The 144179-nt window shown below is 47.4% G+C and overlaps 1 protein-coding gene across 1 annotated transcript; it reads left to right on the top strand.

Annotated features, from left to right (window-relative positions):
- The first annotated feature begins 36819 nt into the window (after positions 1-36819).
- LOC101936924 (neuronal acetylcholine receptor subunit alpha-7-like) lies at positions 36820-143735 on the top strand. The gene is made up of 10 exons (XM_005278889.5): positions 36820-38038; positions 62528-62667; positions 96609-96653; positions 98307-98416; positions 99832-99911; positions 101481-101648; positions 107104-107298; positions 108848-108934; positions 132513-132622; positions 142146-143735. Exons 1-10 carry the CDS (start codon positions 37960-37962, stop codon positions 142665-142667), a joined length of 1536 nt encoding a protein of 511 aa, XP_005278946.1. The 5' UTR covers positions 36820-37959; the 3' UTR covers positions 142668-143735.
- The last annotated feature ends 444 nt before the right edge of the window (positions 143736-144179 follow it).

Genomic DNA, 144179 nt, shown 5'->3' with positions numbered 1-144179 from the left:
TATGCTTTCCTTTCAGTGTTCCAGATCAAAACTGTCTCTGTTAGCAAGTAAAAGATGCTTTATCTAGCTGCCAATACTTCAAATTCAACCTGGGCTCCAAGAGTCAGGTTGGATACTTTTCTTCTCATGCATCATCAGCTCCAACCATGAGCTTCTGTAGACAAAATTAGACCCACAGTTACACGTGTAACCCCCATGGTCTTCCATGGGTTCATACAGATGTGACTGATTGGGACTTCGTAAACACATCTGTTGAGGTGTCCCGTTCAGCAAACCTTACTCACATTGATTCTGATGGTGCTACTTGCTTGAGAAAGTACCGTCAATGAGAAGATCTGTGGAGTATGATGAAAAAGGGTTGCAAATTCTGGCCCCATGGAATTTAGTAACACATGATATCCATGAAGGAACAGAATACAGCCCATACTCTGCCTTCATTGTGCTGGCCCTGCAAGAGAGCAAACCTATGGCACTGCATGCACACGGAGTGCAGAGGAGAGAACTGATACTGTGTTACATAGCCACATTTGAGAGGAGCACAATTCTTTAAGGACATTTCTTCCCAGAATGATTTCACAGTGCAGCCTTGGAAACATGGTATTTCAGGAATGCCAGCTGATAGCAAGTACCTCGATTCTGGGAAAAGCCCGGTTTAAATTGATGGTGCAAGCTAGCAAGTGATTCCGAGAGCTGTAGGCCTAGCGAGTTCATGCTCTTGTCCTTTGACTGGTAGCCTGGCTTTCGGCTGAATCACAGTGCAAGTCCTGTAGGAAACACTCTGGGTTAATACCCCGTGCTTTATTTTATCCTATTCGTATGAAGATGAATGTCAAAAGGAATGGTAATGAAATGGCGAGGTTACTTTAAACGACTGCTGTTAAATTACTGCCTCGTTTGGCAACGGTGGCTGTACATCAGTAATATGACAGTAACTAAAACAGTTAAAATAACACAGGGCACAGTGAAGGCTGTTAGGAGCCACAACCAGGCTGTGCAGGGAAGGACACTGCCTGAATGCCGGGGCCTGAAGGTATTATGCAGGTGACAATCCTTCTCTAGGACTTTAGGGAGGAGTGCCCCTTGCTACACGTCTTTAACAGGTAGGCAGTGACCCTTCTAGCACATGTAGGAGTGGAGGCACGTCCCCATTTCTACCTTGCATGGAAATGCCCTCTCTGGGTGGCTAGCGCTCTGCTAGCTGCCTTTTCCATATCTAGACTATGCCCGGCCTCTGAGTGGGACTGCTGAGGGTGCAAGAGGGTTGCCCGTACCTCTGCTGCATTGGAACGTAACACACTGTGGGCCTGTCTTCCGCTAGTGGCTACCCCACATAAGGAAGATAAATATCTACTATCGCTAGCAGAACGACTCCTTGTGCTTAAGGAAGAGTGGCTTATGCTTGTAGTTCTGCAGGGCCAAAGTTCAACCCCCACGTCTGGTTAGTTATAAACCTGCACACACAGAGGCATAATTTACCCCAAAGTGTACTAATGTCAGGCCCCACAAGAAACCAAACTCACCCTAACAAACTATTATAGCAAACACAGCATGCTTCAGAGGAACTTCATCCTTTTAAGCTGAAAGTATCACTTAAGGGACTGTTCCCCTGCTCTGTTCCCCAGCGCGGGATTAAAATAGAAAAGCTACAAAAGTTGCTAGGAGGAGAGTGATGGACAGCTGTGGAAATTGTTCCAAGTGAACCATAAAACTGTCAAATAAATGAGACATGTTAGTTTTGACGGCCCCAAGCCTTCCAGAAATAAAACAGAGCCATAATGGAAGATTGCAGTAAGGTATTAAGAATTAATTAGGGCATACAGAATAGGAATATAAAAACATGAGCAACACATTGTAGGTTTGCTGTGGGGGAGATCACTGCTATCAGTTTCTGACTTTGGCTTCTTATCTGATTATATGCAATACAAAAGTGCATGTTGGACGATAAATGGAGAAGAAAACATCGCTGTCCCTTCTTAAGTGAAGAACGCCAATGCCCCCTCCATTCCCTTCACAAACAATAATGCAGGGAAAGCACTTCATCTCAATTATTAACAAGGCCTCTGGCTAGAAGAGCTTCTGCTGCGCGGCATTGAGAGGTCATGTGACGGTCACAGAGGCTTTAATAAGGAATTAATGTTGTACTTGGCACTGAAGGGATGTAAACTGCTTTGTAACAATGATACATTTCTAATTAATTGATTAGGGGTGGGCAGACTGGTTCAGATGCAACGAGAACAAACCTAAGCTTTTGCTGAGAACTCAAAAGCCAAACCAAAATGTTTGGAGAATTTTCATTGTGATGCATTGTTTACATGATTTACGCATGTTCCTGGGTATCCTAAACAAAACATCGATTACAGTACATGTAAATTGGGGTGGACAGGCGGGGATTTGGACCCTCAATTCCCATTAATTTTGAGTGGAAATTGGACATTCAAATCCATTACTCATCTTTGAAAATGTGCTTTTCCTGGATTATTTAGTGTTATCCAGCCCAGATTAGAATTCTGGACCAGTTCAGCCATCCCTACATCTAATCTAACCATTGTTACTAGTTTGAGATTAAAACTATTAATTGAGATTGACAGTATTTTCCCCTCGATCACTCCAAATGACAAGATCTGTGTATTTCTGTTTAATAGGCACCATGATCAGGGAGCGGTGAAATGGATCACAGCCACTCTCTCCACATGCCTTTCTGGAATCTTTACCCATCTTCCAAAACTGAACCCAAACCAGGCCTTGTTAGGTATGTAGAGAAGAGAAGTGTTCCAGGGGAAATCCGACATCTTCCCAAAAGATAAGCTCTTGTCCAACCACAAATTATTGGACTCAAGAGTGTTCACTTACATAGCAGTGAAGGATAATTCTCTCTACCATGGGGATCACGTGTACAGCATTTTGAAAACGTGAGCATCCATATCAGTGTTATAGAACTGAGCAGTTTGCAAGGGAGCTTCTGTTATAAGCCAAATTTCTACCCCCTCCCCCTTAAAAATCATAGAGATGCCAGACTAGCTTCAGAAAAGCTAAGTCAGAAGGTAGAAAAGTTCTACCAAGTTCGAAGGAAGCAGAGATGGAGAGGTGATTAGCAGACTCCCAAAGCCATATATATTTGTGGGTATTTTGGCCACTTTGTAGCCAAGCCAAAGTCAAGAAATGCACAAAGCAGGGCAGAGATAAAACTTCATTTACTAGATGCCCTTTGCCGAGATCCAGAGGAGCCCTATAGAAGAGTCAATATAAAGCCTATGAACTTTTGAAATAGGGTCACACTAGCCTGGCAGCTCCAGGTGGTTATATTTAGTTCATACGGAGCTCCAATGACTACAAGCCAGCAGGTGGCTGGGTGTAGGGGCTCTTTACTCTGAGTCTCGTGCGTGGAACCTACAGGTGCTTCCCATAATCTCTCTGTTCTTACCCAGTCCCCACTGCCTGCGCACCTCTCGAGACTGACAGGCAGGGGCATTCACATTAATTCTGAAGTGAACCTAGCCAGCCCCTGGTGAGGCAAGTCTGGTTCGAAGCGCAGATCTAAATGGTGGGAATAAAAATTAAAGCCACCAGTCTTAGTTAAGGAGTCTTGACAAAATATAGGCACGGCTAAGAGACTTTGAGGAAAACCACAGACAAGGAAAATTGGAAGTGGAACTGCAAAAGTAGAGCCACACTCCATAAAAAGGCAACTGCAAAAACTTACAGCCACCCTTCACGAAAGGGGGGATAAATCAGTCGATTACAGGCAAGAACTGTGTGTTATAGATGGTTCGGAGCACAGCAGCAAGCAATATAGATGGTTATAAGCAACTTATTGGACTCTCTAACAAACAATCCCTTTGTTAATCATGGGAAACAGCTGCCATTTTAGGACTATAGGTATTGCCAGACTGGATCAGACCTGAGGTCTATCTAGTCTACACCAGTGACCTGGACCAGATGCTTCAGAGGAAGGGGTAAGAACCCCACAGTAGGCAGAGGTGGGGTAATCTTGACCCCTCCCTCCCCACACGACATTAGGTCTCATTCTGATCTAACCGTTAGAGACTGGGTTACACCTTGCAGCACGAGGTGTAATACCCCTTAACCATTTATGAAGACATCTAGCCATCATTTATGAACTCTCTCTGCACCACAGTACTTATAAATCCACCCACAATACGAAGTGCAAAACAACTTTGTTTTAAGTCACACTTTCTCAGAGATCTGGGAACAGAATTTTTGAGTAGTGACTCTGAGGCCTGATCTACATGGGGGTGGGATGGTCGGGGGGAGAAATGATCTAAGTTATGCAATTTCGGCTATGTGAATAATGTAGCTGAAGTTGACGTACTTAGACCTACTCACCATGGTGTTTCACTGCGGTGAGTCAACTGCTGCCGCTCCCCCATCGACTCTGCCTGCGCCTCTTGCGGCGCGGGAGTACAGGAGTCGACAGGAGGGTGCTCGGGGGTCGATTTATCGTGTCTAGACTAGACGCGATAAATCAACCCCGGCTGGATCGATTGCTGCCCACCGATCCTACAGGTAGTGTAGACATACCCTGAGTCCTGGTCTTCCCAAAGCACCTCCTTTGCCATTGGAATAGAGAAGACTGCTATTTATAGTTAAGTGGAAAAGACTGAAAAAGCAACCAAAGTATTTCCAGTTTACAAATGGTTTGCTTTTTTAAAATAAAGTTCTAATTAAACTAAAGATTTAAGGAAGACGTTTTAGACTGAATCCTCAAAACCAACATTAATATGCAACTTGAATCAGCCCTGGTGTCTAGATGCCATCTACTGGAGACATAAAACACACCAATCACATTTTATTACCTCAATCTACCTATACTCATAATAGAGAGACAAGGTGGGTGAGGTAATCTCTTCTGTTGGTGAGAGAGAGACAAGCTTTCAAGCCACACAGAGCTCTTCTTCATGGCTGGGAAAGGTACTCCCAGCATCACTGCTAAATGCAAGGTGGAACAGATTGTTTAGCGTGAGTAGATAGTTAGCATATTGTAAAGGACCATTCATGGTAGTGTGGCCCATTAACAGCTCTGCAGTCATAGGACAAAAAGAGGAGGTTAGGAGGTTACAGACAGCTGCATTAACCACAAATCAGAGAGTGCTGAGATTAGGGGACACTGATTTGCCTCTTTTTATATAAAGGAGGCATTTTGTGGTTGAATGATCAAGACATGGGGCTCTCTTTCTAGTGTGTTGACACCTGGGATAGGGCTGGAGGGATTTTGGCACTGGGCTGGCAGCAGGACTCCCATGACGCTCTGCTATATAGCAGAAGATGGCTTTGAATTTTGCTGGGTAGCGGCCTTTGGCATGTTTTCAGGGCTGCTGCTGTGAGGAGTTTGGCAGTGTTGGCCACAGGGTGTGAGAACTGCTGTTGCACACATTTTGGCAGTGCTGACTCCAGGGTGTGTGGCAGGAAGACCGGAGAAGGGATAAGGTGGGGAAAAGGCTGCTGAGGGTTATAGTGATGGACAGGGGGGCAACAAAGGGGGTAGTTTCCCTGGGACATCTTGGGGAGGTGAGGCCATCTACAGACTGGATGCAGGCTGTCAGATAGATACAGGGGAGATCTTCCACAGCTGTTGGAAACGTGAGGTTCTTACCCACGAAAGCTTATGCTCCCTATACTTCTGTTAGTCTCAAAGGTGCCACAGGACCCTCTGTTGCTTTTTACAGATTCAGACTAACACGGCTACCCCTCTGATACTTGATGCCTCTCTTGTATATGGGCTGTCTTTACTGTTAATCACTAAATCCAATCAAAGCTGATTTATCTAAGATTTGTTTATTTATCTAAGATCTGGAAATAATCCGGACTTGAGAGCCCCTGGAACTAAACATAAGATCACAGTTAAAGTGATCAACTACTGGTCATCACCGAGTTATTACTTATTGATGATTAATCAACAATAAGCGGGAGAGAGATCATTTGAGTTTGAGCCCCAATTCTGGTAGCTGTTCCATTCTAGGTACCTTTCCCTAATGCCTCCTGCAAGACCATGCAACCTTAATCATGGGAAAGTTTAAAGACAGAGGGCCATGCCTGTTTGCACCAGCTGAGAATAATCTGGCCCAGAACCTCTGCTCAGATGTGTTCTTCTGAAGGGAAATGATTAAGACTGTAATAGGTCCTGCTAATAGTCAAATGCAAGTCATAACTCCTAGCTTGCAAGGTCAGTCTTATTACCCCCTGAACTCCAGAGCCCTCCAGCAAATGAGAAAGCCAAACGTCTGTAGATTAAGCACACCAACCTTGTTCTATAATAGCTTCATCTGGCGTCAGTCCACTGTTCGGCATAGGCTGCAGGTCCCAAGCTGTGTGCAACTTGCTCAGCAGTAGATCAGTGTAAGTGTCCTCTCATTTCTGGCCCCGGTGGAACAGTCAGCACTAAGCTGCCAGGCCCCTCCTCCCCCGCAAATGTTCTTTGAAACTCCTGACCTCTGTTTACCCACCCGACTGGCCCTTGAGAAGGAGGTGCCCTGGTCATTCTCTTGTTTAACCGTTGGAGCAGTTTCCCAAGGGATGTGGTAAATGGTCTATCATCACTCCCTGGATTCTTTCAGTCAAGCTTGGATGTCTTCCTGAAAGAGACTCTCTGGCTCAGCACCAAGAGTTTGCTTATGTGAGAGGACTAAAAAAAGGCTCTGGCCCATGCCGCACAGGAGGTCAGGCCATGATCATAATGGTCCCATCTGGCCTTGGAAGGCTGTGGGCTCAGCTGTCCTGCACTGTGAAGGAGTTTGCCCGTGGCTAGAGCACCTGCTCTCGCTGTCCCCATCTGGCCCCCACATTCCCGCTGACCATCTCCCTGGCAATTTCTCATCCTGTAACTCAGCCCTTCAGGTCACAATTTAATCCCCCCATCTGTGGGTAACACAAAGTCCAACATAAATCAGTCTAACGTGCTACCAGAGGGTCTTTGCCCCTCACATGCTTGCCTCAGGGCTTTCCAGTGTCCTTATCCCTCACACAGGTGTGTGTGTGTGGGGGGCTTCCTGCTACCTTCTCCAGTGGCTTATAGGGGAAGCCAGCCCCAGGGCTGGTGCAAGGATATTTTGCGCCCTAGGCCTAACTTCCACCTTGTGCCCCCCTCTCTTCTCTCCCCCAGACCATTGCTTATTATAAACTTTAAAAAATGAATACTGCATAATGTGGCATTGTTCATTAGAATTAATACAGAGAGGGAGAATTTGGCCCATGAAACAACTGTATTAAGATGTGGCCCGTGAAAAAGTTTGAGAAACCTCGACTTAAATTTCTTTGGTGACATGATGTAATATTCAGTATTGCCAACTTCAAACATTCAGAACTCATGAGTTGGGCCCCCACAAAATCACTCGATATCTCACCTATCGGTCCTCATCCACAGAGGAAACCTGCAAAATACTTTTCAAAAGATGAGCCTGGGAGCTTGAATTCAAAACGTTGCTAGACATTAAAAATCATGATCTTCATAAAGATACTGGATTTATGGTTAATTACAACAACTTGCAACCCACTAATCTCCCCTTTTGTCCTGGGATTACAAGGGAGTTAATGGGCTACTTCACCTTGAATGGTCCCCTTGAATATGTGCTAACTACTTCTGCTTAACTATCTGTTAGATCTAGTGTTTATCTGTGACACTGTTAGTACCTTTTCAGACCTGAAGAAGAACTCTGTGTAGCTGGAAAACTTGTCCCTCTCACTAACAGAAGTTGGTCCAATAAAAGATCTCACCTCATCCACTTTGTCTCTTTTAAATAATGTGACAGCATAAGGGATTGTATAAAATCATGTGTTGCTGTAGCTAAACCCCATCACCCTGGTCCTTTTCAACTGTTCATAGTAATAAGTTCAATAACAGATTTGCAGATCTTTGATATCTCTGTTTAACTGACAACTTTCCAACAACTGCTGAAAAGTGCTTTTTTGAAATGTTCTTTATAAAATAGGCCCCTCCCATATGATTTCATATTGTAAAGATTGTCTTTAAGTTTAAACTAATATTTACTGAAACTTCTGTTTCTATTTAACGTTGACTCCGCTTATGCATAATATGTGTTTCTTACTTTACTGATCACTTCCTTATCTGGGCAGTGTGAAACCAACTATCTTGGCATGCTTTTCCTAGTTTTGTGGCTGTGTTTTATAATCAGTTGAATTACTTTTTAAAATGTTAGTTACATTCATTTCTTTGTATGCTGTGGCTTTCTGAATAGTTTAAAGAGCAGGATACATCATTGCAACTGGAATTGTTTTCTTGATTTAAACACTGCAAATAAAAAAAGTTGGGGCCTATTTAGGTTAGGTTAATGCAAATATCAAGTATTTAATCATGTAACTTTTTAAATAGGTTGTTTTCTCATAGAAATCCCAGATTAATCCATACAGGGAAATACAACTAGAAAGTCCAGGGTTTTTTTTTTAACTGTGGAGGCTTGGCCTGTGCAACATGTGGGGAAGGGGACCGGGAGTGGCTGAAACTTACAACCCCCAGGTTCAGGTCGGCGCCGCGAAGGTTTCCTGCTGCCAAGCCAGCCAGATGGCGATGGTCAGGAACATTTCCTGGGAACCCCACTCTGCCTGGTGGCCACGGTCCACAGCAACATCCCTCCTAGTCCTGCGCCGCCTCCCGCTGCCGCTCCCAGGGCAGGAGTCAACGCCGGGCTCTGGCGATCTGCGGGGGACAGAGGCGGCATCTGAGTGCGCAGCCGCCTCCTCCCCGGGCTCCAACTTTCCCGGCTCCCTGAACCCCAGGGCCCGAAGCAACTTCCCCCCTCCCCCAGCTCTGGCTGCTGCTGCGCAGGGGAAGCGCCCGGCTGGGCGCGCACAGGCTGGAGAGCGGCGGGAGCCAGGAAAGTTGGAGCCCTGGGAGGAGGCGGCTGCGCGCTCGGATGCCACCCACCGCCTCTGTCCCCCGCAGATCGCCAGAGCCCTCCAGCAGGGGCAGTGGCAGTGGTGGCAGCTCACACGCCGGGGAGCCGCAGAACCCGAGCAAGGTAAGGGGGGGCACCGGGGGCTGCGCCTGCCCGGGCTGCAGCCCGGCGCCCCCCCCCCCGTGGGGTTCGTGCAGCGGATGCATGCGGGCGGCAGCCCCCGTGCGCCCCCCCAGCTCCCCCCTCGCTGCGCTTGGGCTCTGCGGCTCCCGGGAGCAGGCTCAGGGCCCCGCGCCCAGGCGGCGGCAGTGGCTCCCATGCCTGGGAGCCGCAGAGCCGGAGCGCGGCGAGGGGGAAACCGGGGGGTGCATGGGGGCTGCCGCCCACATGCATCGCCTGCAGCCTGCGGGGGGGGGGCGCGCCGGGCCCCAGACTGGGCAGGAGGTGCGGGGGGCGCGGCTGATCCCTGCTAGAGGTGCTGCCGCCTTTGCAGGGCTGCTGCCCCCCTGTGCCGCACCGCGCCAGCTCCTCCATGGCTGGGGCTCGCCACTTTTTGGCGCCCCCAAGCACTTGGCGCCCTAGGCGACCGCCTAGTTTGCCTAGTGGTAGCACCGGCCCTGGCCAGCCCTACCCACTATACTACAACTAGTAGCCAAGGTCTGCTCTGTGCAGCTCCATGCTCCTATCTAGCCTGTCTCAGGGTTCATCCTTCTTTCAGGGGCAGGACTCCCAGGGCCCTTCCCTGGAACCCCCCAAGCAAGATTCCAGCATAAAAATATAAACTGAGACCAGCTTCTGCCCTCCTCAGGCTTGTCCTTTTCCGCCTCCTAAGGTCCCCTTACTCTGTTCCTCCATGAGCCCCTCCCAGAGCTCCCTACCTGGCAGTCCACAGCCCACCCGTCTATCAGGGTGCACCACCAGAGCCTGCTCCTCAGAGGCGGCTCCACGCACCAGCGCAGCAAGCGCGTGCCTGGGGCGGCAAGCCGTGTGGGGTGGCCTGCCGGTTGCCACGAGGGCGGCAGTCAGGCTGCCTTCGGTGGCATGCCTGCGGGAGGTCCGCCAGTCCCGTGGCTTTGGCAGCAATTCGGCAGCGGGTATGCCAAAGGCACGGGACCGGTGGACCTCCCGCAGGCATGCCACCGAATCCGCGTGATCAGCGGACCTCCCGCAGGCGCGCCGCCGAAGGCCGCCTGACTGCCGTGCTTGGGGCGGCAAAATACATAGAGCCGCCCCTTCTGCTGCTCTACCCAGCTGCTGCTTTATGCCTTGCCAGCCTTCTGTACTCAGGCTTAATCTTCCTCTCTTGGGCTTCATCCTCACCACCTCTACTCCCAGAGCAACTGCAGACTCACCTCTCCCTGCACCCCCCCCTTCTGCTCCAGACTTCCTGCCTTTATAGTCACTACACAGTTCCTCCCGCTTCCGTTGCAGCCAGATATCATAAGTGGTCTTTCAAGCCCTTATTAACCTATTCAGGGCCCGTGTGCACTACACTCCATCACATGCCAGTTTTTTCCAATTTTGTGTGTGTGTCATCGCTCAAGCGTGTCTGGCCTCAGAAACTCTGGGTTAGGTTTAATCTATTGCCTTCATCCAGGCGTTTTTGGGAAGGCTGGGTGGTTAATTAGGTCATTTGCAGCAGTCCATTTTTATCCTGCCTGCCTTGCTATCCTGACTTCTCTTTTATGTTAAAGAAAGTTGTGACCTTTGGTATTTTGCAGCCAGGCCTGAAGTTGCAAACCGACCACAAGGGCTGGAAGTTTGTCCTGGTGACATTTTCCCTTGCAGTTGCTGACACTGACAGCCAGAGTTCGGACCTTTGGCTCCTGCCGGCATGCCAGGAGAGAGCGCATCCCCTCAGCTTGCCTGCTCCCCCAGCAACCCCATGAAGAGAAGTTGCCAAGTCCCCACTCCTTTGAGCCCCCGCTGCTTTCGCCATAGCTCCTGAGGGAGATGGAGGGGATGTTGCTGTGATTTCACCAGTGGATTCTTCACATGCAGTCTTCCTTTTCAGAGGGGAGGGGGTCAGGGAGGAGCACAATCTGCCCTTCCCTTCAGGGCTGAGCCGTGAGGCTCCAATTAAAAACACAAGAATCTGTGAGTTGCACAAGCCCTGTGACAAACGTATTTCCCAGCCAGCTGTAACGCACTGGCTGAGTGAGTCTGTTTCTGTCCGCGGACTGGACCAAGAGGTTTTGAGGCGGCGGCTGCTGCTGCCTCCTAGTTCTCAGCCCATGTCCTACAGCTCAAACAATACAGACTTTTCCCCCTTTAAATCTAGGGGCCCGTTTTCAATCTCTGCAGGCAACCCAATGAGGGCGTTGTTATCCAAACATACAAAGCAAGGAGGGCACGTACTAGTCTGAGTGCCAACTCCTATGAACTTCACCGCAGCCACAAACCCTGCTCCAGGTCACCCATCCCTGCACAGCATAAGACATGGGCACGTTGCCTCTAACCCACACACAACACAGAAAGGATACCCTCCTCCATCTGCCATCCCTGTGAACCAGAGATCCCAATCGAGGACAGACTCTCTGTCTCTAGGCTAGAAACTAGTCCTCTCTCATTCGTTCTCCGTATACGGTTGTAGGAACTCGCATCAGGTCGGATATAATAATACTAGGTAATACTATCCAATAATAACCAATACTATGTTGGATATGATAATATTTTGAGGCTGATCAGAACGGTTATCGCCACTTTACGGGCAGAGAGGATGAGCCACAGAGATGTGAAATGACCAATCTAAGATCACGCAGGAAATGTGTGGCAAAACCAGGAATAACGCCAGACTCTTTCATCCTGTGGATTGGTGGTAATCTCCACACAATCCTTCTAGCCAGGCTGCAATTTTGTAAGGGGAAAAACCCAACCCTTTGGGGCAGGGACTGTCTGTGTTCTCTGTGTTTGTGTAGCACCCAGGACAATGGGGTCCAGGACCATGATTAGGCTCCTAGATACCATGACAATAATAATTAATTAGTACTGACTTCTTGAGCAAGAACAATGAGCAGAAATGAGGAAGCGCTCAACCCAAACCAGCATTCCTTCCAATGAGGGTATTTTTCTTTAGCTGTCCCACTTGTAGTGAGTTGGGTCAAAGGCGGAAAGCTTAGTGCTGGAGGATCTGAGACTTTTGTAAAGTTAGTTGTTGTTATTAGTGGAGTCAGTGGGAGTTTTTCCATTGACTTTAGTGGAAATAGTCTTGGGCTGGCTCTGTTATTTGACACGTGTGTCTCTCTTTCTATAATACAAAACTCCCACTACAGACACTGACTAGACACGAAAGGGAGCTGATCGAGCTAAGTAGAGCTGGTCCAAAATTTTCCAATGGAAACATTTTTCTGCTGGAAATTGCAGTTTTGTCAAAATCAAAGTGTTTCATGAGAACATGTCAGTTTTGAGGAAATTTGACAGAAGATTTTTGAACCAATTCAAAATCAAAATGGAGTATTTTTGATTCAACTTTCTGATTTAGTTTCATTCTGACATTTAGTTTAATTTCAACTGAAGTTTATAAAGATTTATAACTTGTGATGCTGGTAGTCCAGATGCCAGCTCATGCCAGAGCCCCAGGCCAATTCACTTGTATATTAGTATAGATCAAAATGATTGTTAAATGTATGTGTGTATTTGGTGTTTACACTTCAGGAAAACTAGTGGGATATTACTTGCACTGTTTTCACCTGTCTGTATCCCGTTATAATGCAGTTGCAAACATTTACATTGTGTATACCCTGGTAATGAAATAACCTGTCAAAGGAGAAAGAAGCCTCGTAGAATGCAAATGAAGAACTAACAGAACAGTGCTAATTTCAAAGCAAACCATCGTTGTGTGCAATGATTGGAGGTCAAAGACTCAAAATGCATGCCTCACGCTCTGTCATCAAAGGAAAAGCCCACGTGGGTAGTGACCTGTCAGCTTGTTTTCTGTGAGAAGCTATAAGTATGGATTCAAGGGAAGAGCCTTCATCTCTGGACTCCTACAGGGAAGTGTGCCAGATGCAAAGCAGAGATCCCTAGAGACAATTTGGATACCCTGAAAAAATTTCTGGGAAACTGGTAGTTTATTACATCACTGCCAGTATTTGGAATTACAAACTGTGATTCACCAGTGCATATATTTTACCTGCTTTAACCTCTCAATAACTCTCATGTCCTTTTCTTAGCTAATAAACCTTAAGTTAGTTTACTATAGAATTGGCTGCCAGCGTTGTCTTTGGTGTAAGATCTAGGGTACCAATTGATCTGGGGTAAATGACTGGTCTCTTAGGATTGGAAGCAACCTAAATGTAGTGTGATTTTTGGAATATGTGACCTTTTATCACTAAGTCTAGTCTGTCTGGATGGCAAGATAGACTGGAGAATATAAGGGGACTGTCCGTGACTCCATGGCCAGACTGTTATAGTGATCCAGGAGTTCACATTTGTTACTGGCTTGGGGAAATCTAATTACAGACCACGCCGCCAGCTGGGGGTGTCTGCCTGTTTTCTGACAGTCTGCCCTGAGGTGGGCACTCATGGTCCTGAGTCACGCTAGACAACGTGACTACTTATATAATGTTTATATATTTGATAGCTAATGTGATACTATAATATTTTGACATTATGAAACATTGTTTCTATAAGATCATTTCAATGTTTCTGAATTAAAATATTTTCTAATTTTTATTCTGCAAGATTTTGACTTTTTGCCCCAAGTTTATTAACAGTGCCACCTACTTCTCACCTGCTCTTAAAATGAGCAAGTAGTTATACCCATTTTACAGATAGGAAACTGAGGCAGCGAGAGAGAATAAGTGACATGCCTAGGGGTTCCAGAACAAGGCAGAGGCATAGATGGGAACAGAACCGGGAAAATCTGATCGCCACTCCCTGGCTCTAACCACTAGATGAATCTTAAGATTCATCATCATTTGGAATTTCTCATCTAGACTTGAGAATCATGGACTGTTTTGGAAGAATGAGGTTATGAATAGGCTTCTCTGTGTCCCATTCTGCAGCATCTCCTTTGTTACTGTCCAGAACTATACAACAGTAATTTTGATTTCTTGTATATAATATGTGTGTGTGAGTAAGGAAGAGATTTACAGACATGATCTTTCTGCACACGACTGTTTGACCAGAAGATGGCAGCAGAATTCTGCTATATTTGACTTTCTAAACATTGTCATGAAAACCGTGATGATGGATCATTTGTTTGCAGCAGTTGTAGATCACCTCTCTGATTACCATAGACAATTTACAAATATGATGCCACGAACAGGAAGTAACGTTAGAATCCCAAAGATAAAGCTGCCTAAAATCCTAACCTGGTTGGTTATGAAACACTGCAGTAACTCTGTAGGCAAGTTTCTATTCATCACCAAGCCTTGATCACCTGCTCCCCAACTTCCTTACAAAGCAAAGCAGGATTTGAACTGTAGGTGAGATGATTGGAGAAGAATTTGTCCAAAAAACCCCCCAGAAGTGAATCCAGCAACCCGTTTTAGACCTATGTGTCTGTTTACTCAGAGTAAGCGTGTGTGATTGCAACCCATGTAGACACACCTGAGCTAGTTTTAATTTAACTGTTTAGCTGTTTAAGTTAGGCTGTGGCAGTACGGGCTATACAAGCCTGCCCCCGGGTACGTACTCAGGTGGTTAGCCCGTGCTCCAGTCTGTCCAGTTTCTTCACTGCTATTGGTACATGAGCTACTTAGATTAAGGCTTGCTCAGCTATGTCTACACCTGCTGCAATCACTCGCCATAGCTGCAGTTCAGCACTGCTTTTGTGTGACAAACAACCCCCCCCGCCCTTCTGAGGGTCTTCTTGACTGAACCAAAACTCAACAAAACACACACAAAAGACCTTCACTCCGGCTTCTTAGCAGGAAGGCAGCCGCCATCTATGTTCACCCATCCCACATCTAGGCCCTTTACAGGCAGGGTGCAACCTTGATCCCTTACCTAGAATCAGGGCCTTCCTGCCAACTGTAGCTCAGTTCCAGGCAGGGCACAGCTCCTTGCAGCCAAGCAGTCCCTCCCTGCGCTCCTTGCCTGGGGAGACCCCCTGCTCTGTTTCTTTAGGAGCTCTTCTCTCTAGGGGCAGCCTCCTCAAAGGGAGCTCTGGTAGCCTTTTATCGGGTCCAGCTGTTCTATTGCCGATTAGCTGCCAACCAGCCAGCTAGGTAGTTAATTACTTAAGGAAAATGAGCCCATCTGCAGAAACAACGAGGAGTCCTTGTGGCACTTTCCAGACTAACGAATGTATTTGGGCGTAAGCTTTCGTGGGCTAAAACCCCCTTCATCAGCTGCATGGAGTGGAAAATACAGTAGCAGGTGTATATGCACAGTACATGAAAAGATGGGAGTTGCCTCACCAAGTGGGGGATCAGTGCTAACGAGACATTTCAAATCCCACTGGGCCCTGTCTCCCCTTAAAGGGGTCAGCCACCCTGTGATGTGCCACCTAATCTAAAATTTCATTAATAAAAATGAAAGGACTGTTTGGCTCAGCTCCAATGGCTCTGGCATCAGAAGGACCTGGTGGGGCCCATTCCCGCCATGCATAAGCTAGCGTGGCTTCCCCAGTCCTTCCCTGGGGATGGCGAAGAATTAGTGCAGGGAGGGTGCAGCTTGGAACATGCTCGTGAGAATGCAGGCACATGCCATCTGGAGAGCAGAGGTGGGGACAAGGGTCATTCTGATTGTGAGACACCTATTTTGGTGCGTAAATAAGGATTTGGGAGTCTAACTTTATAAGCCCGTTACTGAACATCTTCTCTGTAACCTCTGCAGTCTGTAAGAATAATATGACGGCATAATCTTCAGTCCCTTGCATGGGGAGAGGAAGACACAAAAGACTTCAACCACAACACACATAGTATGAGGGGGAGAGGCATCCAAATCTCCATCCACTGCACATCTTTTGGTAACACGGGTGCAGAATTGCTTTGGGCAAAGTGCCCCCCTCAGGTGCCTTTGGCCCACCAGTCTGTCTCTCACCAAAGGTCAGAAATTTGTTTTCCTTATGTCTGAGAATGGACTGTATTGGATTCTCCCAGACCCAGTCTAAGGACGGGAGATCCTCAGCTGATGTAACTTAGCATAGCTCCACTGAAGTCAATGGAGCTCCACAGATTTCTACCAGCTATGGATCTAGCCCTGAGATCTAAAAATCTCTTAGTTAAAACTAAGCTGATTAGAAAATCCAGATATGTTCCCAGTGAAATCAGCAAGCCTGGATAACTTGCATCCAAGAGTCCTAAAAGAGTTGGCTGAGGAGATTTCTGGCCCATTAATGTTAATTTTTAATAAACCTGGGAATATCAGGGAAATGCCAGAAGACTGGAAGAATGCTCATGTTGTGCCATTGTTCAAAAAGGACAAGCAGGCTGACCCACGTAATCATAGGTTAGTTAGCCCGACATCAGTCCTGGGCAAAAAAATGGAAGTGCTGGCACAGGATTCAATTAATAAAGAACGAAAGAAATATATTTAATACCAGTCCACATGGTTTTAAGGAAAATAGTTCTTGTCAAACAAACCTGATTTCATTCTTTGATGAGATTACAAGTTTGGTGGATAAAGGTAACTGTGTAAATGTAACAGAATTCTGTAAGCCTAAGGCATTTGACAACGTACTGCACAACATTCTGGTTAAAAAATGAGCACTATACAATATCAATAAAGCACACATTAAAGGGATTAAGAACTAGCTCACTGACAGATCTCAAAGAGAAGTTGTCAATGGGGAATCATCACTGAACGGAGGTGTTTCAAGTGGGGTTCTGCTGAGATTGGTACTAGGCCTGACACTATCAACATTTTCATCAAAGATCTAGGAGTAAATACAAAATCACAGCTAATAAAATTTATAGATGACACATAAATTGGCAGAGTGGTAACTAATTATGAGGACAGGGCAGTGATATAGAGCAATCCAGATCACATCGGAAACTGGGGCCCATTCAAACAAAATATGTTTTGATGCAGCTAACTGCAAGGTCATGCATCTAGGAACAAGGAATGCAGGCCATATCTACAGAATGGGGGACTGTATCCTGGACAGCAGTGACCCTGAAAAGAATTTAGAGGGCAGAGTGGACAAACAACTGAACATGAGCTCCCAGTGAGATGCTGGGGTGAAAAGGGCTAATGCAACCCTTGGATGTATAATCTCAGTAGTAGTGATACAAAACTACTCAAGATAGTTAAGTCCCAGGCAGACTGCGAAGAGCTACAAAAGGATCTCACAAAACTGGGTGAGTGGGCAACAAAATGGCAGATAAAATTCAATGTTGATAAATGCACAGTAATGCACATTAGAAAACATCATCCCAACTCTACATATAAAATGATGGAGTTTAAATTAGCTGTTGCCACTCAAGAAAGAGATCTTGGAGTCATTGTGGATAGTTCTCTGAAAACATCCACTCAATGTGCAGCGGCAGTCAAAAAAGCAAACAGAATGTTGGGAATTATTAAGAAAGGGATAGATAATAAGACAGAAAATATCATATTGCCTCTATATAAATCCATGGTACGCCCACATCGTGAATTCTGTGTGCAGATGTGGTCGCTCCATCTCAAGAAAGATATATTGATATTGGAAAAGGTTCAGAAAAGGGCAACAAAAATTATTAGGGGTATGGAACAGCTGCCATACGAGGAGCGATTAATAATACTGGGCCTTTTCAGCTTGGAAAAGAGATGACTAAGGGGGGACATAAGAGAAGTCTCTAAAAGCATGACTGGTGTGGAGAAAGTAAATAAGGAAGTGTTATTTACTCCTTCTCATAACACAAGAACTAGGGGTCACCAAATGAAATTAATAGGCGGCAGGTTTAAAACAAACAAAAGGAAATATTTCTTCACACAACGCACAGTCAACCTGTGGAACTCTTTGCCAGAGGATGTTGTGAAGGCAAAGACTATAACAGGGTTCAAAAAAGAACTAGATAAATTCATGGAGGATAGGTCCATCAATGGCTATTAGCCAGGAAGGGCAGGGACGGTGTCCCTAGGCTCTGTTTGCCAGAAGCTGGGAATGAGTGACAGGGAATGGATCACTTGATGATCACTTGTTCTGTTCATTCCCTCTGGGGCACCTGGCACTGGCCACTGTCGGACGATAGGATACTGGTCTAGATGGGCCTTTGGTCTGACCCAACATGGCCATTCTTATGAGTGAAGAGGAGTAGAGAGGTGATGTTTAGCTGAGAACCGCACCTCTGAAAATCAGCCCCCTTTAAGGTGCTTCAAGTTGGGCACCCAAAAATGACTGGTCCGTTTTGAAAATTGTGGCCATGCTGACCACATTTACCCTCAACTTCCATGTGCTCTGAGCTGTGTTTTCTGGACAGATGGCATCCAATCTGCCGCTCTTGTCCTCCTCTGAACAATCAGATTGGAAAATTCATGCCCTCTGGCATCTTTGGGAAATATCTTTACATCCCTGAGTGACCTGCTGTTCGGCAGTTATTTCCTTCCACATTGGATGGTCACGCTCACTCTGTTCCTGCCACTTCCTCTCCCAGCCTAGCATCCTAGGTCTTACCTGTGTGGATGAGCCCCCGGTTATGGGCACTTCAGGGCATGTCTCCCTCCATGTGAAATCAATGGGAGTTAGGTGTCTACATGCCTGGTAGGATCTGTAAGGCTTGCTATAGCTTGGCACTCCCCCGGTGAGCTGGCTATCTGCAGGCTGTCAAGGGATTCCAAGACCCATACTTTGTCACCGTTCATCCTATTCGCATCTGAGTTGTTTCAGTAGGTGACCTTCCTCCTCCACCCACTGTTTGTGTTATTCCAGCTACCTCCTCCTTGCAGTGAAGGATGTGAATTCCTCCCAGCTTCCTGTGAGAGCACGGATTGGGGTGTTTTCCTTTGTATTAACCAGCTGGCCTTATTTTAAGCACTGGGGCATCCTTCGTCCTTTACCCAGTAGCTAGAGAAGTGGCCCCAGTAGACCCTCCCTTCTCATTTCTGCCCTATGGATTTCTTATGAGTTATGTCCTTTCTCTTGGTGAGGTGTAGTGAGCCCTCATCTCTGCTGCGGCTGACAACCCGATTGTGTGAAATTTCTCCCCACCTCTCGCTTTGCTGGCTGCTCCCAGATGAAAGGCTTGAAGGAGATTGGGCTATTTTACTCCTCCCTCCTCCCCCAAGCTGCATTTATATTGTTATTTCCCACAGAAGAGCGTGCTAGTGGGAAATTCAGGTTAGACCCTTTTTGACTCATCTGTGTCCTTGCCCAGTAAAATATGAAGAGATAAATCAAGCAAGGCCCCCATCTCCAAATTCCCTGTGTTGACTTCCGCTCCTAAGAAGAGTCTCACTATGGGAACAGTGAAAGGTTTTAACCTGAGAACACACACATATCGGGACCACTCAGAATCTGGTCACGATATATTTGGACCGAGCTTCGGCAGACCCTGAGGCACACCAGGATGCAAAACCTCTTCCAATGAGCAAGGTTCTGCAGTGCTTCCTAAAGGTGGTCAGACTCTGGCTAGATTTAATCTCATCTGGAATTTCATTCCACGGCTTAGTCCCCAAGACTGAAATCCTTTCCCTGGCTTTACTGTGCTTTGCCCTGGGCTTTGTGATCCACCAAGAGGAGCAAAACTCTCTTGGTGGCTTGCAGATGGACATGCATTCTTGAATGTACCTGGGACCTGCTCTAGGATTGGGAGTGAGTGAAGGGGCTGTGTGTGCTCAATGAGGAGTTCGTATTCTAGTGCCACTAGTGCTGTCTGCTTGCCAGGCCTTAGTGTGAAACCTGATTGCTAGAGCAGAGGTTTTGGTTGTGTTGTTACTTCAGTTAGATGAGTGACAATTACCTCAATTGCCAATGCTAGTGTAAGCAGAGTCTGAATGAGCTCTCTCCTGACATCTAGTGGTAACCTGTGGAAAAAGACTTCAGGAGCTGATCTCATTTGCATGGAGACACCCACCCTGTCTAGGTGCACAGAATGATGGGATTGCTTGCCCAAATGATCACGTGTGGCTGGTGTTGGATCCCCAGTCTCCTTGTTATTGGGGCAGGAGTAATAAAGGGTTGTTATCCTTGTTGTGTGAACCGAGGGCAGCAGAACTGTACCTGGTATATCCCAATGGAGGCACTCACTAGGCAGAGGACATGGGTTCCAAAGCCCAATGAGTGGAGAGAGGGTAGGGGAAATGTTTGACTTCTCCATGGTATAATAAGAGAGCTAACTTAAACTTACTTAAGCAGGGCCGGCTCCAGGCACCAGCTTACCAAGCAGGTGCTTGGGGTGGCCACTTTGGAGAGGGGCGGCACGTCCAGCTGTTTAGCGGCAATTTGGCAGACAGTCCCTCACTCCCGCTCGGAGCGAAGGACCTCCTGCCGAAGTGCTGCTGCAGATCACGATTGCGGCTTTTTTGTTTGTTTGTTTGTTTTTGTTTGGCTGCTTGGGGCGGCCAAAACCCTGGAGCCGGCCCTGTACTTAAGAGTCTTTTACATGCTGTGGAGGTGAAATCACTGATGTCTAAGACCTAATTTGGGACAGTGTCTCTATTGTGAGAGACTGTCTGCTGTGTACCAGCAGTGAAGCTCCCCCACTAACAGCTGAAATCACTGAGAACTGTGTTAAATGGGGGGCCCTGAAGACATCTTGGTGTGGCCAGCAGGAAGGCTGGCAGAGAGGTGTGGCCAGCAGGGCAGCTGGTGGAGAGGGCTTGAAAAGAGCCCTGCAGAGAGGGGTCGGAGCTGGGAAGGAGCTGGGAAGGGGGGGGCGTGGAGTGAAAGTTCGTCGGAGCCAGGAAGGGGGGGGCGTGGGGTGAAGGCTCGGCGGGATCGGAGCTGGGAAGGGGGGAAGCGTGGGGTGAAGGCTCTGCAGCGTTGGAGCTGGGAAGTGGGATGCAGGGTAAAGGCTCTGCGGCGTCGGAGCCGGGAAGGGGGATGCGGGGTAAAGGCTGTGGTGTCGCAGCCGGGAAGGGAACACTGGGGAACAGACTCTATCGGCGCATAGAGATAAGCACGACTGGTGTGAAGGGCTTTGGAATATGCTTGCTTGAAAACTAACCCCAATAAACATTGCACTGTTTGCACTTTGGACTTCTGGTCTTCTGCTTTCTGTCTGTGACAAGAACCAGGGGAGAGGGTGAAGGGAAAGCTCTCCAACACTGGCTCCACCTGGCAGAAGGGTTACACTAGCATAGCTACTCCACAAATGTTTGCTCCAAATTTGAAAACTGGGCCCTCTCTCTACCATGAAGTATTCCCAGTTGGAGAAGAACATGTCAACTACGTGATGTCTCCTGTGTAATTTCTCTTCTGTTGATCTTTTTCTGTGTCCTTGTTTTGTCTGTGATTCCTCTGTTATAAACAAGCACCATATGTGGGCTTCTTGTCACGGTTTTATTATCTGTTTCACTGGGCGCGCTGCTATCTGAATGCCTTCCCTTGCTTTTGTATCCATCCAGTCTACCTATTTGTCTAGGTTCTTACATGCCTGCCTCACTGTGTTTTCTGATTGCCTTTGTAGCAATCACTGTACTTCCATGAAGACTTTTGGCGACAGTTTTTGTTTCCCTTTTCACATTTCATATTTTTTTGGGTGCATTTTCCAAATGTTGACATTTGTATTTTCTCTTTCCAGCATGCTTTTCACATCACATTGTCATCTACTGTAGAAGTAGCACTAGATATATTACAAGAACTGACACTTCACACTGCCTCTTCCATAACAGTAATTTTTATCTCTCTTTTGATTTTGAGTATTTCTCCTTTCAGTAACAGCTACTTTTGCATGTGTGCCCTTAACTATCCCAGTGACTGAAATAATGAATTTGGGGAGAACACCTCCTTCTATATACTGATGTGCAACCATCGTTCCCCTTGGTTTTACATGGGAAATGGTTTCCCACTGGAACGTGTTTGTGTAATTATTTAAGTACTAATTAGAACAGCCTCCATGCCTTCCCCTTGTTTTTACAAAAGTCAATGTCTGAGCTGTTATTTTTGATCAGATCCCGAGTTATTTGAGCTCTTCCCCCCACATATTGTTATTCTGTGATAAATACGCCCTGACCCTTGTTCAGAGCAACTTCTTAGCAAATCCCTGGTGAGGGAATCAGATTACTTATTTTTATCTGTTCCTCTCTATTTGTATTTGATCTACTTATCAGAGGATGATGCACGAACTATGACTATTTGTCTGTCATTAGAAATGGCTTTTCTCTATGTTAATCTGACCAGCTTCTTCGTCTCTTCATTTCAAACCGACAGATTATTTTCAGTCTTAACAGGCTGCTTAGCAGATTTCGGCTGGTTTTTCAGGGTAGGACCCTGTGATGGAGTCAACAAACCTCACACAAAACACAGGCAGAAGAGTTAAGAACCCTTCCTGCCAGCAGACAGCAAGTCCAGCTCTCATCCCAACTCAGCTGTGAAAAATGTCACTTCTGGAGAGACCCCCCGCCCCCAGCTGCTGAAGGCAAGCCATGCCCAAAGAGGGAGAAAGAGGAAGGGAGGCAACAGAAGAGTTTGGGACTTCAAATGGGGTGATAGCTCTCTGCCAGGCCGCTAGCTAGCACCTTAGAACTTCCTGCCTTACAAAGGAGGGAGATGTAGATGAAAGCCCTGAGGGCCAATGTTTTTTTGATTGATTTATGTTTATAGTCTCTGGGGGTGTTTTTTTTTTTTAAGATGTGATTTAAGCAACTGTTGCCCCAGTCAAGGACAAACCCAGGTGGCTTGAACTAGGACTTTGCACAAGGCAGTGTCCGGCACTGCTGACATGGCCTGTCATAGAAATATAAGCTGGAAGTGACCTCGAGAGGTCACCTAGTCTAGCTCCCTGTGCTGAGACTCGGCCAAGTAAACCTAGACCATCCCTGCCAGATGTTTGTTCAACCTGTTCTTAAAATCCTCCAACTGCCCCAAAGTTTTCTCTAATAGCTCACCTAAATCTCTCTTGCTGCAGACTAAGCTGATTACTTCTTGTCCTACCCTCTGTGGACATGGAGAACAACTGATCACCACCCTTTTTATCACAACCTCTTACATATTTGAAGACTGTTGTGTCCCTCCTCAGTCTTCTCTAGAGGAAACAGGCCCAGTTCTTTCATCCTTTCCTCACAGGCCATGTTTTCCAAACCTCACTAATGTTAGAGATGTCTGAAAACCAGTGGTTGTTGTCTTTATCTGAGTCCATCTGAACCTTCATTGGTGAACTGGATCCAATTCTAAGATATTGCTCACCTGAATTTTCAGCTTTATTCGAAGACAGGACTGAAGGTCCCATTCAGAAGTCTCATTGAAGTCAATGGGATTTAAGCATCTGCATAAGTACTTGCTGAATCAAGGCCTGAAACACAAATTTGGCAGCCAGTGACTCTGGGATTTCAGCACTAGCTGAGGCTGCAATATTGTGACTTCCAGAAGAAGAAAGAGGAGCGTCCATGTACCAGCAATGGAGATACAGCTGAGCAACTGTTTTCATGTTCTCTCCACAGGTACTAATGCGGAGAGTGGACTAGATGATACATCTAAGGGAAGGGAGCAGAGGGTGACTCCACCGATTGGAAGGCATGAAATGCACTGTCCTAGGGATGGCGGTTCCACGACCACCGCTCCCAAGAGAAGAAGGAGGGTGGTAGTGGTCGGGGACTCCCTCCTCAGGGGGACTGAGTCATTTATTTGTCGCCCCGACCGAGAAAACCGAGAGGTCTGCTGCTTGCCAGGAGCTAGGATTCACGATGTGACGGAGAGACTGCCGAGACTCATCAAGTCCTCGGATTGCTACCTCTTCCTGCTTCTCCACGTGGACACCAATGATATTGCCAAGAATGACCTTGAGCGGATCACTGCAGACTACGTGGCTCTGGGAAGAAGGATAAAGGAGTTTGACGCGCAAGTGGTGTTCTCGTCCATCCTCCCTGTGCAGGGAAAAGGCCTGGGTAGAGACCGTCAAATTGTGGAAGTCAATGAATGGCTACGTAGGTGGTGTCAGAGAGAAGGCTTTGGATTCTTCGACCATGGGATGGTGTTCCAAGAAGGAGGAGTGCTAGGCAGAGACGGGCTCCACCTAACGAAGAGAGGGAAGAGCATCTTCGCAAGCAGGCTGGCTAACTTAGTGAGGAGGGCTTTAAACTAGGTTCACCGGGGGAAGGAGACCAAAGCCCTGAGGTAAGTGGGGAAATGGAATACCGGGAGGAAGCACAAGCAGGAGAGCGCAAGAGGGGAGGACTCCTGTCTCAGACTGAGAAAGTGGGACAATCAGCGAGTTATCTTAAGTGCCTATACACAAATGCAAGAAGCCTGGGAAACAAGCAGGGAGAACTGGAAGTCCTGGCACAGTCAAGGAACTATGATGTTATTGGAATAACAGAGACTTGGTGGGATAACTCACATGACTGGAGTACTGTCATGGATGGATATAAACTGTTCAGGAAGGACAGGCAGGGCAGAAAAGGTGGGGGAGTTGCATTGTATGTAAGAGAGGAGTATGACTGCTCAGAGCTCCGGTATGAAACTGCAGGAAAACCTCAGAGTCTCTGGATTAAGTTTAGAAGTGTGAGCAACAAGGGTGATGTCGTGGTGGGAGTCTGCTATAGACCACCAGACCAGGGGGATGAGGTGGATGAGGCTTTCTTCTGGCAACTAGCAGAAGTTACTAGATCGCAGGCCCTGGTTCTCATGGGAGACTTTAATCACCCTGATATCTGCTGGGAGAGCAATACAGCGGTGCACAGACAATCCAGGAAGTTTTTGGAAAGTGTAGGGGACAATTTCCTGGTGCAAGTGCTGGAGGAACCAACTAGGGGCAGAGCTCTTCTAGACCTGCTGCTCACAAACCGGGAAGAATTAGTAGGGGAAGCAAAAGTGGATGGGAACCTGGGAGGCAGTGACCATGAGATGGTCGAGTTCAGGATCCTGACACAAGGAAGAAAGGAGAGCAGCAGAATACGGACCCTGGACTTCAGAAAAGCAGACTATGACTCCTTCAGGGAACTGATGGGCAGGATCCTCTGGGAGAATAACATGACGGGGAAAGGAGTTTAGGAGAGCCAGCTGTATTTGAAAGAATCCTTATTGAGGTTGCAGGAAAAAACCATCCCAATGTGTAGAAAGAACAGTAAATATGGCAGGCGACCAGCTTGGCTTAACAGTGAAATCCTTGCTGATCTTAAACACAAAAAGGAAGCTTACAAGAAGTGGAAGATTGGACAAATGACCAGGGAGGAGTATAAAAATATTGCTCAGGCATGCAGGAGTGAAATCAGGAAGGCCAAATCACACTTGGAATTGCAGCTAGCAAGAGATGTTAAGAGTAACAAGAAGGGTTTCTTCAGGTATATTAGCAACAAGAAGGAAGTCAAGGAAAGTGTGGGCCTCTTACTGAATGAGGGAGGCAACCTAGTAACAGAGGATGTGGAAAAAGCTAATGTACTCAATTATTTTTTTGCCTCTGTCTTCACGAACAAGGTCAGCTCCCAGACTGCTGCACTGGGCAGCATGGTATGGGGAGAAGGTGACCAGCCCTCTGTGGAGAAAGAAGTGGTTCGGGACTATTTAGAAAAACTTGACGAGCACAAGTCCATGGGGCCGGATGCGCTGCATCTGAGGGTGCTAAAGGAGTTGGCGGGTGTGATTGCAAAGCCATTGGCCATTATCTTTGAAAACTCATGACGATCCGGGGAGGTCCCGGATGACTGGAAAAAGGCAAATGTAGTGCCCATCTTTAAGAAAGGGAAGAAGGAGGATCCGGGGAACTACAGGCCAGTCAGCCTCACCTCAGTCCCTGGAAAAATCATGGAGCAGGTCCTCAAGGAATCAATTCTGAAGCACTTAGAGGAGAGGAAAGTGATCAGGAACAGTCAGCATGGATTCACCAAGGTCAAGTCATGCCTGACTAACCTAATTGCCTTCTATGAGGAGATAACTGACTCTGTGGATGAGGGGAAAGCAATGGATGTGTTATTCCTTGACTTTAGCAAAGCTTTTGATACGGTCTCCCACAGTATTCTTGCCAGCAAGTTAAAGAAGTATGGGCTGGATGAATGGACTATAAGGTGGATAGAAAGCTGGCTAGATCGTCGGGCTCAACAGGTAGTGATCAACGGCTCCATGTCTAGTTGGCAGCCGGTTTCAAGTGGAGTGCCCTGAGGTCGGTCCTGGGGCCGGTTTTGTTTAATATCTTCATTAATGATCTGGAGGATGGCGTTGATTGCATCCTCAGCAAGTTTGCAGATGACACTAAACTGGGAGGAGTGGTATATATGGTGGAGGGTACAGGATAGGATACAGAGGGACCTAGACAAATTAGAGGATTGGGCCAAAAGAAACCTGATGAGGTTCAACAAGGACAAGTGCAGAGTCCTGCACTTAGGACAGAAGAATCCCATGCACTGTTACAGACTAGGGACCGAATGGCTAGGAAGCAGTTCTGCAGAAAAGGACCTAGGGGTTACAGTGGACGAGAAGCTGGATATGAGACAACAGTGTGCCCTTGTTGCCAAGAAGGCTAACTGCATTTTGGGCTGTATAAGTAGGGGCATTGCCAGCAGATCGCGGGACGTGATCATTCCCCTCTATTCAACATTGGTGAGGCCTCATCTGGAGTACTGTGTCCAGTTTTGGGCCCCACACTACAAGAAGGATGTGGAAAAATTGGAAAGAGTACAGCGGAGGACAACAAAAATGATTAGGGGGCGGGAGCACATGAGTTATGAGGAGAGGCTGAGGGAAATGGGATTGTTTAGTCTGCAGAAGAGAAGAATGAGGGGGGATTTGATAGCTGCTTTCAACTACCTGAAAGGGGGTTCCAAAGAGGATGGATCTAGACTGTTCTCAGTGGTACCTGATGACAGAACAAGGAGTAATGGTCTCAAGTTGCAGTTGGGGAGGTTTAGGTTGGATATTAGGAAATACTATTTCACTAGGAGGGTGGTGAAGCACTGGAATGGGTTACCTAGGGAGGAATCTCCTTCCTTAGAGGTTTTTAAGGTCAGGCTTGACAAAGCCCTGGCTGGGATGATTTAGTTGGGAATTGGTCCTGCTTTGAGCAGGGGGTTGGACTAGGTGACTTCCTGAGGCCCCTTCCAACCCTGATATTCTATGATTCTATGATTACCTGGATCCTAGCAACCAGATTGCTCATCAGAAGTTTTCATAAATGAAGAATCTAACTGGCTACATTCTTCCTATAAAGAGGAAAACCCAGCATATTTGGCATGATGACCACATGCCTTAACGTGATAGGGAGATTGTGAAATTCTCTTGGCTCTAGAATTTGTTCTCTAGTTCAGAAAACTATGCAAAAATATGCAATCAGACAAAGGCCTGGCTCTGCAGATCATACTGAGACATTATGAATTATGTTCTTCTGCCTATTATTAACCATGGTCGCATCATTACTCCTTCTATCTCTTATGTCAAGCGTGGACCATGGGTGTAATCTATGAATACAGTCAAGCTCTTCAGGGAAATCCCTGCTGTTGTGCCTACCCTTTGGAAGATGCTCTAAATGGAGACAAGGCTCTTCTGGAGTTAGGTTGACATTTTCAAAACCATCCGGGGGGTTAGGTATCAAATCCCCATTCATCTTAACGGGAACTCGGCATCCAGATCCACGAGGTGGCTTTCAAAACCTCAGGTCTTAAACATTTGCCCTTCAACTTGTCCCAGACCCGACATGACTGCCTGCCTCCTCCAAGGGCTCCTTGAGTAGCCTGCTCCCAGCTAAGCTCAGCCAACCGGAGGGTTCCCAGTGCCACCTTTGGCAATAGGAATAGCTGGGTCCACTGGAAAAGCAAATCTCTCCCTTTCCCTGGCGAGGGATTTGCTGCAGAACCTTATCTTTTTTAGTGCTGCTGGAGGCACCGTACTGAGGTGAGTACAGCGTCTCCTGCAGATCACATTCAGCAGTGGCAATGGCTACGCAGAGGGACTCTGGTGGCCGGTGGTCACTCCATTGCTTTCACTCCACCCCTCTCCTTATGGAGCTGCTAGCCACGCAGCATGTGCCAGAGACTTTGTGTGCTAAGAGAGCAAACAACTGAGATAAGGCCTGTGTGACCCGACTTTCTGCGATTTCTGCAGTGGCCAGTGTGGCTGACCCCAGGGCCACCCAAGCAGCTGGCTCTGGGGCCAGCTGCTCACGTGGCCCTGAGGACAGCCACACCGGCTGTTGCTGGAGCTGCTATGCAGCCAGTTGTTGGGGTGATCTGGCAGCCAGTTGCCAGATTCCCTGGGGCCAGCCGCACTAGCCGCTGCTCAGGTGGTCCCTGGGGCCAGCCGCATCGGCTGCTGCTCAGGCGGTCCCAGGGCAGCTGGCCCTGGGTGGCTGGAGCAGCCGCTGCTTGTGGCCCCCATCAGCTCTTGCCATGGGCCCCTGGCAGTGGCTCCCCTGGGCCTCTCCCAGGAGTGGAGCCTGCTCCCCCCATCAGCAGCCCCCCAAGATTTAGTCAGGGATATTTATAATATAAGTCATGGACAGGTCACGGGCCGTGAATTTTTATTTATTGCCCATGACCTGTCCATGACTTTTACTAAAAATACCCAGGACTAAATCTTAGCCTTAATTCTCATCAGCAGAAGTGCAGAATAAAACAATGGTGAGTTCGCACACCACCAGAGCATTAGTGACTGAAATGCCAGAAGGATTCACACAACCCAAGAGGTAAAAGGGGCCTACTTTTAAAGTGAGTTCGTAGCAGCAGAATTAAATCAGTACAGGGCTGTTCACTCAGGTAAATTCAGCTCCACAAATAGTCTAGCTCCTTGTTTACCAAAACACGCCCTTTGTCTGAATGTTAGGCTCTGGGCTGTTCGGGAACCTAAATCAAGAAAAAAAAATCCGTGCACAAGCCATATTTAAGTAATAAATCCCCGTGGCTGTAGTGAGCGAAGTAGTGCACACATCCTGGTTCCTGCAGCAGCACAGACGGGTACGTCGGGTTTATTGACACACACAAGACTGATTTCCTTTCCCTTCCCTTCCTCGTTACTCCATCCTTCCATTGATTTCTCAGGGCACGTCGACACTGCGAGCCTCCCAGCCTGGGTCCCCAGGCTTGTTGCAATGAGGCTGGGCCCGGGTGCTCTAACAAGAGCTGTGTGGACCGTGCGGCTCTGGCTGGAGCGCGGGCTCCCCAGCCCAACCCCGCCCAGGTTTCAGAGCCCTGCCTCCAGCCTGAGACACAACGTCTACACAACTCTTTTTAAAGCGCCAGCACGAGCCAGTCTCCCACAAGTCTGTCGACCCGGGCTGGGAGGTTAGCGCCCTAGGCAGTGTAGACATGCCATCAGGTACTGCCTCCCCCTGATGCTGAGGGCCTGCAAGTACCTAGCTAGCTGTTCTAAGTAACTTGTGCTTCACAACCTCCCCTCCTCTCATTGCTCCGCTTTTCCCAGGCTCTAGTCTTCTTTTGGGCCTCTCTGCTCTGTAGTGATCGTCCCTGTGTTGTGCAGCTGGGTACGGAAGTACGCTTCACTGTATGACAAAGAGCAAGTTCTCAGGGCCAGAAGCGGTTACAGGTTCACCAGTCGGAGTAAGATCAAGTCTCCGCTTTACACTTTCCAGCTTCGTTCTGATTGTCCCCTGAAGGGGCTCTGTTAAGTTTAGAAAGGGTGAATGAACAGAAAGCCTAGAGCGACCTTCAAGGAAGTCAAGTATCAGAGGGGTAGCCGTGTTAGTCTGAATCTGTAAAAAGCAACAGAGGGTCCTGTGGCACCTTTGAGACTAACAAACTGTTAGTCTCAAAGGTGCCACAGGACCCTCTGTTGCTTCAAGGAAGTGGCTGCTTCAAACGGTGCTGGCATGACGCTCGGCTGGAGGGAACAAATTTAGGGGGGAGTTAAAAATCAATCTAAAAGGAACCAACACTGGGTAACGTATACCCCTTTTATGCCCCTCAAAGCACATATGTTACACCAAGTTAGACTCCCTCGAGACTCAGACAGACTTAAAATACAGGTGTAGGCCCCTCCATGCTCTAGGCTGACCAGATAGCAAGTGTGAAAAATCGGGACAGGGTGGAGCCTCAAGACTCTCGCTATAAAATCGGGACATCTGGTCGCCCTACCCCAGCTCTGAGTTTGGCTCAGAAAGTCTGAGAGTCAGATCCACACGGGGACTTAAGTTCCTACAGCCCAGATTTAGGTGCCTAAATCCCATTGGTGGGCACCACCGCAATCCATATAAACCTGGCTTGGCTGCTGCCTAACCAACCCCCCCACCACCACTCTACCCACCCGCCGCTAGCAGAGACAGGTGAGGGGCCAGGGCAGAGGACACATCCTTCTCATCAACATCTCCCATCGGCTACCTAAGCAGGCTACCTCCCTAGTGTGCCGGTTTTGGTGGTTCTTATTTATAAGCGCCAACTCCGTGGGTGTTCCAGGACTGGAGCACCCATGGGTAAAAATGGCAGCCCCCCCTTTCAGATTCTCCCCCCACCCCGCTCAGCACCTCCCACCTGCCAGTGGGCCCCGCAGATCAGTGCCTCCCCTACCCTCCCAGCACCTACCGCCCACCGCGATCAGCTGTTTTGCAGCATGCAGGAGACTGGGGGGGAGGAGTGAGGACATGACATGCTCCAGGGAGGGGGTGGAACTGGGCGGGAAGAGGCAGGGCGGGGGTGCGGCCGTGGGGGTGGGGCCTGAGGCCAGGGCCGGCTCTAGGTTTTTTGCCGCCCCAAGCAAAACAATGTTTGGCTGCCCCCCACCCCAGCCCTGGGCTCCCCCCCGCACCTCCCTGCTGCCCCCGCCCTGGGCTCTTCCCCGCCCACCCGCACCCCCTGCTGCACAGCCCTGAACTACCCCCCCACACACACACACCCTTGCCGCCCCAGCTCTGAGCTCACCCCCTGTCACCCCAGCCCTGAGCTCCCCCCACACCCGCATCCCCTGCTGCCCCAGCTCTGGGCTCCCCCCTGGACCTCCAGCCGTGGGTCACTGGTAACTCGCTCCCAGGGCGGGTCATTCAGCAGGAATTTTAGATGTGCACAGAACACAGACAGGATTGGTTCCCATATGGTTACAGAACTGCAGTAAAGTGGAACAGTTTTCAGCTTGTGTGATTGGAGGATATCTGGATGCATATTATAAGACTGTCCTACGTAAATGAGGAAAAGTTGAGGTGCCTTTATTATTCTTTTGTTCCACTCTTTGTTTCTATGGGAAAATTTGCCAATGCAATATCATTGTCTTCCTTTTAAACAAATAAAACTTAAAAAAAAAAAAGGCAATGGCTGTTGAAAATAGCAATTCCAGTCCTAATAACCACTGGGAAGCATTTCTTGCTCAATTTTACCCTACTTTTTCTACAGCAAGTTACACTGGATCAGTATATTTGATTTGGGGGTGTTCAAATCTGGAAGGCAGGTGCTAGATTCCCTTTCTGAATATTAATTAAATCTGGAAAGGAAAAGTCAATTTCTGCTTCCATGGTTCAGAAGTGGAAATCCTCCTACGTGCCTGGTACTGTATCTAAAACTGCCCAGGTCCAGAACCTCCCCTCCTTACTTTTCATTTTAAATTCTAGTGGGATCCACGTACCTCCCTTGCTAGGCTTCAGATAGAGAGAGGCACTGTCCATTTAGTCCACCCAATTCTTTCTTTGGAGGCTGTAAGGTGAGGTCACACCAGTATCCCTAATCCAGGCTGGGGATGTCTTCTGAAGGGGATCTCTGGGCCAAAGCCTTCTACTCCTTGGGCACACTTGTTCCCCATTCACAGTGCCACCACTTCTAGCAGTGAGCTCTCCATTCACAGCAAGCTGCAGCATGAGGTTTCAGCTACATACTCCTCCCCTCCCTTTCCTGTGGATAGCAGCCAAGGGAATGCTGGGAAATGTAGTTCTTTCCCTGCTCCAGGGCTGGCTCTATGGGCAGGGAGGAAGGAACTACAGCTCCCAGGGCTCTCTGTTGGTTCTCAGCTCCCATGCTGGATCCCTGCCGGCTGCTGCCCCTGCAAATGGGCTGCCCCAAGCACCTGCTTGCTTTGCTGGTGCCTAGAGCCGCCCCTGCCTGAGGCAGAGCCGGAGGTTGAGCACCCCCCGGCACTTTGGAAAGTTGGCGCCTGTGATTCCTATTTGTAGGCAACTCTCTCCCCCTGTGCCGGAATTCAGGCTTTCAAGATGCCTAAAAGTTGGGCATTGTAATGCTGAGTGTGGCAGTGCCTAAACCCCCTGCAGCTCTTGAGTAGTTTTGTATCATCTGCAAATTTTACCACCTCACTGTTTACCCCTTTTTCCAGATTGTTTATGAATATGTTCAATAGGACTGGTCCCAGTATAGACTCCTGGGGACTATCTCCTCTCTCCATTCTGAAAACCGATCATTTATTCCTACCCTTTGTTTCCTATCTTTTAACCAGTTACCAATCCATAAGAGGACTTTCCCTCTTATCCCATGACAGCTTACTTTGCTTAAGAGTCTTTGTAAGGGACCTTGTCAAAGGCTTTCTGAAAATCTAAGTACACTATATCCACTGGATCCCCCTTGTCCACATGCTTGTTGACCCCCTCAAAGAATTCTAGTAGATTGGTGAGGCACGATTTCCCTTTACAAAAGCCATGTTTACTCTTCCCCAACAAATTATGTTCATCTATGTGTCTGACAATTTTGTTTCAACCAGTTTGCCCAGTACAGAAGTCAGGCGTATCAGCCTGTAATTGCCGGGATCACCTCTGGAGCCCTTTTTAAAAATTGGCATCACATTAGCTATCCTCCTTCTTGTTCTTCTGCTGGTCTTTTTCTTGGACCCCAGTTTATATAGTGAAACTTGGGTCCTGCTTAGCTGTACCGTAACCAAACATTTTACTAAAATTTTACTAACCAATCCTAACATATTGTAACAAAATTCTCTAACCAATCATACCCCACCACCTTAATTGATTTATACCTAGCAAAATAAAATTATGAAACAGACAGAAACAATAGTATCAGACAGAGATCATACAGACAAAGAATAGAGAAGTGAGGACCATAAAGACAAAACAATAAAGAAATGAGGATTTCACAACCACAACTATTGGTAAGTGATTGCTTGCCAGACAGAATGCTATCAAACTAAGTTTTCTTTAACCACCTTAAGATCGGTTTCTTTATCTGGTGATGGTGGGTACTATTAGGACAGGATCAACTTCTCAATAGTCCCATATTACATTGTTTTAATGTAATTTAGAGGAAATGTGAGGATGTGGCTTTTTGCTTCTTGGCTAATGGCTGCTGTCCTCCTAATATGGCTGCAGATAAAGGCCAGAGGTCTTACAATATGGCTACAGGAAAAGACCATAACCTTACAGCCTCACCAAAGCATGTTAATCTCAGATCTTCTCAGGGGGACTGGAACAATTTCTGTAGTGGGGGTGCTGAGAGCCACTGAGCCAAACTGTAAACTCTGTATACAAAGGAAACCACTTCAAACCAGGCGGAGTGGCAGCACCCCCTGCATCCCTAGCTCCAGCACCAATGGACCTCCCCTCCATGGTGACCCTTCTCCTTAACCCCTTCACTGTCATTCCCTGGGCTCCAGAATCTTGGAAGCTCAGAGACGTGCCCATATTTATGGGGGAGACTGGTTTTCCATATTTACTGGCTATCGTTTTGATACTATCAACGAACTTTGATCAAAAGCGGCAGACAGCTGGAGATTGGTTACTACAAACCTGTGGGTCAATGGTATGAGCAAAGGAGCACTTCACCTAGAGGCGTTAGCTGGCTGAAGTGCTTTAGTCCACTTCGTATTTTAGAAACAACAAGAAAAAAACAACCTATGTTATAAAAGAAAAAAAAGAGGAATTATTCTCCGAGTCGATTTAATTGCCAGAACGTCTCTACAGGAAAAGACAATAACAATCTTTAATTATGATGACTGTAGGGGTGGACTGAAGTCCCAGCACAGCATCAAAAGCAGCTGTTGTCTCTGCAACGCTTCTTTCCTAATGTGCTCCGGTGACGATAGTAAGCTATTAAAAAATAAATAAATGGGGAAGGCAATGTCTGATGTGTCTGATTTTACAAGGTTATGGGGGTGAGTAATTCCATTAGCAACATCTCCCTGCAATAAACAATCACGTCTAATACGTGCCACTGTATCCCTTGGTGGGCGACCCACAGTGCGGATGGGCTTTGGAAAGAGAGTAGTCCCCATTATGCGGTGTTTCGCTGAATAAACAGTAAGAGGAGGTGTTGAGCTCCCCCTGGGGGCTCCATGTTCTGCTGTGCCCAGCAGGGCCAGGGAGCCACAGAGGTGCCAGTTGTGGCTGGTCACAGAATCAGAGAACTTGCCCCCCACGGTAGCTTAGAGATGCTTTGGGGTTGCTCTAAATTATGCCCTGGTTGCAATGGCCCCCAAGGGGCAATTGATCAGGAAGGGATGGCTGGAGCACAGGGCACTCTGGACTGGCCACCTATTCTCATGCTTGCCCAGGCCTCTCCTAGGTATGGCCCCTATGTGTGGGCACTAGAACTGGACACAACACTTCAGGGTCTCACCAATGCCACATCCAGAGGTAATGCCACCTCCTGCTCTTGCTCCATCTCCCCTTGGATGACATTAGCCATTTTAGTCACAGCGTCGCACTGGGAGCTCACGGTCAGTTGGTTAGCACCAGGACCTCTAAGTCCTTTTCAGAGTACACCCAGAGCTACCGTCCATCTTGCTGGACTTAGCATGAGCTGGGCAGTGCCAGTGAAGAGTCTTGGCGCCCAGCTGGGCCTCTTGACTCTCGATCCTCTGAGCAGGAGAAACCTTTGAGGCTTTCCCCACTGCCCTGGAGCTGGGTTGATGGGAATCGCTGGAGGAAGCCCTGGAACGCTTTGAGGTGCTCCAGCTTGGTCGTGACTGAGCCAATGCCACGCTGGAGCTAGCCAGGATCCTCTCGGAGGCACAGGACAAAGCAGCGGAGGAGGGACAACATGCGATTGCAGCCAGAGTTTTTTGTGAAGTCAGAAGAAGGGGTGAAGGAAAGAGGAAAAACACTAACTATGAAAATGCCCGAATTCTTCCCACACTAGCAATGAGCTCTGCAGGAAATGGAACCCCTCCTTCCACACCCCCCAAATGTGAGACAAGCCATGGGGCACAGATCCCTGATGTGCCGAACACTGACTGTGGTTTGAGACACTTCACTAAGCACACTACAGTTTCACTGAGGATATCCCATGGCGCAGGATAAGCCCAAGAGGCACTGAAAGAGAGCTGGGTAATATGCAACTAAACTGATTCCACCAACCCGGGGAGAGGCCTCAGTCACCCTGGCCAGCCAGGGAATAGAAGCTGGAGCATGACTAGGCAGTATGTAGGGCTGTCATGAGATTATTATTTATACCAGTAGCTGAAAGCCCATGCTGTCATACATGTGTAAAAAAGATGAAAATGGCGGACAGCTTAAAAACTGGACAGTAAGAGACTAAAAATCCCAGTGATGCTTGAACCTGGAGCTTGTCAAAGCAAAAACAAGCTCTCAACCATGCTGCACGAGAAGCTGGATATGAGTCAACAGTGTGCCCTTGTTTCCAAGAAGGCTAACGGCATTTTGGGCTGTATAAGTAGGGGCATTGCCAGCAGATCGAGGGACGTGATCATTCCCCTCTATTCGGCATTGGTGAGGCCTCATCTGGAGTACTGTGTCCAGTTTTGGGTCCCACACTGCAAGAAGGATGTGGAAAAATTGGAAAGAGTCCAGCAGAGGGCAACAAAAATGATTAGGGGACTGGAGCACATGACTTATGAGGAGAAGCTGAAGGAACTGGGATTGTTTAGTCTGCAGAAGAGAAGAATGAGGGGGGATTTGATAGCTGCTTTCATCTACCTGAAGGGGGGTTCCAAAGAGGATGGCTCTATACTGTTCTCAGTGGTAGCAGATGACAGAACAAGGAGTAATGGTCTCAAGTTGCAGTGGGGGAGGTTTAGGTTGGATATTAGGAAAAACTTTTTCACTAGGAGGGTGGTGAAGCCCTGGAATGGGTTACCTAGGGAGGTGGTGGAATCTCCTTCCTTAGAGGTTTTTAAGGTCAGGCTTGACAAAGCCCTGGCAGGGATGATTTAGTTGGGGATGGTCCTGCTTTGAGCAGGGGGTTGGACTAGATACCTCCTGGGGTCCCTTCCAACCCTGATATTCTATGATTCTACGGTAGCTGTCTCTACGACTTCACAGTGGCTCAACAGATATTTGAGACTTCAGAGCGATGCTTGGAGTTATTGTGTGCTGGTTGTGTTGTGCTTAGACAGTTGTGGGTGGCAGATAAGGGGTGGATGCTGCAGGGAGGGGGCTATGTGCATTGGGGTTATTGTGTTTGCTGGTTGTGTTGTAGTGTGGGTGGTTTTGAAGATGTGTGGCAGCAGGGCCAAGTCTCCCCTCATACAACCAATGCATTGTTATATTCAAATTAGTTGTAGAGTTAGGATGGTAATTGGTTGAGTCACCTCTGATATCACAGTGGTCTAGGACTCTTGGCATGGCATAGATACATGCTGTACTGTCACAGTGGTGTAATTCGTAAAGAAAATGGCTGAGAGCTTAAAAAGAGGACGGTAACAGACTGCAAATCCCAGCGCTGATTTAACCTGGAGATATTCTGAACAAAAAGAACCCTCAGCCCTGCCTGTAGCTGTTTCCATAGCTTCACCCTGACTCAACAGACATTTTAGGCTCCGAGTGACACACAGAGTGACAATCCTGGAATTTTATTACATAGATGACGGTAGCCCCTACAGGTCCCCACTAAGCTCAGGGCCCTATTGTGCTAAGTGCTGCACTAACACAGCGAGAGACAGTTTCTGCCCTCCAAGAACTTACAGAGGAGATAGAAAAAATGTGGGAAGGGAAACAGAGGCACAGAGAGCGGAACGGCCTTGCCCAAGGTCACACAGCAGGTCAGTGGCAGAGCAGGTCTCTTGAATCCAAATCCAAAACCCTACTCACTAGACCAGGCTGCCTCCCAAGTCTTTTGTTTTAGTGACAGTCAGAGCACTAGGTCTGAGAGAGGGCATTCCCTGGAGATGGACAAGCCCAACAGGTGCTGAAAGAGAGCTGGGCAGCAAAGCACCTGAAAAGCGGATTGCTCCAACACAGGGGATGTCCCTCACCAACCCTGGTCAGAAAGAGAACAGCCGTGGGATGGTGCTTGGGGGTCTGGAGGATCCCTTGAGGGGCTGGCCTGAGATGGCCCGTGCTGGAATCACAGCGCAGAGTCTGACTGTGCGAAGTTGCCTTGTGGGTGGCAATGCAGGAGTGTGCCAATCCGTCCTGACTGCATCTTTGAGAAAGTGGAACTTGGAGGCTGGGGGAAGAATCGAGAAAATGCCAGGTTTGAAGTACACGTTATTCACGTCTAACATTTTATTGCTGGTGCTTGGCCATTAAAAAAGTGGAGCTGAGAAAAAGGGAACGGACCAGAGTGTGTGCAAAAATCTCCTGGCTGAGAGGAAGCCTGAGGGGGAGGGGACAGCTATTTGTTTCTGGCCGGAGCCGTGACTGAAGGGCTGTACTGCCATGCACACAGGCAAAGGGGCAGAGTGAAGATAGTCTGAGGCCCCCGGGGCTCCGCTTTCTCACTTCTGTGCTGCTAAAATCTGAACGTCCACCCAGTGGAGGCTTTCTCTGCATTTAATTCCACACAGGGGCAGGGCCAGTTCCCTGCTAGAAATCACACTGGCAGGTAAAGGGAACAGGGGGCTGCAGCTCGCCTTGCCTGAGACATAGCTCTAGAGGCACTCTAGTACTAGCATTGGAACGTGCTGCCTCGGAGTTACTTACAGACAGTGGGGACGTGGAAAATCTCTCCCAGGCAGCACTGGCCCTTTGCTCCCCCTCCCCTTTCTGCACACCCCTCTTGTGCTGTCTCGCTGGCATTTGTTTCTGCACTAGAAAAGGTGCAGAACGCCAGGAAATAAAACCTAGCAAGCCTTGGCATGCACTTGGATTTACTTAAGCAGCACTGAACTTGGCTTCCTTAGACTGGAGGGACAGCTGGGCACATGTACTTTCCTCTCATGGTAGGAAATTGGTTGAAGGGCTTATTAGCACTGTTAACCATTGACTCTATCAAGCATTTGGTGCTGTCACAAAGACGACATTCTGCTTTGCTGCCTGCTTAGAAGTGGCACTCCGATTCTGTTTGGACAATGCTCACTGAGAAGTGTTTGGGATTTGTTTACTCCGGATTGTATCTATGGGCATCTCTGTTTCTGTCCTTCTTTAAAGGTAAGCTCTGTTTCACCTGCTTTGTTTTCACAGGATTTCCCCCAAGAAATTCAGCTGTGTCTTTCTTTGGATTCAACTTTCTCAGGGCCAAATCTTAGTCCCATGGAGGTCAATGGGAGATTTGCAATTGATTTCATTAGGGAAAGCAGGTAAACAATTTTTAGGAAGAAAACAATATCATCATCCTAGGAAATGCTATAGTGCTCTGTCGTGTTTCAAAATATAGTATTCCTGCGGTCTTATAAACAACTATGCTACCCATACTTCACAAGACTGAGACAGTTTAACTAGTGGCTAGATAGCATGATGAAGGGAGTCTTATCTCTCTGTCTTCTGGACGTTTATAATTGCATTTTCATAGTACAAAATACGATTAGAAGAGTTTCCAGAACTATTTACTTCTTATGCATAATTTTATAAGGCTTAATACTTATATAGACAGTAGATTAAACGATTTCTGGTTCAATATTTTTCCTCTATTGTATCTTTCCCTTTTAAAGTATCAATGTTTTAAGTCAGTGAGGGATACAAAGTTGCAAGAATCTATAAATTTAATGCAAATTCCCACTAGTCTTGCTAGAATGGGAGAATTTTAATCTAAGATGAATTCAGTGCTTTAACAGACTTTGTAAAATAACTACCCTGTTCTATCAAATTACCTAGGAGTTGTATGCTTCTTCCAGCACTGTAATGAGATTGTAAGACTCGTGAGAAAAGCTAAAAGGAGGGAAGCTGAAATTGCATCTGCCCTAAAAAATATCCCGTATTCCACAGCTGAAGTTTTCTCATCAATTTCTAAATGAACATGTTTCATGTAAAAACCTCTATGTGTTTGTCCGAATTATTTTTTGCTCTTGCTCTGAACATGTTGCAAAATTTAGCATTTCCCCATGGAAGACTGCTTTGGCGATTCAGGGCCATTTCTAGGCAGAAAGCCTAGAGATTGTTGCTTTAAAACTACCAGTCTGATGTGGACCATTGATTTTAGAATGAGGCATATAGTGAACTAATTTCTCAACTACATAGCACTATTTAGCCATGCTCTTTACACCTGAATAATTTCTTATCAGTTTATCTATTTAGCCATACACAACATACATTGGTTTCATTGGAGAGCTGAGAAGTGGGGTTAGGGTAACGTGGCAGTAAAGTATCCCAGGTAAATGCTCTATCACCCAGCTAAAGAGAGAGTCCTGCCAGTTTTGTTTGCAAGATACCTACATGGTACTTAAAGCACTGAAGTGATAGCCAGATGCTGGAGCTGTTAGTACCTGTGAATTTTGTTTGCCAGACACCTGTATGGTACTTAATTGCATTTATTTTTGCATTGAAACATTGTATTTTAAATGCTGAGATAATTACTAATTCATGAAGGAGCTGTCCGGTTTTAATGAGGAATTTGCAAATAGAGTGCTTCTATTCCCAATAATGTATGATCTTCCTTTTATTAAATGTTGTTATAAAGTCACAACTGGCCACATTTATAGCCCACTCCTGAGCTCAGTGGCGTGAACACACGACCGACCTTCAAACTAGAGGATCCCGAGTTGTCCCAAACTGTATAGACAAAGAAATATTATTTAGTAGCCCTATGAATTCTCTTTAGATTTGAGAAAAATGAAGCATGCGTCTTCTAGCTCTTTACCAATGCCGGAGCCTTTTTGAAATTCCACTCCAACTGAGTTCCTCAAGGGCTACACTCTGCACCCACATGAAAGTCAAACAAGTTAATCATAATTAACATCACTATAGCAACATGTACCAACACACCAAAAAGGAATTCATGTAATTTCTCACTTATTGCAAATCATTTCACAGGCTATTTTATGGTAGGGCATGGAATGACCTCCAATCCCCTCAGGGCACCTACTCCTTCAAAAATTTTATGCCATCTACATAAACACCTTGTGTGACAGCACCTCTGTGAACTCCCTCAGGCAGACCCTTCTGATGTGTAATTGCTTTGACTGTTAAGGCATTTATTGAACATCTAGCCTCATTTTCCCTGTTTTTAGATATGAGGTGTAGCTCTTTGCTATCATTGCAAACAATCTCCGCCGTCTGCTTCCTAGAAGTAGTGGGGAGCCCTTTCATAAACTTGATAGCAGGGCCGGCTCCAGGCACCAGCTTAACAAGCAGGTGCTTGGGGCGGCTAAGGGAGAGGGGCGGCACCTGCGGCAATTCGGGGGCGGCAGGTCCCTCACTCCCTCTAGGAGCGAAGGACCTGCCGCGGCTTTTTTTTTTTGCTTGGGGCAGCAGAAATGCTGGAGCCGGCCCTGCTTGATAGGTAGGTGATGGGTAGCCTGGGGTAAATTACATACCATTCAAGCGGAAGGTGACATTGAAGTCACTTACATATGAAGGAGCATGCAGAAGAAGGTACTGTAGGAAAAGCAGCTAAGTTAAAACACGCCACCCTGTAATTCACTAATACATTATTGTGGTCTCTTGTCATGCAAGTTACTTTTCCTTACAGTTCCATGCACTCAGACTAACTTATACCACTTGTCAACATCCACCTTCCGCCACCTCCTGCCTCGCTCCACAATTAGAGGCAGTGTGGTCCAGTGGGTCGGGTACTGGAGTGGGAATCAGGAAACCTGGCTTCCCGTCCCAGCTCTGCCGCTGTGTATCCTTGGACGAGTCACTTCCTGCCTCTGTTTTCCTCCCACCCTTTGTCTGTCTCGCTTTAGTTCGATTGTAAACTCTTTGAGGCTTGTAAGCCTCTTACCTTGTTTTTGTACAGTGACTAGCACAGCAGGGTCCTGAACTGGGCTATGACTTCTAAGTGCTACTGTAATACTACTACCAATTCAGCTCTGGAAAACATTTCCTGCTTAGGAAGATGTCATTTACTTGCACCTTAGATCTGGAGTACAACTTACAGAAAACTCCATCATTGTGGGAAATGATCCGTGCCTACCGATATTCAGCAGTTAAATAGGCGGAGAAATCGTTTACAGTGGTTAACAAAAGCAGAACAAACACCAGACCTTGAAACGAAACAAACGGGACAATGGATTCAATTTTTGAAAGCATCCATTTTCCGAAGTGACTTAGGCTCCACTGAAATCAATAGAAGTTAGGAGCCTAAATACTTTAAGAATCTGGGCCTTAGACAATTAAACACTGGTGGCTGTCCTGTGCCAGTTGGCTCGGGCTAAGGGGCTGTTTGATTGTGGTGTAGACATTGGGACTTGGGCTGAAGCTTGAGCTCTGGGACCCGCCCACCTTGAAGGCTCCAGCCCCAGTCTGAACATCCACAACATAATTAAACAGCCCCTTAGCCCAAGCCCCACGAGTCTGAATCAGTGGGCACAAGCCGGCTCTGGGTTTTTAATTGCAGTGTAGATATAGCTTGAGGGAGAAATCTTGGCTCCACTGAAATCAATGGAAGTTTTGTCACTGATTACCACAGAGCAAGGATTTCACCCTTAGGAGCGTAAGTTCCACTGACTTTCAATGAGACTTTGGCTCCGAGGGAGTTCGGCACCTCAGTACCTTCGAGGATCTGGGCCTAGAAGCCTAAATCCCTTGTGAAAATGGAACTTCGGCACCTTTGACTATTTTATCCAGGGAAGTTAGATATTATACAACGAAGGCTGGACAGTGAAGCAGTTAGCCAGCAGACCGATCTGCCTTAGGGAGCTCACTCAGGCACTTTCACAAGAGGTGTTTCAGTGTAGGATGAATTAAACATCTGATGGACTAGTGGAGAGGAAAATCCTGCTCCACGCAGGGTTTGGAAGTAAGGACCCAGGAGGTCATTTCCAGCCCTATCATACATCCCATCCCATGAGTTATGCCAGAGTTTGTGACAAATCAATATTATTTGATCATTTGTCCCGTATCTTTAATTTTATCCTTCTGTTTATATTGAAAAAATCAATGAATTTTGGAGAAGACTCTTCTAAGGTGACCCTTGCATACAGACTGTCAAAGGTCTGAGAGAGAGAGATTTGGCTAGGAGCTGGGTTTGCAAACAGTGATGTAGTCTTGAGAATGGATTTTAAAACCTGTTCTTGGCCCGAATTTGGCAAAGCACTTAAGCACATGCTTAAGAATGGCCTTTAAGTCCCATTGGTTTTAAAGTCAAGCATACGCTTAGTGCTTTATTTTATCGGGGCCTTAATGAAGTTGTGCCTTGGCCTCACTTGACCAGAACAACTGTGTTAGCGGAAAAGCCTTTTTAAACCTGTGCCTTAAAATAGTTTCCTTTCACAAGAAAAACTGACTTGAGACAGAGCCTTATAGGACTAGGGAGGCAAGTTCAGTTTGACCCTGTAAAACCATTGTAAAGGGAGTATTAGGCATCTGTTCATCAATCTGTGGAGCTCCTTGCTAGAGGATGTTGTGAAGGCCAAGACTATAACAGGGTTCAAAAAAGAACTAGATACATTCATGGAGGTCCAGCAATGGCTGATGGGCCGGGATGGCATTCCTAGTCCCTGTTTGCCAGAAGCTGGGAATGGATCACTTGATGATGACCTGTTCTGTTCATTCCATCTGGGGCACCTGGCATTGGCCACTGTCAGAAGACAGGATACGGGGTTAGATAGACCTTTGGTCTGACCAGTATGGCCGTTCTCATGAAAGACAAGTCTAATGCCACCATGGAGAGAATCAGCAATTGCACCCTTGGTATCTCGCTCTGTGATGTAGTGCTGTAAATGATTGGATGGATCCATGTTTAGAAAGTACTGTAGCAATCACGACAGATGGGAGATTTTCACCTGGTCATTATGGCTGAGATTTTCAAATCAACTGAAGGGAGTCAAGTGCCCAAATCCCATTTCATTTCACTGGATATTCTGAATCTATACCCTGAATGAGCTGTTATAGTGAACAAAAAAATTAGATTGCAGGATTTGAGGTAATGTCTTACCATCTCCAGTAAGGGGTCACATTGCACCTAACATGGTTGTCACATGGTGTTCAGTACCCTGAAATCCTGCATGATCAAATTAAAATAAATGGGCAAAGCTGTGGACAAGAGGGGGCCCAGAATTGCTGGATTGTCACTAGCTTGTGTGCTGCAATAACGCAGCCCTACGTTAGGCCCTATGCCATACGCTGACAAGACTTTGCTGCTCATTTTGAGTGTTCTCACTGGTATGTGTTATGTCCAGGGAATATGGTATTGGGTCAGCATCTTCTGCATTGCGCGATGCTGCAGATACCAGACTCGGATGCTATGTAGGAAATAACGCTCTCTGCCTACCCCAGGCTCACAGCTAAGCCAGTATGACAGGAAGAGATATAATCAGTTGTTTGTGCGGCCACTTGTCCACATGTCAGTGGTCAGATGTATGCATGGCTAAGACCTTGCCTCTCTCTGGTGGGCAAGCTGTCCAATACACAGCACAGCAATATATCCTGCTTGGCAGGGCTTATGGGAACCTTTATAACTTTCTAAGAGCCTTTAAAAGGCAATACAGTTATGAGAGGTCAGTTAATGCACTGAGGGAAAAGGGATTTACAGCACCCACTTCAATCCCCACGATTAAAAACCCTTAGATCATTCTGGGTTCAAACTGAAACAGAGTTTAGGGCCAGGGTTTCAAAACAGTTCAATACACACGAGCTCCCATCGAGAACGGAGACCCCCTCCTCATTCTATTCCCCCCCAATCGAGAACCAGGGCAGCTGCTGGGTCCTGGCCATGGGTATGTCAGCGGCTCACAGTCGGTTTACTGCAGCTCCCATTACATTAATGGAATCTGATAAGGACTGCATCAGTGAACGCCCTCTAAAGTTCGGCTCCCCAGCCATTACCCTTGAGGTTTGCCTTGTTTCCAAGCTTCAGGCTATGAGACCTCTGGCTGCCTAAGCCAAGGTCTTAACCCAGGGCCTGTCAGGTCCCATGCACAGTGTCCCACACCTCCTTCCACAGAGCCTAACCCTAGCTGCGCTCAGAAGGGAAGCCCGCAGCCCCCCAGGAAAGGAGTTCTGCATTGGTGGGGCCTAGTGTTACACGCAGCAGGTGGTGCAATCAGAGTCCATGGTCACTTCTTAGGCAGCCAATGGGGGAAAACAGTCTTTCATCCCCAGGAAGAGGTTCTTGAGGAGGTAGTTGCTTAAAGGCCCCATAGCCTAGTTCATCGCTGACCACCCCCGTGTCACTGTAAAGAACTTTCTCCTCAGAATCAGTTTCAGATGTTCCTGTCCCCAGACTGGCCTTGAAGGTGTAAACTCCTGCTCAAACCCAGGCCCTGCTACGCTCTCAGAGAACAGCACTGTTATGATAGCAGAACCAACAGGACTGCCTGAACGTGGGCACTCCGTTGCCCAGGCCCACCGATGGCGGGGGGGCACAAAGGGGACAATTTCCAGTGGCCCAGGTGATTAAAAGGCCCTGGGTCCCCTGGCCGCCATCACCGGTGGCCATACAGCGGGGCTAAGGCAGGCTTCCTGCCCGCCCTGACCCTGTGCTGCTCCCGGAAGTGACCGGAACCCCTGGGGGGAGGAGGGGAACAGGGAGTTTCCATGTGCTGCTCCCGGCCCAGCGCCGACTCTGCAGCTCTCATTGGCTGCCTAGAAGCTGCTGCCAGAGGGTGTGCCGGTTGCTTTCGGGAGCCGCCTGAGGTAAGCGCTGCACCCCCCCAACTCCCGCCGGCACCCAAACTCCCTACTACAGCCCGACCCCTCACCCCCTCCGGCACCAAACTCCCTCCCAGAGTCAGCACCTCCTCCCACTCCCAGAGCCCACCCCCCCTCCCGCACCCAAACTCCCAGAACCTGCACCTCCTCCTGCTCCCAGAGCCCGCTCCCAGAGCCCGCACCCCCTCCTGCACCCTCCCAGAGCCACCTCCCACACCCAAACAGCCTCCCAGAGCCCGCACCCTACACCCAAATTCCCTCCCTGAGCCTGCACCCCCTCCTGCACCCAAACTGCCTCTCAGAACCCGCACCCCCCCGCCCCCGCTCCCAGACTCCCTCTCAGAACCTGCACCCCTCCCGCACCAATCTTCCTCTGTGACATGCCCCTCTGGTGTTATCTGGACCAGTGATCTGCTAGGTCTCTCCAATCCTTGACTCTGGGAGCCAGACTTACCCTGCTCTGCTGTGAGACCCCCACTCCTGGGCTGTTCACACACAGCCTCTGGCATGTAAGCTGCTCCCAGCTACTTGCAAGCGAATGACACTAGCCAATATCGCTGGTCCCAGAAACAACCCTAGGAACCTCCGTTTTGCAGTGTCCAGTTATGCCTGCTGGACACTGCAAGCTTATATAAGTTTGTCAATTTAACAATGAAATTGATATGTACCAGGCTTGTGATCCCAAGGGGAGCCTCTGACACACTTCAAACCAAACGCACTGCTTCAGGTAGAATAAACAAACAGATGTATCAACTATAAAGGTAGATTTGAAGTGATTATAAGTAAAAGCACAACAAGTCAGATTTGGGTAAATGAAATAAAAGCAAAACGCCTTCTAAGCTGATCTTAGCACTCTTAATGTCCTTACAAACTTAGATGCTTCTCACCACAGGCTGGCTGGTTACTTTTCAGCCATGCTCTCCCCTTTGATCAGTGTTTCAGTCACTTGGTGGGGGTGTCTGTAGATGTAGGTGGAGGAGAGAGAGCATGGCAGATGTCTCCCCCTTTTATCATGTCCTTTCTTTCCTCTTGGCTTTGCCCCCCTCCCCTTCAGAGTCAGGTGAGCATTACTGAGTCTCTGGGTCATTACTATGCCCGCAGCTTAGATCAGGATCGGGCCTTACAGTTCTTTGGAGAGGAGTCAGAGAGCATGACTGTAGATGCCTGGGGTCCAGTTCTAGTCTTGTTTACAGTGGTGCAAATCAGGAGTGACTCCATTTAAATACGTGGAATTACAATGGCATAAAATCTGTTTAAGCAAAATCAGAATCAGGCCCCTGCATCCACACTGCCCAAGAGCACCTGTTATTGCTCCGATTCCTGCTCTTGGACAGAATTATTCAACTAGGTCAAAGCTGACATGATCCTCAGTGGACCCGGTAGCCACGAAGGCCCTAGTTTTCACACTGTTTGCCTTCCCCATCAGGTCTTACAAAAAGATGGGAGTCAGGGTCCAATCCTGCACTCACAGCAAAGACAACCATGTCTGGCAGCTTGGAAGCAGAGAGACACACGGTAACAAAAAACGATGCTTCAAAAGGAGTCACTGACATTCAGAAAGGACTTGTACAATAGGCCATACTTCAAGACATGGCTAATGTTCAGACACTTGATGTGCAGATAAGCAAATCAGACCAAAGCCAGCCAAAATCAAATACTTCGACCAAGGGCTCTAGATCTTGATTAGTTGCCAGCATAATTTGATCAGACAGCCAGGGTCGTAGCGCTCCTCATCAAGAGATTCTCAAAAGCAGCATCCAACTTCAGTCTGGAATGTTAAGTTGGCTTTCAGAGTCCCCCTCACCCTCTCCTCCTTCAACCCCCTGAGTTCTGCTGCCTCATTTCCCTTTCCATTGCAGTAGCCCTTTTTTGACAGTAATCACTTCCATTAGCAGGATTTCAGAACGAGGGGCTCGATCCATGGTCCCAGTCCTGCTTCCTCTAGACAGACACATCTAACCCTGGCTTAAAATCAGAAACTCAGTTGCACCTGCTTACACCAGGGCTGAACTGGCTCCAAAGGGATTTACACAGTCTTTGATTCCTCAGTGTCTAAAAGCAAAGGCTGAGTAGATGGTTGAGTTCAAGACCCAACCAAAACTTCTATCAGAAAGTCCCCATCCCCCTAGACGTCCTCTATCCACTTCAACCCACCAGCGACAGGGAAGAAAGTATTAATGGCTACACGACTTAAAGCAGGCATTGTCCAAAAAGTAGTCCCTGTAAATCCACAGACGTATATTCAACTAGGCCAATGGCTGTGTCACAGGCTACACTTCACAGGAGGAAACTTGTGTAGCTTTTCATTCATAAAATTAGCAGTCGCAGCTGTCTAAATCTCATTGGCGGACGGGGATAAGAAGGAGAAATAAATGATCGTGGCTTAGCTGATCAGTAGGGTGAGATTTTTTTTAAAAGCACTCAGCGTTGGCTTGACTCCGAAATTAATGGTAAAACGCCTGCTCTTACTGGCTCTTCCAGGTGACTCACAAGTTCTCGGGACACAGTACGTGATTTGCACAGACCGCACAGCTGTCAGGAAGAGTTTCACAGTGCTCTGCTCTGTATAAAATTAGGCTACCAAGTCACTGGATATTTACAAGTCCGGCTGCCACTTTGGGGGTGTTCTGCTTGGCAGGGATTCAAGGAGGTGGCTCTGAAATGTGATTGGTGAAAATTAAAAGGTGCTTTCACTATCGGAAGGGTGATTTTGTGAGTAGGGTACATCTACACTGCAATGAAAAGCCCTGTGCCAGCTGACTTGGGCTCGTGGGGCTTCGCCTAAGGGGCTGTTTAATTGCAGTAGATGTTCAGGCTTGGGCTGGAGCCTGGCCTCTAGGACTCTGCCAGGCGGGCCAGCTATGAGTGTCTAATCGCAGTGTAGACATGCACCCGTCACCACTGGCCTGGGACTCAGGAAATCTGATTTCAAGTCCCGGCTCTGCATCCTGTGCAACTTCGGACAAATAACGTCAGTTTTCCCTCTGTAAAAGGCGGATAATACTTCGCTTCTTTCACCCATGTCTGTCTTGTCTATTTCCTTGTCAGGGAACGTCTCTCAATATGTGTTTGTATGGCGCCTAGCACAATGGGGCCCTGATCGGAGTTGGGGTCTCTAGGCCCTACTGTAATAGAAACACTGTTTGTATTCCCATAGTGTGTAGGAGCCCCAGGCATGGACCAGGACCCCATTGTGTGAGGCGCTGCACAAAGAGAAAATAATAATGAAAGAAACATTAGTCAGATCTGTGCCTGGATATCTTCCTATCCTCACCTCTGCAATTCTGCTCATGTCTACACTGCCCCAGCTGCTCCTGTGCTGAAATCCATCTCCTGGCTCTATGCTGACTCAATTCTTGATGGCCTTCCCAAATCTCCAGCATGTTCACAATCAACCTGGTGCTGAGTAGGTTTTTCACACCTACAATACCTCACTCCTAGTCTCAGACAACCCCGCTGGCTTCCTGCAGCCAGCTCGAAACTGAAAATAAAACATTACCTAGCTCTTATATAGCATTTTTCAGCGGTGGATCTCAGATTGCATTACAAAAGCATCATGATTTCCATTTTATAGATGGGGAAACTGAGGCACAGTGTGGCGAAGTATCTTGCCCAAGGCCACATCAAGAAGAGAACTAGGGTCTCCTAATTCCCAGGCCAATGCTCTGTACTAGTGGTTCTCAACCAGGGGTACGTGGGGGTATGCAGCGGTCTTCCAGGGGGTACATCAACTCATCTAGACATTTGCCTAGTTTTACAACAGGCTACATAAAAAGCACTAGCAAAGTCAGTACAAACTAAAATTTTATAGACAATGACTTGTTTATACTGCTCTATATACTATACATTGAAATGTAAACCCAATATTTATATGCCAATTGATTTATTTTATAATTATATGGTAAAAATGAGAAAGTCAGCCATGTTTCAGTAACGGTGTGCTGTGACAATTCTGTATTTTTATGTCTGATTCTGTAAGTTTTGGAGTGAGGTGAAACTTGGGTGTAGACGACCAATCAAATTCTTGAAAGGGGTACACTAGTCTGGAAAGGTTCAGAACCACTGCTCAATATGCCAGTCAACACTGCCTCCCTCGGGGACTTCCCCCTTTCTTATCACACAGATTTCATCTTACCACTCCCCTCCAGGTCTTCTCCACCCTCCAGTCACATTATTTCTGTCCCTTGACACAATCTGGCCATTGCTGGTGAAAGAATATTCTCCTCTGCCACTCCTAATATCTGTAACGGCCTTCGTACCCCCTTGCTGTCTCAGCTGTCTTTGATTCTCTATCAAATCTCAGCAAGACATTTTCTCCCTTGTTTGTGCCTCTTGATTTTTCTCTCCCTTTGCTGTTCTTTGTGTGTTGTTACAATACTCAATGCTCTGTTGTTTGGGGCTAAAGTAAAAAAAACAACCACCCTTATTTTAATCAAATAGTCATTTTTACTTTAGGGAATTACATGAGCTTTAAATACTAGTTATTTCTATCTTAGGGGAATGCTGGGTTTTTTCAATTTGTGATCAACCCTTAAATTTAAAGCAGTGATACTCAGACCTCAGGGGTTCAGGGGCCAAATTAGCGATCAACATTCCCCAAAAGACCCACAGGAGTGTGAATTCATTGTTTCATTTACTATTGTGCTATGTATTCATATTTAAACAGTATGACGGGGAAATATTTAGTATTTATAATTCTCACAGCAAAATGGCTGACCAAGTATTATTATTTTATCAACTACAATTGGTTAATTACATTGTAAAAGCCTCCTGATTGGTTAATAATTAAATCACACAGTGAAAGAGCCTCTTGCAGCTCAGGACCCTCTGTTGGAATATCACCGATTTAAATTAAATAGCGTTTCAGAACAACACACTCGTCTACAGAACAACGGCATATTTTGTAGGGATGCAACAATCAGTGCTGTTGCGATGCACGTTTTGTATCTGCATCACAAACACACCTTGGCATTTAAAAACATCTGCACCACTCCAGCAGGGCCACTTTCATTTTAATTTTGTTTCAGTCTTTTTATTATGGAATGACCTGCATTATCTTGTCAGTTTGCTATTTTGCTTTTGCGCCACATCAAATCTCTGAGAGGTTTCAGAGTGGTAGCCGTGGGTCATTACAAAAACTAATTTCTCCAAACTAATTTCCCCCTTCTGTTACTCATATCTTCTTAAAAAGAACAGGAGTACTTGTGGCACCTTAGACACTAACACATTTATTAGAGCGTAAGCTTTCGTGGGCTACAGCCCACTTCTTCGGATGCATAGAATGGAACATATATTGAGGAGATATATATATATATATACACATACAGAGAGCATGAAAAGGTGCCTTAGCAATTAATTGGCCTCTCAGAGTTGGTAAGACAGTTCCCACCTTTTCATGCTCTCTGTACGTGTATATATATCGCCTCAATATATGTTCCATTCTATGCATCCGAAGAAGTGGGCTGTAGCTCACGAAAGCTTATGCTCAAATACATTTGTTAGTCTCTAAGGTGCCACAAGTACTCCTGTTCTTTTTGCAGATACAGACTAACACGGCTGCTACTCTGAAACCTGTCATATCTTCTTGTCAACTGTTTGAAATGGGCCACCCCGATTACATTGACCTCATTACCACTACAAAGTATTCTACTGTTGAGAATAGCCCATTTCCACCTTAATTAAATTGTCTCGTTAGCACTGACCCCCCATTTGGTGAGGCAACTCATATCTTTTCATGTACTGTCATATACCTGCCTTCTGTATTTTCCACTCCATGTATCCGATGAAGTGGGTTTTAGCCCACGAAAGCTTATGCCCAAATAAATGTTAGTCTCTAAGGTGCCACAAGTACTCCTCATTGTTTTTATCAAATCTATGCTAAACCAAAGCCTTTCATCTCATCTTCAAGCAACCTTTAACAACCAGTCACTACAGTGCGGTCTGGGGCCAACTTCTGCTCTCATTTACTTCAGTATAAATGCCAGCAAAGCTGGACTGCTTGTGTCCAGAACACATGGAGTATTTTTTCACATTCTTCATCTAATGAGCTCTGAAGGTTAGAATCAAAGACTATACAAAAGGGAACGAGATGAAAGATATTTTAACCAAAGACAAGAAATACTCAAGTACAATGCATACACATTATGAGGCAGTTGATGTGAGAGAGTTACCATTTTCATTTCTAAACAAGGATACAATTTGAAGAGCACTTTGTCTTAAATATAATATGGACTAAAATCCAAAGGAAAAACGATCTAAAAAAAGAAAGGACTCGCAATTGTGGGGAAATGCCATGCCACTGACTACACATAAGAACAAAAGCAGATGGAAATATTGGTATTTTGGGAGATTAAATGACATATGGCAATGACATGCTTTACATTCCCAGAAATCTGCAGAATACACTAAGTAAACGGTAGGCATGCACATATCTGACAAAGTGGAATGAATTTGCGGCATTTCTTCAAAGTGGGTTAGATTCCTAGTGAATATTCTAAAACAGACACACCTGAAAACATATTTTATGCTCCACACTTTCCCATTTTGCCTGGATCATCCCCATTATCTGTTTCACTATTCTTTATTTCACATCCTAGAAAAAAAAATCCTTACATTTGTTTATTCCATATGAAAACATCATAGTGGAAACTAGAAACCCTATAAGAATCTAAGGAGAAACCACCTGAAAGATAAATATGTAAGTGCAAATATCCCATAGGATTCTAGAAGGGCTTTTATGATATTTCCATAATGCCAAACAGATTCTTCTTTAGTTTTCTTAATACTGTCTTGCTGTATAAGCTTTCAATTGACTATACCAATAAATCATACATGCTGGTATAATGAGACTGATGTTCAAGAAAGGAAAATTTGGGGAATTAAGAATATCTGATTGTTAAAAAAGAAAAAAAATATGGGGAAGAGAGAAGGGATCCAACAGGAATCTACAGATTCAGTTAAAGCAGCTACAGAAAACATAAGGGCAGCAAATAAGTAGAATGAGTTAATGATAGCCTAAGGGGTTAAGGGCTTTTATAAATATATCAGGAGACAAAATACTAGAGAAGCAGCAGTGTGATGGGAAGGGGAATGAAGTTAATGATGATTCCAGAACGCTCAGCTATAGAACTGCTTTAAGAGTTAAATGTCGCTCAAACAAAAGCAATGTAATAAAGATGCCCGGAGAATTGGGAATTGGTGGAGACCTGGTAAGAGCTGTGTATAGAACGAGGGAAAAGGAATATTTTGGGATAGTCAGGGAGGACTGGACAATATCCAATAATATGAATCAAGTAATAACTGTCTGTGTAAAGTTCCGCTGCCAAAGCAAAAGGAAGGAAGTTGACACAATTAAAATCATTCAGATAAAATCACCCTCTAAAAGCTTAAACTCCTAAAACCTGCCAAAAGAATCTTTAAAAAAAAGAAGAAGAAGTGGGGAAGAAAGGGCGGAAGCAATACATGTGGCCAGCAGAGCTCAGATTAAAACTCCCGAATTTTTTTTTTTAAATCCAAAAGATGTTATTTAGAAGCAGGAAGGGACGTGCCGAGACAGATTTCAAGGAGGAGCAATTTCCAGACCCACCAGGACCCAACAGAACAAAAGCCGGATCACCTCCAAATTCAGAAGGAATTCATATTACAGTAGCACCTCGAGAGCCTACCCAAGATCAGGGGCCCATTGTGCTGGGTGCAGCACAAACACAGGCTGTGTCTACACTACACACCATTGGTGGTGGCACATAGTGTATGTGTAGCTACACACTGGTTCCACACTGCGGTGTGTAGCTATATGTGTCAGTGAAAGGCTCTGGCAGAGGGGAGGCAGGGAGACACTCCATGGCTAAAAATCGCAGCCTGGAGGGGGAGGCACAGCTTGGGTGAGCAGAGTGTACTCGCGTACACACCCACACCCTTCAGGTGTGGCTTTACTCCCCTAAGCCGCACCTCACCAGCTCCCTGGGTATTTACACCTCTACCCCGATATAACACGGTCCTCGGGAGCCAAAAAATCTTACCGCGTTATAAGTGAAACCGCGTTATATTGAACTTGCTTTGATCTGCTGGAGTTCGCTGCCCCCCACCCCCCGGAGCACTACTTTACCGTGTTATATCCGAATTCATATTATATCGGGTTGCGTTCTATCAGGGTAGAGGTGTATATCCACGCGGTATGTATTCTACATGCAGTGCAGCAGTACCCATAGAGGGGGAGATTATCTTCCCCAAAGAGCTTATTTCTACATAGACAAGACAACGGGTGGGAGGGGAGATAGAGGCACAAGAGGGGAAGTGACTTACCTGAAGGTAAGAGCTAGAAGTAGGACTCAGCTCTCCTGGATCCCAGCCCAGCGCCCTATTCACTGGGCTGCACAACAGACAAGGGGGATGGACGGATGGGAGAGGAATGCTCAGTGGTACAGTCCATAAATAGGGCTGTCTGTCTGAGCACAAGGCTCCAGCAAGAGGTTCTCAGATACAGCCAGGTCTGCATCTCTAAGGGCTTTAAAAATCAAAGTTACACTTTGAATAACTTTACAATCAAAGCAGCTAACCAATGGGTATAGAGAACTGGATGCCTAAGGAGACTATGCAACACGCAGTACCACAAAAGGGCAGTTCTTCCCAGGATGCATGCTGCTGCCAACTCCTACTAGACTAAACGTCACCTAAGCCAGTAACCACTGAGCGTTTCTATTGGATCATCTCCCCCAGCCCTTCAAACCACTTTGCAAACGCCAATGTGGCTAGACACTGATAGAGGTTTGAGGCCACAACCTTTGAGCTTAGGAGGCCAGTTAATTAATTAAAAGCTAGTCCTGTTCCTCCTCTCTCTCTTTTTGCACTTCTTTCCTGTGCCTCTTATCAGCCCTGGACTGATGGGCCAATTGAGTTCATGATTCCCAATCAGCTTCTCCTGGGGCACTAATTGGCCTCTAATGGATCAGAGTGCAGGCTCACCTACTCACTCCCTGCACTCTGTCACACTTGCTTACTAACTTCATAGATTTCAGAGTAGCAGCCGTGTTAGTCTGTATCTGCAAAAAGAAGAACAGGAGTACTTGTGGCACCTTAGAGACTAACAAATTTATTAGAGCATAAGCTTTCGTGGACTACAGCCCACTTCTTCAGATGAGTTTAAGGCCAGAGGGGACCATTAGCTGATCAAATCTGATCTCCAGTATATCACAGACCTTTACATTTTACCTAGTTACCCCAGTAACTTGTGTTTGGTTTTTAGCATTTCTTCCCAGGCTTGATTTGAAGACAGTAAGAGATGGAGAATCCACCACTCCCCTTGGGAGTTTGTTCCCACGGTTAATCACCTTCACTGTTAAACATTTGTGCCTTAGTTCTAATTTGAATTTGTCCAGCGACAGCTTCCAGCCATTAGATTAAAGAGCCCATTAGCACCCAGTATTTTCTCCCCATGGAGCCCTTTAGGATCGTCTATTTTATCTACAGCACTGCCTATAGTTATAAGACTCTTTTCAGTTGTTTATAACTCTGCCAGACTTCTCCCCTGCCCAAGCTTTTTCTCTGCTTGAGGCTGAATTAAAAAAAAAAAAAAATCACAAAAATGGGTCAGCCATTTCCACGAGGAAAGTTAAGGGAAAATACATTGTGCTGCCAGCATTTAACTTTTTTCCAATCCATTTCTTTGAAGAGCTCCAGTGCCTCTGTGCTTTGGAGCAAAAACTAGAAATGTGGCAGGGGGATGGTCCTGGGGTCAGAGGGGTGCCTTGTGCTCCTCCCAGAAAATCTACCTGGATCTGGCAAAGTTAGAAGGCTTTGCACATGCTCAGATTTGGTTCGTCTTGCTGCTAAAATCTCAGAATGTTCCAACCGCACTGGGCACACTCCAGTGCCACTGCCTTCATATGCACTGAGGGGACTTCCCAGCTCCCACCACCTTTCATCTGCTCTGAGCCTGCTCATAGGCCCCCCAGTGCTTGGCTCCACATGGGGAACAACAGCAGCAGCCGCCTCTGTCGCCTAGAGGAAGGTGTGTTTGGTTGGAAATCAGCAACAGCCCAAAGTGTCTCTGCATTTCTACTGACTAGTGGTAATATTTCGGTCTAGTCAGGCCTTTTTCTTGAGCCAGGCCTCCACCATAGGAGGGAGAAACTATCGTCCCCACAATGCGGTAACGGCAAGGTCTGGCAGAGCTGGAATACATGCACATCTAATATGGCAGACTATAGTCCCACCCACTCAACCTTTTAGAATGAATAGGGCAAACCGATGTGCTTGGTAACCCCACCGCACAGAAAAAGCCAAGATTAGGATCCAGATATTCTGATTCAGGCTGTTCTACTGCTGGCTGGGAAATGGTTAAGTAAAGCACTAGGCTAGTCCACATATAGGATAACAACCTACTACTGCTACCAGTTACTCCTTTGTCTCAAATGTTAGCAGTCTGTGTTGTAAATCTAAAGGTCCTGCATTCAGATCCTGATAATCATAGAATCATAGAATATCAGAGTTGGAAGGGACCTCAAGAGGTCATCTAGTCCAACCCCCTGCTCAAAGCAGGACCAATTCCCACCTAAATCATCCCAGCCAGGGCTTTGTCAAGCCGGGCCTTAAAAACCTCCAAGGAAGGAGACTCCACCACCTCCCTAGGTAACGCATTCCAGTGTTTCACCACCCTCCTAGTGAAATAGTTTTTCCTGATATCCAACCTGGACCTCCCACACTGCAACTTGAGACCATTGCTCCTTGTTCTGTCATCTGCCACCACTGAGAACAGCCGAGCTCCATCCTCTTTGGAACCCCCCTTCAGGTAGTTGAAGGCTGCTATCAAATCCCCCCTCATTCTTCTCTTCTGGAGACTAAACAATCCCAGTTCTCTCAGCCTCTCCTCATAAGTCATGTGCTCCAGACCCCTAATCATTTTTGTTGCCCTCCGCTGGACTCTTTCCAATTTTTCCACATCCTTCTTGTAGTGTGGGGCCCCAAACTGGACACAGTATTCCAGATGAGGCCTCACCAATGTCGAATAAAGGGGAACGATCACGTTCCTCGATCTGCTGGCAATGCCCCTACTTATACAGCCCAAAATGCCGTTAGCCTTCTTGGCAACAAGAGCACACTGTTGACTCATATCCAGCTTCTCGTCCACTGTGACCCCTAGGTCCTTTTCAGCAGAACTGCTACCATTCGGTCCCTAGTCTGTAGCAGTGCATGGGATTCTTCCGTCCTAAGTGCAGGACTCTGCACTTGTCCTTGTTGAACCTCATCAGGTTTTTTTCTGCCCAATCCTCTAATTTGTCTAGGTCCCTCTGTATCCGATCCCTACCCTCTAGTGTATCTACCACGCCTCCTAGTTTAGTGTTATCTGCAAACTTGCTGAGAGTGCAGTCCACACCATCCTCCAGATCAGTAATAAAGATATTAAACAAAACCGGCCCCAGGACCGACCCTTGGGGCACTCCACTTGAAACTGGCTGCCAACTAGACATGGAGCCATTGATCACTACCCGTTGAGCCCGACGATCTAGCCAGCTTTCTATCCACCTTTCAGTCCATTCATCCAGCCCATACTTCTTTAACTTGGCGGCAAGAATACTGTGGGAGACAGTATCAAAAGCTTTGCTAAAGTCAAGAAATAACACATCCACTGCTTTCCCCTCATCCACAGAGCCAGTTATCTCATCATAGAAGGCAATTAGGTTAGTCAGGCACGACTTCCCCTTCGTGAATCCATGCTGACTGTTCCTGATCACTTTCCTCTCCTCTAAATGTTTCATAATTGATTCCTTGAGGACCTGCTCCATGATTTTTCCAGGGACTGAGGTGAGGCTGACTGGCCTGTAGTTCCCCGGATCCTCCTTCTTCCCTTTTTTAAAGATGGGCACTACATTAGCCTTTTTCCAGTCATCTGGGACCTCCCCCGATCGCCATGAGTTTTCAAAAATAATGGCTAATGGCTCTGCAATCTCACCCGCCAACTCCTTTAGCACCCTCGGATGCAGTGCATCCGGCCCCATGGACTTGTGCACGTCCAGTTTTTCTAAATAGTCCCGAACCACTTCTTTCTCCACAGAGGGTTGGTCACCTTCTCCCCTTGCTGTACTGCCCAGTGCAGCAATCTGGGAGCTGACCTTGTTCGTGAAGACAGAGGCAAAAAAATCATTGAGTACATTAGCTTTTTCCACATCCTCGGTCACTAGGTTGCCTCCCTCATTCAGTAAGGGGCCCACACTTTCCTTGATTTTCTTCTTGTTGCTAACATACCTGAAGAAACCCTTCTTGTTACTCTTAACATCTCTTGCTAACTGCAAATCCAAGTGTGATTTGGCCTTCCTGATTTCACTCCTGCACGCCTGAGCAATATTTTTATACTCCTCCCTGGTCATTTGTCCAATCTTCCACTTCTTATAAGCCTCTTTTTTGCGTTTAAGATCAGCAAGGATTTCACTGTTTAGCCAAGCTGGTCGCCTGCCATATTTACTATTCTTTCTACACAGAATAATAATAACTCAGGCAGGTGTCAATGTGGTTCTAGATCAGGGGTAGGCAACCTATGGCACCTGTGAAAAAGGCGGCACGCGAGCTGATTTTCAGTGGCACTCACACTGCCCGGGTCCTGGCCACCGGTCCGGGGGGCTCTGCATTTTAATTTAATGTTAAATGAAGCTTCTTAAACATTTTAAAAACCTTATTTACTTTACATACAACAATAGTTTAGTTCTATATTATAGACTTATAGAAAGAGCCCTTCTAAAAATGTTAAAATGTATGACTGGCACGCGAAACCTTAAATCAGAGTGAATAAATGAAGACTCAGCACAGCACTTCTGAAAGGTTGCCGACCCCTGTTCTAGATAATGGTATTACTGTTTTACAGCTTTCTTTATTAAAAAAAAAAAGACAGAAAATTGTATTTAAAAAAACCCCTATGTTAAAGGCCATTAAGGTTGCAAAGTCAAACATTCTAATGCCAGATTTAAGGTTGACTATACAATTTGAAATCAGCCCCCTTGAGAGTATGCATTACGATACAGTCTTTAATTACATAATCACATTTTCTAGGGTTACCATTCGTCCGGATTCCCCCGGACATGTCCGGCTTTTTTGAGTTAAAAATAGCGTCCGGGGGGAATTTGTCAATGTCCGGACTTCCCCTCCTCCCCCCCCATACAGAGCGTGCGCGCGGCTTACAGAGCAGCTGGGGCTTCGACAGCCAGAGCCAGAGCCCTTCCTGCACTTCCCCCCGCCTCTCTCCTGAAACTTGACACCACTCCCCTCCTCCCCCTCCCCCTCCCTGCATTCACAGATCGCCGGCCGGCCGTTCGCCTCGGCCTCCGGCAGTCTGGAGCTCCGACCCTGCTCCCCTCCCCCGCTGCCGAGCACGCTGCTCTGCAGCACAGTAAGGGGGCCGGGGGCCAGAGAAGCGGCAGGGAGGTTCTGGGGGGGGGGGGGGTAGTCAAGAGACAGGGAGCAGGGGGGAGGGTTGGATGGGTCAGAAGTTTGGGGGGGGGGCTGTCTGGGGGTTGGGGGTGTAAGGTTTTGGGCAGTCAGGGTACAGGTAGGAGGTAGGGTCCTGGGGGGCAGTTGGGGGGGGGGTCTTAGGAAGGGGCAGTTAGGGGATAAGGAACAGGGAGGCTTAGGTAGGGGGTGGGGTTCTGGAGGGCAGTTAGGAGCAGAGGTCCCAGGAGGGGGCAGTCAGGGGACAGGGAGCAGAGGGGTTTAGATGGGTCAGGAGTTCTGGGGGGGGGCTGTCAGGGGGTGGGGGTGTGGATAAGGGTTGGGGCAGTCAGGGGACAGGTAGGGGGTAGGGTCCTAGGGGGCCAGTTAGGATGTGGGGAAGGTCTCAGGAGGGGGCAGTCAGGGGACAAGAGGCAGGGAGGCTTAGGGAGGGGGTGGAGTCCTGGGGGGCAGTCAGGGGACAAGGAGTGGGGGGGAGGGTTGGGGGTTCTGAGGGGGCAGGAAGTGGGAGGGAGTGGAAGGGGCAGGGGCGGGGCTAGGACAGGATGGGGGCGGGGCTAGGGCAGGGGCGGGGCTAGGGCGGGGCTCCTCCCGTCCTCTTTTTTGATTGTTGAAATATGGTAACCCTACATTTTCCATAGCACCCCTGCCTGATTAGTGCATACAATGGACAGTGAAAGAGGCCATTTTCTTGTGCTTAGAGATGCTTGACCAAGACCTAAGAGCTCTGGGTTCTATTCCTGGTTCTGCTACACACTTCCTGTGTCATGTGAGGCAAGACTGTACCACAATGTATCTGCACAAGGGAAGTGAATGATGATTTCACCTCATGTCTGGTGTTACTTTTGAGCAATTGACTTTTCAACTTTACCATTCTTTGAATAGTTATTTTGGATGCAATTTCATACTGGCCACCGGAAAAAAGATTCAGTCCCGAAGACCGGGGGCCAGATTTGTGTTTGAGAGAGGAATCTCTCTGCATCTCACTACCAGTCCCCAGAACCAGAAATTACAACCTCCTGTTACAGAAAAATGCCACAATTTAGCTCATTCCAACTTCACACCAGGGAGTTTTCAGGGCTTTAGAGGGAGAGAAAACCAATCATCTCCCTGGTGACCGAAGCACTGAGTATTTTTTAAAAAAATATAGTGTAATCTGTCCCCTATCTCACCTCTCTTCCTGCTTGGAGGCTACGGCAACAAAAAGAGATGACAGCCTGAATAGACAGGCCAACCATTTCTGACACCAACAGCTGCCTTGGCAATTTGCCAGGAGCCCGCAGGCTCCAAATTGCATGGAGATTTACATAATTTCATAGATACAAAAAATGAAATGCGCACAAACATATGGCTACAAATCCCAACACAATGGGCTGTATAATAGCTGGGCTATGTTGCTGGTCTCCAAGTTGAGTGGGTGCCAGCAATGGCGCAACATTGAGAGAGGACACAACATCAGATAATAATGGAGGACTTCAGCTGCCAAAATATTAACAGGCACAGTTTTGAGAAGAAATTTCTCAACCCCATAAAGAATTGCTTCTTGGAACAGCTAGGTCTGGAGGACGCAGGAGGAGAGGATATGTTTGACTCTGTCCTAAGTAATACACAGGAGAACTTGGTTTAATGAAGCTACAGGACCACAATGGTAGTACAGTCTACATTGTTGTGGATAGAGGGATTTTCAAACACTAACATAGGGCGGGGGCGAGGGCGGGGGGGGGGGAAGGAAGAAACACAAGCCAGTTTAAAGGAAGCTAAGGAGACAAAAAAAATGGAGGAGCTTCCACTCTGATTGTAAGCACTTATGCAATCCTAACCAGAGTCATGCTCACCCCTAAACAATGGGAACAAGATAGAACAGGACGGGCACACGGTAAGGCCCAAGAGTTTATTGAAACCTTAGAGGTTACCTTCAAAAAAATGAAAATACAGTTTAGATGAAGCTAATAGAAGGGCACTTAAGTAATGGTGGGTAAAATGTAAGTTAGGCAGTTAAGAGTGAATTTGAGACGAAAATAGACAAAGACATGTGAACCAAATAAGATCTTTTTCAAGCATATCAGAAGATGGCAACTTGCAAGAAAGTCCGTGGGTTTGCTGAGCGATGAGTAAGAGAATCAAAGTATTCCAGACACGACACAGAAGCTAAACAAACAATCTCTTTGCACAGCTGTTCACCACAGAAGGCATTGGTGAAGATGTCTAACTCTGAGCTAGTCTTTTCAGGCCATGAAGCTGTGGGACTGTCCAAGACTGAGGTGGCAACCATGAGAGATACAGATGCAATCTGACAATTTAAATTACAATAGCTCACCAGGCCCAGAGGCTATTGCCTTGTGTTCCTTCAGAACTCTTGAATGAAGCGGCTATACACTCTCTCAATCAGCTACTACAGAGAAGCGCAGCAGGTGTACCTCTCTTAAAAAAAAAAAAACACCTTAGGGGTGATCCTGAGAAATACAGAGCAGAGACTCTGTTATGGTCCCTTACCTCAGCATCAGAGAAATTAATTGGAACACTAAATTAAAGATAGATATAAGAGTACATGACATTGCTGGCTTAAACAGGCCTGGTATTTGTAAATAAAGCTGTGATTCCAGTCTACTAGGATTCTTTGAGCATGTTAACAAAAAATTGGATAAAGGATCACAGGCTGACATAATTTATTTGGATTGCCAAAAAAAGACATTAGCTGTAATCACTCAGGAGCAAACCCTAGTCTCGTTGTGGACAGCTCAATGAAAAGATCTGCTCAATGTGCACTGGGCATCAAAAAAGCAGCCAAGGAGTTACACTGCACTAAGACTAGAGAATTATCATGATCGTTATTTATTAATTTGTACTGCAATAGCGCCCAGAGGCCCCAGTCTGGGATTGAGCCCCTATTGTGGTAGGCACTGAACCCTCGTAGAATGAAAATTCAGTCCCTGTCCTGAAGAGCTTGCATTCTATTACATCAGCCCTGCAAAGATTTATCTATCTTAGGGTATGTCTACCCTACCCGCCGGATTGGCGGGCAGCGATCGATCCAGCGGGGGTCGATTTATCGTGTCTAGTCTAGACGCGATAAATTGATCCCCGAGCGCTCTCCCGTTGACTCTTGTACTCCACCGCCGCGAGAGGCACAGGTGGAGTCGACGGGAGAGCGGCAGCAGTCGACTCACTGCGGTTAAGACACCACGGTAAGTTGATCTAAGTACTTCAACTTCAGCTACGTTATTCACATAGCAGAAGTTGCGTAACTTAGATCGATCCCCCCCAGTATAGACCAGGACTTAGATACTTATGTGGCCGCCATTATCTTAGTGTCCAAAGGCCTCATAATCTTTAATGTATTGATGTACCCTTATGCCTATGAATAGTCCCAGTGAAACTAATTTACACACATGGCTCAGTCTTTGCAGGATCAGGGTGTAAGGACAATACTGAAATTATTGTAATGCCATTGTACAAATCAATGGAGCACCCTCCCCTTGAATGCTGTGCTTCATTCTGGTCATACTAACTCAAAAAAAAAAAAAAAAAAGGATTTGCACTGCTAGCAGAAAGAGAAAAGTTCCAGAGTGAAAAACGGCAAAAGAAATTAGCGGTCTGGAAAGACTTCACAGATTAGAAACAAATGAAGTTGGGAGAAGGGATATGGTGGAGGTATACAAAACTATGAATGACCCTCAGACGGTAGATTGGTGCTTCCATTTACACTGTCTCATAACATACGAATGAGGAGCACCCAAGGAAAGTAGAAGTTAAAAAACCAGTACAAGGACTTTAACCCCCCCACTTCATTCCATAATATGGCAGTTGAGGCTATGCAGATTATCGAAGCAAAGAGCTGTAGGATTTTCAGAAGGATTAGCCATTTCTACAGGGCTAGACTGTGCTTGTTTGGCACAGGACTGTGTTGAGGGGCAGCAGGGCAGGCATTGACAGGAATAACACCTCCCACAGCTCTACTTCTTTAGCTGCTATACCCCGGTGTGAAATTCTGGCCCCAGTGAAAATCAGTGGGAATTTGGGCATTGACTTCAGGGAAGCCAGGTGTGCTAGTTAGCACATGGGGAAGGGAAGTCATAACTCTATTTCCCACCCTCTGCAGCACCCCGATAGGAACATCTTGATAGCAAGTTTGTCCTGTGGGCTTTCCTGCCTAAGAGAGCTGTCAAGAGCTTCAGCTGCGTATTTTGTCAAGTGGCACTAAAGATTCCTAGCCACCTTATATACCTCTAGCTCTTTGGCGGCTCTGTGATAGAAACGCATGCAGTGAACAATGTTTTAGAAACCATAGAATGGAAGACGTGTTAGATGTGGGCAAACTTGAGGAGGTCTTTACTTTCTGCAAATCTGCTTCTCGGTTTTAGAAGATCAAAATAAACTATGGAGGATTCAAAAATAAAATGACTTTCTGATCGGGCCAGATGATTTATGTCACCATCTTTTTTTCCCCTCCAAAAGTTTCCCAGCAGGGTGAAAACCAAAGGCGTCTGTACAGAGAACTGTTGAGGAACTACAATCGCCTTGAACGCCCCGTAGTGAATGATTCCCAACCTCTTATTGTTGAGCTACAACTTTCTTTGCTGCAGATAATCGATGTGGTAAGTCAGCAGCAATTCTGCTTCGTGAGCATAACTTTGTCAAGGTAACGAATTCAGCTGCTGTTGTAAATGGTGTAGGGACTGCATGTGGGCTCTTAACCAGACTGCTATAGAATGGAAATTGAGAACAGAATGGTTTGGATTAGGGATTTTGCAGAACGCCAACACATGGGTTTGTCACTTCGGAATACTAATACCACTCTAACTGCACAGATGTCCCCGACAACATGAGGAACGTGTTGATTAATTATGTAGCTTTTTAATGATTTTACATAAAAACACTGATTATGAACCATGTGTTACTACAAATTAATAAGCATGTGTTATTCCCAGAGCCAGCCTCGAAGCTGTAGTTATGGACCCTGTGCTATTTCTGGAGCTACTCTGGACTGGCTATATGAGGCAATATGCAACAGGGGCATTGGAACAATTTGTACAGTGGGGGTGTGGAACGCCATTGAACCAAACTGTAAACCCCATATATGAGGAAAACCACTCCAAGCTGCGGCATCCCCAGCACCTCTAACTCCAGCACCCCGATACGCAAGAGCACCAGTGTGCAGAGACAGCCGGGCCTGTCTGTCTACAAGAACTGGTATGGCTGGTACGCCAACCCCTCTGCCAAACAGCAGGTGGCAGCAGCTTCTTGCTGGCTTCTGAACATGCAAACGAGGGTGGGGGAGGGCAGAGTGCCGTAGTCGGTGCGGGCAAGATGCAGAGCGAGTGAGCGGGGTAAGGGGCCGGCTGCAGCAGAGTGGGTGTAGATGTAACATGAAGCCCCCTGTGGCTCACTGGCAGCAGGGGTCAAACCTGGGACCTAGGGAATCTTAAAGCATGAGCTGCTGCTGCAGGTGCTAGCGGAGCTTTCTGTGTTAGCCAAGGCCTGGCAGAGTTTGCGGGAGTGGGGAGAGATATGCCCCATGGTGAACTTTAGCATGCAAAATAAACCAAGTCAAAATCTCCTCTCCACGGTGAGGAGGGTTTCATTGTACAGAACAGCAGCTAACCCCCCCAGAAATAGTCTGTATATAAATACAATATATTCCCTAGACAACTGACTGCAGAAGTAGTGTCTACCCATTAGATTCCAGCCCCTGGAACTATGGTGTGTGTCTTAGTCTTGTCCTCTGCATCTACCGACACAACACCCTCTTTTCATTGTTATTGGCTGGCCTTTTTTTTTTTTACAATAACGAGAGAGTTTCTTGGTTTTCTACCAACCTGAGGAATGACACTCTACTATTTTCAAAAAGCATCCATCGTGTCCTCTAGCCCACGGATAACTTGGGGAGAGGGGGAGTTACAGAAACAGGTTTTTGGGGCATGTCAGAAAATAAGGTCCCTTTAGGGGAACGGTTTTTAAAATACCTAGATGAAAACTTCCTTTGAGAGCATTTCTTTAAGCACTTGATCTCCCGGATGTCATCCTGTCTGTTGCAGTGAATTTAAATTTCTATATCCCCTGCGCATGAGCCAATGGGGGAAAGATTTATTTTATAAAAGGAGGTCAACTAAACAGTTATATGCTTTAGAAACAAAGCTTTTGCTCTTTGTCTAGTGCCCCAGATGTTGTGGGGGCATTCGCTCTTATCAGGAATGACCTCTTCCCAGACAAGCATGCTGTAAGTCCCCTTTGCAGTTCCGGCAACACTGATCATTAGAAAAGAGTCCCAGATCCAAACAAACCCAAACTTGGGGGACGTTCAGACCCTACGACACCCATACGGCGTCCATTCAATTAAAATAGAAACAACTCTAGACTGGCACGATGGCCGCAAGAGACCTGGGTCTGGAGAATATTGGAATCCCTGCTTCTGCACGTGACATGAGGGTTATGTCATGAGGTCCAAAAAAGGTTACCAATTGCACCACGTTTTCAGCCTGAGTTCTGGTTGATTGTCAGACTAGCATTGCATGAAACCATTTATCTCCTCTTCCTAAGTGTCCATTCCCAGGGATGCAACCTTGCCAGCTGTGTAAATTAGAGAAATTATTTTGTATAGGGGGTGCCATTAAAGTTGCTCGTGTCACCTTATGTGCATCATAGGAGGAGAAGCCACCCATCCACATTGCTTGGGATCTGATTTAGCAAAGCACTTAAAGCATGTGCCTAAGGCTACGTCTACACTAGAGAGCTTACAGCGGCACAGCTGTATTATGCAGCTCTGCTGCTGTAAGATGTGTTTTTTCACACCCCTGAGCAACGTAAGTTTTGCCAACATAAGTGGTAGTGTAGGCATGGCCTAAGTGCTTTGCTAATCAGGCTATTTTCTGCCTAGACAGCAGCTGCTTTCAAGTTGAAGGGCATGAGTGGCTCACCATTGTTCTCAAATGTCTTTTCTAAACCATCTCTTGTTGCCAGACTCTCATGTTATTAAGGATACAAGGTGGGCGAGGGAATATCTTTTATGGAACCAACTTCTTTTGGAAGCTGTGGAGCTTACACAGAGCTCTTCTTCTGGTCTGGGAAAGGTACTCACAGCTAAATACAAGGTGGAATGGATTGTTTAGCATAAGTAAAAAGAAGAACAGGAGGACTTGTGGCACCTTAGAGACTAACAAATTTATTAGAGCATAAGCTTTCGTGGACTACAGCCCACTTCTTCGGATGCATATAGAATGGAACATATATTGAGGAGATATATATACACACATACAGAGAGCATGTGTGTATATATATCTCCTCAATATATGTTCCATTCTATATGCATCCGAAGAAGTGGGCTGTAGTCCACGAAAGCTTATGCTCTAATAAATTTGTTAGTCTCTAGGGTGCCACAAGTCCTCCTGTTCTTCTTTTTGCGGATACAGACTAACACGGCTGATACTCTGAAACCTTAGCATAAGTAGTTAGCACATATTGTAAAGGGACCATTCAAGGTAGAATGGCTTGTTAGTACCTCTGCAGTCATAGGACTGAGGGAATTAGTGGGTTACAGATTGCTATAATAAGCCATAAATCCAGGGTCTCTGTTCAGTCCCTGATTTTTGGTGCCTAGCAGAGTTATGAATTTAAGCTTCCAGACTTGTCTTTCGAAAGGGTTGTGCAGGTTTCCTTTGAGGATGAAGATGGAGAGGTCAGACAGTGATCGCTTTGTGAAAAGAGTTCACTCACAGATGACAGGTGTTTTTTGTCTTATTTTCCTGTGTGAGATCATTCGAGAGCATAGTGATTCATAGAAGAGTCATAGAAGATTAGGGTTGGAAGAGCCCTCAGAAGGTCATCTAGTCCAACCCCCTGCTCAAAGCAGGACCAACACCAATTAAATCATCCCAGCCAAGGTTTTGTAATGCTGGACCTTAAAAACCTCTAAGGATGGAGATTCCACCACCTCCCTAGGGAATCCATTCCAGTGCTTCATCACCCTCCTAGTGAAATAGTTTTTCCTAATATCCAACCTAGACCTCCCCCACTGCAATTTGAGACCATTGCTCCTTGATCTGTCATCTGCCAACACTGAGAACAGTCTAGATCCATCCTCTTTGGAACCCCTCCCCCTTTCATGTAGTTGAAGGCTGTTATCAAATCCCCCCTCACTCTTCTCTTCTGCAGCCTAAATAAGCCCAGTTCCCTCAGCCTCTCCTCATAAGTCATGTGCCCCAGCCCCCTAATCATTTTCGTTGCCCTCCACTGGACTCTCTCCAATTTATCCACATCCTTTCTGTAGTGAGGAGCCCAAAACTGGATGCAACACTCCAGATGTGGCCTCATCAGTGCCAAATAGAGGGGAATAATCACTTCCCTCGATCTGCTGGCAATGCTCCTACTAATGCAGCCCTGTAGTAGATTTGGGCCAAGGTTCGGCCCTCAGCGGGGCTGTGGGGTATCCCACCGCCTTGCTCTGGTCCAGCGGCAGTCGGGGACCGCAGGCCCACAGTTAGGGGCTCAGGCCCGTAAGCAGGGGCTGAGCCAAGAGGTCCGAACACAGGCCCTTTAAGTAAGGGCTGAGGCAAAGTCTATAGCGGCCCAGGCCTTAAGTCAAGGCAGGGCAGTAATCAAATAGTCAATCAGAGGCCCAGGTCCCTAAGCAGGGGCTGGGTCAGTAGCAAAGAGTCAATCAGAGGCCCAGGCCCTTAAGCAGGGGCTGGGTCAGTTTGTGGCAGCCCAGGCCCTAGGTCAGGACGGGGCAGCAAGCAAATAGTCACCTAGGTACCCAGCCTCTCTAGGCCAGGGGAAAAGGGGGAGTCTGCCACCCAAGGAGTGGGTGGCAGGGGGGCGCAGGCCCGCTCACTCCACTGCGTCCCAGCCCAGGGCCCTAGCAGCGGCGGAAACTCGCTGCTTTCAGTGGGGATCCTGGCCGCAACACACTGACATTGGCTCCGGCAGTGCTGTAGCCAGACTGGGGCCGGCTTGGCCAGTCCTCCTTGGGGTACCGGGCAAGAGGTAGGCTTGACCGGCCCGGTGAGTCAGCTGGCCGGTTGCGGCCTGCGGCAGTTTCCCAAGTGGGAGCTCGGCCACGGATGTCTGCTCTCTCCGCCGGCCTGGGCTCCACTGAGCTCTGCAGGCGGGCTTTTACACTTCCGGATCAGGGCCGTGACCTCGGAGGGGCGGGCGCCGGACCCGTGGCTCCGCCCACGTTGATATTAGGGGAGGTTCGGCCCTCAGTGGGGCTGTGTATCCCACCGCCTCGCTACAAGCCCCATATACCCTTAGCCTTCTTAGCAACAAGGGCACACTGCTGACTCATATCCAGCTTCTCATCCACTGTAATGCCCAGGTCCTTTTCTGCAGATTGTCTGATTTCACCCACATCGCTGTTGTTGGAGCATTTAGTGCACTGGAGGAGATACAGCACATGTTGTGATAGGCATGTGTAGTACCCAAGGATCCTGAAAGGTGTGTTGTGGATGCCTAGAGGTGGGCATCTCCTCAGGTCCATAGATGCACAAAGGGTCCTCTTACTCCTCTGCGTTTCCAGGTAGCCACTTCACAGGCCAGAAGGGATCATTGTGATCATGTGGGCTGATCTCCCAAATACCCCCAGGATATAATTTTACCCAGTCATTCCCTTTTAGAGAGCCATCAGGCTTCATTTAAAGACTTCACGTAATGAAGAATTTATTACATGCCCGAGTAAGTGGTTCCAAAGGTTAATAACCCTCCCTGTTTAACATTTGGGCCATATTTCTAGTCTGAATTTATCTAGCTTCAGCTTCCAACAATTGGATGTTACGCCTTTGGCCAGGAGATTAAAAAGCTTTCTACCTCAGAAATCTTCTCCCCTATTTATAGACTACCATCTCTTGGATAAACTATGTAGATAGAGCTGCAGTGAAGGGTGCAGTATTTGCAGCCAGTGACCAGCGCTCCACGGTGCTGTGGGGAGGGTATGGGGGGGGTACAAACACAGAATAAGAGGCAGCCTGTGCCACAGAGAGCTGACAACCTAAGCATAAGATGTGAGATAACAGGTGGAAGCACCAGGTAACAATGAGACAATAAAGGTCAGCATGACAAGCGACCGGCCCACTGCACCAGTAGCCTAGGCACGGACTTTTTTGTAGGGATCACAGCAGACAGTTGTAAGGAGTGAAACGAAGCAGGGCAACGTGGTGACCGCGCAGATGCTTATGGGGAGTTCCTCCAGACATAGGGGGTGGCTTGAGGACAGAGTGCAGACGTGCTCATTTGAAAATTGAATCATTGGGTGTTGAAGGCTGGGATCATTACCGGAGGTGAGTCAGGAACTGGCATCTCAGCAGCATAAGGGATGACAGGAAGGGCAGGGATTGGCTCTGAAGGACCTTAAAAGTGAAGCCGGGTACTTTGATGCAGCAAAGAAGGGGGAGCCAGGCAAGGAACTAAAAGAAGAGTGACATACTCAAAGCAATGAGCTAGGGAAGTTATCTTTGCAGTATCGTGAATGGATATGAAAGCGGTACAACAGAATAGGTTCAGGCCACAGAGGAAGCAAGCAGTTGAGACGCAAGAGGAGAGCCTGGGTAAGCGTTTTAGCCATGTGGATGGAGAAGAAAGCCTGGATCTTAGAGGTGTTTGGCAGGAAGAATTGGCAGATGTTTTAGGAATTAAAGTGCGGATGCCAGAAGTTGACACAGTATTTCAGGAAGAGTGTCACTGATGCCATATTCGGAGGTATTATCATTGCTCTGCCCCTACTTGATATCCTCCTGCTTACATAACCCTATTAGCTACAGCCGTGCATCAGGAGCTCGTGTTCAGTTGGTTCGGCCCCTGACCCTGGCAGCTGGGCTCAGGCGGGGAGCAGAGGGGGCCCTGCCCCAGCCAGGCTCTCTCAGGCAGCTGCCGCGCTGCACAGTCAGCGACCCGGCAAGGCCAGCTTCAGTCACATGAGAAGCAGCTCCGTCCCGCTCCCCACCCGGGCCCGGCTGCCAGGGAGGGCAGCCAAACGCACCATGGGGAGGGGGGTGCAGTGGGAGAAGGACACAGCCAGCCCTCCCCCTCAGGTGACTCTGGTGGGGGAGCCCGGTGGACCCAAGCTGGGCACAGGACAGGGGGGTTCACTGGGCAGAGGAGACATGTGGGGCGGTCACGTGTCCTCCCCCTTTAGATCGTGCCCCCCCAGCATCAGGAGGCACAAGTCGTCTGTGCCTGTCCCCATCATTGTTTATCCCTCCATCAATTTGTGTCTCATCTGGGCATTTTGCCAGCCATGATTTTATATGTTCTTCCATGTCATTGATAAAGATACTGATTAGTGGCAGGCCAAGAACAGACCCCTGCGGGACCCTCACTAAAAACCACTTTCAATGGCCTGCTACTGCCTCTCCCATACAGGTGTGTGTGGCCAGCGGGCTGGGGAAGGAATCGGTCCAAGGAATAGGGGTGGTGCAGATCACTTCCTCCACCAGAGCATGGTGAGAACCAAGGAGTCGGAGTCACAATCTCAGGCTCAGCAGATAGGTTCGGGTTGAACTGTGTTATCTGTAGCAGGAGTCACAGAACTAGAACACATTGCATCACTTCACTGTACTGGTACGTTCCCAGATTGCTAGACAAAGCCCCAACCCTCACGCACTCCCCCCGCTGAACTCCCAGGGAAGGTCACCAGAGCTCCTCACACAGTGAAGTTACCAGACCGGGCTATCAGTGGGTAGAAGATGCCCAGAAATCACAGAAATCCCACACATCCTGGATGTCTTAGGTACCTGTGCAGCCTGTTGGATAGTGTGCCTACTTACTCACAGGGCTACTTACACCATTGTGCAAATCTTACTCGCTTCAGGGATCACTCACTCGCACAAGTCACCTTATTGGGCCTAATGGAACCACGCACAGGAGTTCACCAACATGGTTAAGCCTTGCACAGCTGGCTGGAATTGTGTACTGCTTTCCCTGTCCAGAAAGGGAACATGAAAAGAAAAAAAAAGAAACCAGAACTTACCAGCCTATTTTAAAATTGCACAACAGGAATAGGGGATTATCCCATTGGTTAGCCCAGTTCACCTCTCTCCTTCTCCTAGACGAGGACATGGCTTGATATCACATCTATAAAACACGAGCACAGCACACATATTATACAGTGGCTGGAGGAATCTGCTTCCACACAGGCTCTCTTGAACCAAGTCAGGTCTAAACTCAACCAGCATGGAGAAAAACAGGTTCTATGGGATACAGACTCCCTTCTGCATCATGGAACGGCAAGATGCCTCTCAGGTCTCCATAATTTTCCCTCCACAATGATGAATACCACGTCACATGGAGAAATCCACCTTCCCCAGTCACAAATGCAATGCTGACCGATCCCAGTAGGCGGGATCGAACCTGGGACCTTTGGAGCTTAGATCATGCAGTAGCGGCTCATGCACTAAAAGCCAACTGGCTGTTAGCTAAGGCTGTAGAGCAGATTCATTAATCTCTCTCTATGTGGTCTCGGTGCCACTAGATGGACAGAACATCACACCCAGGAGGTGCGTGGGTTACACACACAAAAAATGTCGAAGCATGACTTGCTTTGATTAGACGTGGTGTTGCTGGCACCAGCAGTTTGTCTCTGTGGGGTTTATTTAGAAGCCAGTTGTAGCAAACCAAAGCCCTTGAGAATGTATTTTCCGTATATCAGAGATATGGCACATGGATGCCAGTGCACGGCACTATCACGAGAGCGAAGGTTTCCAGACAGTCTAAATCACAGCTAAAGCTGACGCAGACCATGTTTGCGTGGGAGTCAGTGCACTGCAGAAATGATTAGCCCTTCCAGTCCTACCCAGAAAACCGATACATTCGAGGCACTTTCCTGCCCTGTCAGCCGCAGAGATGCGTATTTGTTGTGCACAATGATACGCTATTATTTCTTTTGGAGTCACACCTACTGGCCACAACAGAGATTGAGGCCCCATCTGTGCTAGATGCTGCACATACACAGTGAGAGACCGCCCCTGCCCCAAAGAGCTGGCTGTCTACCTTGACATAAAGGGGGAGAGGGGAAATAGAGGCACAGAGAGGGGAAATGACTTCCTAGGGTCACACAGCAGGTCACTGGCAGAGCTGAGGAACAGAACATAGGTCTTCTAAGTCCCAGTTCACTATGTGCCCTCTCCAATGAATTACACTGCATATGCGCCATTAAAATATACCTCATTTGTATGCAAGGTCTCCTTCACAGCACTGTTACTCTCCAGCTCTGTAGCAGAACTTAGTGGATCCCAGCTGATGAGGGAGGGGGCTTGGATGGATGGATGGAGGGCCAGTTACGAGGAACAGTCCCAAGTTGCCCAAAGCCCCACTAATATAAGGGGAAGCGAAATGTGGTCCAAAAAGAATGAGAATCCTGACAAATTAGTATTTTGGCAATTGCCATGTATCCAATTCTGTGAGCTCTGTGCTCTTTTGTTATGCACTTTTTTACTATAGCATAGTCAGTATAAATAAAGTGTTTATTCATAGACGCTGAAGACAGGGAAAAAGCCGAGTGTTAGATTATGGCTCCTGAAAACTTGCAAATTCTCAGCTTTGTCTAAACATTCCCCATCATATCTGGCCATGACATTCTTACAGAAGGACTATTGGGACTCTCAGAAACTATCTTCAAAACACTCGTCAGACAAAGGGCAAGTTTCCTCCTGCACAAACAACTCGCTCCAGAAACTCTGCACCAACAACCTCTCTCAGAATACCATACTTGCTATCAGGAAGTCTCCTCCCTATACACCAACATTCCTCACGATGGCATTGCTGCTTGCCTCAAATATCTACAAGACAATAAACAACTGTCAGATGACCATCTCAAACACATCACCAAACTCATCCATTTCATCCTTACCCAAAACATTTTACATTCAAACACTTTGTCCAAACTGTGGGAACAGCGATGGGTACTAGGAAGGTTCTCCAATATGCAAACCTCTTCATAGGCCACCTTGTGGAAGAATTTCTGGAAAAATGCAACTAGAAACTGATGATGTATCTGAGATACATTAATGATATTTTCTTCCTCTGGACAGATGACCCAAACTTGCTCAGATTTCCACTACAACTTCAACAACCACCATTCACTCCTGCACCAGCATCAACATCCTGGACACCACAATCAGCTTCAACAATGGCCCTACAAACAACTTATATACAAAAAACCCACAGATCACCACACCTACCTTCACAGATCCAGCAACCACGCCAACACCAAGAAACCTATTATCTACAGCCATGGCCTCAGATAACACAGAATAAGCTTTCAGGAGAAGGTCTGGGATATACACCTTAAGATACTTAAAACAGCCTTCACCAAACAAGGACATGTACCAGAGAAGTAGATCACATCATGTAATGGACCACACTAATTCCGCAAGAGAACCTGTTTTAATACAGGAAAACCCCCACTAAATATACACTATTAGTTGTTGCCTACAACTCCACACTGGAACCTCTACAGGATATAAAACATTTCAACCCATACTTGGTGGGGACCCAACCTGAAAGATATTCCCAACCTCCCTCTCTTCTGGCCTTCAAATAATCCACCAACCTCACCCAGATCACCATCAGAAACAAGTTCCCCACAGACCACGACACACCAACTCAAAGTGGCACCAGACCCTGCCATAACAGATGCAAAATCTGCAGCCCTACCTTCATTGCTATCATGATCAATATTCCTCACAACACACCTTTCAAGATGCATGGACCTGACATATGCTTATCACAACATGTGGTGTAACTCGTCCAGTGCATCAAATGCCCCAACAACTATTATGTGTGTGAAACTAGAGAATCACCATACTCTCAAATGATTTCACACAGAAAAATGAGGAGACAAAAGCCCCCTATCACCTGTGGGTGAACACGTCTCACCAAGTGATCACTGCAAAAGATAAGCCTGGCAGCTTAAATCAGTGGTTCTCAAACTTTTGTACTGGTGACCGCTTTCACATAGCAACCCTCTGAGTGTGCCCCCCTCACCCCTCCATAAATTAAAAACACTTTTTTATGTATTTAACACCATTATAAATGCTGGAGGCAAAGCGGGGTTTGGGGTGGAGGCTGACAGCTTGTGACCCCCCCATGTAATAACCTTGTGACCCCCTAAGGGGTCCCGACCCCCAGTTTGAGAACCCCTGGCTTAAATTCATAACTCTGCTAGACACCAAAGATTGTGGACTGAATAGAGACACTGTGTCTCATTACAACAATCTGTAGCCCACTAACTCTCCTTTGTCCTAGGACAGCAGAGGTGTTAACTGCCCACTGCTTGCATGGTTTCTTGCAACATGGGTTAACTGCTTATGCTTAACAATCTATTCCACCTTGTATTTAGCTGTGACACTCAGAATACCTATCCCAGACCTGAAGAGCTCTGTGGGGGAATGGCTGTGTTAGTGACAGTCAGCTTGGGAATCCTGGTGCCTGGGTTAACCTGCTATTGTAGGGGGAATGGGATACTGGGAGTCTGGAATAAGAGGTTTTATGTGGTGGCAGAGATTTTTCTGCCGCTCTATGGGGATATAAGTGGGTGCATTGTGCGTGTGAAGAGAATCCGGGTCCCATTCAACATGCAGTGTGGATGAAAGAGTTCTGTGCATAAACAACATAAACTTTCTTGTATTTGACTGAAAGAAAAGAAAAATAATCCTGGAATTTGCTCCTATTAAGTTCAATGGCAACCAACCCATAAAAGTCATTTTCTATTCAGAAGTGGGTCCCATCACAGATATTACCTCACCCACCTTGTCTGTCACACAACAAAAAACAGAGTCACTGCCCCAAATAACATACAGTCCTAACTATAATGCTGGCCAATTGGCAGATGTGTGGCACTATTTTCCTTTCCATTTCCTAACAGAGAAAGGAGCAATGGACACCCCATGAGGGTTACTGTTGGAAGGTTTAAACCCCCCCAGAAAAGTAGCCTCTCTCCCAGTACAATGCCCCCTTTTGGGTGTGTGTCTGTTGTGTGGATAGGGAGCAGGCAAATGGACATTTCCTTTGCTCTTTGGCCTCTTAACCCTTGTTGCTGAGTAGCTCCTTCTCCCATTGCTTTCTCCTCCCACTGTTGGTTTGTTTATTTTTCTGGAGTAGCTGTGGGGGGCGGGGGGGGAGGGCATCATAAATGTATTTATTTTCATTTTCCTAATAGACGGGCTGCATGGTCCAGTGGATCAGGCCCCAGACTGGGTCTCAGAAACCTGGGCCCTATTACCAGTTCTGCCACTGAGCTGCTTTGTTCTCTTGTTTTTCAATTCCGCCCCCCTCCCCCCCCACACACACACTTGTGTTCCTTACATTGGCCCCCTTCAACGTCTTGATTTTCCCCTCTGATTTTATTTGTTTGTATTCTGGCCATTTTCAATTAAAAAAAATAGGAAATTTTCAGCCAAATCTTTACTTCCTGCCCAGGTGTTTTGCTGCATTTTGAAGGAGTAAATCAAACCCAATCCTGGATAGTGTGGGAGGAACACCCCCTGGACAGCCCGGTCTTCCCTGTTCTTACTAAAAGACACCTACGTCTTTATTTATTTAGGCAAAGATTTTCAAAAGTGATCAGTACTTTTCAGTGCTCAACTTGATACCTTAAAAGGGCATGATTTTCAGAAGGTGGGTACTCAGCAGTTTCTGGGAACAAATAAATAAATAAATAAACCAGGCTGCTTTAAAGGTGTCTCAGGTTGGCCACTCAACATCCCTCATCCCTTTTGAAAATCTTGGCATTAGATTTCCAAGTAATCTACGTATCTTTGTTTCATAGATGCCAGAGTGAGAGCTGCCATCTTGGCGGACCCACCAGGGAATTGAAACCGGGGCCTCCAGAGCTAAAAGCATGAGCAGCTACAGCTTGAATTAAAGCTCGCTAGCTGGGGTTGTAAAGAGACTTACATCCTCTGTGGGGCGGGCATAGAGGGGGACCTGTAATATGCACTCACTGTGATGTACTCATTGTGATAAAGTTCCTCCTCTACCTTGGTGGGGCCCGCGCTTATTGGCGGATTTTGCTAGCCTCAGAGATTCACAGTAGCCCTCAGTTTGGCCACTTTCGTGGCTCAAATCTGCTGTTCACTCAGATAACCTCGTCACTGGCTAGTATGGGGAAAAAGAGTAAGAACAATCCCCGCAGTTTCTGCTGATCCACCATGTGGGTCGGGGAACAGCCCAGAGACCTTCCCTTCTGGTGGAACCTCCTGTGTTGGATCAGGAGTTGGGAGGTTTGGGGGGAACCCGGGCCCGCCCTCTACCCCGGATTCCAGCCTACGGCCCTGTGGATCCCAGCTGTCTAGAGTGCCTTCTGGAACAGCTGCGTGACAGCTACAATTCCCTGGGCTACTTCCCCATGGGCTCCTCCCGACACCTTCTTTGTCCTCACTACAGGACCTTCCTCCTGATATCTGTTAACGCTTGTACCCCTCAGTCCTCCAGCAGCACGTCCTCTCACTCCCAGCTCCTTACGCACACCTCACTAACTGGAGTGAGAGCCTTTTTAAACCAGGTGTCCTGATTAGCCTTAATTAATTCTAGCAGCTTCCCAATTGGCTACAGGTGTCCTAATTAGCCTGCCTGCCTTAATTAGTTCCAGAAAGTTCCTGAGTGTTCTGGAATAGTCCCTGTTACCCAGGGAAAAGGGACCTGCTTAACCTGGAACTAATGTATCTACCTTCGACCACTCTCTTGTAGCCATCTGGCCTGACCCCATCACAACATGTACATTAGAATCACAGAAATGTAGGACAGGAAGGGACCTTGAGAGGTCAGCTGGTCCAGTCCTGGCACTCAAGGCAGGACTACGTAATACCTAGACCATCCCTGACAGGTGTTTGTCTGACTTGTTCTTAAAAACCTCCAATGATGGAGATTCTACAACCTCCCTAGACAATTTATTCCAGTGCTTACCACGCGGACAGTAAGGAAGTTTTTCCTAATGTCCAACCTAAACCTCCCTAGCTGCAATTTAAGTCCGTTGCTTCTTGTCCCATCCTCAGAAGTTAACAAGAACAATTTTTCCAACCTCCTCCTTGTAACAACCTTTTATGTCCCCCCCACCCAGTCTTCTCTTCTCCAGAAGAAACAAACCCTTTTTTCCCAACCTTCCCTCATAGGTCATGTTTTCTAGAACTTTAATCATTTTTGTTGCTCTTCTCTGGATTTTCTCTAATTTCTCCACATCTTTCCTGAAACATGACACCCAGAACTATGCTCCAGCTGAGGCCTTATCAACGCAGAGTAAAGCAGAAGAATTACTTCTCCGGCCTTGCTTACAATATTCCTGCTAATACAGCCCAGAAGGATGTTTGCTTTTCTTTTTCTTTTTTTGCAACAGTGTTATGCATCCGAAGAAGTGAGGTTTTTACCCACGAAAGCTTATGCCCAAATAAATCTGTTAGTCTTTAAGGTGCCACCAGACTCCTTGTTGTTAGTGTTATGCTGTTGACTCATATTTAGCTTGTGATCCAATATAACCCCCAGATCCCTTTCTGCAATACTTCTTCCTAGGCAGTTATCTCCCATTTTGTATGTGTGCAACTGATTGTTCCTTCCTAAGTGGAGTACTTTGCATTTGTCCTTATTGAATTTCATCCTTTTTACTTCTGACCATTTCTCCAGTTTGTCCAGATCATTTTGAATTTTAATCCTATCCGCCAAAGCACTTGCAACCCCTCCCAGGTTGGTATTGTCCACAACTTTATAAGTGTACTCTCTATGCCATTATAAAATCACTGAAGACATTTAACAGAACCAGACCCAGGACCAATCCCTACAGGACCCCACTTGTTATGCCCTTCCAGTTTGACTGTGAACCACTGATAACTACTCTCTGGGAATGGTTTTCCAACCAGTTATGCACCCACCTTATTGTAGCTCCATCTAGGCTGTATTTCCCTAGTTTGTTTATGAGAAGGTCATATGAAACAGTATCAAAAGCCTTACTAAAGTCAAGATATACCACATCTACCACTTCCCCTCTATCCACAAGGCTTGTTAACCTGTCAAAGAGAGCTATCAGGTTGGTTTGACGTGATTTGATCTTGACAAATCCATGCTGACTGTTATTTATCTTCTAGGTGTCTACAAACTGATTGCTTAATTATTTGCTCCATTATCTTTCCAGGTACTGAAGTTAAGCTGACTGGTCTGCAATTCCCCAAGTTGTCCTTATTTCCTTTTTTAATAGAGTAGCACTGTATTTGCCCTCTTCCAGTCCTCTTCCATCTCCCATGAGTTTTTGAAGATAATTGCTAATGGTTCGGATATCTCCTTGAGTATTCTAGGATGGATTTCATCAGGCCTGGCAACTTCAAGACATCTAACTTTGTTCAAGCGCAAATCTCAGCAACAGATTATGTGCTCTGCTCTCAATTCTTCCTATTAAGAATAAAACGTAGCACTCCCCTTTAATGCAACTCCCAGTAACCTACCCTTTTCCTGATGGCCTGGGAAAACAGATAGGCCTTGCACATGTGCTGAACATCAACTGACTCCAGCTTTGTTGCATCAATGATGGGAAAAGCAATTCCACACATGGGTTCCTGTCACTGAGAATACCATGCCAGCAGCTGCCGCCTGCACTTTCTGGGTCAAACTGCATTACAGTTTTCCTGCACTAGGCTTTACACCTCTCAAATTCTAGGCCTTGCCAGGAGCCTCCCAAAGGCCCCAGTGCAATTTGGAGCTGGGTTGCTCTAGGTTACTGTGGCTTTCCATGGGCTGCTGTGCTGCTGAGAATAGCCAGGCACCCCTCCCAGCCCCGGCACAACCCTATATTGGGAGCTGTGAGATAGGCAGCCTGGGATCCCCTAGGACAGGGGGCAATCTGGTCAGTTTGCTCCATTGTATGCCAGGCTGCAATGGAATGGACAATCTGACTGTTTTTGGTTGGAAGCACCAAAATTCTGTAAGGGCAGCTAGGGGCCTGATCCTGCTATTCTCAAGATCCCAATCCTGACTGTTCACTCAGGCTTGGTCTACACTACAGACTTACGGCAGTATAACTAAGCCGCTCAGGGGTGTGGAAAATCCATCCCCCTGACCAATACAGTTATACAGACCTCACCCCCAGTGTGCACAGCACTATGTCGACTGGAGGGCTTCTCGCGTTGACATAGCTACACCTGGAGTACCTACTCTGATGGGAAAAGCTCTCATTGGAGTAGGTAGCGTCCTCACGAAGCGCTACAGTACTGCAGATGCCCAGGTACCCGCTGCACGTGTAACCGAGTCCTCGCTTAGTCAGCCTTTCATTAGACCCACTTCCAATGGCGCTACACCAAGGAGTAAGAACTACTCACGTGAGGATGGGCTGGAGGCCTGTGCCCTGTTCTCAGGGGGAGCTGTGACATGACTGGAAGCAGGCAGTACGGCAAGTTTCATGAGAACGTTTCTGTGATAAGGTTGTTATGCCAAGCTGTGAACTTTCTGAAGTTCACCCATCCTGGAGAAAAAAATAGCTGATTCCGTTGTCTGGACAGGAACTTTAACAGATAAAGATGCCCAGGTCTGGGCTATGTCTGAATGTTTAAGATAAAAAGGATTTGTTAAAACTCCCACCCCAAGATGCCCTTGCTGCCCCACGGAGTTAATAACTTCATTTGAAACTCTTCCTAGACACGAGACATCTCCGCAGCTCCCTGTAATTACTACGCTCCATTCCACATTGCCGAGTGCGAGCTTGGAAAACTTCATTAGTCTCTGGGCCCCAGCTCCTGCCTAGTTCCAAAATAAGAGCCTGGCTATCTCTTAGCCTCATCAGCCCCTGCAGTCTCATCTCTTCTCAAGAAAGCGGAGATTGCCACGACTTGTCCGAGTGCCTGGACTGCTGCCAAAACACTTTGTGGCCCATCCTGCAGTCCTTGCTCACGCGGAGTAGCTATGCGCGCCCTGCTGGCGTCCATGGAACTACTTACGTGGGAGAGTGCTACTCAGCCTGAAGAAAGCTTGGTCTCCGCACACAAACGTGCTTCTGTTATGTCACTAGTGGAGAGGTCTGGTTGCACTGCTCTGAGGGAGGTGACCCAGGCTGGGGGAGTGTGGGTCTTTGGCCCCCTCCAATAGCCAGCCAAGGTAAATAAGTTTATGAGTCTGTTCCTGGCGAGGTAGCTGCTCCTTTGCAAGCAGTAGCATCTCAGGCTTTTCGATCTGGAGGTCTCAGGTTCAGTCTGTGCTGCCAACCCACCCAGGGGCACCTTTGCGTGAGTCTTCAGTGAATCTCTGCCCACTCCAGCGCCGTCTGAAGTGTTTCAGTACTAGAGCCCAGATGCTGGAGCTACATTGGTAGAGCCTCCCAGCTCTACCCTATGATATTGTTCCCCCTCGGTGCTCTCTCCTTTCACCCATTTGTCTAGAGAGCAATCCCAGGATTGCTTGTGTGGAAGAAAGTGGCAGTTTAGGTGGCCAAAAGGATGATTTTTGTGGGGGATTCCTCTGCCTGCATCAAACATTTTTCAGAAAGGGTGTGTACGCCCAGGGGGGCCCTGCCTACCCAGGGGGGAGCAGAGAGCAAAGGGGTGGGGATAGGGTGGTACAAGGCACAGTTGCTCACACTGCACTTTCAAAAGCCCCAAAAGGGGCTGTTCCTGTGTAAAATACATATTCCGTCAACACACAAAGACATTAACTCTGACCCAGATGAATGCTGGTCTTCTAGAGCTAAGCTTGTTGTGTTTTGATAAGCCATGAATTGCTTGATCAAAATAATTTGTGCATTATGGGGGCATTATAATATTGTAAAGCCCTGAGCTGTTAATTTGAAGTACATGGGCTTCACAAACAAAATGTTTCATTAATTTTTCTAGGAAGTGTTTTTGTTACTAGAAAAGTGAATGATGTATGTTAATATGCAGATTTTTTTTTACTGTATGAACTGTTGCTGAAAACAAGACAACAGTATTATTCTCCTGTCAACTATTCATCTGCTTGTATGCTCTTGGTCTGGATGGAGGCATTCAGGGAATTCTGGGAAAGTGCTTTGACATAGGTGCTGCTATATCTAGAGGGGGTCTTCTATGTACAACTGATCGGAAGAAACCAGATTACCGAGCGCAGACACATTAATTGCTTGAGGATCAAGCTGTATGAACTGTAACCTTTAGCCTTGAAATGATCCAGTTCTCTAGGACAGACGCACTTTAGGGGCCATGTACTGTTTTGAATGTGGTAGGAGAGACTGCAGGGTGGAAGGGGTTAAATTACTGTACTTCCCTACTTTGCATTTCAGCAGGCGGGACTCAGCCTAGCTGTACCGGTTACACCTATTTACACCAGTGGAGATGCTGGCCCCGGTCTCCACTGATCTCTGCATTTTGCAACATGTGATAAATGAAAATCAAAATGCGAGGGATATGGACAAATATAAATATGCCAGTAATATGCACCCGTTGACATTATTCCTAGTATAGCATCTGGAGTCACTAGATTAAACCATAATCCTTATAGTACATCCTGTTCCAATCTTTTCCAGCCAGATAGCTTCCACTGTGTAAGCTTGATCAGTCAAGACTGAAACAGACAGAGGACATGAAACAAAGCCATAATAATGAAAGGATTATTCAGTAGGTATTTCTAAGTTATAAAGTATTAATGAAAAAATGACTTTCAGCCCTTACAGACTAAGAGAATCATTTTTCATTAATATCTGCATTTACTTGTGATTTTACTGAGTAACCTGTGTGATATTTACTCTTTAGTTGTAGAAAAATCCCCAGCACACTGTGCCTCTCTTCCCATTCCCGCCATTTATTACCAGGGGCCCAATTTCTCTTCTGACACTATTGTAAATCAAGAGTAACTTCACTGAAGTAGGTGTAATTACATGGATATAAAACTGGTGTGAGTGAGATGAGAATCAGGCCCCGTATCACTATAAATGCTGGAAAATTTGTAATTAATAATCATGAAGTGTGGTCATTAAAATGCCCAGGCAGAATAAATAGTGCATAGGGCTGCCAGACCAGTATAGTCGCTAAAATTAAACCCAATATGCTCGCTCATGAAGCCAGTCTACTCTGACCAATTTTGAACTCTGGAAAAAACAAACAATTGGTTCCTACATCAATGTGGAAATTGCTTGAGAACTGGTGATGCTAGCGTCAAACAATCACGAATTATTGTTTCAACTAAATTCTGAGTGTCGGGCATTATCAAAATGCCCGTTTTACATAAGCCAACTAACTTCATCATGATTTAAATGTGAAACAACTCCAAAGTTAGGAAATGCCAGAAATAGGGTTGTCTGTACAACTTTAATTCGGCCCCCTGGTCCATATACATTATACTCCCTCTTTAATTACATTATCACATCCTATTTTTTTCTTCAGGACCGGGGCCGGCTCCAGCACTTTTGCCACCCCAAACAGCGGGGGGGGGGGGGGAGCCGCGATCGGCAGCACTTTGGTGGCAGTTCTACCACCACCACCACTTCATTATTCGGCAGCAGGTCCTTCCCTCCGAGAGGGACCGAGGGACCCGCTGCCGAATTGCTGCCGAAGAGCCGGACGTGCCGCCCCTTTCCGTTGGCCGCCCCAAGCACCCGCTTGCTGCGCTGGTGCCTGGAGCCGGCCCTGCTCAGGACCCTGCCTCAGTCAGTGCACAGGATGGACGGTGCTCACTTAACGAGCAGCTATTCGGTGTTGTTTTCTATTCATTGTTCAAGGTGTGGCTCCAGGACTTGTTTACTGAACACTAGTCACACCCTGCTCTGAAGACAGAATTATTAATTTCCTCAGGGGCTTTCCCACGGCGCTCATCACTGTAGTATTTGAATGCTTCACAACCAGGACTAAATGTATTTGCAGGACTCCCCTGTGAGCCGAGAGAATATTATTATCCCCCTTTTACAAATGGGGAGCTGAAGCACAGAGAGATTAAGGTTAAGAGTATCCACTAATTTTGGGTGCTCAATTTGAGACCTGATTTTTCAGAGTGCTTAGCAACGTATAACATTCAATACGTTCACAGCACAGCTTCCAGAGAGCGCAGGGATAGAGGAGAGTGCTCAGCACCTCTGCACATCAGACCCCAGCGTCTCAAGTCAGGCCTCCAGAAAATGAGGAACACCCAGTTAGTGACCACTGGGAAGTGTCTGGTGTGAGTGACTTGCCCAACAGCGCTCCGGAAATTAGTGGCAGGGCAGGGATAGAATCCAGTTCCTCAGAGCAGCATGCAACTGCCATCACCGTGAGACCCCGCCTGTTTCTTCCTTTAGAGTCCTGCCTCTTCGGAGACACACTTTCCACCATCTGTGTTCCCCACTTCTGGGGTTTGTACTGCAGTCCAGCCATTTCCTCACTGGTGGCCGGGGTGGGGAGACCCGGGCCCACCCACTACTCCGGGTCCTCACCCAGGGACCCTGTAGATGCCAGCCACATGCTGCATCCCCTCCAACTTCTCAGTACATTTCCCTGGGCCACTTCCCCATGGCCCCAGCACCTTCTTCGCCCTTACCTCAGGGCCTCAGCATATTAGTCCTACAGCCAGCCAGGAGCTGCCTCATTCCCATGGTCTCTTCCAGCACTGCTCTGTCCAGGGTACTAGCTTCTACCTACCTGCTAGGCACCCAGTCCTCTCTCCTTGAGCTCCAGGCAGTGACTAACCCTGCTCTGCCCTGCGGCTCTTATATGGGCCTGGATTGGCTATTCCTTGCAGCTTCTCTCTTATTGGCTGCATCTCCTGCACAGCCTCTGTAGGGCTCTATTAACCCTCATATGCCAGTGTGGTGATGGGGTGTCCACCCAAGGTCCTACTGATAACAGCCTCTTTCACTACACAACTCAGATTCATTCCCAAAGCACTTACAGTCTCATTTTCCCTCCTCTTCTAGCCTCCACCCTCGCAGGCTCCTTGTCCCACCTTTCCTCACCCCAAGGCCCAGTTCTTGGCCTCTCTGCATTTGAATCAGGCAGTTTCCTTCTCCACTCTTAGCTCAGCTATGGGGGGTTTGAGAGCTCAGGAAAGACAGGCTCCTTGCTCTCAGCTCGGTGTCCAGGCCCAGCACTGTTACTACAATTGCAGCCAAAGCCCTACTCAGCCCTCTGCAGCCTCAGCCCGTAGCATGCTCAGTGGGGACAGAATCTTCAGGGAATGAAGTGGAGAAGCCCTAGCAAGTCTCTACTGAGTATGTGCCAACTGCCCTTTTGCAAAGGCTTATCACACAGCCAAATTGACGTGGATTTTCACGGGGACATAAAAAGGCACATTGCTGATAAAAGACTACCCCCCTGTCAGATTTCAAGTGCCTGCTCCCAAGCATGGGCGCATTAAACCTTCTCAAAGAAAAAAAAAAGTCACCAGAATTTTTTTTTTTAAAACATGGGCAAAACCTATTTCCTAGCCTTGTTCTCGGTAATGGCGCATCTGTTTGGGCTGAAATTTTCCAAGAAATATCAGCCTGAGGCAAACACCTGGCATGGGAAGTTTCAGCCCAAACTGTTAAAGTTTGGCAAAGTTAGACGCAACCGAAAACGGGGTTTTATAATTAAACACGTTGAGCAACCTTAACAGGCGGTGCTTCCAGCCCTGCGTATAATCTCTCTAGCATCATAAATACCCCTCTGTCTAGTGAGACATTGGTACATCCCTCACCACTGCAGTATCTGAATGCCTCCCGTGGATTAAAAACAAAATAAATGGTCATGCTCTCCTTTTCTCCTTTCCCAGCCACCCAGAAACAGGCTTCGGAGCTCTTTCATGGGTTTTCTTAATGACTGTGAGAATGAGGGTACTAGTATGGGAAAGCCATGGCAGAGACGTGGGCTCTGCGGTCACCTCGGAATGCAGCCAGGTGAGCTGTTGTTCTGACAGCGGGGTCCATGTTCTTGGCCAGCTCCCATGACGATACTGTCTCTGGCACACCAGCCTCCCTCCTTGTTGGTTGGCAGTACCCTTGTTCCAGTGGAACAAAGTGATCACAGCGCCTAGTTTGTAGCACATAGCCAAGTATTCCCAGGGATGCGAGGAGGAGTTCTGGATGCCCCAAGAAAGTAGGATCAAGCCCATGCTAGTAGAATAGATTTAAAAAAATCCAGCATTGGTATCAGTTCAGGTAAACACAGGCAAAGAACTATTACATGAAAAGGGCTCAGAAGTGTTGGATGGGGACCCCAGAAAGAGACTTTGCAAGAACATTAGATCCACTGCCTGTTTGGAATCTAGGCTATTCTACATCGCACATGCTTAATTCCATTGACCACAGCCCTTAAAACATGCTTATCTTTAAGCACGTGTGTAAGTGCTTTGCTGAATTGATGCTGTAATGCCCAAAACCAGGAAAAAGGAATGGGGACATCCCTTGCAACTGGGCATGTGAGATGAAACTTGGATACATATTGAATGTAGATGTGAATTTTTTATTTATATTTGGCTAGCATTTGCCGGAGGTTTAGCAGAATGCTGAGAAAAAGAGATGAATAATGCATAGCTAGGAACAATGATTCATGTCTAGTCCTGTTTATTGCAGTGTCTGCTAACTATATGTAAAATATACAACAGGCTATTTAAGTATGACAATCTCAGGCTAGAGAATATATAAAACAGCCAGACACCATGTATAAAATGCAATGGGATTTTAGTCATGGACTTGGTGATGCTGGATGGTGACATAACAGCTTCTTCTAGAAGCCAAGGATGCAGGTTAAATACATCTGTATGGAACTCAATTGACCAATCAGTTGGAGAATAGCATCATCTAAGAGGCAATGTGCTTCGATTTAGCCAAAGTGCATGGGAAGGAGTTAGGACTCCCTAAAAACCGCCACGAACAGAGAAGTGGAATTGCTGGCTGCCCAGATTCTCATGGATGCCACCCAACAGGGGGACTTGCCTTCCCCTGGGGCAGATCAGCTGAGCAAATCCATCACTGGAGTTTGTAGGTCACCAGTGGGGGGGCTGAAGGCTAACATTTTCAGAAGTAAGTGGGGATTTGGGGTGCCCAGTTTGAGATCCCTGATTTTCAGAAAATGCCCTCAGAAAGTCAGCTCTTTAAGAGGTCTCAAATTGGTCACCCAAATATGGAGGCACCTACCATCACTATTGAAACTCCTGGTCTTTGTGTGGCATGGGAGCGACGAGTCCATTTGTTACATGGCTTTTTACAGCAGGGCAGTTGCCAATAAGGAAGTGTAGGTATCATGCATGTAAAACTGGTCTCCTGGCTTAGTGCTGGATAGGGTGACCAGATAGCGTGAAAAATAGGCACAGGGGAGTAATAGGAGCCTATATAAGCTAAAGCCCCAAATATCGGGACTGTCCCTATAAAATCGGGACATCTGGTCATCCTAGTGCTGGACTTCCTCATTTATACCAGTGTGAGAATCAGGCCCTTTAGATTCAACGGCCTGGTCTATTCCCTTTTATTAGTGTAAATGGTGCTCTTGCCCTCAGATCCAATTTTCATACATCTCTTGTTTATGTGGTCTGTAGCTCTCAGTAATAACTCTGTCTTTCTAATCCCACTCCCTAGCTCTGGGGGATGATAACAGGGGGAGAGATTGGTCTGACAGCGACCTGCTGGCATGGACCTGCTACATACTTGCAATGAGAGAAAGTGGCTCTGAGCAGACGGTTCTCTGTCCTTGGTAACTGCAGCTGAATGTGGCACTCGCCGGGCACAAGGGCGTATGTACGCACCCTCCATGCAGCAGTGGGGCTGTAGCAGGGCCGGCTCCTGGCACCAGCTCAGCAAGCAGGTGCTTGGGGCGGCCAATGGAGAGGGGCGGCATGTCCGGCTCTTCGGCGGCGGGTCCCTCAGTCCCTCTCGGAGGGAAGGACCTGCTGCCGAAGAATGAAGCGGCTTGGGGAAACCCTACAGCCTTTCATTGATCCCCAGGAACAGCTCTGTCCATATGGCCCTTAGAGAGCAAGAGGCTCCAAAGTGGGAGAGGAGGAGGCAGGGCCATGGATCTCGTCCTCACTGTCCACTGGCCAGGAGAGCAGTCTGCGTGCACACTCCCACTACATGGCGGGGATTTCAGAGGAATTGTGGGGGGCTGTGCGTTTGAGGCACAACTGAGCCCCAAATGAGTAACGAGTGGCAGTGGAAATGAAGATAAATTACCCTCCAGTGAAATCCCAACCCCTTTTTAGGGCTGGCTTCAGCTAGTGGGAGTCAGGGACTGTTTCCAATAGAAAGAGCCCACCACAGATTAAATGCCCAGGACGGGCTGAGTGCAGTGTTAGGGTTGTATGATCAAGCATTTCAATGTCATGTCAGGAATTTCCAAAAGTTAGTTGCCGGGGCAACATCCACTCAACCTTTTTAACTACTACCTTTCAAACAGAGAACCTCAGAGCTAGACGGGACCGCCAAGGTCACCTTGTCTCACCCCCTGCCAAGATGCAGGATTTGGGTCTAAACATATTTCTATTTTTAATGAAAACCCTACAACATCCAGGCTGTCCAGCTAACTGAATGTTGCCAGGGTAACCCTGCCTCTTAGAACTTCTTGTTTCTTGCAACATTAAATGAGGGGAAACCCAGCATTTGCACTATGCTAAATCACTAGTAGTGTTTATGAGGCCAATGAGACACTGTTGGTAATCAGCATCTAGGAAGCCGGGAGTTTTAGGAATGGAGTACCTGAAGAAACACAAAAGGCAGGGGGAAAAAGCCAAGTGGCCTATTTCAGAAGTTAAAGTGGACTATTCTAATTTAATCTATGCTGCAATAGTTCCTTATGGGACTGTCCGGTAAGTAGCAAACATGATGCCCCTTCAATAGGTCATCTGTGCGGATTGAACCGGGGACCTCTGGGTTAAAAAAAAGACCTGAGCTGCTCCTCATTGATCCAATGGATTAGCTGTAGTAGTGTGTCAAAAGTCACAAACTCAAACCTCAATACATAATCCAGCCACTATATGGAGACAAAAATACACATGACCAGTATGTTACAGTTAGAATAGCCAGAGCACAGTGTGTTCCGACTATGCTTCCTCCAAACTGCCCAGTGATACACCCGCTCTGTTAGCCCTACATCACCAAGCAACTGCCATTATACTACGGCTATTTCCTGGTAGAGGAGATGCATTGACTTTGCAGACCCTGTTATGGAATCATAGAAGATTAGGGTTGGAAGAGACCTCAGGAGGTCATCTACTCCAAACCCCTGCTCAAAGCAGGACCAACCCCAACTAAATCATCCCAGCCAGGGCTTTGTCAAGCCGGGCCTTAGAAACCTCTAAGGATGGAGGTTCCACCACCTCCCTAGGTAACCCATTCCAGTGCTTCACCACCCTCCTAGTGAAATAGTGTTTCCTAATATCCAACCTAGACCTCCCCGCACTGCAACTTGAGACCATTACTCCTTGTTCTGTCATCTGCCAACACTGAGAACAGACTAGATCCATCCTCTGTGGAAAACCCCACCCCCTCTTCAGGTAGTTGAAGGCAGCTATCAAATCCCCCCTCACTCTTCTCTTCTGCAGACTAAATAAGCCCAGTTCCCTCAGCCTCTCCTCGTAAGTCGTGTGCCCCAGCCCCCAAATAGACGGGAATAATCACTTCCCTCGGTCTGCTGGTAATGCTCCTACTAATGCAGCCCCATATGCTGTTAGCCTTCTTGGCAACAAGGGCACACTGTTGACTCATATCCAGTTTCTCATCCACTGTAATCCCCAGGTCCTTTTCTGCAGAACTGCTGCTTAGCCAATTGGTCCCCAGCCTGTAGCAGTGCATGGGATTCTTCCTTCCTAAGTGCAGGACTCTGCATTTGTCCTTGTTGAACCTCAGATTTCTTTTGGCCCAATCCTCCAATTTGTCTAGGTAACTCTGGCCCCTATTCCTACCCTCCAGCATGTCTACCTCTCTCCCCAGCTTAGTGTCATCTGTGAACTTGCTGAGGGTGCAATCCATCCCATCATCCAGATCATTAATGAAGATCTGGAACAAAAAGGGCCCTAGGACTGACCCTTGGGGCACTCTGCTTGATACCAGCTGCCAACTAGACATTGAGCCGTTGATCACTACCCGTTGAGCCCGACGATCTAGCCAGCTTTCTATCCACCTTATAGTCCATTCATCCAGCCCATACTTCTTTAACTTGCTGGCAAGAATACTGTGGGAGACGATATCAAAAGCTTTGCTAAAGTCAAGGTATATCATGTCCACTGCTTTCCCCATATCCACAGACCCAGTTATCTCATCATAGAAGGCAATCAAGTTGGTCAGGTATGACTTGCCCTTGGTGAATCCATGTTTACTGTTCCTGATCACCTTCCTCTCCAAGTACTTCAAAATGGATTCCTTGAGGACCTGCTCCATGATTTTTCTAGGTACTGAGGTGAGGCTGACCAGTTTGTAGTTCCTCAGATTCTCCTTCTTCCCTTTTTTAAAGATAGGCACTATATTTGCCTTTTTCCAATCATCCGGGACCTCCTCCGATCGCCACGAGTTTTCAAAGATAATGGCCAATGGCTCTGAAATCACATCAGCCAATTCCCTCAGCACCCTTGGATGCATTAGATCTGGACCCATGGACTTGTGCATGTCCAGCTTTTCTAAATAGTCCTTAACCTGTTCTTTCACCACTGAGGGCTTCTCACCTCTTCCCCATAGTGTGCTACCCAGTGCATAGTCTGGGAGCTGACCTTGTTGGTGAAGACTGAGGCATAAAAAACATTGAGTACTTCAGCTTTTTCCACATCATCTCTCACTAGGTTGCCTCCCTCATTCAGTAAAGGTCCCACACTTTCCCTGACCTTCTTCTTGTTGCTAACATACCTGTAGAAACCTTCTTGTTACTCTTAACATCCCTTGCTAGCTGCAACTCCAATTGTGCTTCAGACTTCCTGATTACACCCCTGCATGCTCGAGCAATATTTTTATACTCCCCCCTCGTCATCTGACCAAGATTCCACTTCTTGAAAGCTTCCTTTTTGTGTTTAAGCTCACCGAAGATTTCTCTGTTAAGCCAAGCTGGTCGCCTGCCATATTTACTGTTCTTTCTACACATCGGGATGGTTTGTTCCTGCAACCTCAATAAGGATTCTTTAAAATACAGCCAGCTCTCCTGGACTCCTTTCCCCCTCATGTTATTCTCCCAGGGGATCCTGCCCATCAGTTCCCTGAGGGAGTCAAAGTCTGCTTTTCTGAAGTCCAGGGTCCGTATTCTGCTGCTGTCCACCCTGCCCTTACAAGAGACCAGAATCTGGCCCTTTCGCTTTACTAAACCCCTGGTGGCAACAACGAAACCATGCTTGGTAAACTGTTATGTGATTTTATTCCTCTAAGAAAGTGTCTTAGCTTGATGTCAGTTTAGAAACTCTAGACACTACCCAGGTGAAAGGAAGGACAGTTAGAAGAGCAATGTGTGTATGGAATCAGCTACAGTAAGCTGCAATGCAAGATACTTCCATCAGTCTGTGTGAAAAGTGTGCTTTTGGCAAGCTCGGTGGCTAGTGCGTCTCATTTTGAAAGCCATGTGCACGGGATGCAAAACTGCACGTGCCTTCCTACATTGGAGACGGGCCTCATGGGCCCATAGAGGAGTCCACTCCCAGCAAACAAGCCATTGAATCAGAGTGGTCAGGTAGAAGGAGGAGTCTGAAATGGACAGAGGTCAGTGTTTGGGACTGGATGCTGAAATGGTTTAAGAGCTGCATATTTAAGACATTTCATAGTTTGGCCTGATGCGAGTGTGGACATTGCACAAACCACGTGAAAACACGGGGCCGTTGGTGATCAAAAAAGCCAGTAAACATACTGATCTCACTCAAAGACACTAACAAGTCAATGGACCAGACCGTCAGCTGGGGTCAATTGGCATAGCACCAGGGAAGACGATGCGGCTTCGATGATTTATGCCAGCGGAGGATCTGGCACATCATACCTACCAGAGGCAGTGCCAGGGGATGGACTATTTTTGCTAGAGCTCCACATTCCCAAGAACTCAGATGGTGACTTCTGGTAGGGAACGGTCTGATCGATTCTTCTCTCTTTCTGGTTTTCAGTTTCTTGGGAATTATCATTCTGAATCCTAAGAAATAAAGTTGTGTTACTTTGCAACCTTCCAGCAAGAGTATTCATGTTGTTATCCAACGTCTCTGTATGTGTGCTGTATATTTAAGCATGGGCCTGGTTTTCAACAAATGCAGGTGTACAGCTGCAGTCCTAACTTGCAGCTGAAATTATTCCATTCACAGGTGCAAACTGGGCAGTTTGGACAAATCAGAAAAAGTTTCAAAGACTTTGGAAAAATCACATCCTGCCCGTCTGGGAAACCCTCACATCCCCATTTGACAACTGGAAGGGGCTACTGTGTTGCTTCCCGGCATTATTCCCAGCAGTGAATGGTTATAAATCTCACAAACAGCCCTTTCCCTGTCTTGCTCTCCACAAAGCAGAACTCACTCTGCGAGCTCAAACAGGCCCTGAGGCAAGGTTGAGAACAGACTGTGGATGGCCACCAGGGGGGCCTACAGGGAAATGTTTTTCCAAGGCTGCCAGAGACTCAAGCAGCCAGGTGTTGGTCAAAATTCTTGCTGAGAGAAAGAACACTCAGTTCACGGGACTCCCCTACCAGAGACCTAGAGTCCAGGACCAAACCTGAGTTGTTTAAAGCCTAATTCAGAGGTCATTGTGATGGGGACTTCAGACCCAGGGGGCCATGACTGAAAGTAAAGCTTACAGCCCTAAGGAGGAGGATGCTAAAGACCCTGGACTTGAGAGGAGAGTTTACAGGCCTGGGATGGCACCTGTCTACAGTCATTAAGTTCCAAACTTGTAGGCCTGCCAGGGAAAGTCTGTGGTGATGCATCCCCTATAGCTTCCATTCATATGACTGCTAGGATTGTTTCATTAAATACTAAAGTAAGTGCTGAGTCTTTTCCTTCGCAGTGCTGAAGCCCACGGTATAAACCAATCACTTGGGAGACTCCTCAATGGGAAAAACATTTCCTGACAAAAACGTTGCTGAGGGGCAATGCCCCAGCCTGCGCTGCCTAAGAACTTGTCTCCATGGGGAAGTTATTGCACAGCAAGTAGGGTGTGAATTTACAGCACACGAGCTCCCTGGGCAGACACTCCTACTGCACTTGGAAATGCCTTGTCTTGCACTAGGTGCTCGTGAATGCACCTAAATCTCTCCAGGATTCTCTGCTCTTGCAGACCCCAAGAGGCTCACAGGAAGGGACAGATGCCGCCGGATCTCCTCCCCCAAAGCTCCCGGCCCTCACCCTGCCCCAAGGGCTTGCTGATGCCAACAAACTCGGTGCGGGGGAAGGTGGTGAAGTTTCCCTCCTGTACACCTCAGGAGGCCCACAGGAAGGGGGAAGACGCCTAAGCCCTTGGCCCAAATCCCCAAACTGTAAAATGTTCTGAACGATGCGACTCACCAAACAGGGCAAAACTTCACCTAATGCAAAATGCTGACTTCTTACCAAAGGTGTTATCTCCTGCCTGTGGCAGAGCAGGGGTAAAACCCCCTTTAAAGCCCTGCCAAGGTGCTGGCTGCAGTCTGCTCGCTGGCCAGGAGGCCAGGGGAGAGAGGCGGGTATTCAGCAGGGAGCCCAGCTGCAAGCCCTCATCAGGCCTGGCTCATAGGACAGCTGGGCTGAGGCACGGGAGGGCTAGAAAAACCCTGAACAAACCTCAGTGAGGAGGCTAGACTGGGAGGAGACAGGAGGGTAGTATCGCTGTCTCCTTACCAAGGTGGAAAGCCTCCAAGGCAGGAGACCCTGGGGAGGGTCTGTGGGGGCACTAGCTGTTGGGAGAGCGGGGAACTGCACAGACGCTGTAAATAAAGACACTGGGTGATCCAGCAAAAGAAGGCATGAAAGACTCTTTATTCTACCAGCCTAAACACAGGGTGCAGGTGGAAAAGTGGGAGAGTCTGCACTGACCCTGTGACACTGCCCATCAGGAAGGACTACTGACTCCACATGGGCTATTGTGGGATCACAACACAAAGGCTTTGTCAGTTGCCCCATCACACCCATAAAGATTGCCTATGTGCAAAAGGCTCCTCCTATCCACTTGAATTCCAGAAGAAGGAAATAAAACTAGAGGACAAGAATATTTTTCATCTCTCTCTCTCTCTGCTGTTTGGACTCTCACGGGGCTGGAGCTGGTAAACAGGAGACAAGCTCCCGAGGGTCAGGCTGGGTTAGCCCTACAAGCCATTCAGTGCTGACAGATTACTACAACTCTGTCACCTTTTGGAACCATAGACTGTCACTCATGTGTGTCTGTGTGTTGCCTGCTTTAACCTGTAAATAACGTTCTCATTTATTTTTCCTAGTTAATAAATCCTCAGTTAGTTTATTATAGGATTGGTTGTAAGCATTGACTTTGGTGTGAGATCCAAGGTACAAATTGACCTGGGGAAGGTGACTGATCTCTTGATATTGGCAGCAACCTGGATGTTTTGTGATCTTTGGTGTAAGTGACCATTTATCACTTAGTCCAGCTTGCCTGGGTGGCAAGATAAAGTGGCATGCCCAAGGGAACTGTCTGTGACTCCATGGTAAGACTGGTACAGGGATCCAGGAGGTCACACTTGTTACTGACTTGGTGCCATCTAATTATAGAACACACCACCGGTTTGGGGTGTCTGCCCTGACGTCGTCACTCATGGCCGTGAGCCACTCCAGGCAGCACGACAGATGTGCATGGCTTAAGCTGCTCATATTTTCGCTGACTCTTCGTGGGTAGCAAATTTGCATGTCTACTGTGAAGGTGACTGTGCAGAGAGACTGCAGTTTGGAGTAGCGCAACTGGTCATTTCCCAGAGCGAATATCTGCATTGCAGGAATGCGACTACAGCTGCGGCCTCGTTCTCTTTGCGAGCCACAAAACGTTGCAACATGCCCATGCCACTTCCCGTTCGCTTGTGCCTTCAGTGCCTGTGGGTTTTGGACATAGTGGAACTACGGGCAGGAAAAGACAGTGGATTCATTTTCATGCGGGGGAGAAGGAGAGCTGGGGATGTGACAAGTCGCTTGGCTTTGAGGACGCTGGCAGACACATTCTTTTTATCCTCAGCTCCTTCGGGGACTTGGATTCAGAGGCTCTCTCGTTATCTGCACACAGCTGCGTCATTGGCAGCGACGTTAGGCACGGTCATGGATGGGAAAGGACTGCTCCCATTCACTCTCAGTGGAAGACCCAGAGAAAGCATTAGTAGCAAAAAGGACATTGGTGGCAGTGAAACGAGAACAGGCTGGGGTAGTGCATGCAGATGGCATTAGCCACACAGGGGCTCAGACTGCAGTGCTGCCCATCACGGCAGACTGGTATTCACAAGCTTGGTGGGGGCCAGCTGCCCAAGTTGGCCAAACATAAATCAATGGACCAGGAATTTCTCATGTGCAGTCTGCCTGGGGGAGGTAGGGCGGGGAAGGAGAACAGTTGGAGGTGGGATTGTTTGCCTGAAGCTCTGTGGGCAGTTTGACAAGGTGTCTGTCACTTAGGCCTGGTCCACACTATGAGGTTAGGTCAATGCAAGGCAACTTACATTGCCTTAATGATGTCAGCGTCTGTGCTCGAATGGTGCTTCCGTCGGGTGAGTCTCCCTGTACACCCACACGAGAACTCCACCCCCACAAGAGGCGCAGGGCTTATGTTGGTGTCGTTAGGGGCGATGCAGCATCCACATAGACACTGCATTACTTATGTTGTGCATAAGTCAGTGGGGCTGACAGCTGGAGTCCTGCCCCCCCAACCCTGGTGCTGGCAACCTGAGCTGTCAGCAGGGTTCACGGCTGCCCCCATCCCGCCCCGGTGCTGACAGCCCAAGCGGTCAGCCATGCGCAGGGCTCACCCAGCGCCCCGCTGACAGCTCGGGCTGTCAGCTCTGGGGTGTGGGGACTGCCGGCTGTGAGCCTGTGCCCGGCTGACAACTTAGGCTGCTGGGCTCCAGCTGTCAGTGCCCCACAATGCCCCACACAGTTCAGTGAAAGCTGTCCTAGTGAGGACGTGCATCACAGACAGAAGGGGCATCGTGTGGATGTGAACCACTGCTTCAGTTACTGCACTGGCTGTAGGTCAATTGAATTTTGTACTGTAGACAAGCCCTTACACTGGGCACAGTTTGAATCAAACCAGAGGTTTGGGCTTTTGCAAAAGTTTCTGAACTTGTGGGGGAACAAAGAGCTTGGACTAGAAACTCCACCGCTGACTAGTTCCTTTGGCCCCTGGGAGGGCTGACGCTTTCAACTAGTTTGGGAAAAACCGGAGAGTTCATAGGGGATTGGTTCCCTAAGTATTTGGAAGCCCTGGGGACTTTGTATAAAAGACTGTGGGTTACAGACCGCACAGCTTTTTGTGCTTCCTGGCTTGTATTCATGGGAGGAAGTTACACGAGGAGAGAGATCCACCGGGATCAGTTATCCTACAGAGCTTTCAACCTACACAGGACCAGAAAGAGCCACCAGGGCTAACAATCTCTTCGGTTTGCTCCACAGACTCCCAGACCTAATGGGCTTGTGGCTCCTCAACTTAATGGCCGCCCCTGGCTGAGACCACAGAGTAGCCACGACACCTGCAGAGTTTTTATAGCACCACACGAGCAGAGGGCAGCTGAAGCATCTGCCTAGCTGGGAGCTGCTGGGAGCTGAGAACTTTTAAAAATTGGACATTTCATTGAGGCACCTAAGTGGGAGCTGAATTCTTTTGAAAATCTGGCATCGTATCTCAGTCATTAATGTCTGCAAAGGAACTTAATTGACTTAGAGTGAAATCCTGGCCCCATCGAATTGAGTGGAGCCAAAATGTCACCCTTTGTCTTAATGAAGTTGTGTCTGGGAATTATTCATATATTTCCATTCAAAGCATTAGCTATTATGGCCTCTTCGTCCCCAGCTCTTACCAGCCTGATGGATTTTGTGCGGGGTCCCGTGTCTCTTTGATCATTGCAGTCCAAATCCAATGTGCTATAGCGGACAAGATTTCCCATGATATTCCACAGTCGCTTTGTTCAATGCCACTTACCGAAACGCGGGCATCTCAGGCCCATTACTTTCTCTATCTCCATTGCATCGTAGCGAATCCGTCCGTTCTCTCCGCTAGCTTTGTGCTTACTGCTTCTCCTTTGCTACAAGGAACGAGAGCAACAACAAAAACGATGCATTCCTAGTACAAAAGAAGGGGAGGTTTTAGGTCAAAATGATCATTTGCCCAGCCCATCAGCCCCGGAGAATAGAAAGCATGCTGCCCACCTGGCCAGTCCCTGTGCAGGTGGCGGGGGGGGGAGGGAGCAGGTTCTGCAGGCTGCTGGTCTCCATCCTGTGCTGGTTGGCTGAGAATGATGAGAAATGGGAGGGGCCTTGGATCTGCTACACCCTCCCCCGATGCACGGCCAGCAGAGCTGAGATAGTGCAGAGTGGGGAGTCACCTGTTTTTGCTATGGCCTAGCGCAAGGGGAGCATAGGGATGAGTCCCAATTTTTCCCAGTCCGTCCCTGCACTGCTTTTGGGGCATCCCAGCTACCCCTTGCATAGGGAGAGAGGCACTAAGTGACAGTGGAGCCCCTTAGCAGCCACTCCTCGAGCTTGCAAACTCTGGGCAGTTCACAGCGGAGTTTGAAAAGACGTTGCATACCTGCACAAGTGCCAGCAGAGGCTGTGAATGGTCACAGATATGCTTAAGCACTGGGAGTATTAAGTCTGAAACCAATGGTGCCCTTGCCTCCTACATGCAAATGGGGGAAAGTATGGGTGTGTCGGAGGGGGTATGGGCTTGTGTGTCCCGCCCATGCGAATGAGGTGCGTAGCTGTATGCTCCTCTCTATGATATGAGCCCACAAATTGGTAGTTGTGCAGCCATGTTCTTGGCCTGCTGGGTGAGCTTGAGCAATCCACTTGACCTCTCTGTGCCTTAGTCTCACCATCTGTAAAATGGGGTTGTGGCACTTATCTCTTTTGCAAAGCACTTTGAGATCTGTAGCTGAAAAGCACTAGGTATTGTTGTTATGGATAGAGAATTGGATTCCAGGGTGTTCTGTAGCCTGCTTAGAGTTGTGTTTAGACACACAGAACTCCACATCTGTTCTGCATAGCATCCTCTTAATAAACATCATTTTCACAGTTTGCCGACGTGCCCTAACGTCTGCTCAAGACCAGTATTTTCTATATAAATTTCAATGACGTAACTTTAAGATGCATCTTGGGAATCTATTCACGATTCATCTGTAGCAACAATAATGACAGCGTTAATCCTCTCCAGTTACTGCCTGTCACAGAGTCTGTAGTTTATTTTACCACTGCCATCTAATTAAAATGAAAATCTCCGATAGCTTTTGTAGAGAATAAATGTCTTCAAATAAATAATGGCCATGGTAAATTATTTTCATTGCTGATGTTGATGAATTATAATGAGTGCTGAATTTTCATAGATTTGTTTTTAAGGCCAGAAGGAACTATTATAATTATGTAGTCTAATCTTCTGCATCACATGGGTCAGAGATTTCACCCAATGACGCCAGCATCGAGTCCATAATTTGTGACTGCAATATTTGCATTCATTTATCCTGCAAGTTGGGTTTGGGTTTGATTTTGTGGGGAAAGAACCCAGAATATTTTCTTGGGCTCATTAGGTTTTCTTCTCTCTTTTTTGAAGGATGAGAAGAACCAGGTGCTGATAACGAACGCTTGGCTACAGATGGTGAGTAACTTTGCATCAGCACTGAACAGAAATTGTTGTAAAAGGAAGTTATTGAATCTGATCCTTTGGCAGAAGAACTGTCTGTCATCTTCTATACTGGGACACAAGCAAATTGAGCTCTTGGAAATATTGCTGAAGATGGACTGGGGCAGGATTTCCAAAGCAGCATACAGGAGGAAAGTGCCCGACTCTGACCGGCTTTCAATGAGAGTTGGGTCCTCTGAAAATCCCACTTCCACTTATCACTTCCTTTCAGATCTGAAAATGAAGTGATTGGCCATATTAAGTCCTGTTGTAACTCTGATGATCTCAGTGGAGTTGGTCCAATGAGCCTTAAGACACAGATGTTAATAAATGAGGCTCTGAACACGTTTAGGGCATTGAAATTGGAGGGCTGATTTTCAAAGGCTGCAGTTTCCACTGAAGTCAATGATTGGGATTTCCAAAGGTGCCTCAAATCCTAATGAAGCTGCACCTCTTGCTTTCTTAAATTCCTTTGAGAATCCCAGATAGTGTCTAAATATGGACTTAAAGGCCTGACTGTAGGACCCAGGGGAAATTTCCAAGTGTGCCTAAGGAACTTAGAAGCATAAGTCCCATTGCAAATCAATGGGACAGACTCCTAAACCACTTAGGCACTTTTGGAACTCTCCTTCCCTCCCATTTTTTAAAAAAAATTCCCTTAATTATTATCTGCCCTATATAACAAGCTATGGCGCCCAGATTGTGGATAAGTAAGTCTGCAATTAAATGCGTACAAGGAAAGCTCAGATAGTTGTCATCCCTGTGCGGTATTACTCCTGAATTAATGGTCCAGTGTAGGATTAAGCATTGCTGTATGGTAGGGGGTATCATTTATTCTTATGCAACATAAACCTGAGTTTCTGATTTATTTGTGGTCATTGGAACTGCCTCTTCAAAGCTAAAAGACCACAGGAGAGATGAATGATTTAACTAACTCTAATGTTACATTAGAAACCAAATATATTATCTGAATGGAGCAAATGATCCTTCTGCTTGTCCACTACATTGTAGTTTATGGTATGAGTGATCTTGGTTATAAAAAAAAAAAAGAATTACCTAATTTATTCCAACCTATACTTTTACACTGCTGCCATGTTATTATTGTCATACCCTCTTGTGTGCATATACTTTGGACAGGAGAACCTTGATACGCTGTAGTCGTCAGTCAAGAATCTGTATTGATCAGCAAAAATTCAAATCTGGCATTTTTGTGGGGGCGGGGAAAATATCATAAACAATCATTTTGGAATACGGAGGGCAGTTGTATGCTTTCCAGGCCAGGCCCTCAGCTGGTATAAGTCAGCATCCACCGATGTAACACGGGAAATAACTATTTCCGTATAGATTTTTCTAAACAACAAACATGTTAAAATATAACAGTCCAAACGTTAAGTCATTACACTGCAAGCTCCTCAGTGCATACACCAGTCTGTTTCATTGTCGTCACTTGTTATTAACCCTAGAACAGTAATTACTATGTTATCATTGCTATTGCTAATATTCATTATCTTTCCATGGCACCCAAATGTGCCAGGCACTTTCCAAACATACAGGGAAACATTCCTTTCCCCTATGATCCTATATTGTAGAAATGATAAATAAAACATTTGTGTCTATATTTCCCTCTAGTACTGGATTGACGTTTACTTGTCTTGGGATCAGTATGCATACCCAGGAGTCCAGAACTTACGATTTCCCGCTGACCAGATATGGGTGCCAGACATTCTTCTGTATAACAGGTACGGAAGGTTTATAAGTCCTGAGACAAACACTGAGTCAGTTCATCCCCTGGTGTAAGTCAGCGTAGCTCCATTGACTTCAAACGGAGATTACGCCAACTGGGGATCAGGTTTGTGGCCTCCAAACAATGGAAACAAACCCAGACAAGTGCTGCAGTACAGTGAAAAGTCTAGACGGAAGCACAGAGTTATCTTAACGATGCTCGTAACATAGAAATGGCTTGAGGCCTTTGGCCATGGTCTATATAATGAAAGATTAAGTTATGATTACCTATCTTGTGCTATTGCAAATAACGATGCTGGTTTCATTTGACGTTTGTGCTTTTGTAGTCTCCTGGTACAGCCTTATGGAAAATTAGATGATGTTAGCACTTAAAAATACCACAATTACATATAGCTAAAAGACTACACATAGGGACCGACAAAGCCCAGGAAACTCGATAGAAATAGTCCTACTAGCTTCACTGGGAGTTGAATCAGGCCCTAAGATTGTAAAATAATTACGAAATGCCCTTCAGTTCAGAGGGAGTACAAGACAATGCCAGCACAGGAAAGTCTGCAATAGCCATTTTGAAGACAAGTTGTCTAAAATATCAAGCTCTGAAGGGCTGGATTGTTTGATTCAGTTTGGATAAGTATCCAGCAGTCTGGAAGCTTCCCCAAACCTCAACTAACTCCTGAAATTAGAGAGAACCAACCCACAAGGTCTGCACCCAACATTGTGCCTATTATTATTATTGGTATCTCTGTAGCACCTCCGAGCCCCAGCCGTTGACCAGGACCCCACTGCGCTAGGTGCTGTACAAACACAGAACAAAAAGCCCCTAAGAGCTTACAATCCAGATCCCTGAGCACCCACAAAGACCTGCCATGCCATCTGAGCCCCCAACAGTTCCCTTTCTTCTCTGGCCACTTCACCGCTGGCCTGTGACTTCTTGCTCTCTTTGAAGAGGAGCTGCAGTTCCAAGCTACTGCTAAGCTAGCACCTAGTACCTGCACCTAGTAAGGTGCCACTTGGCCAGAGGTTACAAAGGGCCCAGGGTCCCATCATCGTCTCCCACTGTCACAGCCTTGGCATGAAAGGCGCTGAGCTCGTCGGAAAATCAGGCCATTTCAGTTAGTTGCCTAAAGGGGAGCGGAGCTCCTTGCAGCTGCTCTCCCTCAGTGACTGGGGCCGTCTGGGGGTCCAGCCAGCTGGCTGAGAGCTGGACCCTTTATCCAACTGATCTAAATCTTGAAAGAAGATCCAAGCTCAGTTTGGAGTGAGCTAGAGATTCCAACTAATGCTATTTTACAAAGTTCACCCACCGGTCCCTAATCCACACACCCGCTCTTCAGAAATGAATGATTGTTATTTTACTGTGCACCACATTTTGAATTCAAGGGCCTGTGGGGTTTTTTATGTTGTGTTTTAGTGCGGATGAAAGATTCGATGCCACGTTTCACACGAATGTGTTGGTGAATTATTCTGGATCTTGTCAGTACATTCCTCCAGGTAGGAGACGGATTTTGTTTGTTGGTTTAAATCAATTTACTTTAATGGCGTCAATCAATTTTCCTGTTTAGAGAATTAATTGTATCAGTTTAAAAGCAGATCGGGATGAGAAGCTTTGTGCGCTCTATGCGGTGGGACAGACTTCCGAAAGAATTCAGCTTCTATTTTAGACCCCTAAATACAGGCCAGCTATTGAAATGTGTTCAGCATCCAGCAGCTCCCACTGTGACAAAAAGGTTTAGCACCATACAATGCTGAAGCTTTTGATGATCCGGCAGAAACACAGGCACCTAAGGAACTTTTACTGCAAAAACTTAGGTGGCAACAAGTTTACGGGACTATCCAGATCTGCAGCAGCTGAGCAGGGGTTGTATGAATCTCACCAGGGTCCAATTCTGGGATTTAGGTGCTTAAAGTGGCCGTCAAGCATCTAAGAATCTTTGTGAATCTCAGTCTATCTGCTTATGTCACTTCTATGGCCCCATTCCTGTGGTATCTGAGCACCTCACAGCCTTTAGTGGGCTTATCCTCATAGCCCCCGTGAGGCAGGGCAGTGCTGTTATCCCTGTTTTAGAGACCAGGAACCGGAGCACAAAGAGACTAAGCGACTTGCCCAACGTCATACAGGAAGTCTGTGGTAGAGCAAAGACCTGAACCCTGATCGGTGGAGTCCCAGGCTGGTGCCTTGACCACTGGGAAGAGGAACTTCACTGCAGACAACTGAAATTTAATGGTTCTCAGTCCCAGAGCAGGGATACGTGGGATTCTGTTAGCTTCACTGCAAGGCCATTGCGTAGACAGGCACAGATTGGTATAATGGGGTAGGATTGCCCAACAAGCTTCCCAGGGCATCTCCACGCTGCGTCTGGAAGTGAGTCCCCCAGCCTGAGTTCACAAACTAGTGTACATGGGGCTCGCACGAGTGCACTAAAAATAGCGGTGCAGACAATGCTTTGACATTGCAACGTGGGCTGTCAGTCCAACCCCCACATCCAACCCCACCCCAGGCTTGAGAGCCCCCGCCTCGGCCCCAGCTATTTTTAAGTGCACTAGGATGACCTAGGGTGGGAGGCTTGCACCAGACACAGTGTAGACAGACCCCTAGAGAACATACATGAGGGAAGACCTGGCGATATGGCCCAAGGAGAATAAGCATGGCAAAGAAAACAAAGGGGCAAAAGGTCACGAATTTGTATGTTTGTTGGTATCCCCTGAGCTGGTTTCTCTGCTGGTGTATGTCGGTGTAGCGCCACTGAACTCAACACGGCGTGCACCCATTTACACCCTGGAGAGAATTTGGCCCCTATCTCTTTAGAAACACTGCATCAGCTGGGTCTCTCTTTTGCAGAATGTAACTGCAAAAGGAAAGTCATTTGGCTCAGGAAATCGTAAGTGCTGTGAGTGGAACAGTTCGATTAGAAATTCTAATCGGCGTCTGCTCAGCGGGATTGAGTCTAATTGTAGAGAGAGGCCTGAGAGTTCCACAGGCTCTCAGCACAATGTCATTTCATTTTGCATTTGCCCTTCAGACCTCAGATGTCTGTTTCCCCCTCTAACATCTATTCTCAGGCATTCTGAAGAGCACGTGTTACATTGACGTCCGCTGGTTCCCTTTCGATGTGCAAAAATGCGATTTGAAATTTGGTTCATGGACCCACAATGGCTGGCTGCTTGATCTGCAGATGCTTGAAGCTGATATTTCCAATTACATATCAAATGGAGAATGGGATTTAGTGGGTAAGTTGGCTCGCTTAGAAATCTAAAGGAGTTGAAACTTTAAGGCAAATTGAATACATGGGAATGACGGCTCTTATTTGGATATTTGAAGTACAGGTATTAAAAGCTCCTATTTGAAAAGCAGTAGAAATCTCACAATTGGACTGCAGACAATGTTTCAAGTGTTTTCTTTCTTGTCCTGCCGAGTTAACTAAAGCTACATTAGGGAGCCTGTGGGCATATTGCTGTGGGGTCTGATAACCTATGAAATTCTACTGACGTCAGTACATGCAGGGGGTCAGCACAGAACTTGGATATCTGGGTCTTCTGCGTGCATAGTGAACATCGAATCACGTTTCTGCAACTTATTTAGCCTAAAGGGGATTAGGTTTGAAAGTCTGATCACAGCAGGAACTCTTGCAAAACCCCAAACCAAACAAACCCCCAAACCATATACCCAGAGCCTGGTCTACACTTCAAACTTGGGTCGACATTCCTACAGCACTCATGGGTCTGAAAATTCCACCCCCTGCGAGCCCTGGCTACACCAACCTAACCCCCAGTGCAGACCCAGCTATGTCGACGGAAGTCTGTTTCTGTTGACCTAGCTACCCTCGCTTGGGGAGGTGGAGTTCCTATATCAACAGAAAAAACCCTTCCGTCATTGTAGTCTGCGTCTACACTATGGGGTTAGAGACGCACAGCTGTGGTGCTGTAGTAGTTATACTGGTATAGTGCCATCAGTGTAGACATGTCCCAGGTCAGCAAAATCTCTATTCAGTAAAGTCAGTAGCCTCCCCTCCGCTACATCAGGTCAGTGCATTCCAAACATTCATTCTACTGTTCCAGAAGACAACTGTACTTTTAAAAAGCTGATGCTTCTCACAGACTCCGTTCTTAGACCCGGCCTCTTCAGACCTGATTCGATCTCACTTCTACAGCTGTAAATGAGGAGCAAAGCCACTGAGGTCAGAGTAATGCCAGTATAAAAGCAGGCTAAGTGAGATCAGAATCAAGCTCTTTCATCTCCAAGGTGTATTAGCTTTATGCCCAGTAGAGATGTCAAGTTCAATCCCAGGGGAGGAAAGTCCTGAGCTACTTTACAGAGTTTCTACCAGCCATTTCAGGGAGCAGCACAGAAAACATGTGCATATAACCTACACCCATTCTGTGTTGCTCTGTCTGCATCTAGGGGTGGGATGGGCCACATGTAGACCTTGGTTAGCTTGCTACAGCGTGAGCTTGGTTACATGTGGCCCTTCCCATAGCTGGAGCCTGGCAGCTGCAATGTGAAGTCTTAAGGCAGGGGATCTCAGAGGTGAGAAACTAATGGGAACCATCAGGATTCTGTTTTCAGGAAGGGTAAAGGACTCCACTAGGAGGGGAAAACCCCGAAGCTCCATCCCACTCAGCGCTGTACTGGTTTTCAAATACTCCTCTGCACTGGTTTTCAAATACTTTTTCAAATACAGGTTTAGGAGCTCAGGAGAGGGCCCCATTTGGTTATTTCTGGCTTAAAATCCTGCCTTCAACAAGCATCGCTGAGGAACACATTTGGTGTTCGAGTTGCCTGCGCTTGTTCCCGCAGGCCTGGATGGAATTGTGTCAGCTCTCACATCACTCCGACAGTGGCCAATGCAATAATGGGGTTAGACAAGCAGCCTGCCTAACACAACTAGTGCCTTCTCTTCTAAAGAAAGCCCCTTCTCTGTATCAACCTGACACACTGGTGCTACACATTGCACACATTACGGTGAATCAGACCTGTTGACCCTTAAGCGTCAAAGCAAAACAAAAAGAAGAACAGGAGGACTTGTGGCACCTTAGAGACTAACAAATTTATTAGAGCATAAGCTTTCGTGGACTACAGCCCACTTCTTCGGATGCATCCGAAGAAGTGGGCTGTAGTCCACGAAAGCTTATGCTCTAATAAATTTGTTAGTCTCTAAGGTGCCACAAGTCCTCCTGTTCTTCTTTTTGCGGATACAGACTAACACGGCTGCTACTCTAAAAGCAAAACAGTGCACAGTGAAGGAAGAGAAGATCCAGATGATACAACCAGAGGAGAAAAAGGTGATGGGTGCTGAGTCTCTGCTGCCACTGTGGACATTGTCAACTGCAGGATCAGGCTGTCAACAGTCTACTGCACACTGGGTGTGATGGACAACTATTGAAAGCCGCAGTGTCTCCAGACATCAGTCACTAAGGGTGGGGAAGGCAAACTGTAGATACCCGTTTCCGTTCCCTACCCCCCGAGCACTCCCTTGGAGGTAGGGTTGTCTCTGTGGCTGTCACACCTGTTTCTCCTTCATCTAGGCCCCTTTAAGAACTCCCCTCTTTAACTCTCCCTTGCAGGCTTTCCCTGGCTAAGGTGCTACAGGAGCCAAACGTGCTCCTCAGAGCTGCCCCTTCCACCAGCCCCAGCTCCACAGTCTCCTCTTCCCCCCGTTTCCTGTCTCTAATAGTTTCAGCGACCGTCTCCAAAACACCCCTCGCCTGCAGCTTCCTGCTGCCTTTCAGACTGGAAATCACCTAATTCCTCTCAGGTAGGGCTCAGAATTGGCGTAGCCCCAGGCTCTCCAGCCCGTGGGCAAGCCACCATGTTCAAGCTGGCATCTTTCCGGTTCAGTCAAAAGTCTGACCTGATGAGCAAACCAGACCAACACAAAACAGGGAAAAGAGCGAAAGAACAACAAATGCTAGGACATGGCAGCATCTGTCACATTTGCAGTTCAGCTGCTAGAAAATTAGAGGCACAGTCTACAGCCCATGACGCTAATCGTCCTGCAGCCAGTCTGAGGGTAAATCTCCTCTTACCATGGCTGGGATGCCCAGGACTGCTTGTAGCTTGTCACAGCAAATAGTTGCAAGGTTAGATTTCCCTGGCCGGCTAAGCAGGCTTCTTATTAAATAGAAGGTGAGGAGAGAGAGAGAGAGAGAGAAGGCTACTGTGAGGTTGGGAGTAGCAGGAACTTTACGTTCCCATCTCCAAAGTACTGAAAACACAGCCATGGAGGTGATGCCGACGTGGCCTGGGTTACCTGAACTTTGCATTTTTGTCCTTTGACTTTTCCAGTTTTCCTTAATTAAAAACAAACCCTTTGAATTTCCTGACATTCTGAGTCTGTTTTCTAAAAACAAAACACAGAATCATTAACTAAGGCTCTCTCCATCTTCCCTTCAGCTTACCTGTCTTTACGTCCTTAGCTGCGGTGTCACAGAATGGGTGCGTCTGAGGCTAGGTCTACACTACCCGCCTGAATCGACGGGTAGAAATCGACCTCTCGGGGATCGATTTATCGCGTCCCGTTGGGACGCGACAATCGATCCCCGAATCGACGCTCTTACTCCACCAGCGGAGGTGGGAGTAAGCGCCGTCGACGGGAAGCCACAGAGGTTGATTTTGCCGCTGTCCCTACAGCGGGGTAAGTCGGCTGCGATACGTCGAATTTGCGTATCTTAAATCGACCCCCCCCCCCCCCCCCCGTAGTGAAGACCTGCCCTGAGAATCACCTTGGGATTTTCAGTTCTCTCGTACAAAAGTCACGGTGACATTTCAATGCATATTATAGGTCCCGTTTTCAAAAGGGGGACAATGGAGAATCCCCGCACACCCTTCTGAAATTCTGGCCCGTATCATTCTAAGAAGTGAGCTGAATTGCCCTCCGCAAACTGCACGGAGAGTGCTTGTGGGGGTGTATTAGCATGCGAATATGTGGAACAGACTTCATAGATGGTACAGGGTGTGTGTGAAATCTCATGGTGCTCTCCGTTTCACACAAACCAGATCATTAACCATGCCACCTTTCCAAAAAACAAAGGCACCAATTCTCAGGGGGTTCCTAAGCCAAGCTGTTTTCTAGATGAATTTTCAGAAAATGTGCAGACAGTTTTCCAGCTCTGATCTTCCACACCGCCCTAGCTGAATGCCCGTCCGAGGGCTACCAAACCTTCCATATCCCCCCCCCCCCCCCCCATCTGTCAGGGTGGCACAGAAGAAATTTCAGCTGGATCACTTGAGTTTTGCCAACGCTGGGGGAAAGGAACTTATAAAAAAGACAGTGAGTTACAACCTTAACTGCAAAAACTACCATCTGTCTAACATTCGGTTTTTCCTGCTGAAGAGAACTCAGCTGTGAAAAACTGGCTGAATGTACGAAGGATGAGTCTGCTGTAATTCAGCTGCAATATGTCTCTCCATTAATGAGTTCTTGTGACAGGGTGTTGGGCACGGACCGCTAAGCCAGCCCTCTGTCACTCCAGCTCCAATTAAGGGAGGTAAATTGGAGCTGGCTAGAGCCACCTGTACCTGATTGACAAAGGGGAAACAGCAGCCTACCTAATTAGCCTGGGGCTGCACAAAAGCCTCAGAGGAAGGAAGCCGGGGGGCAGATGGAAAGGGGGAAGCCAGAGCGTGGAAGCGCGTCTCTCCTGGCTATAGACGCTGGGAAGCCCCCGTGCTGTATATGGTGGGAAGGTGGTGGGATTGCACCCTGTAAATAAACTGCACCCGTGACTGCTGAACCAGAAGGTCTCGGAGTGATTTTTGGAGCAGAGCAGAAGCCGGACCAAGGGGGGCCCTGCTATGCCCTGTTCCAGTTATATTGTTTCCAAAAATAAAAATTGAAAACCAATATGCCAGCTCGGAATAATAATTATATTTGCAAATCCTGTAGTCACTACATGTATACAGTGAGCAAAGTGACAGGGAAACGATCTGTTTATATTTCTATAGCTCCTTTAATCTCAAAGCGGTTTAGGACATAGGACTCATTTCTCTACTGCCTATGGTCGGAGTGGAGTGAGCCAGCCAGCAGAAGTCATACTGCACAGTAGTGGAAGATGGGAAGTTTTGACCAAGAATCTTAGAGCAAACCAAAGAGTCGTGAGATCTTTAATAGCTACACAGCACAGAACAGATCTATATTTTTAATGTCTCATACACACACACACACACACACACACACCGAGTGCAAACTTCATTCTAATAACTTCCTTTACCTTAAAAAAATAAAGATGCCTGTTGGGATTTGAACCTACAGTTTGAGGGTTTTGGCAGCTAGCGGCTTACACCACTGAACTAGTTCTATTGATGGGAAAGTGGCTCTTTGAGAGGCAGTGTGACCTAGTGATGGGAGTCGGGAGTCCACCTCTGCCACTGACCTTTTGCGTGACCCTGGGCAAGTCACTTCACCTCTCTTTCCCCATCCCACCCTTTGTCTATTTAGACTGTAAGCTCTTTGGGGCAGGTGCTGTCTCTTACCATATGTACAGCTTCTAGCACCATAGGGCCCATCTCTCTGAGGCCACTAGGTGCTACAGTAATACATGTACTAACAATGATCTAAACAGAATGCCTTTGAACATTGGGTCCGATGCTCCGAGGCGTGAAGTGTTGACTCGGAGTTGAGTGCTACACAGCTCCAGATATCAGGCCAACCGCCGCTCTCTCCACCTCTGGTTTCCTCCTGCGCAGGTGTCCCAGGGAAGAGGAACGAGCTGTACTATGAGTGCTGTAAAGAACCGTATCCAGATGTGACGTACACGGTAACCATGCGCCGGCGCACCCTCTACTACGGCTTGAACTTACTGATTCCCTGTGTCCTTATATCTGGCTTGGCACTGCTGGTTTTCCTGTTGCCTGCTGACTCGGGAGAGAAGATCTCTTTAGGTAAGGAAAATTAATTCCTCAGCTCTTCCGAAAGATTTGGCATAAAAGGGAGCGTCAAATGCCTGCTATGGACCTTGGCTTGTAGGGACTTCCCATGGGGGGAGCCCACTCAAAGCTGCAGACGCTGTAGCAAGACGGCTTTCTTTGGGTCAGCTTGAGGAACCGCCACTGACATTAATGAGCACCGACAGCAGGTAGCCCTATTGATTCGGCTCTATGTAAGCTCAGCCATTCGTATCGATCTGAGCAATGTGGTGATACAGCTTCTTGCTGATATTAGGTATTAATAAGTGGCCAGCCTTGATTCGGATTATTCTCTTGGTCCGTGCTTTGAAAAATGAATGCGATTTACCAGTTCTGCAGGATAGAGTTAGACATCTTCACTGGACTAGGTGGAACAGTGGGTTAGGGCAACCGTCTCTTTCTTCTGAAGCCTGGTGTTCATGCCAAGTCACAAGGCTAGAGAAAGCAGGTCTTGGGGATAGGCCTGGGCACATGCATGGAGAGGTTGAAAGCAACAAAGGCTTCCTGAGATGAACAGTGATTACACAAGGCTAAAAGGGACTGAACCACCAAGCTAGGAAACAAAGGTTGTGACATCTGGGTCTGTCTAGGGGATGTTAAAAGAGTATTTGAACAAAGTTTCAGAGCTCTAAGGACCCGACTGTGATACTTGGCTCATGCAGAGTAGTGCCTCACTCTACAAGGAGACCCACTGGTCCTGGGGGGTTACTCATGGAGGGACATATGACAAGATGAGTAAGGGGTCAGAATCCAGATTAGAATGGGAGTTTCAAAAGTGCTCAGCATTCTCCGCCACCATTGACATCCATGGTCAAAACCCATTGACATTAATGGGAGCAGAGATGGGCCACCGCGGCGTGCTGTTCAGAATCCCACCTGTAGTTAGTAGATGGACCTTCTCTGGTCTGCAGGAGCTCACGCTAGGTGCTCCTAATGGATTCTTCTGGCCTTAAAATCCAGTCTCGTCTATGAAACACGATAAATCCTGGGGCAATGACAGACCGGGTGGAACTCTGAGACCACTTTGAGACCTGCGGTTTGTTGGAGGAGGGAGTCTGAATTTATCTCCCTTGGGCGTACCGGTGAGAAGCTAGGAAGCACGGTTACCTGCACAGTGAAGAGCTGGGATTTGAGGAGGCCAGAGTAAAGAGAGCTAGAGTAGGCAGGGCAAGAGGAAATGGTGGAGTTCAGAGTGGAAGCGTCAAGGCCACCAGGTACACGGGCAAGGTGGCAGTGATTGTGTTTGCAGTGCCGGAGGGACAGAGCTCTGGATCGAGAGTTATTGGCAGCCCAGGCAAATAGGGAAACTGGCGAGAAGGGGGACAGAGAGGAGATGAAGATGCACTGGAGGATGCATCTTGCCCAGCAGAGACTCTTCTCTTGGAGAGGCGGAAGTGGAGATGAGCTGGAGACGGGCTTGCTTAGCTAGTGACCAGGCCGGGGTTTTATTTCATAGCCAAGATGTTAGTGGAATGGCCACACCAGTTCAGCAAAGGTCAGACTCTTCCTTTCTTTTCCATCCCAGGCATCACTGTCCTGCTGTCCCTGACCGTGTTCATGCTGCTTGTGGCGGAGATCATGCCTGCCACCTCGGATTCCGTCCCTCTAATAGGTACGTGCGTTTTCCATCTACCTGCCCCCAGGGCTGTGCGCTTGCTTCCCAGGCTGTTTTGGAATGACTCCATGTCGCGGCTGGAGGCTCCCTGGTCAGCAGTGCAGGGGGCAAGGCACTTGTTCAGGCTGTACAAGCAATGCACACGTGGAAAACCGGCTTCACGTGTAAAGGTTTGTGTGAGAGGAGCAGAAGGGCCTGGAAAATACTGACTCAGCAGGTAACTGAACTGGGGGTTAACACTCAATCTGGGGTTTGGGGTGGTGAAGCACAAGGGCTTTATGATGTTCCCAGAACTCCAAGATACAGGTGGGATTTTCAGATGCATTCAGCCTAGGCCTAACTCAGCGCTAGTGAACCCAGGGGGGAAATCCTCATTGCCTTCAATGGGAACAGAGTTGGCCAGCGCTGAGCACTTCTGAAAATCCCATCCCTAGCCACCTACCTCAAAATGTCACTGTCTGAGCGACAATTCCCTGTCCTCCTCCCCGTGAGCAGACCTCCAGCCTTCACTCAGTGCCCCTCCCTACCCACCTTCCCCCTCTACTCTTCTTTGCCCTTCTCCTAAAGATGCCAATCACAATTAAAAGAAATACTGGGAAAACCCAACTGCATTACTGATGCATTTTCAACACGCCGAGTGAATGGGCCAAATTAGCTCCTTGGTTGCCCCCACTGCAACTTGTTGCTCCCCTCTGGACTTTCTCCAATTTATCCACATCTTTGCTGAAACATAGTGCCCAGAACTGGGCACAATACTCCAGCCGAGGCCTTATCAGCATGGAGCAGAGTAGAAGAATTTCTTCTCGTGTCTTGCATACAACACTCCTGCTAATACATCCCAGAATGATGTTCGTTTTGCAACAGTGTTACATTGTTAACTCTTATTTAATCTGTGATCCACTATAACCCCCAGATCCTTTTCTGCAGTACTCCTTCCTAGGCAGTCATTTCCCAGTTTGTATTTGGGCAATTGATTATTCCTTCCTAAGTGCAATACTTGGCATTTCTCCTCAGTCATGCACAACACAAGGTACTGTATCTAAGTATACTGCTACGCTGTGGGGGAAAAGGTGTGTTCTTACCTCGGGTTAAGGTGGTAGTGAACGCATTGCAGCTCCGCTTTTAACTTGGGTTAGCGGGTCAAGTTCCGCTTCCGACAGCCCTATAGGCATTACCCTGAGCGGCTAACCTGAGCTGATGTCTTCCCTGCTATATTAACCCAAGAGAACGGAGGCACAGGAGGGCTAAGTGATTTGCCCAAGGCCACACAGGAAGGCTGCAGCAGAGCCGAGAACTGAACCCAGAACACCTAAATCTCAACCCAGCGCATTCACCACCTTCCATTCGAATATATTCTTTTGGGAGAGTCAAATGACACAGAAGGTGAGGGAGTCATTCTTATTCCTCTAGAGAAATGGAGCTGTCAGGAGAGATTGCTTGCTTGCTCTTGGGCATATTGGTAGTAATACCAATAGCTTGCAAGTTAGGATGCCGGTTGAATTTCTTCAACGTCACTGAGGCCCAGTGATAGGGAAAAGCTCGACTTGTAGGGTACGTCTTTACTGCAGCTAAAAACCTGAGCCTGGCCCATGCCAACTGACTCAGACTCCCAGGGCTCAGGCTAAGGGGCAGTGTAGGTGTTCAGGCTCGGGTCTGGGCCCTAGGACCCTGCAAACATCTCCACCGCAATGAACCCCTTAGCCCAAGCCAGCGGGCACGGGCCAGCCGCGGGTGACTAATTGCAGTGTCGACAGACCCAAAGTTACTTTTGGAAGTCAGATGCACAGCAGGCTACAGAAAAGTTAAGTAGCCATTGTGAATTATGTATTAATGATATTTCAGGCTCCAATTAAGATTGTGGCCCCATTGTGCTAGGCATGTAGATGACGGCCAGGTTCATCCCGAGGGAGAGAGAGCAGGCAACCACAAACATGCCAGACACTTGCTCCATGTCACATGCACCAGTGGACAACTAAGGCCTTGCAAAGACTCCACAGTATGCAAATACAGCTGCTCTCATTCCAGGTGGCTTGATGCAGCACACGACGAACACTTCTGTTGCAAATACTCCTGAAACATTACAGAGTATGTTCCCTGAAGAGTTTGTTTCAGGTTGCGGCCCTCCATTTGTTTCAGAGGAATTTAAAATAGTCTTCAGGAGAAACTCAGGGATGAACACGAGATCAGCTGCTGATCAGAATGCATTGTGTAAAGACAAGAGGCGTCAGGGTATCATAGGTCCCACTGAGAGACAGCTGTTTCATAAACCTCAGCTATGAGGTATGTGTGGTTTATGCAGGCCAGAGTTAACAAAAGAATTAACGACAATCTTAAGGACTCTCAGCATGTGCTTCCCAACAATTGTGCAGTTGAGGAGGCTGTTGTCTATAGGATCCCCGCCTTGTTTGTGGCAGAAGTTGGAAGGTGTGTAGTGAATGAGGCAGGGGACAGCAGGAAGAGAAACGAAGATCTCCTGGTTAGGGCAGTTTAATGCCACTCTGGTGAACTGGATTCTATCCCTGCCTCTGCCACAAGGTTACTGTGTGATACTGGGCATGTCACTTAAACCAAAGCTATCCTCATTTTCTGGGTTGCCCAGGGGTCTGAATAGCAGAAGAGCTGAGTGCTCACATCTGCAACTGAAGTTAAAGGGAGCCGTGCTGTGAACATGTGACCTGCTATAAAACAGAATGCTACATATGCAGAACAATCAGATCCCAGGTGTCTCAAACTAGGCACCCCAAATTGACCTATATCTCTGTGCCATTGTTCCCTGTCTGTACAAGGGGGATACCACCATCCCTGGACCTCACAGGGGTGTTGTGAAGATAACTTCAGTCCTGTTTGTGAAGCACTCACAGCACAGAAGCCCCTGAGACAATTAATCACTCCGTCTTCGGAGCAGGGTTTGAATAGCACACAGAGAACAAGGCCTGGGGCCATACATTGAACCACCAGGAGAAAACAAAATATTGTCCAGCCTGTACACTGACTTCTCGAAAACGTAGTATTTGATGGTGTAATTAAAGACAGTATCATAATTCATACACACAAAGGGGCTGAATCAAGCCTGCACGGGCAACCTTCAAATCTGGCATTTTGGAGCGCTTGGCTTTGCAACCTTAACGTTCGTTTCAGGTAGTTTTGTGTGTGTAACAGCACTATACAAGGTCACAGCTCAAAATGCAAAGGAGGCACCAGAGGGGGAACAAGTGTGAAATACTCTTCCGGCCAGCTCCCTGCAACCACAACTCAAATTCAGAGCTCCCCTAAGAACAAACACATCTCGTTGCTAATCACGGAGGAGGGACGTGGCGCATGGTGCTAGGTAACCACTCAATTCATATGCTGCAGGTGGGACTTTCAAAGCTGCTAAGTCCTTGAGGCATCCTATTGAAAGGCTCCTGAATAATTGGGTTCTAGAAGCCCAATGCTGCCTGTTTAAATGAAAAAAAAAAAAAACAACCCACCCTCCTCGCCAGCAAAAGACGAGTGCTGTCTGCACAGCTAACATTGTTCGGGGAAGAGATGTTCCTACACTGGCAGAAAAACTCCTCCTGGCTACGGACGCTCTGTCTATACTAGGGGCCGCACCGGCCTAAGGCTCTGAAGTGTACACAAAGCCTAAAGGTGCTTCATGCCAATGCAGCTATTCCCAGATGAAAAGGGGAATAAGGTATCCCAGTATCAATCACTTGTAAACGGATAGAACTGTGCCCACACTCGTGGGAGTTGTACTGACTTCACTGTTTCAGTAGAGAAGTCACACCCTGACCCTACATAGTTATACCATCACAAAACCAGTGTGTAGACTGTATGGGAAAGAAAACAGAATAACCACAGGGGTTCCAGCTCCTTCTCTGCACCTCAGTACTGGCCAGAGGAATAGATTCTCCCCATCCTTTCATCTCTTGCAGAGCACGAAGTCAAGGAGCGGATGTGACCCATTGAGACTGTCGTCTCAAGACTAAAATACGCTGTGTTAGCACCTCACATTTTGCAGTATTTTCCCCAATGCCTAACCAATTAGAGCATGTCCAATGTATTTAGAAAAGCACCTTTCAAAGCTGCCATGCAGGTCAAACACGCTTTGTTCCTTTCATCTGTTCATTAGAGTCATTTCCCCTGTGAAATGCTGTAAAAGGATAAAGCTCCGTGCCCCAGAACTGTAAGCCCCTGCAGGCTGACTTCAGCTATCTGGAAAATGAATGTTTAAAACATTCCCCTGGCTCCTCGGTTACTGTCACCTGCTGTTCACCTGTCACACTGTGCTGGTAAATCAAGTCTGTCCATGCTGGGCCACCTCTAGGTGTAGACTGTCTGCATGCCGTGGATAGATAGAACCACCAGAAGAATATAATATTGTGCCTATAGGTCAAACTCCAGCACAAACTCAACAGGCAGGCCATTAGAGAGAGATTATTCAGGGAGCTGCTAGGTCTGTGAAATCCTTGCTCAGGGAGCCCCCATGGAAATGGGCTTTGTAGCATAGAGAGGGGGTGAGGTCTGAATATTTATTCCTGCTCCCACGGCAAGAAGCCCCCTCCCCACCCAGTGGCTATTCAGGAAGGACTAGGATTTCCCTATGATGCACATTGTCCCATTGGGGGATATACCAGCTTGGTGTTTGTTAGAATTGGAACCATTCTGCCAGTGATGTCAGCAACAGGCAGATTCAGTATTTAGGGGCTCGAGCTCCCAGCCAGTAATGTGGGAAAATTAACTGCCTCCCCTCTGACCCTGGGCACCTCTGAGAGGCAACACTTCCCCTCTCACAAGCACTGAGGCTGTGTATAGCAAAGAAAACCTTTAATAAAAAGGGAAAAACAACCTAGCATTAACATGGGCAAACACCACAACTGTGATTCGAAAGCATCTGACCATAGGCAAACATGCCCCCCCCCAGAGTACGCTGGGCAGTGTCCTTGGCCTCAGTTTCTCACCTTACCGTGTGAAAGTCCAACAACCAAATATTCCCTTAACACACCTCTCCCTCAACTTCACCCCAGTCACTGTTGCTCTCCTAGATCAGTGAAGATCCAGTGTTCAGAGATGTGTTCATGTGACTTCACTTCCCACCCCCAGGGGGGAAGACGTCAAGCCACACTGGTAGCTGCCATTCATTCTGTTACTCCCTTGCTCAGTGCTTAAGCCACTTCCCTAGTAGCTAGTGGGGCGGGGACCTGGGACCACCCACTGCTCTGGGTCCCAACCAAGGGACCCTATAAGGATCAGCCACCTGCTGCTTCCCTTTAACTACTTGCTGCTGTGCCTTCCTGGGCCACTTCCCTTTTTAGCCCCAGTACCTTCCTGGCTTGCCTGGCTACAGTCAGCACTGATCTGTCAAGCCCTGAAGCTCCTGCAGCCAGCCAGGAACACCATCCTTGCACCTCTGGCGCCAACCAGCAAACTGATCTGTTCTCTCTAGCAGCTCCTTTTATGAGCCCGCTATGCACTGATTGGCTGCTCCCTGCAGCCTCTCCAGGCAGCCTGGAGGACTCACCTCTTCTGCTCTTTTGCTGGGGTGGGATGTGGTAGGACCACAGGGCCTCCAGCAGGGGGCCTCTGGTCCAAAGTACACCCTGTCATAGGCCCTCATTAAATGCCTACATGGAAGCAGAGCTTTTCTGAAAATCGGGGCCCAGGTGTGGCTACTGAACACTTCTGAAAATCTGGCCCAAATTCTTTTGCTTTTAAGAATGCTGGTTCTTCCTTTTTTTAAAAAAAGACTTTCAGCCGTGCAGTGAAATAACTGGTGCGTAGAATTGTGTTATTGCTCTTGGTACAGGAACAAACAAAAGCTGCTCAGATATTAGACCTAGAAGTGGACCTGGTTTCTCACACGTGATTCATTGGCAAAGAAATCGGAAATCTCTGAATCTTGGTCTAACTTTATATTTACATGATGAAGTTAGTGGGCCGGTTTCTAGAGTAGATAACTGTAGGCTGGTAGCCTAGGCCAGTGGGTCAGGCACTGGCTGGTAACTCAGAAGGCCTAGTTTCTATTCCCAGCTCTGCCATGTACCTGCTCTGTGACCTTTAGCAAGTCACTTCCCCGCTCTGTGCCTGTTTCCCCTCCTAGCCTGTGTCTGTCTTGTCTATTTAGACTGTAAGCTCTGCAGGGCTGGGCAGGCTGTCTCTTACTCCAGGTCTGTACATTACCTAGCACAATGGGGCCCTGGTCCCAGTCCAGGCTTCTAGATGCTACAGTAATATAAATCACAAGGTGCACAATTTTCTTATTTTAAAGGGCCAAATCCTTCATAGCAAGGAGAGACAGAGACACTGCTCAGTGCATCTTCTGCAGCAGGGATCCTACTGCCTGTCATGAAATGCTGAACTGTATTACATTATTCAATCACTAGCGAGCACTGTGTGTCAAAGACCTTATTTAAACCAACCTCATCCACACCTGGCAGAGCACTAAAGGATCTTATGTTGAACACAGCCAATTTGTATAGCAAGCCCTGTAGCCAGTCCATATCTGGTAGAGGAACATGACACGGTGTCAGGAGGAAACTAAGAACAGAAACAGAAGTAAAACAACAACAAAGGTTGCAAACAGAGGGAACAAAGCAAAAAAAGGTTGCAGGATCTCATCAACACGCCACTCTTCAATGCTCAGAGAATTTCAGCTTTGACAAATTTTCACAATGGACAAACTGGACGCAGTGTTTTGCACGAGTATGCATTGTAAACAAACTCCACAGAGAAACTGGAGATATCCAGGTATCTTCTGTAATTTATGCTATGGAGAAGCAGACAGAGCATATCTTTAAATCCTTTGACTTGACTGAAGTCAGTCACAAAGATGACTATGGGTTCCGGCTATGTTTGATGCATACTTTGTAACTCAGAGAAATGTGGCATGTTTCCAACAGAGAATTCAAGAACCAGGGGGAAATGTTGAATATTTTATAAGAGTTTTGCAATACATTGCCTGAAAACTGTGATTTTGGGAATGTAAAACATGAAGCTATCAGAGACAGGCTGGTTATTGGGTTAATAGATAAAAACCATTCACAGCAGCTACCACTGAAGAGAGAGAGGACCCTAGCCACAGCTATACCGATAGGAAAGCAATCAGAATTACTCAAACAGAAAAAAAGGCAGGAGCAACTTGAAAAACCTGAAACTAGCATAGAAGCTATAAACAGATACTTGAGTATTTAAAAATCATCATCATAAAACCCCTGAGACAAGGAGAGAGAAATCCCAAGCTGAGAGGGACAAATTCAAGCCTACATGCACAAGCTGTAGAAAAGGTCATATCCCAGGAGATGATGCATGTTCAGACAGAGGTACAAGGTGTAATAAATGCATGAAATGTGGATGTTTTGCAGCTGCTTGCCACACCATAGCAGTCAGGGAGTTGACTCATATTACAGACAATCAAGAGCGACTGTTTCTGGGATCTGTGACTTGTGATGACAGAGCCTGACTGGAGAGCAAAACTGAATTCATGGCAAGAATACTGACTTTAAAATTGACTCAGGAGCTGATGTCACAGTCATCTCAGAAGGGGCTTACAATCACCTTCAACTCCTTTCAGAGCTGAAGTCAAGTGACACAGCTGTGACTAGCCCTGGAGTTATTCTGAACTGCCAATTCACCATGGAAACACCTTATAAAGACAAAAGCTATGCAATCAAAGGACCACAGACCAACAGCCTTCTTAGCAGCAGCGTCGTAGCCTAACGAGAAAGGTGGAAGAACTCGATGGAATATTTGGTGATTTTGGACTTTTGAAAGGAGATCCACTACAACTAACCTTAAGAGACAATGCTGAATCATGTACTGTACATACAGTTCACAGAGTTAAAAAGAATGGAGCAGGTTGGTACCAGTTATACAGAAAAATGGAAAAATATGAATCTGTGTAATCTTGAAATAATGAAGCAGTTGGGAGGGAAAAAATATACCCTCCCAACCCTGGATGACTTCCTCCCCAAAATGAAAGGAGCTACAGTATTCTCTAAGCTAGCTGCCACAAGCAGCCGGGGGGGAGGGATAGCTCAATGGTTTGAGCATTGGCCTACTAAACCCAGGGTTATGAGTTCAATCCTTGAAGGGGCCATTTAGGGAACTGGGTTAAAAATCTGTCTGGGGATTGGTCCTGCTTTGAGCAGGGGGTTGGATTAGATGATCTCCTGAGGTTCCTTCCACCTCTGATATTCTATGATTCTGGCAAATTCAAAAGTTAACTTTGCACCTGAAATTTTTCAAAGAAAGATGGCAGAACTGTTAAGGAACACAAATGGAGTTGTAATTTTAATGGACAATATTTTGATGTATGGATCTTCAGTGGAAGAATATAACGGAACCCTCAGCCGAGTCCTAAGCCTAATCAGTCAGTCTCGACTGAGGCTAAATAAGGAAAAATGTATTTTCTGCCTACCCCAATCAAATTTTGGGACAGACATGGAATCAGTCCTAGCCCTGAGGAAATAAAGGCAATTCGAGAATTGAGTGCACCAACTAATGTACCAGAACTGAGATGTGTACTGGGGATGGCAAATAACCTTGGTTGATACCAACAAGATCTTTCTACAGTGCAAAACTACTTGAATGAAAGTCCAACCCATCTTGAGTATGGGGGCTAAATCAAGAAATAGCTTTCAAAAAGGTAAAAGAAATCATTTCAACAGCTCTAGTTCTCTAGTACTACGGTGTGAACAAACCCACGAAAGATCAGTGTGGATAGAAGCATCTATGGCTTAGGTGGTGCACTGTTGCAACAACATGGCTCAGAATGGAAGCCAGTTGCATTTTGCTCTTGCACCCTTACAGAAGCTGAAAAACGCTCTGCACAGACTGAAAAGGCATGCCTGGCAAGCGTATGGGCATGTGAGAACTTTTATAGATATCCCTGTGGACTGAATTAATTTACACTGATGACAGACCATAAACCTCCTGTAACCCTCAACAATGGGCAAAGACCTGGACCAAGCACCGCTGAGATGCCAATGTCTATGGCTAACGTTGATGTGATTTAACCCAATTGCTAAATACGTTCCTGGGAAAAATCTGGTAGCAGCAAACACTGTTACAGAGCCCAGCATCACACTCACTACTCTTGACCTTGAAGATGACATAAGGCGGATGTGCATGCTGTGGACACATACAGACCAGTGCCAGAAAAGAGACTACTAACGCTACAAAAAGCAATCTTGAGGGACACCCAACTTCTGGAAGTTCTAAATTACATTTGGGGTGGCTGGCCCAAGTATCTAAAGGACACTAAGGAAGTGACGAGAGACTACTTTGCCATGCCTGGACAATTAAGTGAGTCAAATGGACTTATGATTAAAGGCAACTGCATTGTAATTCCAAATGAAATGAGATGAGGAATCCTAAACCTCATCCATGATGAGCATCAAGGACTAACTAAATGCTGTGAATGGGCTAACCAGTCAGTGTGGTGGCTGGGCATCAGCAAAGATGTATAAAGAATAAAATATCTCTGTGTGAACATTGCAGAATTAACAGACCAACATAACACAAAGAACCTTTAACAACAACATCCCTATCAGAGAGACAAGGTGGGTGAGGTAATATCGTTTATTGGACCAACTTCTATTGATGGGAGAAACAATCTTTCAAGCCACACAGAGCTCTTCTTCAGGGCTGGGAAAGAGTGTCACAGCTAAAGACAAGTGGAACAGATTGTTTAGCATAAGTAGTTAGTACATATTTCAAGGGGCCATTCAAGGTAGAGCGGTCCATTAATACCTCGGTAGTCACAGGAGAAAAAGAGGAGATTAGTGGGTTACAGATTGTTACAATAAGCCATAAATCCACTGTCTCTGTTCAGTCCTTGATATTTAGATTTAGCAGAGTAATGAATTTAAGCTCCCAGGCTCATCTTTTGAAAGGGTTGTGCAGGTTTCCTTTGAGGATGAGGACTGAGAGATCAGATATAGAGTGATCACTTTGTGAAAAGTGTTCACCCACAGCTGATGTGGTGTTTTTGTCTTTTATCATTTTCCTGTGTGAGTTCATTCGAGAGCCTAGTGATTGTCTGGTTTCACCCACATAGTTGTTATTGGGGGCATTTAGAGCACTGGATAAGGTATGCCACATGTTGTGATAGGCATGTGTAGGATCCCGGGATCCTGAAAGGTGTGTTGCGGTGGGTGGAGTGTTGATCGTGGTACCAATGGAGATATGTCTGCAAGTTTGCATCTGTTTTTTGGCAGGGTCTGGTGCTGCTTTGAGCTGGTGATGATGAGGTTGGGGGGTGTTCTGCAGGCCAGGAGATGGGGTTCAGGAAAGATTTATTTCAGGATGGGGTCCCCATTGAGTATGAGTTGCAGTTGTTTGATGATACCCCGTATGGTTTCTGGTGTGGGGTGGTAGGTAACAACTAGGGGTATGGTCGATATGCTGGAGGGTAGGGATAGGCTACAGAGGGACCTAGACAAATTAGAGGATTGGGCCAAAAGAAACCTGATGAGGTTCAACAAGGACAAGTGCAGAGTCCTGCACTTAGGACGGAAGAATCTCATTCACTGTTACAGACTAGGGACCGAATGGCTAGGAAGCAGTTCTGCAGAAAAGGACCTACGGGTTACAGTGGATGAGAAGCTGGATATGAGTCAACAGTGTGCCCTTGTTTCCAAGAAGGCTAACGGCATTTTGGGCTGTATAAGTAGGGGCATTGCCAGCAGATCGAGGGACGTGATCATTCCCCTCTATTTGACATTGGTGAGGCCTCATCTGGAGTACTGTGTCCAGTTTTGGGCCCCACACTACAAGAAGGATGTGGAAAAATTGGAAAGAGTCCAGCGGAGGGCAACAAAAATGATTAGGGGGCTGGAGCACATGACTTCTGAGGAGAGGCTGAGGGAACTGGGATTGTTTAGTCTGCAGAAGAGACGAATGAGGGGGGATTTGATAGCTGCTTTCAACTACCTGAAAGGAGGTTCCAAAGAGGACGGATCTAGACTGTTCTCAGTGGTACCAGATGACAGAACAAGGAGTAATTGTCTCAAGTTGCAGTGGGGGAGGCTTAGGTTGGATATTAGGAAAAAATTTTTCACTAGGAGGGTGATGAAGCACTGGAATGGGTTACCTAGGGAGGTGGTGGAATCTCCTTCCTTAGAGGTTTTTAAGGTCAGGCTTGACAAAGCCCTGGTTGGGATGATTTAGTTGGGAATTGGTCCTGCTTTGAGCAGGGGGTTGGACTAGATACCTCCTGAGGTCCCTTCCAACCCTGATATTCTCTGATTCTATGAGGTCAGAGGGGATTTTATTTCTATATTGAAGCAGGTTTGCTTGGGGTATTTGGGTTCCCATTTGGTAATGAGGTCTACTTCTCTGGTGGAGTGTCCTTGTTTGGTGAAGGTGGTTTTAAGCTGTATATCCCAGACCTTCTCCTCGGAGCATATTCTGTGGTATCTGAGTGCCTGGCTATAGATAACAGATTTCTTGGTATGTTTGGGGTGGTTACTGGATCTAGGCAAGTAGGTGTGGAGATCTGTGGGTGGGATATTACCTCATGTACCAGAGACGACCCGTAACTCTTGATGGTGTGCGGGGGGGGGGGAGGAGTAACAATTTAAAGGTTCGGGAGGCCATGTGACCGCCCCATTCCCCCTGTACCTCCCACACCCGCTCAAAGCTGGCACCATCTTGCCCCCACTCTCCTCATAGCTCCTTCCCCACTTACTTCTTCCATCGCCTCCCCGCTGCAAGTGCAGCATGGGCCGGAGCGGGCTCCGGACACCTCCTGCTGAGCATTTAACTGTGGCTGCAGGCAAGGAAGGGACTGGACTCAGAGGGCTTCCCTGCGCCACCTCTGGTGGAACTGCACTGCCAGCCCCATCTCTCTTCCCTGCTCCAGCCGCCTCCTAGCTGGGCTCAGCGGGCGTGCGAGGAGTTGGTGCCTTTCCTAGGCATGTTTCCCTCAGCTGGGCTGAGCCCGACTCCCTCCATGGTAGAAATCTGGGAGGGGGGAGACATGACCTCATGTGCCCCCCCCCCACGTAGCTTATTTCTCTAATAACTTGAGACTGCCATTGCTACAACTACATTGCATACAACAGCTCGACCCAATGGACCTTGGAAGAAACGAGCTGCAGATTTATGCAAATTCAGAGCACATCATTACCTGGTCGTCATGGATTATTTTTCCAGGTATATAGAAATAATGTCCTTGAAAGACATAACATGTTGCAGTGTTATCAAGAAACGGAAGTGCCCTTTTGCTCATTTCGGTGTTCCAGAACAACGAGTGATGGACAACGGACCAGAATTCACTGAAGCAGAACTTAAGTCATTCCAAGTGAAATATGATTTTGATCATATTCCTAGCAGCCCCCATAACCCACAAGCAAATGAAGAGGCTGAGAGAGCTGTACAGACAGCCAAGAAAATCCTACAACAGGAAGATCCATTCTTTGCTCTTCTGAGTTACAGATCAACACCAATAGCAGCTATTGGAGGAGAGGAAGGTGATCAGGAACAGTCAGCATGGATTCACGAAGGGCAGGTCATGCCTGACTAACCTGATTGCCTTCTGTGATGAGATAACTGGCTCTAAGGATATGGGGAAAGTGGTGGACATGATATATCTTGACTTTAGCAAAGCTTTTGATACGGTCTCCCACAGTATTCTTGCCAGCAAGTAAAGAAGTATGGGCTGGATGAACGGACTATAAGGTAGACAGAAAGATGGTTAGATCATCGGGCTCAACGGGTAGTGATCAACGGCTTGATGTCTAGTTGGCAGCCGGTTTCAAGCAGAGTGCCCCAGGGGCCGGTCCTGGGGCCAGTTTTGTTCAACATCTTCATTAATGATCTGGATGATGGGATGGATTGCACCCTCAGCAACATCTTGGATGACACTAAGCTAGGGGGAGAGGTAGATACGCTGGAGGGTAGGGATAGGGTCCAGAGTGACCTAGACAAATTGGAGGATTGGGCCAAAAGAAATCTGATGAGGTTCAAGAAGGACAAGTGCAGAGTCCTGCACTTAGGATGGAAGAATCCCATGCACTGCTACAGGCTGGGGATCGACTGGCTAAGCAGCAGTTCTGCAGAAAAGGACCTGGGGATAACAGCGGATGAGGAGCTGGATATGAGTCAACAGTGTGCCCTTGTTGCCAAGAAGGTTAACGGCATATTGGGCTGCATTAGTAGGAGCATTGCCAGCAGATCGAGGGAGGTGATTATTCCCCTCTATTCGGCACTGGTGAGGCCACATCCGGAGTATTGTGTCCAGTTTTGGGCCCCCCACTACAGAAAGGATGTGGACAAATTGGAGCAAGTCGAAAATGATCAGGGGGCTGGGGCACATGTCTTATGAGAAGAGGCGGAGGGAACTGGGTTTATTTAGTCTGTAGAAGAGAAGAGTGAGGGAGGATTTGATAGGAGCCTTCAAATACCTGAAGGGGGGTTCCAAAGAGGATGGATCTAGGCTGTTCTCAGTGGTGGCAGATGACAGAACAAGGAGCAATGGTCTCAAGTTGCAGTGGGGGAGGTTTAGGTTGGATATTAGGAAAAATTGTTTTACTAGGAGGGTGGTGAAGCACTGGAAGGGGTTACCTAGGGAGGTGGTGGAATCTCCATCCTTAGAGGTTTTTAAGGCCCGGCTTGACAAAGCCGTGGCTGGGATGATTTAGTTAGTATTGGTCCTTCTTTGAGCAGGGGGTTGGACTAGATGGCCTCCTGACGTCTCTTCCAACCCTAATCTTCTATGATACTATTGGATTTAGTCCAGCACAACTCAGAACTACTGTTCCAATTTTGGAAAAGAACCTGTTTCCAAGGTGGCCAGAGATGAAGAGAGTGGCAAAATTGGATAAAAAGGCTAAAAGGAGCTTTTACACTTTTACAACAGACACTCAGTTAGAGAACTGCTGGGTCTAAAATCTGGTGACTGTGTTCATGTCAGATTGGATGGAGAAGGATGGACAACTCCAGCTGTCATGAAGAAAAACTATTCAGTGCCCAAATCATATGTGATTGAGGCTGATAGTACAGCGTTCAACAGAATCCGTCATCATCTACAGTTTATTCCTCAGAAAGAGTGATCAACAGAGCAAACCCTACAGATGGCAGATGCAGAACAAGGTGATGACTCAAAGATTCCAAATCGACCACAGTCAGATGTTGCAACTGGCGGACAGCCCAATGAGCAAGTCGTTATGTGTTCCTGTCGTGTAATTAGAAAACCAGTACAATTTAGAGACAGGCTGATATGTTCAGAGCTTCAAAGACAGTATGATAATGTAAATACTGAAAATGGCAGGAATGAAGAACGTAACGGAGGAGCTGTGACGGAATGCTAAACTGCATTATAGTGTTCAGCCACTAGCTGGCTCTGTGTGTCAAATACCTTATTTAAACGAACTTCAGCCATACATGGCAGAGAATTAAAGGATCTTATGATGAACACAACTGGTGTGTATAAGCAAGCTCTGTAGCCAGTCCATATCTGGTACAGAGAAACATGACACTGTCCCCAATGCACTTCTGAGGTGCTGCACTTCAGTTTTTTCTCCGAGCAGAAGCAATGACCACACCCTCCCTCTGCTGGTGAGTGTACTGCTTGGTACCACAGATGACTGCCCTTGCCTGCACCCAACCGGGGAAAGAGCATACAGGTCAGCGTGCTAGCTGTTCCCTGTGTGCCTTGCAGCACACTCCTGCATGCTATGGAGGAGTCCTGCCCTGCTGTTAGCACAAGAGACCCCAACAGTCCTTGGAGGGTCTGAGTTTCAGGAGTGTGGTGTATTCAAAGCCTGCCCTGAAGCTCACTGACAAAAATGACAGGTGACTTTCTGAGGACTCACGTGGGGCACTGAGCTAAGGAACTGAGCTAAGGAACAGAGAAGTCAGGGAACCACTGAGACTAATTGCATTGATTTATATTTAAAATCTTAACAGATCCAACAAACCCAGTGACGTGGATGAAAAGCATTTGAACGCTGTGGTGTATAAAAGACAACGGCTGAGCTAGAACCAAACTCAGTCAACTATAACAGCAAGGCTGTATTGCGGAGCCCTGGGAGTCTCAATCTCCATCAAGACCTTTGGAGCACGATTATACAGCAACCACCGAGGCCTGAACGTATCCATCCCTAGAACAGCTGATTCCTCCCTAGGGCAGCCTGCCTGGCTGCACTTGTGACTTGGCCTATTTTTAATTTTCTTTTTTTTTATGGTGCCATCTATACAGATGGATAGACCAGTGCATGGGAGTAGGGGGCGTGTATAAAGCCAGGAAACTCCAAACTCCCTACACAAATCGTTGGGTTTGATGGATAATCATTGGGTGACATCCTATGGCCCGTGCTCTGCAAGAGACCAGACTAGATGAGTATGAATTTTTGTACACAATAAATCTTCCTCACTAGAGAATGCAAAAACTTAATGGTGACGTCATACTTCCCCCCCCACAAACACATCACAGACGGTACACCTAACCCGTGCACAGAGATCAGTCCTGAATATTTGCTGAGGATGGAACTGAGGTTTTGCATTGTATTGGAAGGGCACTTAATGTGTTGTGCAACAGATCTTTCAGAAGGAGAAGGAAGGCTTTTTTTGTGACGATGCGGAATCTATCACCATCAGTCAAACTGTGCCACGTGAGCTTTATACAGTTCAGAGGTGTCCTCTATCTTGCTATTTCCTTGTTTATAAGAGTTTGCACTGGGGGCAGGCGTATGTCAGACTCTTTTAAACAAAGATTTTGCTTATGGAATACGAACACACACACACAATGCATAAAGAAAAAACAAATACCTTTAAATCCATCCAAGCTCTTGTGTCATCAAACAGCTAATCAAAGAACAAGGTATATTATTTCTTTAAAAATAGGTTCAGAACGGAAAATGTTCCTATATTGTGTATCTAGTGAAGCACAAATGATTGAAATGAATAACTACTGCATGATTAAAACATGGTAAGCAAACAAAGCCCTACATAATTATACACATGGCTTATCATTTGGATTATAGTAGTACCTAGAGGCACATTGATGTCAGTGGGATTTTCTCCACAGGATTCGCCTCCCAAATGGACATAGAATAACAATTATAATAGAATACAAACTGCAATTTCATAAACATTGCATATTACTTACAGACACAAACCACACACAGATTTTAAAAAGCAAATGCCTTAAAAGTCAGGTTCCTAAATCTGTATTTAGGCAATCAATATATGGCTTTATTTTCAGAACTGCGAATCACCCAGCAACTCCTGTTGAAGTCATGAATGCTGAGTGCCAGCACTTTTGAAAATCAGGGCAATAATTTAGTTTCCTAAATATGGACATGACACAGGCTAATTTTAGGCCCTTAGTTTTTAAACTATTGGTCACAGACTGGACTGTATGTACCATTCTGCACGGTAGGGTAATGCAGACCCTGGGTTTGATCTTCCACCTCACTGCACCAGTATTATGCTGCTCGGTGGTGGAGCTACACCAGGAAGGGGGATGGGTCATTGGTGGTGGGCTGGAGAGTGAACCTACCCTACACTCACCCAGCAGTGGCAGCTTCTGTTCCATAGGGCTGGACCTGGCTACCCACTCCAAGTTTGTTCTGCTTTTACCCACTCCAAGCTTGTTCAGGTTTTAGTTTTTCTTACACTGCCCTAAATACACATGATGGGGCAGGTCCTCAGCTGCTGTACACTGGCATAGTTGCACTGAAGCTGAGGACATGCCCTGACGTCTCCAAACAAACCTTGGCATTTCGCTGTAGTCCTGCAACAAACCCATTCAGCGATGCAGAATGTCATACTATACTACCATCCCTATCCCACACCAGCAATTCTAATTTGCAAACTATTTCCATCTCTTTTATAGAATTTCCCACACAATCTAAGAGGACCATCACCTTACCTTAGACTTTAGTTTCTCCTGGGCCGTTGGCACATCCTCTATTGATTGTGGTCATTCGCTAGTTGTGGGACCTCTTCACAGATGATACCAGCACATTCAATCCCCTGTCACTGTCTTCTGCCTATTCTTCCTTGGCCTTCCATACTTTCTCTTTCCTCTCGAGTACCCCATTCACTGCTTGCTTAGCATGTCACCCGTCTTCCAAACAAGGCATACATCCCAACCACCTGGGCCTTCTCTCTTTGATGGCCTTTTCTAAACTCCTGTTCTGTCAGCTTCCTGGCTCTCGCTTTAGTTATTTTGTCTTTCTATGAAATGTGTAATATCTTCCTCAGCCATGTGTGATGGGCAGCCTCCAATCTCTTTTGGTTAGCCACTGTCATTGGCCAAGTCTCTTCTCTGTACAGTAGTGTGCTCAGTACAATCGCATGGTATAATGTGACCTATAGTTTGGCATGGTGACCTCTGCGTGACCACAGATTGTTCATCCTTCCAAAAGCAGTGTTTGCTTTTCCTAATGTCGTATGAATCTCTCTCTCACAGCCACCTTCAAATGTCATCACTCTCCACAAGTGGCAGAACTCTACCAGTTTGATTTCTTTTCCATCCACATGCACCTTTGTATCTGTTGTCCACATTCCTCCCTTCATAATATTGGTCTTCTCTGCATTTGCTTTCAATCCAATTTTTGCTGCTTTCTGTTCTCTCTCTGATGTAAGGGCAATCGTTCCATTCCACATCATCCTCGGGAAAGCAATGTCATCGGCAAAGTTAAGCACCACTGCAAGAATGAATAACTGTTATTACTGATTATTTACAGCCCCCCATTGGATAGCATCAGCCACTATATTTGCTAGGTGTCTGCTGGTAATTCAGTATGTGATGCATTTCTAAAGGCCCAGGGACTCATGCCTACAACCCCCAGATGCTGAAGCAGCTGCCTAGGTACTACGCTACACATTATGCCTCTTCTAGCAATAAAAAGACAAAAAAATAAATCAGCCCTAGAAAGCTAGTACCTCACTCTGGAAGGAGATTGCCTGCACTTCTGTGCCTTGGAAGCAGCTACTGGAGTGTTACAAAGATGCTAAGGACACAGCATGTGTTTTGAGACTATAATAAGACTGGCTAATAGTCACCAATATCCCATCGATCTTTCATGTTTTAGAGAGATTTCAAAGCATTTCCCCCATCCACATCGAGGCGCAAAATGAGTCACAGGGCAGTCAAAAGGCCAGAGAGCAAGTCAGCAATAGAAGCGGGGGTTGAAGCAAGGTCTCCTGACATCGTTCCCTTTCCTGTCCCATGGCAGCCACGCAGGGGAGGGCAGTGAAAAGAATGTAATTTCTTTCACGAATCAAGCTCTCTTCATGTTTCATTAAGCACGTGTGTCACTGAGGCTGCCGGAAGGGAGCTCCATCTGCTACTGGTCAGTGCGGCGCTCAGCCCCATGGCCTGGAGACGTTAGCACCACCCCGGCTAGCTGGGCCCCTGGGACAGAGAAACGGTCACCGCCACTGCAAACAACATTGCCTTCGGCATCACTCATGCCCTGAACGTCTCCAGGCCAATGAGAACGCAGGCTGCATGTGGAGTTACAGAGGCAAACCCCTGTGCTTATTGCTAATGTGTGCCGCCCCATTACCCATGCCTGGTCATGCAAGCTTTGTTCAGTGACACAGATCACTGGGTTCCTTAGCCTGAGCCTACTACCAATGGTGTCCATGGGCGCAGGATTGGGCCTCAGGAAAGGTCAAAGCAGCAGGTCCTAGAGGTCAGATGCAAAGGGTATGTCATTCCGTTCAGCTCCATTTGCCAGTGGGATGTGCCATGGTGACGAGGGGGCGTAGTAGGCAGGTCCCGTGGTGCTGGGGGTCTCCATTTGCAGTAAATGGAAGAGGCAGTGGCTTTAATTCCTGTATGGGTATCCATTGTCGGCATGTTCTTCTTTTCTTTCAGTGAGATTAGCTGTCCTCGGGCCTGTCTGCCCTGCCACCAGTGGTGGGACTGCAGCACACACAGCTAGCTTTGAGCGCGCTTTGCTTTAATAGCAAGGGCAGCCCAAACCAGAACCTAACCCTGAACATTCAGATTGTTAGGTGCCTGAAATCCCACTGAAATTTGACGGGTACCTAATTCCTTAGGGTTCCTTTGCATCCCAGGCTAAAACCATTTTAAAGTCATTTCCTGTGAGGATTAGTAATCTTACAGTGCCCCTAAATGTGCAGTATTCACCACAGTGCATAGTATTTCAGGGCAGTGATTGTTCTTGTGACGTGTCTATTGTGTTTCTAATTCACTGGGCATGCTGGGGCCCGCTCTGCCTACAGTGTGTGCAGGGTTGGTACCCAGGGTACTGCAGCCGGGCCTGTCCTGAGAGTGGGGACGTGGTGGGATTCCATCCCCGGAGCAGTGAAGGCACAAGGCCTGTGATCAGAGCGGTGCATTGCAGCTAGCCCTGTCCTCCCAGCAACCAGTCTTGATGTGAACACATGGAGAGCTGGCAAATCCACTACTTCCCTGGGAAGTTCCTTCCAGTGGTTAATCCTGTCTGTTCCCCTCACACTGAGTAAAATCTCCCCTAGCTCTTTGCTCGGGAATAGAGAGGTTTTTCTGTTCCCCTCCCTGTCAAGATTATTCTGTTAGCCTATCTGGATGATTCATTTTGTCCTGGGACGCTGGGACTGCCTCACAGAACTATACCGTCGTTTTAACGCAGACCGTAGAGGCTCCTTATCCGCGTCGTGCTCTTCTCTGCGGCGATGGGAAGTTGCGTTAGGCGAGTATGTGACATTACGCCTCTGAGACGTTATTAACATCTTGACTATTGCTCCAAGCTCCTGCTTGGGAGAGGGGCCGGGTGCATGTGTGTGCGGTGGGGGAAACAGGATTTCTGGCTTCAGCACATGCTTTCCCATTCCTCTTTGGGATCTTTGGCTATAATGCTCCTTGGCATTTTGACACCACTGGACACAGGCCTAGACTCCCACATTCCTTGTCTTTTTTACACTGCTAGGCCTGCTTTATCTGCCCTTTAGCAAGGGCTTAAGTACCAGAGATTACTGGTGTGGAGGCTAGTCTTTGTTACAGTTAACAGTCCATGGCATGATCCTGTTGTGCCTTCTACCCTCTGCTCAGCCCGTATACGACAACACACAGAGGCAGGGCTGACTCAAGAGCTTACACTCGACAGACAGGGTGTGTTTTGCCCCCCGTTTTACACAGGAGGGACTGAGGCCCAAAGAGTTGAAGGCGGGTGTTTGAGGGAGTTGGGCATCTTCCTTGCCCTTAAACTTCATAGAAGTTGAATGCTTCTCTTCGTTAGGTACCTTGTCCAGGGTCCAGCCTGTGGCAAATCAAGAACTGAATCAGGTGCTGATGAATCCCTCCCTAGTGCTTTGACCCAAAGACTTCCTCTAGTTGTAGAGCCTAGATGCACCTTTCCATTGAAGAAAGCATTCCCATCGCTGAGAAATCTCAGTCCCTTCATTCTGCTTCACCTTTCCAGCCAGATACTGGCACACCAATTAGTTAATCCCTGATGTCCTCCAAGGAAGAGGTTTAGATATCGCCACTCATTTCATTTGCAATGTTGATGCAACTGCCTTTAATCATGAGTCCATTAGACTTGCTTAATTGCACATGCAAAGTTGTCTCTTGTCACTTCTATAGTGTCCTTAGATAGGTGGACCATCCACTCCTAATGTCACTTAGAACTTCCTGAAGTTAGGTATCTGTCAAGATTGTTTCTGTAGCTGGAGTAGTCTCTTTTCTGACACTTATCTGTATGTGTCCACAGCATCCGCATGCCCCTTTACATCATTTTCGAGCTCATGGGTACATGACTGCAATGCTGCCACAAGGACAGAGTGTTTGCTTCTACCAGATTTTTCTCAAGAACATATTTAGCAATTGGATTAAATCACATTAACCTTAGCAATAGATATTGGCATCTTAGTGGTACTTGGTCCAGGTCTTCTTGAATTGCTTTGGCTTTCTCAGGGCTAGGACCGATTCCATCTCTGTTTATTGTCTGCCCTAAAACTTGATTTGGGGTAGGCAGAAAATGCATTTTTCCTTGGTTAGCCTCAGTGTTGTCTCTTAAGCTTAGTTGTACTGGATCTCCTTTCAAAGTCCAATATCACCAAATATTCCATCGAGTTCTTCCACCTTTAATAAGGCCTCCATTACGGTTGTATCAGAATGCCACACAACCGTTAATCTATTTATCCTAACAACATACGTGTCAGCGGGATCGTGCTATTATCCCCATTTTACAGATGGGGAACCCAGGCCCAATTTCGCACAGGGGTCTGTGGTGGAGCAGAGTCTCTAGTCCTGTTCTGATGCCCTAACTACTGGATCATCCGTCCTCTCTTGTCATGTTGCTTCTTTGTTATCGGTTTCCTATTTGGCTAGTGTTGTTCGTTATGGAGACACACCAGAGACCCCCTTGAATCATTGGGCGTGGGGGCTGGATTTTGAGGTGAAAGTTGCACAGAAATGATCATGGTGTGCAGCAGGGTTGGCCTGCAGTTTCTGCTTTCAGCACTATGCTCGACGTGACAGAATCAGTCATACTTCATCCACTCCTGAAGGCTGTCAAATCAGGCATCCCTATTGGGTGGGATCGTGCCTTGGCAATGACCACACTGCTGAGAAGGCTGTTGGTCTGTGTTCCTTCGATCTTATACAAAGACAAAAGCTATGCATTCGAGTGCACGTCTCCTTTTATCAGCCAACTACACTGCTTTATGCACAAGCGTATTGCTCACTTTCCAGCCCAGTGTCTGAAACATTAACTCTCTGAAGTCCCTGACTGGGGCAAGTTTCACTCATCCAGCTCCCGTCTATCAAGGGATAGCAAAGCATTCACACATCGCGGAGCTGGTTTGCAATAGCTGGACACACACAGCAGTGGACAGAGAGCCTCGAAGCTGAAATGCCTCCTGTGAGTTGTCAGGTACTTCGCTTATTTTAGGGCTTGAGTGTGACCTGCTTAGTGACCAGTGTAGAGGAATGAGTGGGCACAAGGTGCCTCTGTTATTCCCCTGCATGGACTTCCGGTACCACGGGGCTGCCATCCCCCTCCTGCACAGCCGGGCAGAACCTTGGCTCCTCCCCCAAAGCTCTGGGCAATGCACATGCAGGGCAGTGAGTTATATGGGCCCGTGGTGCCTGGGCTCCAGCAATATTCAGGGCCCGGGGCCCAGCTCCACCAATGTTTGGGGCTGGGTCTCTCTCCAGGCGTTGCCTGCTGCCCCCCACGCCTCCCTCGAGTGTCCCCCATACCCACCTGCTGCCCCCCCACGCCTCCCTCGAGTGTCCCCCAGCCCGTTCTGGGCACCACTCCCGCACTCCAACCCTCTGTGTGAGCCCCTCCTACACCCCAAACCCCTCATCCCTAGCCCCACCCCACAGCCCTCACCCCCGCACTCCAACCCTCTGTGTGAGCCCCTCCCACACCCCAAACCCCTCATCACCAGCCCCACCCCAGAGCCCTCACCCCTGCACTCCAACCCTTTGTGTGAGCCCCTCCCACACCCCAAACCCCTCATCACCAACCCCACCCCAGAGCCCTCACGCCCGCACTCCAACCTCTGTGTGAGTCCCTCCCACACCCCAAACCCCTCATCACCAACCCCACCCCAGAGCCCTCACCCCCACACTCCAACCCTTTGTGTGAGCCCCTCCCACACCCCAAACCCCTCATCACCAACCCCACCCCAGAGCCCTCACCCCCACACTCCAACCCTTTGTGAGCCCCTCCTACACCCCAAACCCCTCATCCCCAGCCCCACCCCAGAGCCCTCACCCCCGCACTCCAACCCTCTGTGTGAGCCCCTCCCACACCACAAACCCCTCATCGCCAGCCCTACCCCACAGCCCTCACTCCCGCACTCCAACCCTCTGTGTGAGCCCCTCCCACGCACCAAACTCCTCATCACCAGCCCCACCACAGAGCCCTCACCCCCCGCACTCCAATCCTTTGTGTGAGGCTCTCCCACACAAACCCCTCACCCCCGCACTCCAACCCTCTGTGTGAGCCCCTCCCACACCCCAAACCCCTCATCCCCAGCCCCACCCCAGAGTCCTCACATTTTTACATTATTTTAAAAAATATATATCGGTTTACAAGTCAGGTGCGGTGGGGCGGGACTTGGACCCTTTCTAGGCACCACCAAACATTATACAAACCTGCCGCCCCTGCGCACATGTGCTGGCATGGCAGGGACAGTGGGGTGGAGAGTTGGCCCAGATCATCTCCTCCATGGACCAATATGGGGAACTAAGGACCAGATGGCATCTCAGTCACAACCTGGCCCCTGCTCCTGGAACAGTGCAACTACCTGCTGCCTCCTGTCAGGGCTTGTTGCAAATCTAGCCCTTAATATAGTTTTCTTATACAAACAATGATACTGAATTTGATATAATTCTAGAAATGTACACTCCTTGTCCTTTGCGTACGTGCCATTACAATTGAATTGGATGGGGCGATGGGGGAATGCCTGCATTCAGAGGGCCCCTTTTTCTGATGATCAGTCACTAATGGAGCCTGGGCCTGGAATTCTTTGCAGGGGCTCGGCCGTGTTTTCAGTCTGGAGGGGAAGCTCGCTCTCTCACAGGGGGGTGGCACAGGACAACAATCAGGACTGCAGATTTCACCCTGTCATTTCTAATCACACCCACCTTGTCTTTGTTATTTTTTAATTGCAGCTCAATATTTCGCTAGTATCATGGTCATTGTTGGTCTCTCGGTGGTGGTAACGGTCCTGGTTCTTCAGTTTCATCATCACGATCCCCAAGCGGGAAAAATGCCCCACTGGGTAAGTGGCTTCAACATGGACATATTCAGTAACAGGAAATAAATGACTTCTTGATATTGAACTGATGGGACCACAACTTGTTGTAATCAGCTGAACAATTGTGATGGAACAAAGCAGGTGTGATATCGTCATGCTGGGTAAAAAGCCCAACCCCCCAGAATCTGGGTGACCATTAAAAAGGCACCCTGGTTATTAGGCTTCCCACTGGAGTTTGCAGCATTTACTGTTCAGATACCGTGGGAAAGTCGAACAGCATGTCAAACCAACGTTGCTCTTCTTAATGGTGCCCACTTTGCTCTTGTCAACCCCCAGGGCATCACAGGACCCATACTGCTCTCTTACCCACTGGCACAGAAAAGCTTTACATTTTTCAAAGCACAAAACGCAAATATTTCTTAGCCATCATGGATCCTTTTTTTCGAGGTGTTTCCTCTCCAGGAGCCCCATTTCAGTCAGCACAGAGCACACAGCCAGTGGCAGTGCAGAGGTTCAGAATCTGAACCTGGATCTGCCCCCCAATTTTCCCATTGGCTCCTGGCACTGTATGAACTGGGACAACTTACCAGCTGGAACCCCCGTTACTCTCTTATTCGGACACGGCAGTTGGGGTGAGCCCGGTTGGACCATGGTCACCTCTCTCTCTCTCAGCCCACCCCCACTCACCCAATAGGGTGAGTGAGCAGTGGAGACCGACAGCCAGGACAGCCACTTCCTTTGACACCATCTAAGTACATTCAGGCCACTCCTAGACTCACCTGCTGGGGGATCTGGCGCTTTGCTGAACCCACATCCCTGATCCAGATCCAAATTTCACAACTGGTCCCTTAATCTATCCTGGGCCAACCCAATGGTTCAACTCAGCCAGTCTTCATGGGGAGTGCTTCGGATTCTGCCGCTGGGGCCCCGCTTTAGAAGCTGGGAGGCTAAATCCCAGTCCGAGCAGCGGAGGCAGGCCCCATGTTGTGTGGCCCGTGAGAGCTGCCCTGGCGCGTCTCTCCCTGCCCCGGCTTGGGACTGAGTGTAGTCCTGACACAATGCGCCGGAGAGTTGAGCTCATCAGCATTGTGACATCTCTGGTGATGCCTCTCTGCACTGAATGGGTGTGGAAGCCTTAGCTACTGCTTGCCCCCCCACACTGATAGAGCGGGTCAGGGCTTGGTGATGGTACGGCTGGTGCCCTGGGCTTGTTCTGTGGCTATATGAAGGATTTCAGCCTGCAGGCGTGTCACAGTCTCAAGACCAGCCCCTTGCAACCTCCTCCTGGCATTGGCCAAGATGGCCACCCACCAGTCTAGGAGGGGGAGCTTGATGGGTGGAGGAAAGTCTGTGACTGCAGGTGGTCATTTCCTTTCACTGCTACACTCACGCATATGGGCAGATTTCCTCTGGGCGGTGGCCACTGACTCCTCTGCAGAGCAGGGGGCGTTGTCCTCAACGGTCTCCTCTCGATCCCTCATTTTGACCCTGTGACCTGCACCCCAATTCCTGTTTGTACCTCCCTGGTAGTAGTTTAAGTCCTGGTGCTATGGCCCCTCCGTCTTCTGAGGGGGCCGTGTTCCCTCACTTCACTGGGCTCTGCCCACCACTTCCAGCTGGGGCCTTTCAGGAGCAATATACGCTCGTCAGATGTTCAAGTAAAAAACCCCAAAACCAAACCAAAACACTGTTTTTCTCTCACTGTTTCTCCTGGGGAGACTTTACAGAGCGCACTTTGCCTGATTAAAAAGGAAAAGAGGAAAGCAGAAGTGAAAACAAATATCCACAATTATCTATCCAGACTGATTTTCCAAGAAGCCCGTTTCTACAGCAGCCTCTGACACTTAGTTCATTGTCTCTGTCACGGTGAGAAATTACTCTGACAAAATGGAAAAATGTCACACAACCCACCGATGTCACCTTGTGTGAGAGACGAAATACACAACGGATTTGGGTGCGGGGAGGGGGACACTGCCCTGTATCCCATTTCATCTGCTCTAAAATACTCCAGGGTGTTGATGCAAGTTTAAAACCAACAATGAAAAACCCAGTAGCTGGGCATGCTAGTAATGATTTCTTAGTGCAACTGTCATGACATTTAAAATCATTGTCTTCCCTGCCAGACAGCACAGCCAATGAATTCTGAATGATCTTCATCATCCAGTTACAATGCTCTAAGGGTATGTCTACACTACCCGCCGGATCGGCGGGCAGCAATTGATCCAGCGGGGGTTGATTTATCGCGTCTAGTCTAGACACGATGAATCAATCCCCCCCCCCCTCCCCAGTGTAGACCAGGGCTAAGAGAGCTTTAAAGAGAACCATCCCACTCATGAATCCATGTGCTGAGAGCAGGTGCACCACGGCCCTAGCAGCCAAGGTGTGACTCATGCATATTCTGCCTTAATAAGAACTTTGGCTGGCTGCCTTGTGGAACGTGCTCACCAGTCTCCGGACCCTCCAGGGGTTCTAATCACTCATAGTCCCATCAAGACACCCTCTGATCGTTCTGCTAAGTGTGAGATGAAGCTACCCAGCGAAGCTACAGCCGTTTCAGCCACTGAGGAGCCAGAGCGGAGACCCTATTTTGGTCCGCTGAATTTCCTGTGTTGGCGTGGCTGGCACACCGTGAAGCTTTAGTAACTTAGCAGGCCTTATTATAAGCCTCAACTAGTGGTGCGTGAAACCAGCCTCTCAACTGAGGCATTATCTTTGCGGGGACCAGGCAACTCATGGAGAACTCTTCCCTCAATGGAAGTGATCAGCCATGGCTTCTGGTCACTCAGCTCTGGGAGTCCCACCCCCAGAGTGCGGAGAGGGAATATTTGGAGGCTGCAGGACATCCTAGAAGGAGGTTCTCCTTCTGGCAGATTGCTGTGTTGGACTCGCCTATCCCTGCATCGGCCTTGGGGCAATGAAGCCCAGCCAAAGCGGATCAGAACACTCGGCATCGTGAAAGTTCGGGTACATCAGAGCTGGACCCACGCCCTCTGCTGCCGAGCTGCCAGGAGACACAGGGCTGAGCCTGCACCAGTATCTCAGGGCCACCTGCATTTATGCTTGTTCTCGCAGCACTGACACGTCCATCGCTCACAGCAGTGCAGTCACCCACTGACACAGCAGTGCTGGTTGTGATGAGGGCCCTACCTCGTTACAGGAAAGTCAATTACTTACAAGGATATGGAAAAAACAAACAAACAAACCATCTGAACCTCCTCCCGTCCCCGAGATGACCGACCTTTTCCCAGTTTATTAGAAGGGTGTTAAAAGACCCCTTTTGAATTTAAGACTGCCTGGGAATATACCAAGGGCTGAGTTTTCAGGATACCTGCAGCAAGCCCCTCCGCCCACATCTAGGGAGGCAGTGCTCCTCCACCCACTGCCGGAGCAGTAAAGGAAGGATCTGTGTTTCCTTCCAGCCGTGCACTAGGAATGTGTTGGTGACTGAGGTTCCTGGGTCGGCTATTCATAAAGTGAGAGACTGGCTTGTGGATTGGGCACTAGCCGGGGTTCTGCACCCAGCCCTGCCACTGCTCTGCTGTATGCCCTTGAGCAAATCACTTCACCTCACTGTTTTATCTATTTAGACTGTAAGTTCTTTAGGGAAGGCACTGTCTCTGCCTATGTACAGCACCTAGCAAACTGAGGCCCGGAATGATTATTTGCATTGCAGTAGAGCCTAGGTGAATATTGCAGAAAACATCATTTGAATGGTTAAGTGCCAGGCCAGGAAAGAGAGAGAACCACATAAAAAGAGATGGGGTTGCAGGGACAGGGCTAGACCTAGAGTGAAAAGGTGGGAGTGCTGCAGTTGTACTGAGGAGGACACCACCAGGAGAATGAGAAGGAGTTTAACTCTGCATACAAATACAAACGTTTTGGCCATTGTGATTCCTGGCACATCGGCCCTGTTTTCCCTCCATGCCCATTGCCGTCTTTGTTACATTTTTCTTCAGAGATAGCCCTGCAGCTTTTTTGCTCGGTAAGAATGTGAATCTATTAAGATGGTTATCTGCAGAGAAAAGGAAATTGCTTCTCTGAAACCGTTGTTCTCTGCAAGGCGAATCTCATTGGATTCCCTACTGCTCATGCATCTTCCTCCCCACAGCACAGAGGGTTCTGCACATTTTAATTCCTCTCTATTCCTCGTTGTACAAAAGATGCATGGCTTAATTAGCTTCAGTAGTGTCACTAGCTCCCTGTTTTCCTGAGCCAGTAACTAACTTTCACAATTGTGCAAGTTCCTTTCCCTTCCTGAAAGTGATCACGCCATAGTACTCCTGTCTGTTTCCTTAGGAGACAGAAGAGGAGAGGGCCTGAGGTTAGTACTGAACCTAGCCATACAAGATTGTGGTTTCTATAAGCACCAAGCATGCATTAGAGCCTAGAAAAACTGGTGCCCTCTCTCTGTTCCCCTGGCCATCGCCTTTCCACTGAACCGAGGGGGTTTGCCAAGGCCAAGATTTTCAAACGTGGGAGCCTAAAGTCAGGCTCCTCAGCTGGTATTTAGGTGACTAAAAAGCAGGGGCTGTTGGGTGCTTAGCATCTTTGAAAGCTGCCACTGATCTGACACGCAAGAGCCCTAAAGGTGAGTGCTTGCGTAACTCCTGCTACAAGGGTTAATCACCTGGGACAGGGTTCCCAGCTACCCAGACGTGACAGGCAAGCCCTGCACTACTGACTGGGCAGCAGGAGGGCTAGGGATGGGAGTGCACGGATGAGGGGAGGCTAGGTTTGTAGGACGCCGGAGCATTCCTGCTCTTGGTAGGAAGCCGCCTCAGACTAGAGCCACAAAGGGAATGTACAAAATGGAGCCTAGCACCTAACTTTAGCGCTCTACTGCCCAGGGCAATCCAGAGCCCTAAGTTCGGCAGCATCCGGGCTCCCTCCACAATGTATGGGGAGAGTTGGACACCTGAGAATGGGATTCAGAGAAGCCAATAAGAAATGCCGAGGAGAAGGGTGGCGCCTATAGTCCATCCCTCAATGAGAGCTGGGCTGAAGGGAGGTGCCTGGCGTCACTCGGGAGTCACAGCTGTGGCCCTGCTCCTGGAGCTCGGCACCTAAGCTGGGTCAGCCCTTCCTCGCAAAGAACCGAGGAGCAGGTAGTGGTGATGCCAGGCATGCTCTAAGGCAGCTTCTGAGAACCTGCCGGTGAGACAGGTGGGGGAACACCGAGCCTGAGAATTCCAGCAGGGCATAGGCACGAGCTAGGCACCAGGCACCAGAACTTACGTGGCTTTGTACACGCCCGCTGGCAGAAATGTAGGTGCCTAAGTGACATGACCGGTGGGAATTTAGGGGCCTACAGGGTTAGGTGGCAGCTGAGCATGGGTTTTGGGGATTTAAAGTGCCCGTTAAGGTGGCTAAATCCCTTTGTGGATCTAGCCCCTGGTGGTTCGTGTGGGACCCTGACTGAGAGCAGCAGCCTACTGTGTGGACGGGCTGTCACACTGCTGGGAGAGTCTGTTGCCTGGAGTGGACGGCTGTGCCTGCAGATTGCCCTCGGGCAATCCAGAGATGTTCAAAAAGCACACAAATGGGTGCACAAGAACCTAGAAGTGTCACGCCGAGACTGCTTATTGGCTGCCACTGTCACAGCTGGCATCCCAATGAACAGTGATGTGAGAATGGGTTAATTACTGAATTTCAGTGTGTTTTTTGGGGCTAATGGCATTAGACTGAATAAAACCAGAGCCACCCCCCTATTTCTGGTGCATTTATTCATGCACTAGAAATGCCCCAACATAGGCGTCCCTGTCTCAGAAGTTACAGATGCAGATTCTCCACGCAGTCAGCTCTTTGGCTTGAAGGAAAAGCTTCGTTTTCACGGACAACGGTATTGACCTGATGTCTCTTGGCATATCCAAGATCCATTAACATCTTCAAATTAGAAGCCCAATATAATATGTCATCATTTCACATTGCTCAAGAGTGACTCTCTCTCTCTCTCTCAATGACCTTGTTGAAATATTTTTAGCAATTGAAGGCCTTCATTTGGTCTTGTGGCTCTTTAAAGTCACCGTGTCAATAACTAGTCAGAGGAAAGAGCGCAGTGAAACGAAGGAGGGACTGTTCTTTTCGCTAGGTCGTTGTTGAAGGAAGTAACTGGCTATTTAAAACTGTACATGAAAGCAGCACAGTTTGAACCCTAAGGAAGTTTCCAGTCGGAGGAATAAAATATCCTTTCGAAGAAGTGGGCTGGAAGGGCCCCGTGGAGGGGGCACTGGGCTGGGAGTGAGGAGACTCGGATTGCAAGACACAAAATGGTCTAACCATTTTCTTCTTGTCACTTGAGGATTAGTCCCCGTTGGAGGTAGCGGCCTTAAAGTTATCGTTAGTAGTAGTAGCATTGAAGTAGCATCAAGAGGCCCCAGCTAAGATCACCCAGCTCTTAGCACAATGGGGTCCCAGACACATTGTAAAAAACTTGCCATCTAACAGACCAGACAAACACATGGCGGGAGAAAAGAAGGGTTGGTGTCCCCATTATACAGAGGGGGAACTGAGGCACAGAGAGATTACGTGATCTGCCAAAGGTCACAGCGGGAGTTTGTGGCAGAGCCAGGAACTGAACCCAGCTCTCCTGCGTCCCTCTCCAGTGCCTGACCTATAAGAGCACCCTCCCTCTCTTACTAGTAGGTTGATGGACAACCAGGTCAATAAAAGTCTGAAGCTGTCGTCATTCAGAAATGAGGCTTATGTAACCACAGACTGTGTCCTGTCTATTTTAATGCCATTTTCAATGTCACTTGCACCTTTTCATATATAAAATGCTTCTCTTTTTAAAAACCGATTTGGTGCTTCATGAAGTTCCATGCTCAGTGCCGATGGCATCATACGGATTCCCCTTTCTGCAGCTTTCAGCGGCACAGCACAAGTGTTCTTTAGATAGCCGGCTCTTGTTTTGATAGTTTTGCAAATCATAGGTGCCTTTAATTTGTTAATTGCACGGATATCCCTTGGAAGAATATAAATCAGGCCACTGGCAGCCTATTGCACTGTTCTCTAAGCTGTTCGTTTGCTCCAGTTGTTTATAAAGTTCATATATTCATTATATTTGGCATGCATCAGATGGGGCACAAGAATGTGGCTTGGGAACACATATTGGCGCAGAGCTGATATCTGGGGTATTAGGCATGATTTTACAAGGAGCTTTGAACAGAAGTCATCCTCATGTCCTCGCAGGAGGATTCAGCTACTGCATGTCACTATGCCAGGCCCATAGGGGAATCACTTAGACTCTTCTTCTGCTGGTAGAGTTCATTACAAAGTCACCGATTGTGTTTGCTGTTTGAGGAAAAGACATTTCTCCTAAACCACTGGAACCAGGCCTTGTCCGGCATCCCCCATGTGCACAGTAGCCTGCAGTAGCCCTTCGCTGGCACTGTGTGGGAAGGGAAATCATAATCTACACTATGCCCCTGACCAGTAGTTCTCAGATGATGGGGTGTGACCAGAAGTGGGTTGGGAGGGGACGCCAGGTAGGCTACACCCTGCTCCCCCAACAAGTCCTCGAGTCTTTACAACCCAGAAGAAGACCAAGGTAGAGGACGGAAGAAGCAGCTTACTCCCTTCTTCTGCTGCGATCCATCCATGCCCTGTCCCCTCCTACCCACTAGCTAATCACAGAGCAGCTTTTCAGACGCACCCGAACCTGCTCTGCGCAGTGCTCCATGCTTGGGCAGGGGAAGGCATGCTTGAGGAAGCAGTGGAGTTAGACTAACTCAACCTGCTAACTAATGTGAAAACTACCAACTGTTTTCTCCTCACTAGGATGTTAACTCAGGTTAACTAACTCGAGTTAAGAACCCAGCTGTTTTTTTCAGGGAAGACATGGCTTGGAGTGGCACTGCCACAGAACTGAGCATTGTGCAAGCAAGGCCAGTCAGTCTCCAAATCCACCCACACCGAAGTCTGGCAAGAAAGATTGAATAACCACAGCCCTTTAGTGCCTCCCTAGAGGACAGCAAACATCCTTATAAAGGTGGGACAAGATTTTCACAAATGGGGACCTAAAGTTCATCTCCTAAGTCCATATTTAGGCAGCTAAATAAGTGCCTGAATTTCAAACATGCTGATCACTCAGCAGTTCCTAGTAAAATCAGTGTCAATGTAAATACTGGCAACTGTAAAGCCTCCAGTTATTAGCTAGAAGGCTAACAACTGATGCCGTCCAAAAGTCCTTTCACTGGGCAAGCGACTCGCCAACACTGTGAAAGTGACAGCAGTGGAGAAGATCTCCTTATTCCCATTTTACAGATGGGCAAACAAAGACACGGAGAGATTACATGGCAGAGCCTGAAACAGAAGAAGAGTTCATTTGCCTGTTTCTGTTTTTCACTAAAGAGAGCCGTGTAAAGGTGTGGTTACTCACCTCCCGCGAGCGCCTCCTGCTGGCTGGGTATGGGCCTGCCCTCTCTGCTTTTGCGGTGCTTTCTGCCGGTAGCTTCTCTTTTCAGATGGGTTTTCAGTGACTCAGCCCTGAAGCCGAGTCACACACAGTCTGTATGTGAAATGGATGGAAAACAAACCCCTACTGGGGTAACACAGTCAAACGAACAGTTGGCCCTTCCCTGAGGTTCTCAGTCCCGTCTCTGGGCTTGTTTAAGCACCTGCCCCCTTCTTGGGTTCAAAACAAAACTTTTAGCCTCCTCGGCCCTTGGCCACTCTGTCTGTGACTAGTGGGGGGACCCAGGCCTGCCCACGACTCCAGGTCACAACCCAGGGACCCTACGACTAGCAGCCAACTGCCGCTTCCATCACTAGTGTCTATTGTTGCATTCCCTGGGCTGCTTCCCACTCTGTCCAATCAGCTTCTGGGGTCCTTGGCCTGTTCCCTGTATAAGCAGGGTCTCTCCCAGGCCTCCTTGCCTGGAGAGTCTGTAACAGTCTCTGCCCTGTTCTCTCAGGGTTCTTTCTCACAGGCCCCTTCACCTAGAGAGCTTATAACAGTCTCTGGCCATTCTTATCAAAGCTCTCTCTTTCCCAGGCCTCTGTGCCTGGGGAGCTTCACAGTCCTACCCCTGCTTAGGCAGGGTTTCTCCCTAGTCCCTGTACCGTCTCCCAGCCTTCCACTCCTTCTGGTCGCAACCAGCAACTGCTCTGCCCAGCTTCCTCAGCCAGCCAGGAACAGCATCCTTCTTCCTCTGGCTCCAACCAACAACTGGGCTGTCCAGGCCCTGCAGCTCCTTTTATATGAGCCTGTTAGGCTCTGATTGGCTGCCTCCCTCTGCAGCCTCTCTAGGCAGCTTGGAAGACCCAGCTCTACTGCCTTTTTTTCTGGGGTAGGGTGTGGTAGGACTGCAGTCTATTCCAGAGGTCCTCAAAGGGCCTGGTACACCCCATCACAAGCCAATATATATTAGTGATAATGAAACAGTTTTCCCTTACAATAGTTTATAGCTTTCCAAATGGAGATTTATATAGATGGCAAAATCCCTTTGTGAAATACGGATCCTGCAAAGATTTCTAGGTGCATTGTTCAGTCAATGAAAATAAGATAAAGGTCTCTAAAATATTTTGATCACTTCCTCCTGTTTTTCAGGTCCGTGTTATCCTGCTGAATTGGTGTGCTTGGTTTTTAAGGATGAAAAAGCCTGGAGAGAACATAAGGCCCCTCTCTTGCAAATACAACTATCCCAAGCACCGTTCAAGCATCAGTAGCGTTGAGATGAACGTGTTACCTGGATACCAATCTAGCAACGGGAACGTGATCTATAGCTACCATGCCATGGAAAACCCATGCTGCCCACAAAACAGTGACTCGGGTAGTAAGGGTGGGAAGGTCGCTTGCTCCTCTACAGAAGATATCGAGCTAGTTCAAAAGAAGGCTTTAATGGATACTATCCCAGTGATTGTCAAAATCCTGGAAGAAGTTCAGTTCATTGCAATGCGCTTCAGAAAACAAGATGAGGGTGAAGAAGTCTGTAGTGAGTGGAAGTTTGCAGCAGCTGTCATAGACAGATTATGTCTGGTTGCTTTTTCACTCTTTGCAATCATCTGTACGTTTACAATACTGATGTCTGCTCCAAATTTTATAGAAGCTGTTTCAAAGGATTTTGCATAAGGCTCTCAAAGAGGTGCACGCAGTCCAAAACATGTAATTTCAAAATAAAAAAACGTCGCCATTAACTTTGCTAAATAACGTAATTTAAATCTTACATAGAACGAAGGAGCTGAAATTAGTTTTGTGAGCTGATTATCTCCAATGTTAGTGATTGTAATGACTGAATAATATAAATACTGGACCCTGTAATTTATTTCTTAGATTGTGTCTGCCTGTAATGATGTTATGATCTGTGACAAGTGGTAGGCAAGAATTCAAATCTTTGTTACAAGTAAGCACTAGTGTATGTATACTACTAAGAAAGCACTAGTGAACATTTAGCTATTGTTTAATAAGTAAAAGCTATATTGATAAGTCATTCTAACATGTTCTTTAGTATACTGTCATTTTCAATATCTTTATGTTTCAGTATCTTCGATTAGTATGGCTGTGACATGCATTTCTCATGTTTGACAATGTATCACTCTGCACTGTTTATACTGCATTTAGCTAAACAAACTACTGGTGTTCGCTTGTACTATTGCTGTGATTATCTGAAACATTTTTCCAGTCAAGATGTTGACAGAATGTATTTTTGCTAAAACTTTACAGAAATATTTTTTTTAAATGGAGGAAATGTTGGTAGTTGAGAGGGAACAGAAATCTCAGTTGGCATTCAGAGAACTGTACAGATGCTCAGTGACACTGTTGTGTTGCTACTGTCGTCCGTGTGCTTAATTTGAATACAACTTGAATTACAACTGCCAATCTAATACCTGCTAATCCTAAATTTTTAGGGAGGATTCCGGGCCCCATCAAAGTCAATGGGAGTTTTGCCAGTGACTTCAGTGGGGACAGGATTTCGACGTTAGATGTCATGGTCTAGTCTTCTTTGCTGGGCTCTGTTGGTGTGGTCCACTTTCAAACTTGGCCAATGCGGTCTTGTTAAAGGAATTATGTTGATTAAAGACAACTTATTTTTGTTTAGCTAAAGTTTAACATGGAAGACTTTTGTCTTTACTTGTAACCATGTTGTTGCTGTTAACTACTGTAATGCTTAAATATTAATAAACAATAACTCCTATGTCACTCAGTTGGAAGATGGTGGTAAAAAGGCCTCCTTATCATAGGCGTCTTCTGCCCACTGTAAAATGAACCCCTCATCAGAATAATTGCCCATCTCTTCTGGTGTGATTTTAATCTGCCAGCAGATTACAACTAGCCATCTGGGCTGATAGGGGGCCCCTATCCCCAAAGTGTTTACCAGAAGATGTGGTCTTCACACCATGAGTAAAATTTCTACCCTCTGGTGTTACAAACTCTTTGTACGTCTGCGAGGAACCTAGCACATTCTTGGGTATTTGATCAATGATAACACATTGCCTTCTCTAGCTGATTTCTTTCCTGTTTTTCTCCAAAGAGGTCTTAGGGGAGTTGACAAGAGTTGTTTCCCACAATGGTGAGCCAGACCTTTCCCATCATTGCTGCTGGAGAGCAATAGGGAGATCTTGGGCCCATTACTGAAGAAGAACT

The sequence above is a fragment of the Chrysemys picta genome, chromosome 6 (assembly GCF_011386835.1).
Source record: "Chrysemys picta bellii isolate R12L10 chromosome 6, ASM1138683v2, whole genome shotgun sequence".
In the NCBI taxonomy this organism is placed as follows: Eukaryota; Metazoa; Chordata; order Testudines; family Emydidae; genus Chrysemys; species Chrysemys picta.
Note: the sequence above shows the minus strand (reverse complement) of the source record. Positions and strands in the feature narration are given on the sequence as shown.

Coding starts and splice junctions, on each gene's coding strand:
- LOC101936924 (XM_005278889.5), top strand. CDS start 37,960: ATGCTCACTGAGAAGTGTTTGGGATTTGTTTACTCCGGATTGTATCTA. Junction 38,039..62,527: donor GTTTCTGTCCTTCTTTAAAG/GTAAGCTCTGTT, acceptor CCCCTCCAAAAG/TTTCCCAGCAGGGTGAAAAC. Junction 62,668..96,608: donor TGCTGCAGATAATCGATGTG/GTAAGTCAGCAG, acceptor TCTTTTTTGAAG/GATGAGAAGAACCAGGTGCT.